At 35.9% G+C, this 144,179-nt stretch overlaps 1 long non-coding RNA gene across 1 annotated transcript in view; it reads right to left on the bottom strand.

Annotated features, from left to right (window-relative positions):
* Window positions 1-143,304: 143,304 nt before the first annotated feature.
* Window positions 143,305-144,179, bottom strand: part of LOC148314760 (uncharacterized) — a 1,059-nt gene continuing 184 nt past the window's right edge. The window contains exons 1-3 of the long non-coding RNA XR_015841536.1: window positions 144,059-144,179; window positions 143,627-143,680; window positions 143,305-143,537 (exon numbers count right to left, since the gene is read on the bottom strand). The exon at window positions 144,059-144,179 is cut by the window's right edge and continues 184 nt beyond it. This is a non-coding gene — a long non-coding RNA (uncharacterized LOC148314760). The remainder of the gene's footprint in view (window positions 143,538-143,626; window positions 143,681-144,058) is intronic.

The following is a 144,179-nucleotide window of genomic DNA, read 5'->3' as shown; positions in this document are numbered from 1 at the left end:
TTGTCCAGTATTTCCTTCATGAGATATTGCAACACTTAGAAAAAGTGTACAGCGCCAGCAGACAATGAATTTTCAGCACTAAAAAAAACGAAACTTCATTAACAGCTAAACTAAACGTTTCCAATGTAAATTTCCACCTTTATATAGAGTAAAAAGACATCCTGAAGCCTGGGCAGCCATTAATTTGATTGTCCAATATTTCCCTTATGAGATAATGCCTCTCATAGCAAATGTGTACAGCGCGAGCTGAAAATGCATTTACAGCACTAAAAAACCAAACTTTTATAACAGCTAAACCAAACGTTTCCAATGTAAATTTCCACCTTTATATAGTGTAGAAAGGCATCCTGAAGCCTGGAAAGTCATTAATTTGATTGTCCAGTATTTCCTTCATGAGATATTGCAACACTTAGAAAAAGTGTACAGCGCCAGCAGACAATGACTTTTCAGCACTAAAAAAACGAAACTTCATTAACAGCTAAACCAAACGTTTCCAATGTAAATTTCCACCTTTATATAGTGTAAAAAGACATCCTGAAGCCTGGGCAGTCATTAATTTGATTGTCCAATATTTCCCTTATGAGATAATGCCTCTCATAGCAAATGTGTACAGCGCGAGCTGAAAATGCATTTACAGCACTAAAAAACCAAACTTTTATAACAGCTAAACCAAACGTTTCCAATGTAAATTTCCACATTTATATAGTGTAGAAAGGCATCCTGAAGCCTGGAAAGTCATTAATTTGATTGTCCAGTATTTCCTTCATGAGATATTGCAACACTTAGAAAAAGTGTACAGCGCCAGCAGACAATGAATTTTCAGCACTAAAAAAACGAAACTTCATTAACAGCTAAACCAAACGTTTCCAATGTAAATTTCCACATTTATAGAGTGTAAAAAGGCATCCTGAAGCCTGGGAAGTCATTAATTTGATTGTCCAGTATTTCCCTTATGAGATAATGCCTCACATAGCAAATGTGTACAGCGCGAGCTGAAAATGCATTTACAGCACTAAAAAAACAAACTTTTATAACAGCTAAACTAAAAGTTTCCAATGTAAATTTCCACCTTTATATAGTGTAAAAAGACATCCTGAAGCCTGGGCAGTCATTAATTTGATTGTCCAATATTTCCCTTATGAGATAATGCCTCTCATAGCAAATGTGTACAGCGCGAGCTGAAAATGCATTTACAGCACTAAAAAAACAAACTTTTATAACAGCTAAACCAAACGTTTCCAATGTAAATTTCCACCTTTATATAGTGTAGAAAGGCATCCTGAAGCCTGGAAAGTCATTAATTTGATTGTCCAGTATTTCCTTCATGAGATATTGCAACACTTAGAAAAAGTGTACAGCGCCAGCAGACAATGAATTTTCAGCACTAAAAAAACGAAACTTCATTAACAGCTAAACCAAACGTTTCCAATGTAAATTTCCACCTTTATATAGTGTAAAAAGACATCCTGAAGCCTGGGCAGTCATTAATTTGATTGTCCAGTATTTCCCTTTTGAGATAATGCCTCACATAGCAAATGTGTACAGTGCGAGCTGAAAATGCATTTTCAGCACTAAAAAAACCAAACTTTTATAACAGCTAAACCAAACGTTTCCAATGTAAATTTCCACCTTTATATAGTGTAAAAAGACATCCTGGAGCCTGGGCAGTCATTAATTTGATTGTCCACTATTTCCCTGATGAGATAATGCCTCTCATAGCAAATGTGTACAGCGCGAGCTGAAAATGCATTTACAGCACTAAAAAAACAAACTTTTATAACAGCTAAACCAAACGTTTCCAATGTACATTTCCACCTTTATATAGTGTAGAAAGGCATCCTGAAGCCTGGAAAGTCATTAATTTGATTGTCCAGTATTTCCTTCATGAGATATTGCAACACTTAGAAAAAGTGTACAGCGCCAGCAGACAATGAATTTTCAGCACTAAAAAAACGAAACTTCATTAACAGCTAAACCAAACGTTTCCAATGTAAATTTCCACATTTATAAAGTGTAAAAAGGCATCCTGAAGCCTGGGAAGTCATTAATTTGATTGTCCAGTATTTCCCTTATGAGATAATGCCTCACATAGCAAATGTGTACAGTGCGAGCTGAAAATGCATTTACAGCACTAAAAAACCAAACTTATATAACAGCTAAACCAAACGTTTCCAATGTAAATTTCCACCTTTATCTAGTGTAGAAAGGCATCCTGAAGCCTGGAAAGTCATTGATTTGATTGTCCAGTATTTCCTTCATGAGATATTGCAACACTTAGAAAAAGTGTACAGCGCCAGCAGACAATGAATTTTCAGCACTAAAAAAAACGAAACTTCATTAACAGCTAAACTAAACGTTTCCAATGTAAATTTCCACCTTTATATAGAGTAAAAAGACATCCTGAAGCCTGGGCAGCCATTAATTTGATTGTCCAATATTTCCCTTATGAGATAATGCCTCTCATAGCAAATGTGTACAGCGCGAGCTGAAAATGCATTTACAGCACTAAAAAACCAAACTTTTATAACAGCTAAACCAAACGTTTCCAATGTAAATTTCCACCTTTATATAGTGTAAAAAGACATCCTGAAGCCTGGGCAGTCATTAATTTGATTGTCCAATATTTCCCTTATGAGATAATGCCTCTCATAGCAAATGTGTACAGCGCGAGCTGAAAATGCATTTACAGCACTAAAAAACCAAACTTTTATAACAGCTAAACCAAACGTTTCCAATGTAACTTTCCACCTTTATATAGTGTAAAAAGACATCCTGAAGCCTGGGCAGTCATTAATTTGATTGTCCAATATTTCCCTTATGAGATAATGCCTCTCATAGCAAATGTGTACAGCGCGAGCTGAAAATGCATTTACAGCACTAAAAAAACAAACTTTTATAACAGCTAAACCAAACGTTTCCAATGTAAATTTCCACCTTTATATAGTGTAGAAAGGCATCCTGAAGCCTGGAAAGTCATTAATTTGATTGTCCAGTATTTCCTTCATGAGATATTGCAACACTTAGAAAAAGTGTACAGCGCCAGCAGACAATGACTTTTCAGCACTAAAAAAACGAAACTTCATTAACAGCTAAACTAAACGTTTCCAATGTAAATTTCCACCTTTATATAGTGTAAAAAGACATCCTGAAGCCTGGGCAGTCATTAATTTGATTGTCCAATATTTCCCTTATGAGATAATGCCTCTCATAGCAAATGTGTACAGCGCGAGCTGAAAATGCATTTACAGCACTAAAAAAACAAACTTTTATAACAGCTAAACCAAACGTTTCCAATGTAAATTTCCACATTTATATAGTGTAGAAAGGCATCCTGAAGCCTGGAAAATCATTAATTTGATTGTCCAGTATTTCCTTCATGAGATATTGCAACACTTAGAAAAAGTGTACAGCGCCAGCAGACAATGAATTTTCAGCACTAAAAAAACGAAACTTCATTAACAGCTAAACCAAACGTTTCCAATGTAAATTTCCACATTTATAGAGTGTAAAAGGGCATCCTGAAGCCTGGGAAGTCATTAATTTGATTGTCCAGTATTTCCCTTATGAGATAATGCCTCACATAGCAAATGTGTACAGTGCGAGCTGAAAATGCATTTTCAGCACTAAAAAACCAAACTTTTATAACAGCTAAACCAAACGTTTCCAATGTAAATTTCCACCTTTATATAGTGTAAAAAGACATCCTGAAGCCTGGGCAGTCATTAATTTGATTGTCCAGTATTTCCCTTATGAGATAATGCCTCACATAGCAAATGTGTACAGCGCGAGCTGAAAATGCATTTACAGCACTAAAAAAACAAACTTTTATAACAGCTAAACTAAACGTTTCCAATGTAAATTTCCACCTTTATATAGTGTAAAAAGACATCCTGAAGCCTGGGCAGTCATTAATTTGATTGTCCAATATTTCCCTTATGAGATAATGCCTCTCATAGCAAATGTGTACAGCGCGAGCTGAAAATGCATTTACAGCACTAAAAAAACAAACTTTTATAACAGCTAAACCAAACGTTTCCAATGTAAATTTCCACCTTTATATAGTGTAGAAAGGCATCCTGAAGCCTGGAAAGTCATTAATTTGATTGTCCAGTATTTCCTTCATGAGATATTGCAACACTTAGAAAAAGTGTACAGCGCCAGCAGACAATGAATTTTCAGCACTAAAAAAACGAAACTTCATTAACAGCTAAACCAAACGTTTCCAATGTAAATTTCCACATTTATATAGTGTAAAAAGACATCCTGAAGCCTGGGCAGCCATTAATTTGATTGTCCAATATTTCCCTTATGAGATAATGCCTCTCATAGCAAATGTGTACAGCGCGAGCTGAAAATGCATTTACAGCACTAAAAAACCAAACTTTTATAACAGCTAAACCAAACGTTTCCAATGTAAATTTCCACCTTTATATAGTGTAAAAAGACATCCTGAAGCCTGGGCAGTCATTAATTTGATTGTCCAATATTTCCCTTATGAGATAATGCCTCTCATAGCAAATGTGTACAGCGCGAGCTGAAAATGCATTTACAGCACTAAAAAACCAAACTTTTATAACAGCTAAACCAAACGTTTCCAATGTAAATTTCTACCTTTATATAGTGTAGAAAGGCATCCTGAAGCCTGGAAAGTCATTAATTTGATTGTCCAGTATTTCCTTCATGAGATATTGCAACACTTAGAAAAAGTGTACAGCGCCAGCAGACAATGAATTTTCAGCACTAAAAAAACGAAACTTCATTAACAGCTAAACTAAACGTTTCCAATGTAAATTTCCACCTTTATATAGTGTAAAAAGACATCCTGAAGCCTGGGCAGTCATTAATTTGATTGTCCAATATTTCCCTTATGATATAATGCCTCTCATAGCAAATGTGTACAGCGCGAGCTGAAAATGCATTTACAGCACTAAAAAACCAAACTTTTATAACAGCTAAACCAAACGTTTCCAATGTAAATTTCCACCTTTATATAGTGTAGAAAGGCATCCTGAAGCCTGGAAAGTCATTAATTTGATTGTCCAGTATTTCCTTCATGAGATATTGCAACACTTAGAAAAAGTGTACAGCGCCAGCAGACAATGAATTTTCAGCACTAAAAAAACGAAACTTCATTAACAGCTAAACCAAACGTTTCCAATGTAAATTTCCACATTTATAAAGTGTAAAAAGGCATCCTGAAGCCTGGGAAGTCATTAATTTGATTGTCCAGTATTTCCCTTATGAGATAATGCCTCACATAGCAAATGTGTACAGTGCGAGCTGAAAATGCATTTACAGCACTAAAAAAACAAACTTATATAACAGCTAAACCAAACGTTTCCAATGTAAATTTCCACCTTTATCTAGTGTAGAAAGGCATCCTGAAGCCTGGAAAGTCATTGATTTGATTGTCCAGTATTTCCTTCATGAGATATTGCAACACTTAGAAAAAGTGTACAGCGCCAGCAGACAATGAATTTTCAGCACTAAAAAAAACGAAACTTCATTAACAGCTAAACTAAACGTTTCCAATGTAAATTTCCACCTTTATATAGAGTAAAAAGACATCCTGAAGCCTGGGCAGCCATTAATTTGATTGTCCAATATTTCCCTTATGAGATAATGCCTCTCATAGCAAATGTGTACAGCGCGAGCTGAAAATGCATTTACAGCACTAAAAAACCAAACTTTTATAACAGCTAAACCAAACGTTTCCAATGTAAATTTCCACCTTTATATCGTGTAAAAAGACATCCTGAAGCCTGGGCAGTCATTAATTTGATTGTCCAATATTTCCCTTATGAGATAATGCCTCTCATAGCAAATGTGTACAGCGCGAGCTGAAAATGCATTTACAGCACTAAAAAACCAAACTTTTATAACAGCTAAACCAAACGTTTCCAATGTAAATTTCCACCTTTATATAGTGTAAAAAGACATCCTGAAGCCTGGGCAGTCATTAATTTGATTGTCCAATATTTCCCTTATGAGATAATGCCTCTCATAGCAAATGTGTACAGCGCGAGCTGAAAATGCATTTACAGCACTAAAAAACCAAACTTTTATAACAGCTAAACCAAACGTTTCCAATGTAAATTTCCACCTTTATATAGTGTAAAAAGACATCCTGAAGCCTGGGCAGTCATTAATTTGATTGTCCAGTATTTCCCTTATGAGATAATGCCTCACATAGCAAATGTGTACAGCGCGAGCTGAAAATGCATTTACAGCACTAAAAAAACAAACTTTTATAACAGCTAAACTAAACGTTTCCAATGTAAATTTCCACCTTTATATAGTGTAAAAAGACATCCTGAAGCCTGGGCAGTCATTAATTTGATTGTCCAATATTTCCCTTATGAGATAATGCCTCTCATAGCAAATGTGTACAGCGCGAGCTGAAAATGCATTTACAGGACTAAAAACCCAAACTTTTATAACAGCTAAACCAAACGTTTCCAATGTAAATTTCCACCTTTATATAGTGTAGAAAGGCATCTTGAAGCCTGGAAAGTCATTAATTTGATTGTCCAGTATTTCTTTCATGAGATATTGCAACACTTAGAAAAGGTGTACAGCGCCAGCAGACAATGAATTTTCAGCACTAAAAAAACGAAACTTCATTAACAGCTAAACCAAACGTTTCCAATGTAAATTTCCACATTTATAGAGTGTAAAAAGGCATCCTGAAGCCTGGGAAGTCATTAATTTGATTGTCCAGTATTTCCCTTATGAGATAATGCCTCACATAGCAAATGTGTACAGTGCGAGCTGAAAATGCATTTTCAGCACTAAAAAAACAAACTTTTATCACAGCTAAACCAAACGTTTCCAATGTAAATTTCCACCTTTATATAGTGTAAAAAGACATCCTGAAGCCTGGGCAGTCATTAATTCGATTGTCCAATATTGCCTTTATGAGATAATGCCTCTCATAGCAAATGTGTACAGCGCGAGCTGAAAATGCATTTACAGCACTAAAAAACCAAACTTTTATAACAGCTAAACCAAACGTTTCCAATGTAAATTTCCACCTTTATATAGTGTAAAAAGACATCCTGAAGCCTGGGCAGTCATTAATTTGATTGTCCAGTATTTCCCTTATGAGATAATGCCTCACATAGCAAATGTGTACAGCGCGAGCTGAAAATGCATTTACAGCACTAAAAAAACAAACTTTTATAACAGCTAAACTAAACGTTTCCAATGTAAATTTCCACCTTTATATAGTGTAAAAAGACATCCTGAAGCCTGGGCAGTCATTAATTTGATTGTCCAATATTTCCCTTATGAGATAATGCCTCTCATAGCAAATGTGTACAGCGCGAGCTGAAAATGCATTTACAGGACTAAAAACCCAAACTTTTATAACAGCTAAACCAAACGTTTCCAATGTAAATTTCCACCTTTATATAGTGTAGAAAGGCATCTTGAAGCCTGGAAAGTCATTAATTTGATTGTCCAGTATTTCTTTCATGAGATATTGCAACACTTAGAAAAGGTGTACAGCGCCAGCAGACAATGAATTTTCAGCACTAAAAAAACGAAACTTCATTAACAGCTAAACCAAACGTTTCCAATGTAAATTTCCACATTTATAGAGTGTAAAAAGGCATCCTGAAGCCTGGGAAGTCATTAATTTGATTGTCCAGTATTTCCCTTATGAGATAATGCCTCACATAGCAAATGTGTACAGTGCGAGCTGAAAATGCATTTTCAGCACTAAAAAAACAAACTTTTATCACAGCTAAACCAAACGTTTCCAATGTAAATTTCCACCTTTATATAGTGTAAAAAGACATCCTGAAGCCTGGGCAGTCATTAATTCGATTGTCCAATATTTCCTTTATGAGATAATGCCTCTCATAGCAAATGTGTACAGCGCGAGCTGAAAATGCATTTACAGCACTAAAAAACCAAACTTTTATAACAGCTAAACCAAACGTTTCCAATGTAAATTTCCACCTTTATATAGTGTAAAAAGGCATCCTGAAGCCTGGAAAGTCATTAATTTGATTGTCCAGTATTTCCTTCATGAGATAATGCCTCACATAGCAAATGTGTACAGTGCGAGCTGAAAATGCATTTTCAGCACTAAAAAACCAAACTTTTATAACAGCTAAAGCAAACGTTTCCAATGTAAATTCCACCTTTATATAGTGTAAAAAGACATCCTGAAGCCTGGGCAGTCATTAATTTGATTGTCCAATATTTCCCTTATGAGATAATGCCTCTCATAGCAAATGTGTACAGCGCGAGCTGAAAATGCATTTACAGCACTAAAAAACCAAACTTTTATAACAGCTAAACCAAACGTTTCCAATGTAAATTTCCACCTTTATATAGTGTAGAAAGGCATCCTGAAGCCTGGAAAGTCATTAATTTGATTGTCCAGTATTTCCTTCATGAGATATTGCAACACTTAGAAAAAGTGTACAGCGCCAGCAGACAATGAATTTTCAGCACTAAAAAAACGAAACTTCATTAACAGCTAAACCAAACGTTTCCAATGTAAATTTCCACATTTATAGAGTGTAAAAGGGCATCCTGAAGCCTGGGAAGTCATTAATTTGATTGTCCAGTATTTCCCTTATGAGATAATGCCTCACATAGCAAATGTGTACAGTGCGAGCTGAAAATGCATTTTCAGCACTAAAAAACCAAACTTTTATAACAGCTAAACCAAACGTTTCCAATGTAAATTTCCACCTTTATATAGTGTAAAAAGACATCCTGAAGCCTGGGCAGTCATTAATTTGATTGTCCAGTATTTCCCTTATGAGATAATGCCTCACATAGCAAATGTGTACAGCGCGAGCTGAAAATGCATTTACAGCACTAAAAAAACAAACTTTTATAACAGCTAAACTAAACGTTTCCAATGTAAATTTCCACCTTTATATAGTGTAAAAAGACATCCTGAAGCCTGGGCAGTCATTAATTTGATTGTCCAATATTTCCCTTATGAGATAATGCCTCTCATAGCAAATGTGTACAGCGCGAGCTGAAAATGCATTTACAGCACTAAAAAAACAAACTTTTATAACAGCTAAACCAAACGTTTCCAATGTAAATTTCCACCTTTATATAGTGTAGAAAGGCATCCTGAAGCCTGGAAAGTCATTAATTTGATTGTCCAGTATTTCCTTCATGAGATATTGCAACACTTAGAAAAAGTGTACAGCGCCAGCAGACAATGAATTTTCAGCACTAAAAAAACGAAACTTCATTAACAGCTAAACCAAACGTTTCCAATGTAAATTTCCACATTTATATAGTGTAAAAAGACATCCTGAAGCCTGGGCAGTCATTAATTCGATTGTCCAATATTTCCCTTATGAGATAATGCCTCTCATAGCAAATGTGTACAGCGCGAGCTGAAAATGCATTTACAGCACTAAAAAACCAAACTTTTATAACAGCTAAACCAAACGTTTCCAATGTAAATTTCTACCTTTATATAGTGTAGAAAGGCATCCTGAAGCCTGGAAAGTCATTAATTTGATTGTCCAGTATTTCCTTCATGAGACATTGCAACACTTAGAAAAAGTGTACAGCGCCAGCAGACAATGAATTTTCAGCACTAAAAAAACGAAACTTCATTAACAGCTAAACTAAACGTTTCCAATGTAAATTTCCACCTTTATATAGTGTAAAAAGACATCCTGAAGCCTGGGCAGTCATTAATTTGATTGTCCAATATTTCCCTTATGATATAATGCCTCTCATAGCAAATGTGTACAGCGCGAGCTGAAAATGCATTTACAGCACTAAAAAAACCAAACTTTTATAACAGCTAAACCAAACGTTTCCAATGTAAATTTCCACCTTTATATAGTGTAGAAAGGCATCCTGAAGCCTGGAAAGTCGTTAATTTGATTGTCCAGTATTTCCTTCATGAGATATTGCAACACTTAGAAAAAGTGTACAGCGCCAGCAGACAATGAATTTTCAGCACTAAAAAAACGAAACTTCATTAACAGCTAAACCAAACGTTTCCAATGTAAATTTCCACATTTATAGAGTGTAAAAAGGCATCCTGAAGCCTGGGAAGTCATTAATTTGATTGTCCAGTATTTCCCTTATGAGATAATGCCTCACATAGCAAATGTGTACAGTGCGAGCTGAAAATGCATTTTCAGCACTAAAAAACCAAACTTTTATAACAGCTAAACCAAACGTTTCCAATGTAAATTTCCACCTTTATATAGTGTAAAAAGACATCCTGAAGCCTGGGCAGTCATTAATTTGATTGTCCAGTATTTCCCTTATGAGATAATGCCTCACATAGCAAATGTGTACAGCGCGAGCTGAAAATGCATTTACAGCACTAAAAAAACAAACTTTTATAACAGCTAAACTAAAAGTTTCCAATGTAAATTTCCACCTTTATATAGTGTAAAAAGACATCCTGAAGCCTGGGCAGTCATTAATTTGATTGTCCAATATTTCCCTTATGAGATAATGCCTCTCATAGCAAATGTGTACAGCGCGAGCTGAAAATGCATTTACAGCACTAAAAAAACAAACTTTTATAACAGCTAAACCAAACGTTTCCAATGTAAATTTCCACCTTTATATAGTGTAGAAAGGCATCCTGAAGCCTGGAAAGTCATTAATTTGATTGTCCAGTATTTCCTTCATGAGATATTGCAACACTTAGAAAAAGTGTACAGCGCCAGCAGACAATGAATTTTCAGCACTAAAAAAACGAAACTTCATTAACAGCTAAACCAAACGTTTCCAATGTAAATTTCCACCTTTATATAGTGTAAAAAGACATCCTGAAGCCTGGGCAGTCATTAATTTGATTGTCCAGTATTTCCCTTATGAGATAATGCCTCACATAGCAAATGTGTACAGTGCGAGCTGAAAATGCATTTTCAGCACTAAAAAAAACAAACTTTTATAACAGCTAAACCAAACGTTTCCAATGTAAATTTCCACCTTTATATAGTGTAAAAAGACATCCTGGAGCCTGGGCAGTCATTAATTTGATTGTCCACTATTTCCCTTATGAGATAATGCCTCTCATAGCAAATGTGTACAGCGCGAGCTGAAAATGCATTTACAGCACTAAAAAAACAAACTTTTATAACAGCTAAACCAAACGTTTCCAATGTACATTTCCACCTTTATATAGTGTAGAAAGGCATCCTGAAGCCTGGAAAGTCATTAATTTGATTGTCCAGTATTTCCTTCATGAGATATTGCAACACTTAGAAAAAGTGTACAGCGCCAGCAGACAATGAATTTTCAGCACTAAAAAAACGAAACTTCATTAACAGCTAAACCAAACGTTTCCAATGTAAATTTCCACATTTATAGAGTGTAAAAAGGCATCCTGAAGCCTGGGAAGTCATTAATTTGATTGTCCAGTATTTCCCTTATGAGATAATGCCTCACATAGCAAATGTGTACAGTGCGAGCTGAAAATGCATTTTCAGCACTAAAAAAACAAACTTTTATAACAGCTAAACCAAACGTTTCCAATGTAAATTTCCACCTTTATATAGTGTAAAAAGACATCCTGAAGCCTGGGCAGTCATTAATTTGATTGTCCAGTATTTCCCTTATGAGATAATGCCTGACATAGCAAATGTGTACAGTGCGAGCTGAAAATGCATTTACAGCACTAAAAAACCAAACTTATATAACAGCTAAACCAAACGTTTCCAATGTAAATTTCCACCTTTATCTAGTGTAGAAAGGCATCCTGAAGCCTGGAAAGTCATTGATTTGATTGTCCAGTATTTCCTTCATGAGATATTGCAACACTTAGAAAAAGTGTACAGCGCCAGCAGACAATGAATTTTCAGCACTAAAAAAAACGAAACTTCATTAACAGCTAAACTAAACGTTTCCAATGTAAATTTCCACCTTTATATAGAGTAAAAAGACATCCTGAAGCCTGGGCAGCCATTAATTTGATTGTCCAATATTTCCCTTATGAGATAATGCCTCTCATAGCAAATGTGTACAGCGCGAGCTGAAAATGCATTTACAGCACTAAAAAACCAAACTTTTATAACAGCTAAACCAAACGTTTCCAATGTAAATTTCCACCTTTATATAGTGTAGAAAGGCATCCTGAAGCCTGGAAAGTCATTAATTTGATTGTCCAGTATTTCCTTCATGAGATATTGCAACACTTAGAAAAAGTGTACAGCGCCAGCAGACAATGACTTTTCAGCACTAAAAAAACGAAACTTCATTAACAGCTAAACCAAACGTTTCCAATGTAAATTTCCACCTTTATATAGTGTAAAAAGACATCCTGAAGCCTGGGCAGTCATTAATTTGATTGTCCAATATTTCCCTTATGAGATAATGCCTCTCATAGCAAATGTGTACAGCGCGAGCTGAAAATGCATTTACAGCACTAAAAAACCAAACTTTTATAACAGCTAAACCAAACGTTTCCAATGTAAATTTCCACATTTATATAGTGTAGAAAGGCATCCTGAAGCCTGGAAAGTCATTAATTTGATTGTCCAGTATTTCCTTCATGAGATATTGCAACACTTAGAAAAAGTGTACAGCGCCAGCAGACAATGAATTTTCAGCACTAAAAAAACGAAACTTCATTAACAGCTAAACCAAACGTTTCCAATGTAAATTTCTACATTTATAGAGTGTAAAAAGGCATCCTGAAGCCTGGGAAGTCATTAATTTGATTGTCCAGTATTTCTCTTATGAGATAATGCCTCACATAGCAAATGTGTACAGCGCGAGCTGAAAATGCATTTACAGCACTAAAAAAACAAACTTTTATAACAGCTAAACTAAAAGTTTCCAATGTAAATTTCCACCTTTATATAGTGTAAAAAGACATCCTGAAGCCTGGGCAGTCATTAATTTGATTGTCCAATATTTCCCTTATGAGATAATGCCTCTCATAGCAAATGTGTACAGCGCGAGCTGAAAATGCATTTACAGCACTAAAAAAACAAACTTTTATAACAGCTAAACCAAACGTTTCCAATGTAAATTTCCACCTTTATATAGTGTAGAAAGGCATCCTGAAGCCTGGAAAGTCATTAATTTGATTGTCCAGTATTTCCTTCATGAGATATTGCAACACTTAGAAAAAGTGTACAGCGCCAGCAGACAATGAATTTTCAGCACTAAAAAAACGAAACTTCATTAACAGCTAAACCAAACGTTTCCAATGTAAATTTCCACCTTTATATAGTGTAAAAAGACATCCTGAAGCCTGGGCAGTCATTAATTTGATTGTCCAGTATTTCCCTTATGAGATAATGCCTCACATAGCAAATGTGTACAGTGCGAGCTGAAAATGCATTTTCAGCACTAAAAAAACCAAACTTTTATAACAGCTAAACCAAACGTTTCCAATGTAAATTTCCACCTTTATATAGTGTAAAAAGACATCCTGGAGCCTGGGCAGTCATTAATTTGATTGTCCACTATTTCCCTGATGAGATAATGCCTCTCATAGCAAATGTGTACAGCGCGAGCTGAAAATGCATTTACAGCACTAAAAAAACAAACTTTTATAACAGCTAAACCAAACGTTTCCAATGTACATTTCCACCTTTATATAGTGTAGAAAGGCATCCTGAAGCCTGGAAAGTCATTAATTTGATTGTCCAGTATTTCCTTCATGAGATATTGCAACACTTAGAAAAAGTGTACAGCGCCAGCAGACAATGAATTTTCAGCACTAAAAAAACGAAACTTCATTAACAGCTAAACCAAACGTTTCCAATGTAAATTTCCACATTTATAAAGTGTAAAAAGGCATCCTGAAGCCTGGGAAGTCATTAATTTGATTGTCCAGTATTTCCCTTATGAGATAATGCCTCACATAGCAAATGTGTACAGTGCGAGCTGAAAATGCATTTACAGCACTAAAAAACCAAACTTATATAACAGCTAAACCAAACGTTTCCAATGTAAATTTCCACCTTTATCTAGTGTAGAAAGGCATCCTGAAGCCTGGAAAGTCATTGATTTGATTGTCCAGTATTTCCTTCATGAGATATTGCAACACTTAGAAAAAGTGTACAGCGCCAGCAGACAATGAATTTTCAGCACTAAAAAAAACGAAACTTCATTAACAGCTAAACTAAACGTTTCCAATGTAAATTTCCACCTTTATATAGAGTAAAAAGACATCCTGAAGCCTGGGCAGCCATTAATTTGATTGTCCAATATTTCCCTTATGAGATAATGCCTCTCATAGCAAATGTGTACAGCGCGAGCTGAAAATGCATTTACAGCACTAAAAAACCAAACTTTTATAACAGCTAAACCAAACGTTTCCAATGTAAATTTCCACCTTTATATAGTGTAAAAAGACATCCTGAAGCCTGGGCAGTCATTAATTTGATTGTCCAATATTTCCCTTATGAGATAATGCCTCTCATAGCAAATGTGTACAGCGCGAGCTGAAAATGCATTTACAGCACTAAAAAACCAAACTTTTATAACAGCTAAACCAAACGTTTCCAATGTAACTTTCCACCTTTATATAGTGTAAAAAGACATCCTGAAGCCTGGGCAGTCATTAATTTGATTGTCCAATATTTCCCTTATGAGATAATGCCTCTCATAGCAAATGTGTACAGCGCGAGCTGAAAATGCATTTACAGCACTAAAAAAACAAACTTTTATAACAGCTAAACCAAACGTTTCCAATGTAAATTTCCACCTTTATATAGTGTAGAAAGGCATCCTGAAGCCTGGAAAGTCATTAATTTGATTGTCCAGTATTTCCTTCATGAGATATTGCAACACTTAGAAAAAGTGTACAGCGCCAGCAGACAATGACTTTTCAGCACTAAAAAAACGAAACTTCATTAACAGCTAAACTAAACGTTTCCAATGTAAATTTCCACCTTTATATAGTGTAAAAAGACATCCTGAAGCCTGGGCAGTCATTAATTTGATTGTCCAATATTTCCCTTATGAGATAATGCCTTTCATAGCAAATGTGTACAGCGCGAGCTGAAAATGCATTTACAGCACTAAAAAAACAAACTTTTATAACAGCTAAACCAAACGTTTCCAATGTAAATTTCCACCTTTATATAGTGTAGAAAGGCATCCTGAAGCCTGGAAAGTCATTAATTTGATTGTCCAGTATTTCCTTCATGAGATATTGCAACACTTAGAAAAAGTGTACAGCGCCAGCAGACAATGACTTTTCAGCACTAAAAAAACGAAACTTCATTAACAGCTAAACTAAACGTTTCCAATGTAAATTTCCACCTTTATATAGTGTAAAAAGACATCCTGAAGCCTGGGCAGTCATTAATTTGATTGTCCAATATTTCCCTTATGAGATAATGCCTCTCATAGCAAATGTGTACAGCGCGAGCTGAAAATGCATTTACAGCACTAAAAAAACGAAACTTCATTAACAGCTAAACCAAACGTTTCCAATGTAAATTTCCACATTTATAGAGTGTAAAAGGGCATCCTGAAGCCTGGGAAGTCATTAATTTGATTGTCCAGTATTTCCCTTATGAGATAATGCCTCACATAGCAAATGTGTACAGTGCGAGCTGAAAATGCATTTTCAGCACTAAAAAACCAAACTTTTATAACAGCTAAACCAAACGTTTCCAATGTAAATTTCCACCTTTATATAGTGTAAAAAGACATCCTGAAGCCTGGGCAGTCATTAATTTGATTGTCCAGTATTTCCCTTATGAGATAATGCCTCACATAGCAAATGTGTACAGCGCGAGCTGAAAATGCATTTACAGCACTAAAAAAACAAACTTTTATAACAGCTAAACTAAACGTTTCCAATGTAAATTTCCACCTTTATATAGTGTAAAAAGACATCCTGAAGCCTGGGCAGTCATTAATTTGATTGTCCAATATTTCCCTTATGAGATAATGCCTCTCATAGCAAATGTGTACAGCGCGAGCTGAAAATGCATTTACAGCACTAAAAAAACAAACTTTTATAACAGCTAAACCAAACGTTTCCAATGTAAATTTCCACCTTTATATAGTGTAGAAAGGCATCCTGAAGCCTGGAAAGTCATTAATTTGATTGTCCAGTATTTCCTTCATGAGATATTGCAACACTTAGAAAAAGTGTACAGCGCCAGCAGACAATGAATTTTCAGCACTAAAAAAACGAAACTTCATTAACAGCTAAACCAAACGTTTCCAATGTAAATTTCCACATTTATATAGTGTAAAAAGACATCCTGAAGCCTGGGCAGCCATTAATTTGATTGTCCAATATTTCCCTTATGAGATAATGCCTCTCATAGCAAATGTGTACAGCGCGAGCTGAAAATGCATTTACAGCACTAAAAAACCAAACTTTTATAACAGCTAAACCAAACGTTTCCAATGTAAATTTCCACCTTTATATAGTGTAAAAAGACATCCTGAAGCCTGGGCAGTCATTAATTTGATTGTCCAATATTTCCCTTATGAGATAATGCCTCTCATAGCAAATGTGTACAGCGCGAGCTGAAAATGCATTTACAGCACTAAAAAACCAAACTTTTATAACAGCTAAACCAAACGTTTCCAATGTAAATTTCTACCTTTATATAGTGTAGAAAGGCATCCTGAAGCCTGGAAAGTCATTAATTTGATTGTCCAGTATTTCCTTCATGAGATATTGCAACACTTAGAAAAAGTGTACAGCGCCAGCAGACAATGAATTTTCAGCACTAAAAAAACGAAACTTCATTAACAGCTAAACTAAACGTTTCCAATGTAAATTTCCACCTTTATATAGTGTAAAAAGACATCCTGAAGCCTGGGCAGTCATTAATTTGATTGTCCAATATTTCCCTTATGATATAATGCCTCTCATAGCAAATGTGTACAGCGCGAGCTGAAAATGCATTTACAGCACTAAAAAACCAAACTTTTATAACAGCTAAACCAAACGTTTCCAATGTAAATTTCCACCTTTATATAGTGTAGAAAGGCATCCTGAAGCCTGGAAAGTCATTAATTTGATTGTCCAGTATTTCCTTCATGAGATATTGCAACACTTAGAAAAAGTGTACAGCGCCAGCAGACAATGAATTTTCAGCACTAAAAAAACGAAACTTCATTAACAGCTAAACCAAACGTTTCCAATGTAAATTTCCACATTTATAAAGTGTAAAAAGGCATCCTGAAGCCTGGGAAGTCATTAATTTGATTGTCCAGTATTTCCCTTATGAGATAATGCCTCACATAGCAAATGTGTACAGTGCGAGCTGAAAATGCATTTACAGCACTAAAAAACCAAACTTATATAACAGCTAAACCAAACGTTTCCAATGTAAATTTCCACCTTTATCTAGTGTAGAAAGGCATCCTGAAGCCTGGAAAGTCATTGATTTGATTGTCCAGTATTTCCTTCATGAGATATTGCAACACTTAGAAAAAGTGTACAGCGCCAGCAGACAATGAATTTTCAGCACTAAAAAAAACGAAACTTCATTAACAGCTAAACTAAACGTTTCCAATGTAAATTTCCACCTTTATATAGAGTAAAAAGACATCCTGAAGCCTGGGCAGCCATTAATTTGATTGTCCAATATTTCCCTTATGAGATAATGCCTCTCATAGCAAATGTGTACAGCGCGAGCTGAAAATGCATTTACAGCACTAAAAAACCAAACTTTTATAACAGCTAAACCAAACGTTTCCAATGTAAATTTCCACCTTTATATCGTGTAAAAAGACATCCTGAAGCCTGGGCAGTCATTAATTTGATTGTCCAATATTTCCCTTATGAGATAATGCCTCTCATAGCAAATGTGTACAGCGCGAGCTGAAAATGCATTTACAGCACTAAAAAACCAAACTTTTATAACAGCTAAACCAAACGTTTCCAATGTAAATTTCCACCTTTATATAGTGTAAAAAGACATCCTGAAGCCTGGGCAGTCATTAATTTGATTGTCCAATATTTCCCTTATGAGATAATGCCTCTCATAGCAAATGTGTACAGCGCGAGCTGAAAATGCATTTACAGCACTAAAAAACCAAACTTTTATAACAGCTAAACCAAACGTTTCCAATGTAAATTTCCACCTTTATATAGTGTAAAAAGACATCCTGAAGCCTGGGCAGTCATTAATTTGATTGTCCAGTATTTCCCTTATGAGATAATGCCTCACATAGCAAATGTGTACAGCGCGAGCTGAAAATGCATTTACAGCACTAAAAAAACAAACTTTTATAACAGCTAAACTAAACGTTTCCAATGTAAATTTCCACCTTTATATAGTGTAAAAAGACATCCTGAAGCCTGGGCAGTCATTAATTTGATTGTCCAATATTTCCCTTATGAGATAATGCCTCTCATAGCAAATGTGTACAGCGCGAGCTGAAAATGCATTTACAGCACTAAAAAACCAAACTTTTATAACAGCTAAACCAAACGTTTCCAATGTAAATTTCCACCTTTATATAGTGTAGAAAGGCATCCTGAAGCCTGGAAAGTCATTAATTTGATTGTCCAGTATTTCCTTCATGAGATATTGCAACACTTAGAAAAAGTGTACAGCGCCAGCAGACAATGACTTTTCAGCACTAAAAAAACGAAACTTCATTAACAGCTAAACCAAACGTTTCCAATGTAAATTTCCACCTTTATATAGTGTAAAAAGACATCCTGAAGCCTGGGCAGTCATTAATTTGATTGTCCAATATTTCCCTTATGAGATAATGCCTCTCATAGCAAATGTGTACAGCGCGAGCTGAAAATGCATTTACAGCACTAAAAAACCAAACTTTTATAACAGCTAAACCAAACGTTTCCAATGTAAATTTCCACATTTATATAGTGTAGAAAGGCATCCTGAAGCCTGGAAAGTCATTAATTTGATTGTCCAGTATTTCCTTCATGAGATATTGCAACACTTAGAAAAAGTGTACAGCGCCAGCAGACAATGAATTTTCAGCACTAAAAAAACGAAACTTCATTAACAGCTAAACCAAACGTTTCCAATGTAAATTTCTACATTTATAGAGTGTAAAAAGGCATCCTGAAGCCTGGGAAGTCATTAATTTGATTGTCCAGTATTTCCCTTATGAGATAATGCCTCACATAGCAAATGTGTACAGCGCGAGCTGAAAATGCATTTACAGCACTAAAAAAACAAACTTTTATAACAGCTAAACTAAAAGTTTCCAATGTAAATTTCCACCTTTATATAGTGTAAAAAGACATCCTGAAGCCTGGGCAGTCATTAATTTGATTGTCCAATATTTCCCTTATGAGATAATGCCTCTCATAGCAAATGTGTACAGCGCGAGCTGAAAATGCATTTACAGCACTAAAAAAACAAACTTTTATAACAGCTAAACCAAACGTTTCCAATGTAAATTTCCACCTTTATATAGTGTAGAAAGGCATCCTGAAGCCTGGAAAGTCATTAATTTGATTGTCCAGTATTTCCTTCATGAGATATTGCAACACTTAGAAAAAGTGTACAGCGCCAGCAGACAATGAATTTTCAGCACTAAAAAAACGAAACTTCATTAACAGCTAAACCAAACGTTTCCAATGTAAATTTCCACCTTTATATAGTGTAAAAAGACATCCTGAAGCCTGGGCAGTCATTAATTTGATTGTCCAGTATTTCCCTTATGAGATAATGCCTCACATAGCAAATGTGTACAGTGCGAGCTGAAAATGCATTTTCAGCACTAAAAAAACCAAACTTTTATAACAGCTAAACCAAACGTTTCCAATGTAAATTTCCACCTTTATATAGTGTAAAAAGACATCCTGGAGCCTGGGCAGTCATTAATTTGATTGTCCACTATTTCCCTGATGAGATAATGCCTCTCATAGCAAATGTGTACAGCGCGAGCTGAAAATGCATTTACAGCACTAAAAAAACAAACTTTTATAACAGCTAAACCAAACGTTTCCAATGTACATTTCCACCTTTATATAGTGTAGAAAGGCATCCTGAAGCCTGGAAAGTCATTAATTTGATTGTCCAGTATTTCCTTCATGAGATATTGCAACACTTAGAAAAAGTGTACAGCGCCAGCAGACAATGAATTTTCAGCACTAAAAAAACGAAACTTCATTAACAGCTAAACCAAACGTTTCCAATGTAAATTTCCACCTTTATATAGTGTAAAAAGACATCCTGAAGCCTGGGCAGTCATTAATTTGATTGTCCAATATTTCCCTTATGAGATAATGCCTCTCATAGCAAATGTGTACAGCGCGAGCTGAAAATGCATTTACAGCACTAAAAAACCAAACTTTTATAACAGCTAAACCAAACGTTTCCAATGTAACTTTCCACCTTTATATAGTGTAAAAAGACATCCTGAAGCCTGGGCAGTCATTAATTTGATTGTCCAATATTTCCCTTATGAGATAATGCCTCTCATAGCAAATGTGTACAGCGCGAGCTGAAAATGCATTTACAGCACTAAAAAAACAAACTTTTATAACAGCTAAACCAAACGTTTCCAATGTAAATTTCCACCTTTATATAGTGTAGAAAGGCATCCTGAAGCCTGGAAAGTCATTAATTTGATTGTCCAGTATTTCCTTCATGAGATATTGCAACACTTAGAAAAAGTGTACAGCGCCAGCAGACAATGACTTTTCAGCACTAAAAAAACGAAACTTCATTAACAGCTAAACTAAACGTTTCCAATGTAAATTTCCACCTTTATATAGTGTAAAAAGACATCCTGAAGCCTGGGCAGTCATTAATTTGATTGTCCAATATTTCCCTTATGAGATAATGCCTTTCATAGCAAATGTGTACAGCGCGAGCTGAAAATGCATTTACAGCACTAAAAAAACAAACTTTTATAACAGCTAAACCAAACGTTTCCAATGTAAATTTCCACCTTTATATAGTGTAGAAAGGCATCCTGAAGCCTGGAAAGTCATTAATTTGATTGTCCAGTATTTCCTTCATGAGATATTGCAACACTTAGAAAAAGTGTACAGCGCCAGCAGACAATGACTTTTCAGCACTAAAAAAACGAAACTTCATTAACAGCTAAACTAAACGTTTCCAATGTAAATTTCCACCTTTATATAGTGTAAAAAGACATCCTGAAGCCTGGGCAGTCATTAATTTGATTGTCCAATATTTCCCTTATGAGATAATGCCTCTCATAGCAAATGTGTACAGCGCGAGCTGAAAATGCATTTACAGCACTAAAAAAACGAAACTTCATTAACAGCTAAACCAAACGTTTCCAATGTAAATTTCCACATTTATAGAGTGTAAAAGGGCATCCTGAAGCCTGGGAAGTCATTAATTTGATTGTCCAGTATTTCCCTTATGAGATAATGCCTCACATAGCAAATGTGTACAGTGCGAGCTGAAAATGCATTTTCAGCACTAAAAAACCAAACTTTTATAACAGCTAAACCAAACGTTTCCAATGTAAATTTCCACCTTTATATAGTGTAAAAAGACATCCTGAAGCCTGGGCAGTCATTAATTTGATTGTCCAGTATTTCCCTTATGAGATAATGCCTCACATAGCAAATGTGTACAGCGCGAGCTGAAAATGCATTTACAGCACTAAAAAAACAAACTTTTATAACAGCTAAACTAAACGTTTCCAATGTAAATTTCCACCTTTATATAGTGTAAAAAGACATCCTGAAGCCTGGGCAGTCATTAATTTGATTGTCCAATATTTCCCTTATGAGATAATGCCTCTCATAGCAAATGTGTACAGCGCGAGCTGAAAATGCATTTACAGCACTAAAAAAACAAACTTTTATAACAGCTAAACCAAACGTTTCCAATGTAAATTTCCACCTTTATATAGTGTAGAAAGGCATCCTGAAGCCTGGAAAGTCATTAATTTGATTGTCCAGTATTTCCTTCATGAGATATTGCAACACTTAGAAAAAGTGTACAGCGCCAGCAGACAATGAATTTTCAGCACTAAAAAAACGAAACTTCATTAACAGCTAAACCAAACGTTTCCAATGTAAATTTCCACATTTATATAGTGTAAAAAGACATCCTGAAGCCTGGGCAGCCATTAATTTGATTGTCCAATATTTCCCTTATGAGATAATGCCTCTCATAGCAAATGTGTACAGCGCGAGCTGAAAATGCATTTACAGCACTAAAAAACCAAACTTTTATAACAGCTAAACCAAACGTTTCCAATGTAAATTTCCACCTTTATATAGTGTAAAAAGACATCCTGAAGCCTGGGCAGTCATTAATTTGATTGTCCAATATTTCCCTTATGAGATAATGCCTCTCATAGCAAATGTGTACAGCGCGAGCTGAAAATGCATTTACAGCACTAAAAAACCAAACTTTTATAACAGCTAAACCAAACGTTTCCAATGTAAATTTCTACCTTTATATAGTGTAGAAAGGCATCCTGAAGCCTGGAAAGTCATTAATTTGATTGTCCAGTATTTCCTTCATGAGATATTGCAACACTTAGAAAAAGTGTACAGCGCCAGCAGACAATGAATTTTCAGCACTAAAAAAACGAAACTTCATTAACAGCTAAACTAAACGTTTCCAATGTAAATTTCCACCTTTATATAGTGTAAAAAGACATCCTGAAGCCTGGGCAGTCATTAATTTGATTGTCCAATATTTCCCTTATGATATAATGCCTCTCATAGCAAATGTGTACAGCGCGAGCTGAAAATGCATTTACAGCACTAAAAAACCAAACTTTTATAACAGCTAAACCAAACGTTTCCAATGTAAATTTCCACCTTTATATAGTGTAGAAAGGCATCCTGAAGCCTGGAAAGTCATTAATTTGATTGTCCAGTATTTCCTTCATGAGATATTGCAACACTTAGAAAAAGTGTACAGCGCCAGCAGACAATGAATTTTCAGCACTAAAAAAACGAAACTTCATTAACAGCTAAACCAAACGTTTCCAATGTAAATTTCCACATTTATAAAGTGTAAAAAGGCATCCTGAAGCCTGGGAAGTCATTAATTTGATTGTCCAGTATTTCCCTTATGAGATAATGCCTCACATAGCAAATGTGTACAGTGCGAGCTGAAAATGCATTTACAGCACTAAAAAACCAAACTTATATAACAGCTAAACCAAACGTTTCCAATGTAAATTTCCACCTTTATCTAGTGTAGAAAGGCATCCTGAAGCCTGGAAAGTCATTGATTTGATTGTCCAGTATTTCCTTCATGAGATATTGCAACACTTAGAAAAAGTGTACAGCGCCAGCAGACAATGAATTTTCAGCACTAAAAAAAACGAAACTTCATTAACAGCTAAACTAAACGTTTCCAATGTAAATTTCCACCTTTATATAGAGTAAAAAGACATCCTGAAGCCTGGGCAGCCATTAATTTGATTGTCCAATATTTCCCTTATGAGATAATGCCTCTCATAGCAAATGTGTACAGCGCGAGCTGAAAATGCATTTACAGCACTAAAAAACCAAACTTTTATAACAGCTAAACCAAACGTTTCCAATGTAAATTTCCACCTTTATATCGTGTAAAAAGACATCCTGAAGCCTGGGCAGTCATTAATTTGATTGTCCAATATTTCCCTTATGAGATAATGCCTCTCATAGCAAATGTGTACAGCGCGAGCTGAAAATGCATTTACAGCACTAAAAAACCAAACTTTTATAACAGCTAAACCAAACGTTTCCAATGTAAATTTCCACCTTTATATAGTGTAAAAAGACATCCTGAAGCCTGGGCAGTCATTAATTTGATTGTCCAATATTTCCCTTATGAGATAATGCCTCTCATAGCAAATGTGTACAGCGCGAGCTGAAAATGCATTTACAGCACTAAAAAACCAAACTTTTATAACAGCTAAACCAAACGTTTCCAATGTAAATTTCCACCTTTATATAGTGTAAAAAGACATCCTGAAGCCTGGGCAGTCATTAATTTGATTGTCCAGTATTTCCCTTATGAGATAATGCCTCACATAGCAAATGTGTACAGCGCGAGCTGAAAATGCATTTACAGCACTAAAAAAACAAACTTTTATAACAGCTAAACTAAACGTTTCCAATGTAAATTTCCACCTTTATATAGTGTAAAAAGACATCCTGAAGCCTGGGCAGTCATTAATTTGATTGTCCAATATTTCCCTTATGAGATAATGCCTCTCATAGCAAATGTGTACAGCGCGAGCTGAAAATGCATTTACAGCACTAAAAAACCAAACTTTTATAACAGCTAAACCAAACGTTTCCAATGTAAATTTCCACCTTTATATAGTGTAGAAAGGCATCCTGAAGCCTGGAAAGTCATTAATTTGATTGTCCAGTATTTCCTTCATGAGATATTGCAACACTTAGAAAAAGTGTACAGCGCCAGCAGACAATGACTTTTCAGCACTAAAAAAACGAAACTTCATTAACAGCTAAACCAAACGTTTCCAATGTAAATTTCCACCTTTATATAGTGTAAAAAGACATCCTGAAGCCTGGGCAGTCATTAATTTGATTGTCCAATATTTCCCTTATGAGATAATGCCTCTCATAGCAAATGTGTACAGCGCGAGCTGAAAATGCATTTACAGCACTAAAAAACCAAACTTTTATAACAGCTAAACCAAACGTTTCCAATGTAAATTTCCACATTTATATAGTGTAGAAAGGCATCCTGAAGCCTGGAAAGTCATTAATTTGATTGTCCAGTATTTCCTTCATGAGATATTGCAACACTTAGAAAAAGTGTACAGCGCCAGCAGACAATGAATTTTCAGCACTAAAAAAACGAAACTTCATTAACAGCTAAACCAAACGTTTCCAATGTAAATTTCTACATTTATAGAGTGTAAAAAGGCATCCTGAAGCCTGGGAAGTCATTAATTTGATTGTCCAGTATTTCCCTTATGAGATAATGCCTCACATAGCAAATGTGTACAGCGCGAGCTGAAAATGCATTTACAGCACTAAAAAAACAAACTTTTATAACAGCTAAACTAAAAGTTTCCAATGTAAATTTCCACCTTTATATAGTGTAAAAAGACATCCTGAAGCCTGGGCAGTCATTAATTTGATTGTCCAATATTTCCCTTATGAGATAATGCCTCTCATAGCAAATGTGTACAGCGCGAGCTGAAAATGCATTTACAGCACTAAAAAAACAAACTTTTATAACAGCTAAACCAAACGTTTCCAATGTAAATTTCCACCTTTATATAGTGTAGAAAGGCATCCTGAAGCCTGGAAAGTCATTAATTTGATTGTCCAGTATTTCCTTCATGAGATATTGCAACACTTAGAAAAAGTGTACAGCGCCAGCAGACAATGAATTTTCAGCACTAAAAAAACGAAACTTCATTAACAGCTAAACCAAACGTTTCCAATGTAAATTTCCACCTTTATATAGTGTAAAAAGACATCCTGAAGCCTGGGCAGTCATTAATTTGATTGTCCAGTATTTCCCTTATGAGATAATGCCTCACATAGCAAATGTGTACAGTGCGAGCTGAAAATGCATTTTCAGCACTAAAAAAACCAAACTTTTATAACAGCTAAACCAAACGTTTCCAATGTAAATTTCCACCTTTATATAGTGTAAAAAGACATCCTGGAGCCTGGGCAGTCATTAATTTGATTGTCCACTATTTCCCTGATGAGATAATGCCTCTCATAGCAAATGTGTACAGCGCGAGCTGAAAATGCATTTACAGCACTAAAAAAACAAACTTTTATAACAGCTAAACCAAACGTTTCCAATGTACATTTCCACCTTTATATAGTGTAGAAAGGCATCCTGAAGCCTGGAAAGTCATTAATTTGATTGTCCAGTATTTCCTTCATGAGATATTGCAACACTTAGAAAAAGTGTACAGCGCCAGCAGACAATGAATTTTCAGCACTAAAAAAACGAAACTTCATTAACAGCTAAACCAAACGTTTCCAATGTAAATTTCCACATTTATAAAGTGTAAAAAGGCATCCTGAAGCCTGGGAAGTCATTAATTTGATTGTCCAGTATTTCCCTTATGAGATAATGCCTCACATAGCAAATGTGTACAGTGCGAGCTGAAAATGCATTTACAGCACTAAAAAACCAAACTTATATAACAGCTAAACCAAACGTTTCCAATGTAAATTTCCACCTTTATCTAGTGTAGAAAGGCATCCTGAAGCCTGGAAAGTCATTGATTTGATTGTCCAGTATTTCCTTCATGAGATATTGCAACACTTAGAAAAAGTGTACAGCGCCAGCAGACAATGAATTTTCAGCACTAAAAAAAACGAAACTTCATTAACAGCTAAACTAAACGTTTCCAATGTAAATTTCCACCTTTATATAGAGTAAAAAGACATCCTGAAGCCTGGGCAGCCATTAATTTGATTGTCCAATATTTCCCTTATGAGATAATGCCTCTCATAGCAAATGTGTACAGCGCGAGCTGAAAATGCATTTACAGCACTAAAAAACCAAACTTTTATAACAGCTAAACCAAACGTTTCCAATGTAAATTTCCACCTTTATATAGTGTAAAAAGACATCCTGAAGCCTGGGCAGTCATTAATTTGATTGTCCAATATTTCCCTTATGAGATAATGCCTCTCATAGCAAATGTGTACAGCGCGAGCTGAAAATGCATTTACAGCACTAAAAAACCAAACTTTTATAACAGCTAAACCAAACGTTTCCAATGTAACTTTCCACCTTTATATAGTGTAAAAAGACATCCTGAAGCCTGGGCAGTCATTAATTTGATTGTCCAATATTTCCCTTATGAGATAATGCCTCTCATAGCAAATGTGTACAGCGCGAGCTGAAAATGCATTTACAGCACTAAAAAAACAAACTTTTATAACAGCTAAACCAAACGTTTCCAATGTAAATTTCCACCTTTATATAGTGTAGAAAGGCATCCTGAAGCCTGGAAAGTCATTAATTTGATTGTCCAGTATTTCCTTCATGAGATATTGCAACACTTAGAAAAAGTGTACAGCGCCAGCAGACAATGACTTTTCAGCACTAAAAAAACGAAACTTCATTAACAGCTAAACTAAACGTTTCCAATGTAAATTTCCACCTTTATATAGTGTAAAAAGACATCCTGAAGCCTGGGCAGTCATTAATTTGATTGTCCAATATTTCCCTTATGAGATAATGCCTCTCATAGCAAATGTGTACAGCGCGAGCTGAAAATGCATTTACAGCACTAAAAAAACAAACTTTTATAACAGCTAAACCAAACGTTTCCAATGTAAATTTCCACCTTTATATAGTGTAGAAAGGCATCCTGAAGCCTGGAAAGTCATTAATTTGATTGTCCAGTATTTCCTTCATGAGATATTGCAACACTTAGAAAAAGTGTACAGCGCCAGCAGACAATGACTTTTCAGCACTAAAAAAACGAAACTTCATTAACAGCTAAACTAAACGTTTCCAATGTAAATTTCCACCTTTATATAGTGTAAAAAGACATCCTGAAGCCTGGGCAGTCATTAATTTGATTGTCCAATATTTCCCTTATGAGATAATGCCTCTCATAGCAAATGTGTACAGCGCGAGCTGAAAATGCATTTACAGCACTAAAAAAACGAAACTTCATTAACAGCTAAACCAAACGTTTCCAATGTAAATTTCCACATTTATAGAGTGTAAAAGGGCATCCTGAAGCCTGGGAAGTCATTAATTTGATTGTCCAGTATTTCCCTTATGAGATAATGCCTCACATAGCAAATGTGTACAGTGCGAGCTGAAAATGCATTTTCAGCACTAAAAAACCAAACTTTTATAACAGCTAAACCAAACGTTTCCAATGTAAATTTCCACCTTTATATAGTGTAAAAAGACATCCTGAAGCCTGGGCAGTCATTAATTTGATTGTCCAGTATTTCCCTTATGAGATAATGCCTCACATAGCAAATGTGTACAGCGCGAGCTGAAAATGCATTTACAGCACTAAAAAAACAAACTTTTATAACAGCTAAACTAAACGTTTCCAATGTAAATTTCCACCTTTATATAGTGTAAAAAGACATCCTGAAGCCTGGGCAGTCATTAATTTGATTGTCCAATATTTCCCTTATGAGATAATGCCTCTCATAGCAAATGTGTACAGCGCGAGCTGAAAATGCATTTACAGCACTAAAAAAACAAACTTTTATAACAGCTAAACCAAACGTTTCCAATGTAAATTTCCACCTTTATATAGTGTAGAAAGGCATCCTGAAGCCTGGAAAGTCATTAATTTGATTGTCCAGTATTTCCTTCATGAGATATTGCAACACTTAGAAAAAGTGTACAGCGCCAGCAGACAATGAATTTTCAGCACTAAAAAAACGAAACTTCATTAACAGCTAAACCAAACGTTTCCAATGTAAATTTCCACATTTATATAGTGTAAAAAGACATCCTGAAGCCTGGGCAGCCATTAATTTGATTGTCCAATATTTCCCTTATGAGATAATGCCTCTCATAGCAAATGTGTACAGCGCGAGCTGAAAATGCATTTACAGCACTAAAAAACCAAACTTTTATAACAGCTAAACCAAACGTTTCCAATGTAAATTTCCACCTTTATATAGTGTAAAAAGACATCCTGAAGCCTGGGCAGTCATTAATTTGATTGTCCAATATTTCCCTTATGAGATAATGCCTCTCATAGCAAATGTGTACAGCGCGAGCTGAAAATGCATTTACAGCACTAAAAAACCAAACTTTTATAACAGCTAAACCAAACGTTTCCAATGTAAATTTCTACCTTTATATAGTGTAGAAAGGCATCCTGAAGCCTGGAAAGTCATTAATTTGATTGTCCAGTATTTCCTTCATGAGATATTGCAACACTTAGAAAAAGTGTACAGCGCCAGCAGACAATGAATTTTCAGCACTAAAAAAACGAAACTTCATTAACAGCTAAACTAAACGTTTCCAATGTAAATTTCCACCTTTATATAGTGTAAAAAGACATCCTGAAGCCTGGGCAGTCATTAATTTGATTGTCCAATATTTCCCTTATGATATAATGCCTCTCATAGCAAATGTGTACAGCGCGAGCTGAAAATGCATTTACAGCACTAAAAAACCAAACTTTTATAACAGCTAAACCAAACGTTTCCAATGTAAATTTCCACCTTTATATAGTGTAGAAAGGCATCCTGAAGCCTGGAAAGTCATTAATTTGATTGTCCAGTATTTCCTTCATGAGATATTGCAACACTTAGAAAAAGTGTACAGCGCCAGCAGACAATGAATTTTCAGCACTAAAAAAACGAAACTTCATTAACAGCTAAACCAAACGTTTCCAATGTAAATTTCCACATTTATAAAGTGTAAAAAGGCATCCTGAAGCCTGGGAAGTCATTAATTTGATTGTCCAGTATTTCCCTTATGAGATAATGCCTCACATAGCAAATGTGTACAGTGCGAGCTGAAAATGCATTTACAGCACTAAAAAACCAAACTTATATAACAGCTAAACCAAACGTTTCCAATGTAAATTTCCACCTTTATCTAGTGTAGAAAGGCATCCTGAAGCCTGGAAAGTCATTGATTTGATTGTCCAGTATTTCCTTCATGAGATATTGCAACACTTAGAAAAAGTGTACAGCGCCAGCAGACAATGAATTTTCAGCACTAAAAAAAACGAAACTTCATTAACAGCTAAACTAAACGTTTCCAATGTAAATTTCCACCTTTATATAGAGTAAAAAGACATCCTGAAGCCTGGGCAGCCATTAATTTGATTGTCCAATATTTCCCTTATGAGATAATGCCTCTCATAGCAAATGTGTACAGCGCGAGCTGAAAATGCATTTACAGCACTAAAAAACCAAACTTTTATAACAGCTAAACCAAACGTTTCCAATGTAAATTTCCACCTTTATATCGTGTAAAAAGACATCCTGAAGCCTGGGCAGTCATTAATTTGATTGTCCAATATTTCCCTTATGAGATAATGCCTCTCATAGCAAATGTGTACAGCGCGAGCTGAAAATGCATTTACAGCACTAAAAAACCAAACTTTTATAACAGCTAAACCAAACGTTTCCAATGTAAATTTCCACCTTTATATAGTGTAAAAAGACATCCTGAAGCCTGGGCAGTCATTAATTTGATTGTCCAATATTTCCCTTATGAGATAATGCCTCTCATAGCAAATGTGTACAGCGCGAGCTGAAAATGCATTTACAGCACTAAAAAACCAAACTTTTATAACAGCTAAACCAAACGTTTCCAATGTAAATTTCCACCTTTATATAGTGTAAAAAGACATCCTGAAGCCTGGGCAGTCATTAATTTGATTGTCCAGTATTTCCCTTATGAGATAATGCCTCACATAGCAAATGTGTACAGCGCGAGCTGAAAATGCATTTACAGCACTAAAAAAACAAACTTTTATAACAGCTAAACTAAACGTTTCCAATGTAAATTTCCACCTTTATATAGTGTAAAAAGACATCCTGAAGCCTGGGCAGTCATTAATTTGATTGTCCAATATTTCCCTTATGAGATAATGCCTCTCATAGCAAATGTGTACAGCGCGAGCTGAAAATGCATTTACAGGACTAAAAACCCAAACTTTTATAACAGCTAAACCAAACGTTTCCAATGTAAATTTCCACCTTTATATAGTGTAGAAAGGCATCTTGAAGCCTGGAAAGTCATTAATTTGATTGTCCAGTATTTCTTTCATGAGATATTGCAACACTTAGAAAAGGTGTACAGCGCCAGCAGACAATGAATTTTCAGCACTAAAAAAACGAAACTTCATTAACAGCTAAACCAAACGTTTCCAATGTAAATTTCCACATTTATAGAGTGTAAAAAGGCATCCTGAAGCCTGGGAAGTCATTAATTTGATTGTCCAGTATTTCCCTTATGAGATAATGCCTCACATAGCAAATGTGTACAGTGCGAGCTGAAAATGCATTTTCAGCACTAAAAAAACAAACTTTTATCACAGCTAAACCAAACGTTTCCAATGTAAATTTCCACCTTTATATAGTGTAAAAAGACATCCTGAAGCCTGGGCAGTCATTAATTCGATTGTCCAATATTGCCTTTATGAGATAATGCCTCTCATAGCAAATGTGTACAGCGCGAGCTGAAAATGCATTTACAGCACTAAAAAACCAAACTTTTATAACAGCTAAACCAAACGTTTCCAATGTAAATTTCCACCTTTATATAGTGTAAAAAGACATCCTGAAGCCTGGGCAGTCATTAATTTGATTGTCCAGTATTTCCCTTATGAGATAATGCCTCACATAGCAAATGTGTACAGCGCGAGCTGAAAATGCATTTACAGCACTAAAAAAACAAACTTTTATAACAGCTAAACTAAACGTTTCCAATGTAAATTTCCACCTTTATATAGTGTAAAAAGACATCCTGAAGCCTGGGCAGTCATTAATTTGATTGTCCAATATTTCCCTTATGAGATAATGCCTCTCATAGCAAATGTGTACAGCGCGAGCTGAAAATGCATTTACAGGACTAAAAACCCAAACTTTTATAACAGCTAAACCAAACGTTTCCAATGTAAATTTCCACCTTTATATAGTGTAGAAAGGCATCTTGAAGCCTGGAAAGTCATTAATTTGATTGTCCAGTATTTCTTTCATGAGATATTGCAACACTTAGAAAAGGTGTACAGCGCCAGCAGACAATGAATTTTCAGCACTAAAAAAACGAAACTTCATTAACAGCTAAACCAAACGTTTCCAATGTAAATTTCCACATTTATAGAGTGTAAAAAGGCATCCTGAAGCCTGGGAAGTCATTAATTTGATTGTCCAGTATTTCCCTTATGAGATAATGCCTCACATAGCAAATGTGTACAGTGCGAGCTGAAAATGCATTTTCAGCACTAAAAAAACAAACTTTTATCACAGCTAAACCAAACGTTTCCAATGTAAATTTCCACCTTTATATAGTGTAAAAAGACATCCTGAAGCCTGGGCAGTCATTAATTCGATTGTCCAATATTTCCTTTATGAGATAATGCCTCTCATAGCAAATGTGTACAGCGCGAGCTGAAAATGCATTTACAGCACTAAAAAACCAAACTTTTATAACAGCTAAACCAAACGTTTCCAATGTAAATTTCCACCTTTATATAGTGTAAAAAGGCATCCTGAAGCCTGGAAAGTCATTAATTTGATTGTCCAGTATTTCCTTCATGAGATAATGCCTCACATAGCAAATGTGTACAGTGCGAGCTGAAAATGCATTTTCAGCACTAAAAAACCAAACTTTTATAACAGCTAAAGCAAACGTTTCCAATGTAAATTCCACCTTTATATAGTGTAAAAAGACATCCTGAAGCCTGGGCAGTCATTAATTTGATTGTCCAATATTTCCCTTATGAGATAATGCCTCTCATAGCAAATGTGTACAGCGCGAGCTGAAAATGCATTTACAGCACTAAAAAACCAAACTTTTATAACAGCTAAACCAAACGTTTCCAATGTAAATTTCCACCTTTATATAGTGTAGAAAGGCATCCTGAAGCCTGGAAAGTCATTAATTTGATTGTCCAGTATTTCCTTCATGAGATATTGCAACACTTAGAAAAAGTGTACAGCGCCAGCAGACAATGAATTTTCAGCACTAAAAAAACGAAACTTCATTAACAGCTAAACCAAACGTTTCCAATGTAAATTTCCACATTTATAGAGTGTAAAAGGGCATCCTGAAGCCTGGGAAGTCATTAATTTGATTGTCCAGTATTTCCCTTATGAGATAATGCCTCACATAGCAAATGTGTACAGTGCGAGCTGAAAATGCATTTTCAGCACTAAAAAACCAAACTTTTATAACAGCTAAACCAAACGTTTCCAATGTAAATTTCCACCTTTATATAGTGTAAAAAGACATCCTGAAGCCTGGGCAGTCATTAATTTGATTGTCCAGTATTTCCCTTATGAGATAATGCCTCACATAGCAAATGTGTACAGCGCGAGCTGAAAATGCATTTACAGCACTAAAAAAACAAACTTTTATAACAGCTAAACTAAACGTTTCCAATGTAAATTTCCACCTTTATATAGTGTAAAAAGACATCCTGAAGCCTGGGCAGTCATTAATTTGATTGTCCAATATTTCCCTTATGAGATAATGCCTCTCATAGCAAATGTGTACAGCGCGAGCTGAAAATGCATTTACAGCACTAAAAAAACAAACTTTTATAACAGCTAAACCAAACGTTTCCAATGTAAATTTCCACCTTTATATAGTGTAGAAAGGCATCCTGAAGCCTGGAAAGTCATTAATTTGATTGTCCAGTATTTCCTTCATGAGATATTGCAACACTTAGAAAAAGTGTACAGCGCCAGCAGACAATGAATTTTCAGCACTAAAAAAACGAAACTTCATTAACAGCTAAACCAAACGTTTCCAATGTAAATTTCCACATTTATATAGTGTAAAAAGACATCCTGAAGCCTGGGCAGTCATTAATTCGATTGTCCAATATTTCCCTTATGAGATAATGCCTCTCATAGCAAATGTGTACAGCGCGAGCTGAAAATGCATTTACAGCACTAAAAAACCAAACTTTTATAACAGCTAAACCAAACGTTTCCAATGTAAATTTCTACCTTTATATAGTGTAGAAAGGCATCCTGAAGCCTGGAAAGTCATTAATTTGATTGTCCAGTATTTCCTTCATGAGATATTGCAACACTTAGAAAAAGTGTACAGCGCCAGCAGACAATGAATTTTCAGCACTAAAAAAACGAAACTTCATTAACAGCTAAACTAAACGTTTCCAATGTAAATTTCCACCTTTATATAGTGTAAAAAGACATCCTGAAGCCTGGGCAGTCATTAATTTGATTGTCCAATATTTCCCTTATGATATAATGCCTCTCATAGCAAATGTGTACAGCGCGAGCTGAAAATGCATTTACAGCACTAAAAAACCAAACTTTTATAACAGCTAAACCAAACGTTTCCAATGTAAATTTCCACCTTTATATAGTGTAGAAAGGCATCCTGAAGCCTGGAAAGTCATTAATTTGATTGTCCAGTATTTCCTTCATGAGATATTGCAACACTTAGAAAAAGTGTACAGCGCCAGCAGACAATGAATTTTCAGCACTAAAAAAACGAAACTTCATTAACAGCTAAACCAAACGTTTCCAATGTAAATTTCCACATTTATAAAGTGTAAAAAGGCATCCTGAAGCCTGGGAAGTCATTAATTTGATTGTCCAGTATTTCCCTTATGAGATAATGCCTCACATAGCAAATGTGTACAGTGCGAGCTGAAAATGCATTTACAGCACTAAAAAACCAAACTTATATAACAGCTAAACCAAACGTTTCCAATGTAAATTTCCACCTTTATCTAGTGTAGAAAGGCATCCTGAAGCCTGGAAAGTCATTGATTTGATTGTCCAGTATTTCCTTCATGAGATATTGCAACACTTAGAAAAAGTGTACAGCGCCAGCAGACAATGAATTTTCAGCACTAAAAAAAACGAAACTTCATTAACAGCTAAACTAAACGTTTCCAATGTAAATTTCCACCTTTATATAGAGTAAAAAGACATCCTGAAGCCTGGGCAGCCATTAATTTGATTGTCCAATATTTCCCTTATGAGATAATGCCTCTCATAGCAAATGTGTACAGCGCGAGCTGAAAATGCATTTACAGCACTAAAAAACCAAACTTTTATAACAGCTAAACCAAACGTTTCCAATGTAAATTTCCACCTTTATATCGTGTAAAAAGACATCCTGAAGCCTGGGCAGTCATTAATTTGATTGTCCAATATTTCCCTTATGAGATAATGCCTCTCATAGCAAATGTGTACAGCGCGAGCTGAAAATGCATTTACAGCACTAAAAAACCAAACTTTTATAACAGCTAAACCAAACGTTTCCAATGTAAATTTCCACCTTTATATAGTGTAAAAAGACATCCTGAAGCCTGGGCAGTCATTAATTTGATTGTCCAATATTTCCCTTATGAGATAATGCCTCTCATAGCAAATGTGTACAGCGCGAGCTGAAAATGCATTTACAGCACTAAAAAACCAAACTTTTATAACAGCTAAACCAAACGTTTCCAATGTAAATTTCCACCTTTATATAGTGTAGAAAGGCATCCTGAAGCCTGGAAAGTCATTAATTTGATTGTCCAGTATTTCCTTCATGAGATATTGCAACACTTAGAAAAAGTGTACAGCGCCAGCAGACAATGACTTTTCAGCACTAAAAAAACGAAACTTCATTAACAGCTAAACTAAACGTTTCCAATGTAAATTTCCACCTTTATATAGTGTAAAAAGACATCCTGAAGCCTGGGCAGTCATTAATTTGATTGTCCAATATTTCCCTTATGAGATAATGCCTCTCATAGCAAATGTGTACAGCGCGAGCTGAAAATGCATTTACAGCACTAAAAAACCAAACTTTTATAACAGCTAAACCAAACGTTTCCAATGTAAATTTCCACCTTTATATAGTGTAAAAAGACATCCTGAAGCCTGGGCAGTCATTAATTTGATTGTCCAGTATTTCCCTTATGAGATAATGCCTCACATAGCAAATGTGTACAGCGCGAGCTGAAAATGCATTTACAGCACTAAAAAAACAAACTTTTATAACAGCTAAACTAAACGTTTCCAATGTAAATTTCCACCTTTATATAGTGTAAAAAGACATCCTGAAGCCTGGGCAGTCATTAATTTGATTGTCCAATATTTCCCTTATGAGATAATGCCTCTCATAGCAAATGTGTACAGCGCGAGCTGAAAATGCATTTACAGGACTAAAAACCCAAACTTTTATAACAGCTAAACCAAACGTTTCCAATGTAAATTTCCACCTTTATATAGTGTAGAAAGGCATCTTGAAGCCTGGAAAGTCATTAATTTGATTGTCCAGTATTTCTTTCATGAGATATTGCAACACTTAGAAAAGGTGTACAGCGCCAGCAGACAATGAATTTTCAGCACTAAAAAAACGAAACTTCATTAACAGCTAAACCAAACGTTTCCAATGTAAATTTCCACATTTATAGAGTGTAAAAAGGCATCCTGAAGCCTGGGAAGTCATTAATTTGATTGTCCAGTATTTCCCTTATGAGATAATGCCTCACATAGCAAATGTGTACAGTGCGAGCTGAAAATGCATTTTCAGCACTAAAAAAACAAACTTTTATCACAGCTAAACCAAACGTTTCCAATGTAAATTTCCACCTTTATATAGTGTAAAAAGACATCCTGAAGCCTGGGCAGTCATTAATTCGATTGTCCAATATTTCCTTTATGAGATAATGCCTCTCATAGCAAATGTGTACAGCGCGAGCTGAAAATGCATTTACAGCACTAAAAAACCAAACTTTTATAACAGCTAAACCAAACGTTTCCAATGTAAATTTCCACCTTTATATAGTGTAAAAAGACATCCTGAAGCCTGGGCAGTCATTAATTTGATTGTCCAGTATTTCCCTTATGAGATAATGCCTCACATAGCAAATGTGTACAGCGCGAGCTGAAAATGCATTTACAGCACTAAAAAAACAAACTTTTATAACAGCTAAACTAAACGTTTCCAATGTAAATTTCCACCTTTATATAGTGTAAAAAGACATCCTGAAGCCTGGGCAGTCATTAATTTGATTGTCCAATATTTCCCTTATGAGATAATGCCTCTCATAGCAAATGTGTACAGCGCGAGCTGAAAATGCATTTACAGGACTAAAAACCCAAACTTTTATAACAGCTAAACCAAACGTTTCCAATGTAAATTTCCACCTTTATATAGTGTAGAAAGGCATCTTGAAGCCTGGAAAGTCATTAATTTGATTGTCCAGTATTTCTTTCATGAGATATTGCAACACTTAGAAAAGGTGTACAGCGCCAGCAGACAATGAATTTTCAGCACTAAAAAAACGAAACTTCATTAACAGCTAAACCAAACGTTTCCAATGTAAATTTCCACATTTATAGAGTGTAAAAAGGCATCCTGAAGCCTGGGAAGTCATTAATTTGATTGTCCAGTATTTCCCTTATGAGATAATGCCTCACATAGCAAATGTGTACAGTGCGAGCTGAAAATGCATTTTCAGCACTAAAAAAACAAACTTTTATCACAGCTAAACCAAACGTTTCCAATGTAAATTTCCACCTTTATATAGTGTAAAAAGACATCCTGAAGCCTGGGCAGTCATTAATTCGATTGTCCAATATTTCCTTTATGAGATAATGCCTCTCATAGCAAATGTGTACAGCGCGAGCTGAAAATGCTTTTACAGCACTAAAAAACCAAACTTTTATAACAGCTAAACCAAACGTTTCCAATGTAAATTTCCACCTTTATATAGTGTAAAAAGGCATCCTGAAGCCTGGAAAGTCATTAATTTGATTGTCCAGTATTTCCTTCATGAGATAATGCCTCACATAGCAAATGTGTACAGTGCGAGCTGAAAATGCATTTTCAGCACTAAAAAACCAAACTTTTATAACAGCTAAAGCAAACGTTTCCAATGTAAATTCCACCTTTATATAGTGTAAAAAGACATCCTGAAGCCTGGGCAGTCATTAATTTGATTGTCCAATATTTCCCTTATGAGATAATGCCTCTCATAGCAAATGTGTACAGCGCGAGCTGAAAATGCATTTACAGCACTAAAAAACCAAACTTTTATAACAGCTAAACCAAACGTTTCCAATGTAAATTTCCACCTTTATATAGTGTAGAAAGGCATCCTGAAGCCTGGAAAGTCATTAATTTGATTGTCCAGTATTTCCTTCATGAGATATTGCAACACTTAGAAAAAGTGTACAGCGCCAGCAGACAATGAATTTTCAGCACTAAAAAAACGAAACTTCATTAACAGCTAAACCAAACGTTTCCAATGTAAATTTCCACATTTATAGAGTGTAAAAGGGCATCCTGAAGCCTGGGAAGTCATTAATTTGATTGTCCAGTATTTCCCTTATGAGATAATGCCTCACATAGCAAATGTGTACAGTGCGAGCTGAAAATGCATTTTCAGCACTAAAAAACCAAACTTTTATAACAGCTAAACCAAACGTTTCCAATGTAAATTTCCACCTTTATATAGTGTAAAAAGACATCCTGAAGCCTGGGCAGTCATTAATTTGATTGTCCAGTATTTCCCTTATGAGATAATGCCTCACATAGCAAATGTGTACAGCGCGAGCTGAAAATGCATTTACAGCACTAAAAAAACAAACTTTTATAACAGCTAAACTAAAAGTTTCCAATGTAAATTTCCACCTTTATATAGTGTAAAAAGACATCCTGAAGCCTGGGCAGTCATTAATTTGATTGTCCAATATTTCCCTTATGAGATAATGCCTCTCATAGCAAATGTGTACAGCGCGAGCTGAAAATGCATTTACAGCACTAAAAAAACAAACTTTTATAACAGCTAAACCAAACTTTTCCAATGTTAATTTCCACCTTTATATAGTGTAGAAAGGCATCCTGAAGCCTGGAAAGTCATTAATTTGATTGTCCAGTATTTCCTTCATGAGATATTGCAACACTTAGAAAAAGTGTACAGCGCCAGCAGACAATGAATTTTCAGCACTAAAAAAACGAAACTTCATTAACAGCTAAACTAAACGTTTCCAATGTAAATTTCCACCTTTATATAGTGTAAAAAGACATCCTGAAGCCTGGGCAGTCATTAATTTGATTGTCCAATATTTCCCTTATGAGATAATGCCTCTCATAGCAAATGTGTACAGCGCGAGCTGAAAATGCATTTACAGCACTAAAAAAACAAACTTTTATAACAGCTAAACCAAACGTTTCCAATGTAAATTTCCACATTTATATAGTGTAGAAAGGCATCCTGAAGCCTGGAAAGTCATTAATTTGATTGTCCAGTATTTCCTTCATGAGATATTGCAACACTTAGAAAAAGTGTACAGCGCCAGCAGACAATGAATTTTCAGCACTAAAAAAACGAAACTTCATTAACAGCTAAACCAAACGTTTCCAATGTAAATTTCCACATTTATAGAGTGTAAAAGGGCATCCTGAAGCCTGGGAAGTCATTAATTTGATTGTCCAGTATTTCCCTTATGAGATAATGCCTCACATAGCAAATGTGTACAGTGCGAGCTGAAAATGCATTTTCAGCACTAAAAAACCAAACTTTTATAACAGCTAAACCAAACGTTTCCAATGTAAATTTCCACCTTTATATAGTGTAAAAAGACATCCTGAAGCCTGGGCAGTCATTAATTTGATTGTCCAGTATTTCCCTTATGAGATAATGCCTCACATAGCAAATGTGTACAGCGCGAGCTGAAAATGCATTTACAGCACTAAAAAAACAAACTTTTATAACAGCTAAACTAAAAGTTTCCAATGTAAATTTCCACCTTTATATAGTGTAAAAAGACATCCTGAAGCCTGGGCAGTCATTAATTTGATTGTCCAATATTTCCCTTATGAGATAATGCCTCTCATAGCAAATGTGTACAGCGCGAGCTGAAAATGCATTTACAGCACTAAAAAACCAAACTTTTATAACAGCTAAACCAAACGTTTCCAATGTAAATTTCCACCTTTATATCGTGTAAAAAGACATCCTGAAGCCTGGGCAGTCATTAATTTGATTGTCCAATATTTCCCTTATGAGATAATGCCTCTCATAGCAAATGTGTACAGCGCGAGCTGAAAATGCATTTACAGCACTAAAAAACCAAACTTTTATAACAGCTAAACCAAACGTTTCCAATGTAAATTTCCACCTTTATATAGTGTAAAAAGACATCCTGAAGCCTGGGCAGTCATTAATTTGATTGTCCAATATTTCCCTTATGAGATAATGCCTCTCATAGCAAATGTGTACAGCGCGAGCTGAAAATGCATTTACAGCACTAAAAAACCAAACTTTTATAACAGCTAAACCAAACGTTTCCAATGTAAATTTCCACCTTTATATAGTGTAGAAAGGCATCCTGAAGCCTGGAAAGTCATTAATTTGATTGTCCAGTATTTCCTTCATGAGATATTGCAACACTTAGAAAAAGTGTACAGCGCCAGCAGACAATGACTTTTCAGCACTAAAAAAACGAAACTTCATTAACAGCTAAACCAAACGTTTCCAATGTAAATTTCCACATTTATAGAGTGTAAAAGGGCATCCTGAAGCCTGGGAAGTCATTAATTTGATTGTCCAGTATTTCCCTTATGAGATAATGCCTCACATAGCAAATGTGTACAGTGCGAGCTGAAAATGCATTTTCAGCACTAAAAAACCAAACTTTTATAACAGCTAAACCAAACGTTTCCAATGTAAATTTCCACCTTTATATAGTGTAAAAAGACATCCTGAAGCCTGGGCAGTCATTAATTTGATTGTCCAGTATTTCCCTTATGAGATAATGCCTCACATAGCAAATGTGTACAGCGCGAGCTGAAAATGCATTTACAGCACTAAAAAAACAAACTTTTATAACAGCTAAACTAAAAGTTTCCAATGTAAATTTCCACCTTTATATAGTGTAAAAAGACATCCTGAAGCCTGGGCAGTCATTAATTTGATTGTCCAATATTTCCCTTATGAGATAATGCCTCTCATAGCAAATGTGTACAGCGCGAGCTGAAAATGCATTTACAGCACTAAAAAAACAAACTTTTATAACAGCTAAACCAAACTTTTCCAATGTTAATTTCCACCTTTATATAGTGTAGAAAGGCATCCTGAAGCCTGGAAAGTCATTAATTTGATTGTCCAGTATTTCCTTCATGAGATATTGCAACACTTAGAAAAAGTGTACAGCGCCAGCAGACAATGAATTTTCAGCACTAAAAAAACGAAACTTCATTAACAGCTAAACTAAACGTTTCCAATGTAAATTTCCACCTTTATATAGTGTAAAAAGACATCCTGAAGCCTGGGCAGTCATTAATTTGATTGTCCAATATTTCCCTTATGAGATAATGCCTCTCATAGCAAATGTGTACAGCGCGAGCTGAAAATGCATTTACAGCACTAAAAAAACAAACTTTTATAACAGCTAAACCAAACGTTTCCAATGTAAATTTCCACATTTATATAGTGTAGAAAGGCATCCTGAAGCCTGGAAAGTCATTAATTTGATTGTCCAGTATTTCCTTCATGAGATATTGCAACACTTAGAAAAAGTGTACAGCGCCAGCAGACAATGAATTTTCAGCACTAAAAAAACGAAACTTCATTAACAGCTAAACCAAACGTTTCCAATGTAAATTTCCACATTTATAGAGTGTAAAAGGGCATCCTGAAGCCTGGGAAGTCATTAATTTGATTGTCCAGTATTTCCCTTATGAGATAATGCCTCACATAGCAAATGTGTACAGTGCGAGCTGAAAATGCATTTTCAGCACTAAAAAACCAAACTTTTATAACAGCTAAACCAAACGTTTCCAATGTAAATTTCCACCTTTATATAGTGTAAAAAGACATCCTGAAGCCTGGGCAGTCATTAATTTGATTGTCCAGTATTTCCCTTATGAGATAATGCCTCACATAGCAAATGTGTACAGCGCGAGCTGAAAATGCATTTACAGCACTAAAAAAACAAACTTTTATAACAGCTAAACTAAAAGTTTCCAATGTAAATTTCCACCTTTATATAGTGTAAAAAGACATCCTGAAGCCTGGGCAGTCATTAATTTGATTGTCCAATATTTCCCTTATGAGATAATGCCTCTCATAGCAAATGTGTACAGCGCGAGCTGAAAATGCATTTACAGCACTAAAAAACCAAACTTTTATAACAGCTAAACCAAACGTTTCCAATGTAAATTTCCACCTTTATATCGTGTAAAAAGACATCCTGAAGCCTGGGCAGTCATTAATTTGATTGTCCAATATTTCCCTTATGAGATAATGCCTCTCATAGCAAATGTGTACAGCGCGAGCTGAAAATGCATTTACAGCACTAAAAAACCAAACTTTTATAACAGCTAAACCAAACGTTTCCAATGTAAATTTCCACCTTTATATAGTGTAAAAAGACATCCTGAAGCCTGGGCAGTCATTAATTTGATTGTCCAATATTTCCCTTATGAGATAATGCCTCTCATAGCAAATGTGTACAGCGCGAGCTGAAAATGCATTTACAGCACTAAAAAACCAAACTTTTATAACAGCTAAACCAAACGTTTCCAATGTAAATTTCCACCTTTATATAGTGTAGAAAGGCATCCTGAAGCCTGGAAAGTCATTAATTTGATTGTCCAGTATTTCCTTCATGAGATATTGCAACACTTAGAAAAAGTGTACAGCGCCAGCAGACAATGACTTTTCAGCACTAAAAAAACGAAACTTCATTAACAGCTAAACTAAACGTTTCCAATGTAAATTTCCACCTTTATATAGTGTAAAAAGACATCCTGAAGCCTGGGCAGTCATTAATTTGATTGTCCAATATTTCCCTTATGAGATAATGCCTCTCATAGCAAATGTGTACAGCGCGAGCTGAAAATGCATTTACAGCACTAAAAAACCAAACTTTTATAACAGCTAAACCAAACGTTTCCAATGTAAATTTCCACCTTTATATAGTGTAAAAAGACATCCTGAAGCCTGGGCAGTCATTAATTTGATTGTCCAGTATTTCCCTTATGAGATAATGCCTCTCATAGCAAATGTGTACAGCGCGAGCTGAAAATGCATTTACAGGACTAAAAACCCAAACTTTTATAACAGCTAAACCAAACGTTTCCAATGTAAATTTCCACCTTTATATAGTGTAGAAAGGCATCTTGAAGCCTGGAAAGTCATTAATTTGATTGTCCAGTATTTCCTTCATGAGATATTGCAACACTTAGAAAAGGTGTACAGCGCCAGCAGACAATGAATTTTCAGCACTAAAAAAACGAAACTTCATTAACAGCTAAACCAAACGTTTCCAATGTAAATTTCCACATTTATAGAGTGTAAAAAGGCATCCTGAAGCCTGGGAAGTCATTAATTTGATTGTCCAGTATTTCCCTTATGAGATAATGCCTCACATAGCAAATGTGTACAGTGCGAGCTGAAAATGCATTTTCAGCACTAAAAAAACAAACTTTTATCACAGCTAAACCAAACGTTTCCAATGTAAATTTCCACCTTTATATAGTGTAAAAAGACATCCTGAAGCCTGGGCAGTCATTAATTCGATTGTCCAATATTTCCTTTATGAAATAATGCCTCTCATAGCAAATGTGTACAGCGCGAGCTGAAAATGCATTTACAGCACTAAAAAACCAAACTTTTATAACAGCTAAACCAAACGTTTCCAATGTAAATTTCCACCTTTATATAGTGTAAAAAGGCATCCTGAAGCCTGGAAAGTCATTAATTTGATTGTCCAGTATTTCCTTCATGAGATAATGCCTCACATAGCAAATGTGTACAGTGCGAGCTGAAAATGCATTTTCAGCACTAAAAAACCAAACTTTTATAACAGCTAAAGCAAACGTTTCCAATGTAAATTCCACCTTTATATAGTGTAAAAAGACATCCTGAAGCCTGGGCAGTCATTAATTTGATTGTCCAATATTTCCCTTATGAGATAATGCCTCTCATAGCAAATGTGTACAGCGCGAGCTGAAAATGCATTTACAGCACTAAAAAACCAAACTTTTATAACAGCTAAACCAAACGTTTCCAATGTAAATTTCCACCTTTATATAGTGTAGAAAGGCATCCTGAAGCCTGGAAAGTCATTAATTTGATTGTCCAGTATTTCCTTCATGAGATATTGCAACACTTAGAAAAAGTGTACAGCGCCAGGAGACAATGAATTTTCAGCACTAAAAAACCGAAACTTCATTAACAGCTAAACTAAACGTTTCCAATGTAAATTCCCACCTTTATATAGTGTAAAAAGACATCCTGAAGCCTGGGCAGCCATTAATTTGATTGTCCAATATTTCCCTTATGAGATAATGCCTCTCATAGCAAATGTGTACAGCGCGAGCTGAAAATGCATTTACAGCACTAAAAAAACAAACTTTTATAACAGCTAAACCAAACGTTTCCAATGTAAATTTCCACCTTTATATAGTGTAAAAAGACATCCTGAAGCCTGGGCAGTCATTAATTTGATTGTCCAATATTTCCCTTATGAGATAATGCCTCTCATAGCAAATGTGTACAGCGCGAGCTGAAAATGCATTTACAGCACTAAAAAAACAAACTTTTATAACAGCTAAACCAAACGTTTCCAATGTAAATTTCTACCTTTATATAGTGTAGAAAGGCATCCTGAAGCCTGGAAAGTCATTAATTTGATTGTCCAGTATTTCCTTCATGAGATATTGCAACACTTAGAAAAAGTGTACAGCGCCAGCAGACAATGAATTTTCAGCACTAAAAAAACGAAACTTCATTAACAGCTAAACTAAACGTTTCCAATGTAAATTTCCACCTTTATATAGTGTAGAAAGGCATCCTGAAGCCTGGAAAGTCATTAATTTGATTGTCCAGTATTTCCTACATGAGATATTGCAAAACTTAGAAAAAGTGTACAGCGCCAGCAGACAATGAATTTTCAGCACTAAAAAAACGAAACTTCATTAACAGCTAAACCAAACGTTTCCAATGTAAATTTCCACATTTATAGAGTGTAAAAAGGCATCCTGAAGCCTGGGAAGTCATTAATTTGATTGTCCAATATTTCCCTTATGAGATAATGCCTCTCATAGCAAATGTGTACAGCGCGAGCTGAAAATGCATTTACAGCACTAAAAAACCAAACTTTTATAACAGCTAAACCAAACGTTTCCAATGTAAATTTCCACATTTATATAGTGTAGAAAGGCATCCTGAAGCCTGGAAAGTCATTAATTTGATTGTCCAGTATTTCCTTCATGAGATATTGCAACACTTAGAAAAGTGTACAGCGCCAGCAGACAATGAATTTTCAGCACTAAAAAAACGAAACTTCATTAACAGCTAAACCAAACGTTTCCAATGTAAATTTCCACATTTATAGAGTGTAAAAGGGCATCCTGAAGCCTGGGAAGTCATTAATTTGATTGTCCAGTATTTCCCTTATGAGATAATGCCTCACATAGCAAATGTGTACAGTGCGAGCTGAAAATGCATTTTCAGCACTAAAAAACCAAACTTTTATAACAGCTAAACCAAACGTTTCCAATGTAAATTTCCACCTTTATATAGTGTAAAAAGACATCCTGAAGCCTGGGCAGTCATTAATTTGATTGTCCAGTATTTCCTTCATGAGATATTGCAACACTTAGAAAAAGTGTACAGCGCCAGCAGACAATGAATTTTCAGCACTAAAAAAACGAAACTTCATTAACAGCTAAACCAAACGTTTCCAATGTAAATTTCCACCTTTATATAGTGTAAAAAGACATCCTGAAGCCTGGGCAGTCATTAATTTGATTGTCCAATATTTCCCTTATGAGATAATGCCTCTCATAGCAAATGTGTACAGCGCGAGCTGAAAATGCATTTACAGGACTAAAAACCCAAATTTTTATAACAGCTAAACCAAACGTTTCCAATGTAAATTTCCACCTTTATATAGTGTAGAAAGGCATCTTGAAGCCTGGAAAGTCATTAATTTGATTGTCCAGTATTTCTTTCATGAGATATTGCAACACTTAGAAAAGGTGTACAGCGCCAGCAGACAATGAATTTTCAGCACTAAAAAAACGAAACTTCATTAACAGCTAAACCAAACGTTTCCAATGTAAATTTCCACATTTATAGAGTGTAAAAAGGCATCCTGAAGCCTGGGAAGTCATTAATTTGATTGTCCAGTATTTCCCTTATGAGATAATGCCTCACATAGCAAATGTGTACAGTGCGAGCTGAAAATGCATTTTCAGCACTAAAAAAACAAACTTTTATCACAGCTAAACCAAACGTTTCCAATGTAAATTTCCACCTTTATATAGTGTAAAAAGACATCCTGAAGCCTGGGCAGTCATTAATTCGATTGTCCAATATTTCCTTTATGAGATAATGCCTCTCATAGCAAATGTGTACAGCGCGAGCTGAAAATGCATTTACAGCACTAAAAAACCAAACTTTTATAACAGCTAAACCAAACGTTTCCAATGTAAATTTCCACCTTTATATAGTGTAAAAAGACATCCTGAAGCCTGGGCAGTCATTAATTTGATTGTCCAGTATTTCCCTTATGAGATAATGCCTCACATAGCAAATGTGTACAGCGCGAGCTGAAAATGCATTTACAGCACTAAAAAAACAAACTTTTATAACAGCTAAACTAAACGTTTCCAATGTAAATTTCCACCTTTATATAGTGTAAAAAGACATCCTGAAGCCTGGGCAGTCATTAATTTGATTGTCCAATATTTCCCTTATGAGATAATGCCTCTCATAGCAAATGTGTACAGCGCGAGCTGAAAATGCATTTACAGGACTAAAAACCCAAACTTTTATAACAGCTAAACCAAACGTTTCCAATGTAAATTTCCACCTTTATATAGTGTAGAAAGGCATCTTGAAGCCTGGAAAGTCATTAATTTGATTGTCCAGTATTTCTTTCATGAGATATTGCAACACTTAGAAAAGGTGTACAGCGCCAGCAGACAATGAATTTTCAGCACTAAAAAAACGAAACTTCATTAACAGCTAAACCAAACGTTTCCAATGTAAATTTCCACATTTATAGAGTGTAAAAAGGCATCCTGAAGCCTGGGAAGTCATTAATTTGATTGTCCAGTATTTCCCTTATGAGATAATGCCTCACATAGCAAATGTGTACAGTGCGAGCTGAAAATGCATTTTCAGCACTAAAAAAACAAACTTTTATCACAGCTAAACCAAACGTTTCCAATGTAAATTTCCACCTTTATATAGTGTAAAAAGACATCCTGAAGCCTGGGCAGTCATTAATTCGATTGTCCAATATTTCCTTTATGAGATAATGCCTCTCATAGCAAATGTGTACAGCGCGAGCTGAAAATGCATTTACAGCACTAAAAAACCAAACTTTTATAACAGCTAAACCAAACGTTTCCAATGTAAATTTCCACCTTTATATAGTGTAAAAAGGCATCCTGAAGCCTGGAAAGTCATTAATTTGATTGTCCAGTATTTCCTTCATGAGATAATGCCTCACATAGCAAATGTGTACAGTGCGAGCTGAAAATGCATTTTCAGCACTAAAAAACCAAACTTTTATAACAGCTAAAGCAAACGTTTCCAATGTAAATTCCACCTTTATATAGTGTAAAAAGACATCCTGAAGCCTGGGCAGTCATTAATTTGATTGTCCAATATTTCCCTTATGAGATAATGCCTCTCATAGCAAATGTGTACAGCGCGAGCTGAAAATGCATTTACAGCACTAAAAAACCAAACTTTTATAACAGCTAAACCAAACGTTTCCAATGTAAATTTCCACCTTTATATAGTGTAGAAAGGCATCCTGAAGCCTGGAAAGTCATTAATTTGATTGTCCAGTATTTCCTTCATGAGATATTGCAACACTTAGAAAAAGTGTACAGCGCCAGCAGACAATGAATTTTCAGCACTAAAAAAACGAAACTTCATTAACAGCTAAACCAAACGTTTCCAATGTAAATTTCCACATTTATAGAGTGTAAAAGGGCATCCTGAAGCCTGGAAAGTCATTAATTTGATTGTCCAGTATTTCCTTCATGAGATAATGCCTCACATAGCAAATGTGTACAGTGCGAGCTGAAAATGCATTTTCAGCACTAAAAAACCAAACTTTTATAACAGCTAAAGCAAACGTTTCCAATGTAAATTCCACCTTTATATAGTGTAAAAAGACATCCTGAAGCCTGGGCAGTCATTAATTTGATTGTCCAATATTTCCCTTATGAGATAATGCCTCTCATAGCAAATGTGTACAGCGCGAGCTGAAAATGCATTTACAGCACTAAAAAAACAAACTTTTATAACAGCTAAACCAAACGTTTCCAATGTACATTTCCACCTTTATATAGTGTAGAAAGGCATCCTGAAGCCTGGAAAGTCATTAATTTGATTGTCCAGTATTTCCTTCATGAGATATGGCAACACTTAGAAAAAGTGTACAGCGCCAGCAGACAATGAATTTTCAGCACTAAAAAAACGAAACTTCATTAACAGCTAAACCAAACGTTTCCAATGTAAATTTCCACATTTATAGAGTGTAAAAAGGCATCCTGAAGCCTGGGAAGTCATTAATTTGATTGTCCAGTATTTCCCTTATGAGATAATGCCTCACATAGCAAATGTGTACAGTGCGAGCTGAAAATGCATTTACAGCACTAAAAAACCAAACTTATATAACAGCTAAACCAAACGTTTCCAATGTAAATTTCCACCTTTATCTAGTGTAGAAAGGCATCCTGAAGCCTGGAAAGTCATTGATTTGATTGTCCAGTATTTCCTTCATGAGATATTGCAACACTTAGAAAAAGTGTACAGCGCCAGCAGACAATGAATTTTCAGCACTAAAAAAAACGAAACTTCATTAACAGCTAAACTAAACGTTTCCAATGTAAATTTCCACCTTTATATAGAGTAAAAAGACATCCTGAAGCCTGGGCAGCCATTAATTTGATTGTCCAATATCTCCCTTATGAGATAATGCCTCTCATAGCAAATGTGTACAGCGCGAGCTGAAAATGCATTTATAGCACTAAAAAACCAAACTTTTATAACAGCTAAACCAAACGTTTCCAATGTAAATTTCCACCTTTATATAGTGTAAAAAGACATCCTGAAGCCTGGGCAGTCATTAATTTGATTGTCCAATATTTCCCTTATGAGATAATGCCTCTCATAGCAAATGTGTACAGCGCGAGCTGAAAATGCATTTACAGCACTAAAAAACCAAACTTTTATAACAGCTAAACCAAACGTTTCCAATGTAAATTTCCACATTTATATAGTGTAGAAAGGCATCCTGAAGCCTGGAAAGTCATTAATTTGATTGTCCAGTATTTCCTTCATGAGATATTGCAACACTTAGAAAAAGTGTACAGCGCCAGCAGACAATGAATTTTCAGCACTAAAAAAACGAAACTTCATTAACAGCTAAACCAAACTTTTCCAATGTAAATTTCCACATTTATAGAGTGTAAAAAGGCATCCTGAAGCCTGGGAAGTAATTAATTTGATTGTCCAGTATTTCCCTTATGAGATAATGCCTCACATAGCAAATGTGTACAGTGCGAGCTGAAAATGCATTTTCAGCACTAAAAAAACAAACTTTTATAACAGCTAAACCAAACGTTTCCAATGTAAATTTCCACCTTTATATAGTGTAAAAAGACATCCTGAAGCCTGGGCAGTCATTAATTTGATTGTCCAATATTTCCCTTATGAGATAATGCCTCTCATAGCAAATGTGTACAGCGCGAGCTGAAAATGCATTTACAGCACTAAAAAACCAAACTTTTATAACAGCTAAACCAAACGTTTCCAATGTAAATTTCCACCTTTATATAGTGTAGAAAGGCATCCTGAAGCCTGGAAAGTCATTAATTTGATTGTCCAGTATTTCCTTCATGAGATATTGCAACACTTAGAAAAAGTGTACAGCGCCAGGAGACAATGAATTTTCAGCACTAAAAAAACGAAACTTCATTAACAGCTAAACTAAACGTTTCCAATGTAAATTTCCACCTTTATATAGTGTAAAAAGACATCCTGAAGCCTGGGCAGCCATTAATTTGATTGTCCAATATTTCCCTTATGAGATAATGCCTCTCATAGCAAATGTGTACAGCGCGAGCTGAAAATGCATTTACAGCACTAAAAAAACAAACTTTTATAACAGCTAAACCAAACGTTTCCAATGTAAATTTCCACCTTTATATAGTGTAAAAAGACATCCTGAAGCCTGGGCAGTCATTAATTTGATTGTCCAATATTTCCCTTATGAGATAATGCCTCTCATAGCAAATGTGTACAGCGCGAGCTGAAAATGCATTTACAGCACTAAAAAACCAAACTTTTATAACAGCTAAACCAAACGTTTCCAATGTAAATTTCTACCTTTATATAGTGTAGAAAGGCATCCTGAAGCCTGGAAAGTCATTAATTTGATTGTCCAGTATTTCCTTCATGAGATATTGCAACACTTAGAAAAAGTGTACAGCGCCAGCAGACAATGACTTTTCAGCACTAAAAAAACGAAACTTCATTAACAGCTAAACTAAACGTTTCCAATGTAAATTTCCACCTTTATATAGTGTAAAAAGACATCCTGATGCCTGGGCAGTCATTAATTTGATTGTCCAATATTTCCCTTATGAGATAATGCCTCTCATAGCAAATGTGTACAGCGCGAGCTGAAAATGCATTTACAGCACTAAAAAACCAAACTTTTATAACAGCTAAACCAAACGTTTCCAATGTAAATTTCCACCTTTATATAGTGTAGAAAGACATCCTGAAGCCTGGGCAGTCATCAATTTGATTGTCCAATATTTCCCTTATGAGATAATGCCTCTCATAGCAAATGTGTACAGCGCGAGCTGAAAATGCATTTACAGCACTAAAAAACCAAACTTTTATAACAGCTAAACCAAACGTTTCCAATGTAAATTTCCACCTTTATATAGTGTAAAAAGACATCCTGAATCTTGGGCAGTCATTAATTTGATTGTCCAATATTTCCCTTATGAGATAATGCCTCTCATAGCAAATGTGTACAGCGCGAGCTGAAAATGCATTTACAGCACTAAAAAACCAAACTTTTATAACAGCTAAACCAAACGTTTCCAATGTAAATTTCTACCTTTATATAGTGTAGAAAGGCATCCTGAAGCCTGGAAAGTCATTAATTTGATTGTCCAGTATTTCCTTCATGAGATATTGCAACACTTAGAAAAAGTGTACAGCGCCAGCAGACAATGAATTTTCAGCACTAAAAAAACGAAACTTCATTAACAGCTAAACCAAACGTTTCCAATGTAAATTTCCACATTTATAGAGTGTAAAAAGGCATCCTGAAGCCTGGGAAGTCATTAATTTGATTGTCCAGTATTTCCCTTATGAGATAATAACATAGCAAATGTGTACAGTGCGAGCTGAAAATGCATTTACAGCACTAAAAAACCAAACTTTTATAACAGCTAAACCAAACGTTTCCAATGTAAATTTCCACCTTTATCTAGTGTAGAAAGGCATCCTGAAGCCTGGAAAGTCATTGATTTGATTGTCCAGTATTTCCTTCATGAGATATTGCAACACTTAGAAAAAGTGTACAGCGCCAGCAGACAATGAATTTTCAGCACTAAAAAAACGAAACTTCATTAACAGCTAAACTAAACGTTTCCAATGTAAATTTCCACCTTTATATAGTGTAAAAAGACATCCTGAAGCCTGGGCAGTCATTAATTTGATTGTCCAATATTTCCCTTATGAGATAATGCCTCTCATAGCAAATGTGTACAGCGCGAGCTGAAAATGCATTTACAGCACTAAAAAACCAAACTTTTATAACAGCTAAACCAAACGTTTCCAATGTAAATTTCCACATTTATATAGTGTAGAAAGGCATCCTGAAGCCTGGAAAGTCATTAATTTGATTGTCCAGTATTTCCTTCATGAGATATTGCAACACTTAGAAAAAGTGTACAGCGCCAGCAGACAATGAATTTTCAGCACTAAAAAAACGAAACTTCATTAACAGCTAAACCAAACTTTTCCAATGTAAATTTCCACATTTATAGAGTGTAAAAAGGCATCCTGAAGCCTGGGAAGTCATTAATTTGATTGTCCAGTATTTCCCTTATGAGATAATGCCTCACATAGCAAATGTGTACAGTGCGAGCTGAAAATGCATTTTCAGCACTAAAAAAACAAACTTTTATAACAGCTAAACCAAACGTTTCCAATGTAAATTTCCACCTTTATATAGTGTAAAAAGACATCCTGAAGCCTGGGCAGTCATTAATTTGATTGTCCAATATTTCCCTTATGAGATAATGCCTCTCATAGCAAATGTGTACAGCGCGAGCTGAAAATGCATTTACAGCACTAAAAAACCAAACTTTTATAACAGCTAAACCAAACGTTTCCAATGTAAATTTCTACCTTTATATAGTGTAGAAAGGCATCCTGAAGCCTGGAAAGTCATTAATTTGATTGTCCAGTATTTCCTTCATGAGATATTGCAACACTTAGAAAAAGTGTACAGCGCCAGGAGACAATGAATTTTCAGCACTAAAAAACCGAAACTTCATTAACAGCTAAACCAAACGTTTCCAATGTAAATTTCCACCTTTATATAGTGTAAAAAGACATCCTGAAGCCTGGGCAGTCATTAATTTGATTGTCCAATATTTCCCTTATGAGATAATGCCTCTCATAGCAAATGTGTACAGCGCGAGCTGAAAATGCATTTACAGCACTAAAAAAACAAACTTTTATAACAGCTAAACCAAACGTTTCCAATGTAAATTTCCACCTTTATATAGTGTAAAAAGACATCCTGAAGCCTGGGCAGTCATTAATTTGATTGTCCAATATTTCCCTTATGAGATAATGCCTCTCATAGCAAATGTGTACAGCGCGAGCTGAAAATGCATTTACAGCACTAAAAAACCAAACTTTTATAACAGCTAAACCAAACGTTTCCAATGTAAATTCCTACCTTTATATAGTGTAGAAAGGCATCCTGAAGCCTGGAAAGTCATTAATTTGATTGTCCAGTATTTCCTTCATGAGATATTGCAACACTTAGAAAAAGTGTACAGCGCCAGCAGACAATGACTTTTCAGCACTAAAAAAACGAAACTTCATTAACAGCTAAACTAAACGTTTCCAATGTAAATTTCCACCTTTATATAGTGTAAAAAGACATCCTGATGCCTGGGCAGTCATTAATTTGATTGTCCAATATTTCCCTTATGAGATAATGCCTCTCATAGCAAATGTGTACAGCGCGAGCTGAAAATGCATTTACAGCACTAAAAAACCAAACTTTTATAACAGCTAAACCAAACGTTTCCAATGTAAATTTCCACCTTTATATAGTGTAGAAAGACATCCTGAAGCCTGGGCAGTCATTAATTTGATTGTCCAATATTTCCCTTATGAGATAATGCCTCTCATAGCAAATGTGTACAGCGCGAGCTGAAAATGCATTTTCAGCACTAAAAAAACAAACTTTTATAACAGCTAAACCAAACGTTTCCAATGTAAATTTCCACCTTTATATAGTGTAAAAAGACATCCTGAAGCCTGGGCAGTCATTAATTTGATTGTCCAATATTTCCCTTATGAGATAATGCCTCTCATAGCAAATGTGTACAGCGCGAGCTGAAAATGCATTTACAGCACTAAAAAACCAAACTTTTATAACAGCTAAACCAAACGTTTCCAATGTAAATTTCTACCTTTATATAGTGTAGAAAGGCATCCTGAAGCCTGGAAAGTCATTAATTTGATTGTCCAGTATTTCCTTCATGAGATATTGCAACACTTAGAAAAAGTGTACAGCGCCAGGAGACAATGAATTTTCAGCACTAAAAAACCGAAACTTCATTAACAGCTAAACCAAACGTTTCCAATGTAAATTTCCACCTTTATATAGTGTAAAAAGACATCCTGAAGCCTGGGCAGTCATTAATTTGATTGTCCAATATTTCCCTTATGAGATAATGCCTCTCATAGCAAATGTGTACAGCGCGAGCTGAAAATGCATTTACAGCACTAAAAAAACAAACTTTTATAACAGCTAAACCAAACGTTTCCAATGTAAATTTCCACCTTTATATAGTGTAAAAAGACATCCTGAAGCCTGGGCAGTCATTAATTTGATTGTCCAATATTTCCCTTATGAGATAATGCCTCTCATAGCAAATGTGTACAGCGCGAGCTGAAAATGCATTTACAGCACTAAAAAACCAAACTTTTATAACAGCTAAACCAAACGTTTCCAATGTAAATTCCTACCTTTATATAGTGTAGAAAGGCATCCTGAAGCCTGGAAAGTCATTAATTTGATTGTCCAGTATTTCCTTCATGAGATATTGCAACACTTAGAAAAAGTGTACAGCGCCAGCAGACAATGACTTTTCAGCACTAAAAAAACGAAACTTCATTAACAGCTAAACTAAACGTTTCCAATGTAAATTTCCACCTTTATATAGTGTAAAAAGACATCCTGATGCCTGGGCAGTCATTAATTTGATTGTCCAATATTTCCCTTATGAGATAATGCCTCTCATAGCAAATGTGTACAGCGCGAGCTGAAAATGCATTTACAGCACTAAAAAACCAAACTTTTATAACAGCTAAACCAAACGTTTCCAATGTAAATTTCCACCTTTATATAGTGTAGAAAGACATCCTGAAGCCTGGGCAGTCATTAATTTGATTGTCCAATATTTCCCTTATGAGATAATGCCTCTCATAGCAAATGTGTACAGCGCGAGCTGAAAATGCATTTACAGCACTAAAAAACCAAACTTTTATAACAGCTAAACCAAACGTTTCCAATGTAAATTTCCACCTTTATATAGTGTAAAAAGACATCCTGAATCTTGGGCAGTCATTAATTTGATTGTCCAATATTTCCCTTATGAGATAATGCCTCTCATAGCAAATGTGTACAGCGCGAGCTGAAAATGCATTTACAGCACTAAAAAACCAAACTTTTATAACAGCTAAACCAAACGTTTCCAATGTAAATTTCTACCTTTATATAGTGTAGAAAGGCATCCTGAAGCCTGGAAAGTCATTAATTTGATTGTCCAGTATTTCCTTCATGAGATATTGCAACACTTAGAAAAAGTGTACAGCGCCAGCAGACAATGAATTTTCAGCACTAAAAAAACGAAACTTCATTAACAGCTAAACCAAACGTTTCCAATGTAAATTTCCACATTTATAGAGTGTAAAAAGGCATCCTGAAGCCTGGGAAGTCATTAATTTGATTGTCCAGTATTTCCCTTATGAGATAATGCCTCACATAGCAAATGTGTACAGTGCGAGCTGAAAATGCATTTACAGCACTAAAAAACCAAACTTTTATAACAGCTAAACCAAACGTTTCCAATGTAAATTTCCACCTTTATCTAGTGTAGAAAGGCATCCTGAAGCCTGGAAAGTCATTGATTTGATTGTCCAGTATTTCCTTCATGAGATATTGCAACACTTAGAAAAAGTGTACAGCGCCAGCAGACAATGAATTTTCAGCACTAAAAAAACGAAACTTCATTAACAGCTAAACTAAACGTTTCCAATGTAAATTTCCACCTTTATATAGTGTAAAAAGACATCCTGAAGCCTGGGCAGTCATTAATTTGATTGTCCAATATTTCCCTTATGAGATAATGCCTCTCATAGCAAATGTGTACAGCGCGAGCTGAAAATGCATTTACAGCACTAAAAAAACAAACTTTTATAACAGCTAAACCAAACGTTTCCAATGTAAATTTCCACATTTATATAGTGTAGAAAGGCATCCTGAAGCCTGGAAAGTCATTAATTTGATTGTCCAGTATTTCCTTCATGAGATATTGCAACACTTAGAAAAAGTGTACAGCGCCAGCAGACAATGAATTTTCAGCACTAAAAAAACGAAACTTCATTAACAGCTAAACCAAACGTTTCCAATGTAAATTTCCACATTTATAGAGTGTAAAAGGGCATCCTGAAGCCTGGGAAGTCATTAATTTGATTGTCCAGTATTTCCCTTATGAGATAATGCCTCACATAGCAAATGTGTACAGTGCGAGCTGAAAATGCATTTTCAGCACTAAAAAACCAAACTTTTATAACAGCTAAACCAAACGTTTCCAATGTAAATTTCCACCTTTATATAGTGTAAAAAGACATCCTGAAGCCTGGGCAGTCATTAATTTGATTGTCCAGTATTTCCCTTATGAGATAATGCCTCACATAGCAAATGTGTACAGCGCGAGCTGAAAATGCATTTACAGCACTAAAAAAACAAACTTTTATAACAGCTAAACTAAAAGTTTCCAATGTAAATTTCCACCTTTATATAGTGTAAAAAGACATCCTGAAGCCTGGGCAGTCATTAATTTGATTGTCCAATATTTCCCTTATGAGATAATGCCTCTCATAGCAAATGTGTACAGCGCGAGCTGAAAATGCATTTACAGCACTAAAAAAACAAACTTTTATAACAGCTAAACCAAACGTTTCCAATGTAAATTTCCACCTTTATATAGTGTAGAAAGGCATCCTGAAGCCTGGAAAGTCATTAATTTGATTGTCCAGTATTTCCTTCATGAGATATTGCAACACTTAGAAAAAGTGTACAGCGCCAGCAGACAATGAATTTTCAGCACTAAAAAAACGAAACTTCATTAACAGCTAAACCAAACGTTTCCAATGTAAATTTCCACCTTTATATAGTGTAAAAAGACATCCTGAAGCCTGGGCAGTCATTAATTTGATTGTCCAGTATTTCCCTTATGAGATAATGCCTCACATAGCAAATGTGTACAGTGCGAGCTGAAAATGCATTTTCAGCACTAAAAAAACCAAACTTTTATAACAGCTAAACCAAACGTTTCCAATGTAAATTTCCACCTTTATATAGTGTAAAAAGACATCCTGGAGCCTGGGCAGTCATTAATTTGATTGTCCACTATTTCCCTTATGAGATAATGCCTCTCATAGCAAATGTGTACAGCGCGAGCTGAAAATGCATTTACAGCACTAAAAAAACAAACTTTTATAACAGCTAAACCAAACGTTTCCAATGTACATTTCCACCTTTATATAGTGTAGAAAGGCATCCTGAAGCCTGGAAAGTCATTAATTTGATTGTCCAGTATTTCCTTCATGAGATATTGCAACACTTAGAAAAAGTGTACAGCGCCAGCAGACAATGAATTTTCAGCACTAAAAAAACGAAACTTCATTAACAGCTAAACCAAACGTTTCCAATGTAAATTTCCACATTTATAGAGTGTAAAAAGGCATCCTGAAGCCTGGGAAGTCATTAATTTGATTGTCCAGTATTTCCCTTATGAGATAATGCCTCACATAGCAAATGTGTACAGTGCGAGCTGAAAATGCATTTACAGCACTAAAAAACCAAACTTATATAACAGCTAAACCAAACGTTTCCAATGTAAATTTCCACCTTTATCTAGTGTAGAAAGGCATCCTGAAGCCTGGAAAGTCATTGATTTGATTGTCCAGTATTTCCTTCATGAGATATTGCAACACTTAGAAAAAGTGTACAGCGCCAGCAGACAATGAATTCTCAGCACTAAAAAAAACGAAACTTCATTAACAGCTAAACTAAACGTTTCCAATGTAAATTTCCACCTTTATATAGAGTAAAAAGACATCCTGAAGCCTGGGCAGCCATTAATTTGATTGTCCAATATTTCCCTTATGAGATAATGCCTCTCATAGCAAATGTGTACAGCGCGAGCTGAAAATGCATTTACAGCACTAAAAAACCAAACTTTTATAACAGCTAAACCAAACGTTTCCAATGTAAATTTCCACCTTTATATAGTGTAAAAAGACATCCTGAAGCCTGGGCCGTCATTAATTTGATTGTCCAATATTTCCCTTATGAGATAATGCCTCTCATAGCAAATGTGTACAGCGCGAGCTGAAAATGCATTTACAGCACTAAAAAACCAAACTTTTATAACAGCTAAACCAAACGTTTCCAATGTAAATTTCCACCTTTATATAGTGTAAAAAGACATCCTGAAGCCTGGGCAGTCATTAATTTGATTGTCCAATATTTCCCTTATGAGATAATGCCTCTCATAGCAAATGTGTACAGCGCGAGCTGAAAATGCATTTACAGCACTAAAAAAACAAACTTTTATAACAGCTAAACCAAACGTTTCCAATGTAAATTTCCACCTTTATATAGTGTAGAAAGGAATCCTGAAGCCTGGAAAGTCATTAATTTGATTGTCCAGTATTTCCTTCATGAGATATTGCAACACTTAGAAAAAGTGTACAGCGCCAGCAGACAATGACTTTTCAGCACTAAAAAAACGAAACTTCATTAACAGCTAAACTAAACGTTTCCAATGTAAATTTCCACCTTTATATAGTGTAAAAAGACATCCTGAAGCCTGGGCAGTCATTAATTTGATTGTCCAATATTTCCCTTATGAGATAATGCCTCTCATAGCAAATGTGTACAGCGCGAGCTGAAAATGCATTTACAGCACTAAAAAACCAAACTTTTATAACAGCTAAACCAAACGTTTCCAATGTAAATTTCCACATTTATATAGTGTAGAAAGGCATCCTGAAGCCTGATAAGTCATTAATTTGATTGTCCAGTATTTCCTTCATGAGATATTGCAACACTTAGAAAAAGTGTACAGCGCCAGCAGACAATGAATTTTCAGCACTAAAAAAACGAAACTTCATTAACAGCTAAACCAAACGTTTCCAATGTAAATTTCCACATTTATAGAGTGTAAAAGGGCATCCTGAAGCCTGGGAAGTCATTAATTTGATTGTCCAGTATTTCCCTTATGAGATAATGCCTCACATAGCAAATGTGTACAGTGCGAGCTGAAAATGCATTTTCAGCACTAAAAAACCAAACTTTTATAACAGCTAAACCAAACGTTTCCAATGTAAATTTCCACCTTTATATAGTGTAAAAAGACATCCTGAAGCCTGGGCAGTCATTAATTTGATTGTCCAGTATTTCCCTTATGAGATAATGCCTCACATAGCAAATGTGTACAGCGCGAGCTGAAAATGCATTTACAGCACTAAAAAAACAAACTTTTATAACAGCTAAACCAAACGTTTCCAATGTACATTTCCACCTTTATATAGTGTAGAAAGGCATCCTGAAGCCTGGAAAGTCATTAATTTGATTGTCCAGTATTTCCTTCATGAGATATTGCAACACTTAGAAAAAGTGTACAGCGCCAGCAGACAATGAATTTTCAGCACTAAAAAAACGAAACTTCATTAACAGCTAAACCAAACGTTTCCAATGTAAATTTCCACATTTATAGAGTGTAAAAAGGCATCCTGAAGCCTGGGAAGTCATTAATTTGATTGTCCAGTATTTCCCTTATGAGATAATGCCTCACATAGCAAATGTGTACAGTGCGAGCTGAAAATGCATTTACAGCACTAAAAAACCAAACTTATATAACAGCTAAACCAAACGTTTCCAATGTAAATTTCCACCTTTATCTAGTGTAGAAAGGCATCCTGAAGCCTGGAAAGTCATTGATTTGATTGTCCAGTATTTCCTTCATGAGATATTGCAACACTTAGAAAAAGTGTACAGCGCCAGCAGACAATGAATTTTCAGCACTAAAAAAAACGAAACTTCATTAACAGCTAAACTAAACGTTTCCAATGTAAATTTCCACCTTTTTATAGAGTAAAAAGACATCCTGAAGCCTGGGCAGCCATTAATTTGATTGTCCAATATTTCCCTTATGAGATAATGCCTCTCATAGCAAATGTGTACAGCGCGAGCTGAAAATGCATTTACAGCACTAAAAAAACAAACTTTTATAACAGCTAAACCAAACGTTTCCAATGTAAATTTCCACCTTTATATAGTGTAAAAAGACATCCTGAAGCCTGGGCAGTCTTTAATTTGATTGTCCAATATTTCCCTTATGAGATAATGCCTCTCATAGCAAATGTGTACAGCGCGAGCTGAAAATGCATTTACAGCACTAAAAAACCAAACTTTTATAACAGCTAAACCAAACGTTTCCAATGTAAATTTCCACCTTTATATAGTGTAGAAAGGCATCCTGAAGCCTGGAAAGTCATTAATTTGATTGTCCAGTATTTCCTTCATGAGATATTGCAACACTTAGAAAAAGTGTACAGCGCCAGCAGACAATGACTTTTCAGCACTAAAAAAACGAAACTTCATTAACAGCTAAACTAAACGTTTCCAATGTAAATTTCCACCTTTATATAGTGTAAAAAGACATCCTGAAGCCTGGGCAGTCATTAATTTGATTGTCCAATATTTCCCTTATGAGATAATGCCTCTCATAGCAAATGTGTACAGCGCGAGCTGAAAATGCATTTACAGCACTAAAAAACCAAACTTTTATAACAGCTAAACCAAACGTTTCCAATGTAAATTTCCACCTTTATATAGTGTAGAAAGGCATCCTGAAGCCTGGAAAGTCATTAATTTGATTGTCCAGTATTTCCTTCATGAGATATTGCAACACTTAGAAAAAGTGTACAGCGCCAGCAGACAATGAATTTTCAGCACTAAAAAAACGAAACTTCATTAACAGCTAAACCAAACGTTTCCAATGTAAATTTCCACCTTTATATAGTGTAAAAAGACATCCTGAAGCCTGGGCAGTCATTAATTTGATTGTCCAGTATTTCCCTTATGAGATAATGCCTCACATAGCAAATGTGTACAGCGCGAGCTGAAAATGCATTTACAGCACTAAAAAAACAAACTTTTATAACAGCTAAACCAAACGTTTCCAATGTAAATTTCCACCTTTATCTAGTGTAGAAAGGCATCCTGAAGCCTGGAAAGTCATTGATTTGATTGTCCAGTATTTCCTTCATGAGATATTGCAACACTTAGAAAAAGTGTACAGCGCCAGCAGACAATGAATTTTCAGCACTAAAAAAAACGAAACTTCATTAACAGCTAAACTAAACGTTTCCAATGTAAATTTCCACCTTTATATAGAGTAAAAAGACATCCTGAAGCCTGGGCAGCCATTAATTTGATTGTCCAATATTTCCCTTATGAGATAATGCCTCTCATAGCAAATGTGTACAGCGCGAGCTGAAAATGCATTTACAGCACTAAAAAAACCAAACTTTTATAACAGCTAAACCAAACGTTTCCAATGTAAATTTCCACCTTTATATAGTGTAAAAAGACATCCTGAAGCCTGGGCAGTCATTAATTTGATTGTCCAATATTTCCCTTATGAGATAATGCCTCTCATAGCAAATGTGTACAACGCGAGCTGAAAATGCATTTACAGCACTAAAAAACCAAACTTTTATAACAGCTAAACCAAACGTTTCCAATGTAAATTTCCACCTTTATATAGTGTAAAAAGACATCCTGAAGCCTGGGCAGTCATTAATTTGATTGTCCAATATTTCCCTTATGAGATAATGCCTCTCATAGCAAATGTGTACAGCGCGAGCTGAAAATGCATTTACAGCACTAAAAAACCAAACTTTTATAACAGCTAAACCAAACGTTTCCAATGTAAATTTCCACCTTTATATAGTGTAGAAAGGCATCCTGAAGCCTGGAAAGTCATTAATTTGATTGTCCAGTATTTCCTTCATGAGATATTGCAACACTTAGAAAAAGTGTACAGCGCCAGCAGACAATGAATTTTCAGCACTAAAAAAACGAAACTTCATTAACAGCTAAACCAAACGTTTCCAATGTAAATTTCCACATTTATAGAGTGTAAAAGGGCATCCTGAAGCCTGGGAAGTCATTAATTTGATTGTCCAGTATTTCCTTTATGAGATAATGCCTCACATAGCAAATGTGTAGAGTGCGAGCTGAAAATGCATTTTCAGCACTAAAAAACCAAACTTTTATAACAGCTAAACCAAACGTTTCCAATGTGAATTTCCACCTTTATATAGTGTAAAAAGACATCCTGAAGCCTGGGCAGTCATTAATTTGATTGTCCAGTATTTCCCTTATGAGATAATGCCTCACATAGCAAATGTGTACAGCGCGAGCTGAAAATGCATTTACAGCACTAAAAAAACAAACTTTTATAACAGCTAAACTAAACGTTTCCAATGTAAATTTCCACCTTTATATAGTGTAAAAAGACATCCTGAAGCCTGGGCAGTCATTAATTTGATTGTCCAATATTTCCCTTATGAGATAATGCCTCTCATAGCAAATGTGTACAGCGCGAGCTGAAAATGCATTTACAGCACTAAAAAAACAAACTTTTATAACAGCTAAACCAAACGTTTCCAATGTAAATTTCCACCTTTATATAGTGTAAAAAGACATCCTGAAGCCTGGGCAGTCATTAATTTGATTGTCCAATATTTCCCTTATGAGATAATGCCTCTCATAGCAAATGTGTACAGCGCGAGCTGAAAATGCATTTACAGCACTAAAAAACCAAACTTTTATAACAGCTAAACCAAACGTTTCCAATGTAAATTTCTACCTTTATATAGTGTAGAAAGGCATCCTGAAGCCTGGAAAGTCATTAATTTGATTGTCCAGTATTTCCTTCATGAGATATTGCAACACTTAGAAAAAGTGTACAGCGCCAGCAGACAATGAATTTTCAGCACTAAAAAAACGAAACTTCATTAACAGCTAAACTAAACGTTTCCAATGTAAATTTCCACCTTTATATAGTGTAAAAAGACATCCTGAAGCCTGGGCAGTCATTAATTTGATTGTCCAATATTTCCCTTATGATATAATGCCTCTCATAGCAAATGTGTACAGCGCGAGCTGAAAATGCATTTACAGCACTAAAAAACCAAACTTTTATAACAGCTAAACCAAACGTTTCCAATGTAAATTTCCACCTTTATATAGTGTAGAAAGGCATCCTGAAGCCTGGAAAGTCATTAATTTGATTGTCCAGTATTTCCTTCATGAGATATTGCAACACTTAGAAAAAGTGTACAGCGCCAGCAGACAATGAATTTTCAGCACTAAAAAAACGAAACTTCATTAACAGCTAAACCAAACGTTTCCAATGTAAATTTCCACATTTATAGAGTGTAAAAGGGCATCCTGAAGCCTGGGAAGTCATTAATTTGATTGTCCAGTATTTCCCTTATGAGATAATGCCTCACATAGCAAATGTGTACAGTGCGAGCTGAAAATGCATTTTCAGCACTAAAAAACCAAACTTTTATAACAGCTAAACCAAACGTTTCCAATGTAAATTTCCACCTTTATATAGTGTAAAAAGACATCCTGAAGCCTGGGCAGTCATTAATTTGATTGTCCAGTATTTCCCTTATGAGATAATGCCTCACATAGCAAATGTGTACAGCGCGAGCTGAAAATGCATTTACAGCACTAAAAAAACAAACTTTTATAACAGCTAAACTAAAAGTTTCCAATGTAAATTTCCACCTTTATATAGTGTAAAAAGACATCCTGAAGCCTGGGCAGTCATTAATTTGATTGTCCAATATTTCCCTTATGAGATAATGCCTCTCATAGCAAATGTGTACAGCGCGAGCTGAAAATGCATTTACAGCACTAAAAAAACAAACTTTTATAACAGCTAAACCAAACGTTTCCAATGTAAATTTCCACCTTTATATAGTGTAGAAAGGCATCCTGAAGCCTGGAAAGTCATTAATTTGATTGTCCAGTATTTCCTTCATGAGATATTGCAACACTTAGAAAAAGTGTACAGCGCCAGCAGACAATGAATTTTCAGCACTAAAAAAACGAAACTTCATTAACAGCTAAACTAAACGTTTCCAATGTAAATTTCCACCTTTATATAGTGTAAAAAGACATCCTGAAGCCTGGGCAGTCATTAATTTGATTGTCCAATATTTCCCTTATGAGATAATGCCTCTCATAGCAAATGTGTACAGCGCGAGCTGAAAATGCATTTACAGCACTAAAAAAACAAACTTTTATAACAGCTAAACCAAACGTTTCCAATGTAAATTTCCACATTTATATAGTGTAGAAAGGCATCCTGAAGCCTGGAAAGTCATTAATTTGATTGTCCAGTATTTCCTTCATGAGATATTGCAACACTTAGAAAAAGTGTACAGCGCCAGCAGACAATGAATTTTCAGCACTAAAAAAACGAAACTTCATTAACAGCTAAACCAAACGTTTCCAATGTAAATTTCCACATTTATAGAGTGTAAAAGGGCATCCTGAAGCCTGGGAAGTCATTAATTTGATTGTCCAGTATTTCCCTTATGAGATAATGCCTCACATAGCAAATGTGTACAGTGCGAGCTGAAAATGCATTTTCAGCACTAAAAAACCAAACTTTTATAACAGCTAAACCAAACGTTTCCAATGTAAATTTCCACCTTTATATAGTGTAAAAAGACATCCTGAAGCCTGGGCAGTCATTAATTTGATTGTCCAGTATTTCCCTTATGAGATAATGCCTCACATAGCAAATGTGTACAGCGCGAGCTGAAAATGCATTTACAGCACTAAAAAAACAAACTTTTATAACAGCTAAACTAAAAGTTTCCAATGTAAATTTCCACCTTTATATAGTGTAAAAAGACATCCTGAAGCCTGGGCAGTCATTAATTTGATTGTCCAATATTTCCCTTATGAGATAATGCCTCTCATAGCAAATGTGTACAGCGCGAGCTGAAAATGCATTTACAGCACTAAAAAAACAAACTTTTATAACAGCTAAACCAAACGTTTCCAATGTAAATTTCCACCTTTATATAGTGTAGAAAGGCATCCTGAAGCCTGGAAAGTCATCAATTTGATTGTCCAGTATTTCCTTCATGAGATATTGCAACACTTAGAAAAAGTGTACAGCGCCAGCAGACAATGAATTTTCAGCACTAAAAAAACGAAACTTCATTAACAGCTAAACCAAACGTTTCCAATGTAAATTTCCACCTTTATATAGTGTAAAAAGACATCCTGAAGCCTGGGCAGTCATTAATTTGATTGTCCAGTATTTCCCTTATGAGATAATGCCTCACATAGCAAATGTGTACAGTGCGAGCTGAAAATGCATTTTCAGCACTAAAAAAACCAAACTTTTATAACAGCTAAACCAAACGTTTCCAATGTAAATTTCCACCTTTATATAGTGTAAAAAGACATCCTGGAGCCTGGGCAGTCATTAATTTGATTGTCCACTATTTCCCTTATGAGATAATGCCTCTCATAGCAAATGTGTACAGCGCGAGCTGAAAATGCATTTACAGCACTAAAAAAACAAACTTTTATAACAGCTAAACCAAACGTTTCCAATGTACATTTCCACCTTTATATAGTGTAGAAAGGCATCCTGAAGCCTGGAAAGTCATTAATTTGATTGTCCAGTATTTCCTTCATGAGATATTGCAACACTTAGAAAAAGTGTACAGCGCCAGCAGACAATGAATTTTCAGCACTAAAAAAACGAAACTTCATTAACAGCTAAACCAAACGTTTCCAATGTAAATTTCCACATTTATAGAGTGTAAAAAGGCATCCTGAAGCCTGGGAAGTCATTAATTTGATTGTCCAGTATTTCCCTTATGAGATAATGCCTCACATAGCAAATGTGTACAGTGCGAGCTGAAAATGCATTTACAGCACTAAAAAACCAAACTTATATAACAGCTAAACCAAACGTTTCCAATGTAAATTTCCACCTTTATCTAGTGTAGAAAGGCATCCTGAAGCCTGGAAAGTCATTGATTTGATTGTCCAGTATTTCCTTCATGAGATATTGCAACACTTAGAAAAAGTGTACAGCGCCAGCAGACAATGAATTTTCAGCACTAAAAAAAACGAAACTTCATTAACAGCTAAACTAAACGTTTCCAATGTAAATTTCCACCTTTATATAGAGTAAAAAGACATCCTGAAGCCTGGGCAGCCATTAATTTGATTGTCCAATATTTCCCTTATGAGATAATGCCTCTCATAGCAAATGTGTACAGCGCGAGCTGAAAATGCATTTACAGCACTAAAAAACCAAACTTTTATAACAGCTAAACCAAACGTTTCCAATGTAAATTTCCACCTTTATATAGTGTAAAAAGACATCCTGAAGCCTGGGCAGTCATTAATTTGATTGTCCAATATTTCCCTTATGAGATAATGCCTCTCATAGCAAATGTGTACAGCGCGAGCTGAAAATGCATTTACAGCACTAAAAAACCAAACTTTTATAACAGCTAAACCAAACGTTTCCAATGTAAATTTCCACCTTTATATAGTGTAAAAAGACATCCTGAAGCCTGGGCAGTCATTAATTTGATTGTCCAATATTTCCCTTATGAGATAATGCCTCTCATAGCAAATGTGTACAGCGCGAGCTGAAAATGCATTTACAGCACTAAAAAACCAAACTTTTATAACAGCTAAACCAAACGTTTCCAATGTAAATTTCCACCTTTATATAGTGTAGAAAGGCATCCTGAAGCCTGGAAAGTCATTAATTTGATTGTCCAGTATTTCCTTCATGAGATATTGCAACACTTAGAAAAAGTGTACAGCGCCAGCAGACAATGACTTTTCAGCACTAAAAAAACGAAACTTCATTAACAGCTAAACTAAACGTTTCCAATGTAAATTTCCACCTTTATATAGTGTAAAAAGACATCCTGAAGCCTGGGCAGTCATTAATTTGATTGTCCAATATTTCCCTTATGAGATAATGCCTCTCATAGCAAATGTGTACAGCGCGAGCTGAAAATGCATTTACAGCACTAAAAAACCAAACTTTTATAACAGCTAAACCAAACGTTTCCAATGTAAATTTCCACATTTATATAGTGTAGAAAGGCATCCTGAAGCCTGGAAAGTCATTAATTTGATTGTCCAGTATTTCCTTCATGAGATATTGCAACACTTAGAAAAAGTGTACAGCGCCAGCAGACAATGAATTTTCAGCACTAAAAAAACGAAACTTCATTAACAGCTAAACCAAACGTTTCCAATGTAAATTTCCACATTTATAGAGTGTAAAAGGGCATCCTGAAGCCTGGGAAGTCATTAATTTGATTGTCCAGTATTTCCCTTATGAGATAATGCCTCACATAGCAAATGTGTACAGTGCGAGCTGAAAATGCATTTTCAGCACTAAAAAACCAAACTTTTATAACAGCTAAACCAAACGTTTCCAATGTAAATTTCCACCTTTATATAGTGTAAAAAGACATCCTGAAGCCTGGGCAGTCATTAATTTGATTGTCCAGTATTTCCCTTATGAGATAATGCCTCACATAGCAAATGTGTACAGCGCGAGCTGAAAATGCATTTACAGCACTAAAAAAACAAACTTTTATAACAGCTAAACTAAAAGTTTCCAATGTAAATTTCCACCTTTATATAGTGTAAAAAGACATCCTGAAGCCTGGGCAGTCATTAATTTGATTGTCCAATATTTCCCTTATGAGATAATGCCTCTCATAGCAAATGTGTACAGCGCGAGCTGAAAATGCATTTACAGCACTAAAAAAACAAACTTTTATAACAGCTAAACCAAACGTTTCCAATGTAAATTTCCATCTTTATATAGTGTAGAAAGGCATCCTGAAGCCTGGAAAGTCATTAATTTGATTGTCCAGTATTTCCTTCATGAGATATTGCAACACTTAGAAAAAGTGTACAGCGCCAGCAGACAATGAATTTTCAGCACTAAAAAAACGAAACTTCATTAACAGCTAAACCAAACGTTTCCAATGTAAATTTCCACATTTATATAGTGTAAAAAGACATCCTGAAGCCTGGGCAGCCATTAATTTGATTGTCCAATATTTCCCTTATGAGATAATGCCTCTCATAGCAAATGTGTACAGCGCGAGCTGAAAATGCATTTACAGCACTAAAAAACCAAACTTTTATAACAGCTAAACCAAACGTTTCCAATGTAAATTTCCACCTTTATATAGTGTAAAAAGACATCCTGAAGCCTGGGCAGTCATTAATTTGATTGTCCAATATTTCCCTTATGAGATAATGCCTCTCATAGCAAATGTGTACAGCGCGAGCTGAAAATGCATTTACAGCACTAAAAAACCAAACTTTTATAACAGCTAAACCAAACGTTTCCAATGTAAATTTCTACCTTTATATAGTGTAGAAAGGCATCCTGAAGCCTGGAAAGTCATTAATTTGATTGTCCAGTATTTCCTTCATGAGATATTGCAACACTTAGAAAAAGTGTACAGCGCCAGCAGACAATGAATTTTCAGCACTAAAAAAACGAAACTTCATTAACAGCTAAACTAAACGTTTCCAATGTAAATTTCCACCTTTATATAGTGTAAAAAGACATCCTGAAGCCTGGGCAGTCATTAATTTGATTGTCCAATATTTCCCTTATGATATAATGCCTCTCATAGCAAATGTGTACAGCGCGAGCTGAAAATGCATTTACAGCACTAAAAAACCAAACTTTTATAACAGCTAAACCAAACGTTTCCAATGTAAATTTCCACCTTTATATAGTGTAGAAAGGCATCCTGAAGCCTGGAAAGTCATTAATTTGATTGTCCAGTATTTCCTTCATGAGATATTGCAACACTTAGAAAAAGTGTACAGCGCCAGCAGACAATGAATTTTCAGCACTAAAAAAAACGAAACTTCATTAACAGCTAAACTAAACGTTTCCAATGTAAATTTCCACCTTTATATAGAGTAAAAAGACATCCTGAAGCCTGGGCAGCCATTAATTTGATTGTCCAATATTTCCCTTATGAGATAATGCCTCTCATAGCAAATGTGTACAGCGCGAGCTGAAAATGCATTTACAGCACTAAAAAACCAAACTTTTATAACAGCTAAACCAAACGTTTCCAATGTAAATTTCCACCTTTATATAGTGTAAAAAGACATCCTGAAGCCTGGGCAGTCATTAATTTGATTGTCCAATATTTCCCTTATGAGATAATGCCTCTCATAGCAAATGTGTACAGCGCGAGCTGAAAATGCATTTACAGCACTAAAAAACCAAACTTTTATAACAGCTAAACCAAACGTTTCCAATGTAAATTTCCACCTTTATATAGTGTAAAAAGACATCCTGAAGCCTGGGCAGTCATTAATTTGATTGTCCAATATTTCCCTTATGAGATAATGCCTCTCATAGCAAATGTGTACAGCGCGAGCTGAAAATGCATTTACAGCACTAAAAAACCAAACTTTTATAACAGCTAAACCAAACGTTTCCAATGTAAATTTCCACCTTTATATAGTGTAGAAAGGCATCCTGAAGCCTGGAAAGTCATTAATTTGATTGTCCAGTATTTCCTTCATGAGATATTGCAACACTTAGAAAAAGTGTACAGCGCCAGCAGACAATGACTTTTCAGCACTAAAAAAACGAAACTTCATTAACAGCTAAACTAAACGTTTCCAATGTAAATTTCCACCTTTATATAGTGTAAAAAGACATCCTGAAGCCTGGGCAGTCATTAATTTGATTGTCCAATATTTCCCTTATGAGATAATGCCTCTCATAGCAAATGTGTACAGCGCGAGCTGAAAATGCATTTACAGCACTAAAAAACCAAACTTTTATAACAGCTAAACCAAACGTTTCCAATGTAAATTTCCACATTTATATAGTGTAGAAAGGCATCCTGAAGCCTGGAAAGTCATTAATTTGATTGTCCAGTATTTCCTTCATGAGATATTGCAACACTTAGAAAAAGTGTACAGCGCCAGCAGACAATGAATTTTCAGCACTAAAAAAACGAAACTTCATTAACAGCTAAACCAAACGTTTCCAATGTAAATTTCCACATTTATAGAGTGTAAAAGGGCATCCTGAAGCCTGGGAAGTCATTAATTTGATTGTCCAGTATTTCCCTTATGAGATAATGCCTCACATAGCAAATGTGTACAGTGCGAGCTGAAAATGCATTTTCAGCACTAAAAAACCAAACTTTTATAACAGCTAAACCAAACGTTTCCAATGTAAATTTCCACCTTTATATAGTGTAAAAAGACATCCTGAAGCCTGGGCAGTCATTAATTTGATTGTCCAATATTTCCCTTATGAGATAATGCCTCTCATAGCAAATGTGTACAGCGCGAGCTGAAAATGCATTTACAGCACTAAAAAAACAAACTTTTATAACAGCTAAACCAAACGTTTCCAATGTAAATTTCCACCTTTATATAGTGTAGAAAGGCATCCTGAAGCCTGGAAAGTCATTAATTTGATTGTCCAGTATTTCCTTCATGAGATATTGCAACACTTAGAAAAAGTGTACAGCGCCAGCAGACAATGAATTTTCAGCACTAAAAAAACGAAACTTCATTAACAGCTAAACCAAACGTTTCCAATGTAAATTTCCACCTTTATATAGTGTAAAAAGACATCCTGAAGCCTGGGCAGTCATTAATTTGATTGTCCAGTATTTCCCTTATGAGATAATGCCTCACATAGCAAATGTGTACAGTGCGAGCTGAAAATGCATTTTCAGCACTAAAAAAACCAAACTTTTATAACAGCTAAACCAAACGTTTCCAATGTAAATTTCCACCTTTATATAGTGTAAAAAGACATCCTGGAGCCTGGGCAGTCATTAATTTGATTGTCCACTATTTCCCTGATGAGATAATGCCTCTCATAGCAAATGTGTACAGCGCGAGCTGAAAATGCATTTACAGCACTAAAAAAACAAACTTTTATAACAGCTAAACTAAAAGTTTCCAATGTAAATTTCCACCTTTATATAGTGTAAAAAGACATCCTGAAGCCTGGGCAGTCATTAATTTGATTGTCCAATATTTCCCTTATGAGATAATGCCTCTCATAGCAAATGTGTACAGCGCGAGCTGAAAATGCATTTACAGCACTAAAAAAACAAACTTTTATAACAGCTAAACCAAACGTTTCCAATGTAAATTTCCACCTTTATATAGTGTAGAAAGGCATCCTGAAGCCTGGAAAGTCATTAATTTGATTGTCCAGTATTTCCTTCATGAGATATTGCAACACTTAGAAAAAGTGTACAGCGCCAGCAGACAATGAATTTTCAGCACTAAAAAAACGAAACTTAATTAACAGCTAAACCAAACGTTTCCAATGTAAATTTCCACATTTATATAGTGTAAAAAGACATCCTGAAGCCTGGGCAGCCATTAATTTGATTGTCCAGTATTTCCCTTATGAGATAATGCCTCACATAGCAAATGTGTACAGCGCGAGCTGAAAATGCATTTACAGCACTAAAAAAACAAACTTTTATAACAGCTAAACTAAAAGTTTCCAATGTAAATTTCCACCTTTATATAGTGTAAAAAGACATCCTGAAGCCTGGGCAGTCATTAATTTGATTGTCCAATATTTCCCTTATGAGATAATGCCTCTCATAGCAAATGTGTACAGCGCGAGCTGAAAATGCATTTACAGCACTAAAAAAACAAACTTTTATAACAGCTAAACCAAACGTTTCCAATGTAAATTTCCACCTTTATATAGTGTAGAAAGGCATCCTGAAGCCTGGAAAGTCATTAATTTGATTGTCCAGTATTTCCTTCATGAGATATTGCAACACTTAGAAAAAGTGTACAGCGCCAGCAGACAATGAATTTTCAGCACTAAAAAAACGAAACTTCATTAACAGCTAAACTAAACGTTTCCAATGTAAATTTCCACCTTTATATAGTGTAAAAAGACATCCTGAAGCCTGGGCAGTCATTAATTTGATTGTCCAATATTTCCCTTATGAGATAATGCCTCTCATAGCAAATGTGTACAGCGCGAGCTGAAAATGCATTTACAGCACTAAAAAAACAAACTTTTATAACAGCTAAACCAAACGTTTCCAATGTAAATTTCCACATTTATATAGTGTAGAAAGGCATCCTGAAGCCTGGAAAGTCATTAATTTGATTGTCCAGTATTTCCTTCATGAGATATTGCAACACTTAGAAAAAGTGTACAGCGCCAGCAGACAATGAATTTTCAGCACTAAAAAAACGAAACTTCATTAACAGCTAAACCAAACGTTTCCAATGTAAATTTCCACATTTATAGAGTGTAAAAGGGCATCCTGAAGCCTGGGAAGTCATTAATTTGATTGTCCAGTATTTCCCTTATGAGATAATGCCTCACATAGCAAATGTGTACAGTGCGAGCTGAAAATGCATTTTCAGCACTAAAAAACCAAACTTTTATAACAGCTAAACCAAACGTTTCCAATGTAAATTTCCACCTTTATATAGTGTAAAAAGACATCCTGAAGCCTGGGCAGTCATTAATTTGATTGTCCAGTATTTCCCTTATGAGATAATGCCTCACATAGCAAATGTGTACAGCGCGAGCTGAAAATGCATTTACAGCACTAAAAAAACAAACTTTTATAACAGCTAAACTAAAAGTTTCCAATGTAAATTTCCACCTTTATATAGTGTAAAAAGACATCCTGAAGCCTGGGCAGTCATTAATTTGATTGTCCAATATTTCCCTTATGAGATAATGCCTCTCATAGCAAATGTGTACAGCGCGAGCTGAAAATGCATTTACAGCACTAAAAAAACAAACTTTTATAACAGCTAAACCAAACGTTTCCAATGTAAATTTCCACCTTTATATAGTGTAGAAAGGCATCCTGAAGCCTGGAAAGTCATCAATTTGATTGTCCAGTATTTCCTTCATGAGATATTGCAACACTTAGAAAAAGTGTACAGCGCCAGCAGACAATGAATTTTCAGCACTAAAAAAACGAAACTTCATTAACAGCTAAACCAAACGTTTCCAATGTAAATTTCCACCTTTATATAGTGTAAAAAGACATCCTGAAGCCTGGGCAGTCATTAATTTGATTGTCCAATATTTCCCTTATGAGATAATGCCTCTCATAGCAAATGTGTACAGCGCGAGCTGAAAATGCATTTACAGCACTAAAAAACCAAACTTTTATAACAGCTAAACCAAACGTTTCCAATGTAAATTTCCACCTTTATATAGTGTAGAAAGGCATCCTGAAGCCTGGAAAGTCATTAATTTGATTGTCCAGTATTTCCTTCATGAGATATTGCAACACTTAGAAAAAGTGTACAGCGCCAGCAGACAATGACTTTTCAGCACTAAAAAAACGAAACTTCATTAACAGCTAAACTAAACGTTTCCAATGTAAATTTCCACCTTTATATAGTGTAAAAAGACATCCTGAAGCCTGGGCAGTCATTAATTTGATTGTCCAATATTTCCCTTATGAGATAATGCCTCTCATAGCAAATGTGTACAGCGCGAGCTGAAAATGCATTTACAGCACTAAAAAACCAAACTTTTATAACAGCTAAACCAAACGTTTCCAATGTAAATTTCCACATTTATATAGTGTAGAAAGGCATCCTGAAGCCTGGAAAGTCATTAATTTGATTGTCCAGTATTTCCTTCATGAGATATTGCAACACTTAGAAAAAGTGTACAGCGCCAGCAGACAATGAATTTTCAGCACTAAAAAAACGAAACTTCATTAACAGCTAAACCAAACGTTTCCAATGTAAATTTCCACATTTATAGAGTGTAAAAGGGCATCCTGAAGCCTGGGAAGTCATTAATTTGATTGTCCAGTATTTCCCTTATGAGATAATGCCTCACATAGCAAATGTGTACAGTGCGAGCTGAAAATGCATTTTCAGCACTAAAAAACCAAACTTTTATAACAGCTAAACCAAACGTTTCCAATGTAAATTTCCACCTTTATATAGTGTAAAAAGACATCCTGAAGCCTGGGCAGTCATTAATTTGATTGTCCAGTATTTCCCTTATGAGATAATGCCTCACATAGCAAATGTGTACAGCGCGAGCTGAAAATGCATTTACAGCACTAAAAAAACAAACTTTTATAACAGCTAAACTAAAAGTTTCCAATGTAAATTTCCACCTTTATATAGTGTAAAAAGACATCCTGAAGCCTGGGCAGTCATTAATTTGATTGTCCAATATTTCCCTTATGAGATAATGCCTCTCATAGCAAATGTGTACAGCGCGAGCTGAAAATGCATTTACAGCACTAAAAAAACAAACTTTTATAACAGCTAAACCAAACGTTTCCAATGTAAATTTCCATCTTTATATAGTGTAGAAAGGCATCCTGAAGCCTGGAAAGTCATTAATTTGATTGTCCAGTATTTCCTTCATGAGATATTGCAACACTTAGAAAAAGTGTACAGCGCCAGCAGACAATGAATTTTCAGCACTAAAAAAACGAAACTTCATTAACAGCTAAACCAAACGTTTCCAATGTAAATTTCCACATTTATATAGTGTAAAAAGACATCCTGAAGCCTGGGCAGCCATTAATTTGATTGTCCAATATTTCCCTTATGAGATAATGCCTCTCATAGCAAATGTGTACAGCGCGAGCTGAAAATGCATTTACAGCACTAAAAAACCAAACTTTTATAACAGCTAAACCAAACGTTTCCAATGTAAATTTCCACCTTTATATAGTGTAAAAAGACATCCTGAAGCCTGGGCAGTCATTAATTTGATTGTCCAATATTTCCCTTATGAGATAATGCCTCTCATAGCAAATGTGTACAGCGCGAGCTGAAAATGCATTTACAGCACTAAAAAACCAAACTTTTATAACAGCTAAACCAAACGTTTCCAATGTAAATTTCTACCTTTATATAGTGTAGAAAGGCATCCTGAAGCCTGGAAAGTCATTAATTTGATTGTCCAGTATTTCCTTCATGAGATATTGCAACACTTAGAAAAAGTGTACAGCGCCAGCAGACAATGAATTTTCAGCACTAAAAAAACGAAACTTCATTAACAGCTAAACTAAACGTTTCCAATGTAAATTTCCACCTTTATATAGTGTAAAAAGACATCCTGAAGCCTGGGCAGTCATTAATTTGATTGTCCAATATTTCCCTTATGATATAATGCCTCTCATAGCAAATGTGTACAGCGCGAGCTGAAAATGCATTTACAGCACTAAAAAACCAAACTTTTATAACAGCTAAACCAAACGTTTCCAATGTAAATTTCCACCTTTATATAGTGTAGAAAGGCATCCTGAAGCCTGGAAAGTCATTAATTTGATTGTCCAGTATTTCCTTCATGAGATATTGCAACACTTAGAAAAAGTGTACAGCGCCAGCAGACAATGAATTTTCAGCACTAAAAAAAACGAAACTTCATTAACAGCTAAACTAAACGTTTCCAATGTAAATTTCCACCTTTATATAGAGTAAAAAGACATCCTGAAGCCTGGGCAGCCATTAATTTGATTGTCCAATATTTCCCTTATGAGATAATGCCTCTCATAGCAAATGTGTACAGCGCGAGCTGAAAATGCATTTACAGCACTAAAAAACCAAACTTTTATAACAGCTAAACCAAACGTTTCCAATGTAAATTTCCACCTTTATATAGTGTAAAAAGACATCCTGAAGCCTGGGCAGTCATTAATTTGATTGTCCAATATTTCCCTTATGAGATAATGCCTCTCATAGCAAATGTGTACAGCGCGAGCTGAAAATGCATTTACAGCACTAAAAAACCAAACTTTTATAACAGCTAAACCAAACGTTTCCAATGTAAATTTCCACCTTTATATAGTGTAAAAAGACATCCTGAAGCCTGGGCAGTCATTAATTTGATTGTCCAATATTTCCCTTATGAGATAATGCCTCTCATAGCAAATGTGTACAGCGCGAGCTGAAAATGCATTTACAGCACTAAAAAACCAAACTTTTATAACAGCTAAACCAAACGTTTCCAATGTAAATTTCCACCTTTATATAGTGTAGAAAGGCATCCTGAAGCCTGGAAAGTCATTAATTTGATTGTCCAGTATTTCCTTCATGAGATATTGCAACACTTAGAAAAAGTGTACAGCGCCAGCAGACAATGACTTTTCAGCACTAAAAAAACGAAACTTCATTAACAGCTAAACTAAACGTTTCCAATGTAAATTTCCACCTTTATATAGTGTAAAAAGACATCCTGAAGCCTGGGCAGTCATTAATTTGATTGTCCAATATTTCCCTTATGAGATAATGCCTCTCATAGCAAATGTGTACAGCGCGAGCTGAAAATGCATTTACAGCACTAAAAAACCAAACTTTTATAACAGCTAAACCAAACGTTTCCAATGTAAATTTCCACATTTATATAGTGTAGAAAGGCATCCTGAAGCCTGGAAAGTCATTAATTTGATTGTCCAGTATTTCCTTCATGAGATATTGCAACACTTAGAAAAAGTGTACAGCGCCAGCAGACAATGAATTTTCAGCACTAAAAAAACGAAACTTCATTAACAGCTAAACCAAACGTTTCCAATGTAAATTTCCACATTTATAGAGTGTAAAAGGGCATCCTGAAGCCTGGGAAGTCATTAATTTGATTGTCCAGTATTTCCCTTATGAGATAATGCCTCACATAGCAAATGTGTACAGTGCGAGCTGAAAATGCATTTTCAGCACTAAAAAACCAAACTTTTATAACAGCTAAACCAAACGTTTCCAATGTAAATTTCCACCTTTATATAGTGTAAAAAGACATCCTGAAGCCTGGGCAGTCATTAATTTGATTGTCCAATATTTCCCTTATGAGATAATGCCTCTCATAGCAAATGTGTACAGCGCGAGCTGAAAATGCATTTACAGCACTAAAAAAACAAACTTTTATAACAGCTAAACCAAACGTTTCCAATGTAAATTTCCACCTTTATATAGTGTAGAAAGGCATCCTGAAGCCTGGAAAGTCATTAATTTGATTGTCCAGTATTTCCTTCATGAGATATTGCAACACTTAGAAAAAGTGTACAGCGCCAGCAGACAATGAATTTTCAGCACTAAAAAAACGAAACTTCATTAACAGCTAAACCAAACGTTTCCAATGTAAATTTCCACCTTTATATAGTGTAAAAAGACATCCTGAAGCCTGGGCAGTCATTAATTTGATTGTCCAGTATTTCCCTTATGAGATAATGCCTCACATAGCAAATGTGTACAGTGCGAGCTGAAAATGCATTTTCAGCACTAAAAAAACCAAACTTTTATAACAGCTAAACCAAACGTTTCCAATGTAAATTTCCACCTTTATATAGTGTAAAAAGACATCCTGGAGCCTGGGCAGTCATTAATTTGATTGTCCACTATTTCCCTGATGAGATAATGCCTCTCATAGCAAATGTGTACAGCGCGAGCTGAAAATGCATTTACAGCACTAAAAAAACAAACTTTTATAACAGCTAAACTAAAAGTTTCCAATGTAAATTTCCACCTTTATATAGTGTAAAAAGACATCCTGAAGCCTGGGCAGTCATTAATTTGATTGTCCAATATTTCCCTTATGAGATAATGCCTCTCATAGCAAATGTGTACAGCGCGAGCTGAAAATGCATTTACAGCACTAAAAAAACAAACTTTTATAACAGCTAAACCAAACGTTTCCAATGTAAATTTCCACCTTTATATAGTGTAGAAAGGCATCCTGAAGCCTGGAAAGTCATTAATTTGATTGTCCAGTATTTCCTTCATGAGATATTGCAACACTTAGAAAAAGTGTACAGCGCCAGCAGACAATGAATTTTCAGCACTAAAAAAACGAAACTTAATTAACAGCTAAACCAAACGTTTCCAATGTAAATTTCCACATTTATATAGTGTAAAAAGACATCCTGAAGCCTGGGCAGCCATTAATTTGATTGTCCAATATTTCCCTTATGAGATAATGCCTCTCATAGCAAATGTGTACAGCGCGAGCTGAAAATGCATTTACAGCACTAAAAAACCAAACGTTTATAACAGCTAAACCAAACGTTTCCAATGTAAATTTCCACCTTTATATAGTGTAAAAAGACATCCTGAAGCCTGGGCAGTCATTAATTTGATTGTCCAATATTTCCCTTATGAGATAATGCCTCTCATAGCAAATGTGTACAGCGCGAGCTGAAAATGCATTTACAGCACTAAAAAACCAAACTTTTATAACAGCTAAACCAAACGTTTCCAATGTAAATTTCTACCTTTATATAGTGTAGAAAGGCATCCTGAAGCCTGGAAAGTCATTAATTTGATTGTCCAGTATTTCCTTCATGAGATATTGCAACACTTAGAAAAAGTGTACAGCGCCAGCAGACAATGAATTTTCAGCACTAAAAAAACGAAACTTCATTAACAGCTAAACTAAACGTTTCCAATGTAAATTTCCACCTTTATATAGTGTAAAAAGACATCCTGAAGCCTGGGCAGTCATTAATTTGATTGTCCAATATTTCCCTTATGATATAATGCCTCTCATAGCAAATGTGTACAGCGCGAGCTGAAAATGCATTTACAGCACTAAAAAACCAAACTTTTATAACAGCTAAACCAAACGTTTCCAATGTAAATTTCCACCTTTATATAGTGTAGAAAGGCATCCTGAAGCCTGGAAAGTCATTAATTTGATTGTCCAGTATTTCCTTCATGAGATATTGCAACACTTAGAAAAAGTGTACAGCGCCAGCAGACAATGAATTTTCAGCACAAAAAAAACGAAACTTCATTAACAGCTAAACCAAACGTTTCCAATGTAAATTTCCACATTTATAGAGTGTAAAAAGGCATCCTGAAGCCTGGGAAGTCATTAATTTGATTGTCCAGTATTTCCCTTATGAGATAATGCCTCACATAGCAAATGTGTACAGTGCGAGCTGAAAATGCATTTTCAGCACTAAAAAACCAAACTTCTATAACAGCTAAACCAAACGTTTCCAATGTAAATTTCCACCTTTATATAGTGTAAAAAGACATCCTGAAGCCTGGGCAGTCATTAATTTGATTGTCCAGTATTTCCCTTATGAGATAATGCCTCACATAGCAAATGTGTACAGTGCGAGCTGAAAATGCATTTTCAGCACTAAAAAAACCAAACTTTTATAACAGCTAAACCAAACGTTTCCAATGTAAATTTCCACCTTTATATAGTGTAAAAAGACATCCTGGAGCCTGGGCAGTCATTAATTTGATTGTCCACTATTTCCCTTATGAGATAATGCCTCTCATAGCAAATGTGTACAGCGCGAGCTGAAAATGCATTTACAGCACTAAAAAAACAAACTTTTATAACAGCTAAACCAAACGTTTCCAATGTACATTTCCACCTTTATATAGTGTAGAAAGGCATCCTGAAGCCTGGAAAGTCATTAATTTGATTGTCCAGTATTTCCTTCATGAGATATTGCAACACTTCGAAAAAGTGTACAGCGCCAGCAGACAATGAATTTTCAGCACTAAAAAAACGAAACTTCATTAACAGCTAAACCAAACGTTTCCAATGTAAATTTCCACATTTATAGAGTGTAAAAAGGCATCCTGAAGCCTGGGAAGTCATTAATTTGATTGTCCAGTATTTCCCTTATGAGATAATGCCTCACATAGCAAATGTGTACAGTGCGAGCTGAAAATGCATTTACAGCACTAAAAAACCAAACTTATATAACAGCTAAACCAAACGTTTCCAATGTAAATTTCCACCTTTATCTAGTGTAGAAAGGCATCCTGAAGCCTGGAAAGTCATTGATTTGATTGTCCAGTATTTCCTTCATGAGATATTGCAACACTTAGAAAAAGTGTACAGCGCCAGCAGACAATGAATTTTCAGCACTAAAAAAAACGAAACTTCATTAACAGCTAAACTAAACGTTTCCAATGTAAATTTCCACCTTTATATAGAGTAAAAAGACATCCTGAAGCCTGGGCAGCCATTAATTTGATTGTCCAATATTTCCCTTATGAGATAATGCCTCTCATAGCAAATGTGTACAGCGCGAGCTGAAAATGCATTTACAGCACTAAAAAACCAAACTTTTATAACAGCTAAACCAAACGTTTCCAATGTAAATTTCCACCTTTATATAGTGTAAAAAGACATCCTGAAGCCTGGGCAGTCATTAATTTGATTGTCCAATATTTCCCTTATGAGATAATGCCTCTCATAGCAAATGTGTACAGCGCGAGCTGAAAATGCATTTACAGCACTAAAAAACCAAACTTTTATAACAGCTAAACCAAACGTTTCCAATGTAAATTTCCACCTTTATATAGTGTAAAAAGACATCCTGAAGCCTGGGCAGTCATTAATTTGATTGTCCAATATTTCCCTTATGAGATAATGCCTCTCATAGCAAATGTGTACAGCGCGAGCTGAAAATGCATTTACAGCACTAAAAAACCAAACTTTTATAACAGCTAAACCAAACGTTTCCAATGTAAATTTCCACCTTTATATAGTGTAGAAAGGCATCCTGAAGCCTGGAAAGTCATTAATTTGATTGTCCAGTATTTCCTTCATGAGATATTGCAACACTTAGAAAAAGTGTACAGCGCCAGCAGACAATGACTTTTCAGCACTAAAAAAACGAAACTTCATTAACAGCTAAACTAAACGTTTCCAATGTAAATTTCCACCTTTATATAGTGTAAAAAGACATCCTGAAGCCTGGGCAGTCATTAATTTGATTGTCCAATATTTCCCTTATGAGATAATGCCTCTCATAGCAAATGTGTACAGCGCGAGCTGAAAATGCATTTACAGCACTAAAAAACCAAACTTTTATAACAGCTAAACCAAACGTTTCCAATGTAAATTTCCACATTTATATAGTGTAGAAAGGCATCCTGAAGCCTGGAAAGTCATTAATTTGATTGTCCAGTATTTCCTTCATGAGATATTGCAACACTTAGAAAAAGTGTACAGCGCCAGCAGACAATGAATTTTCAGCACTAAAAAAACGAAACTTCATTAACAGCTAAACCAAACGTTTCCAATGTAAATTTCCACATTTATAGAGTGTAAAAGGGCATCCTGAAGCCTGGGAAGTCATTAATTTGATTGTCCAGTATTTCCCTTATGAGATAATGCCTCACATAGCAAATGTGTACAGTGCGAGCTGAAAATGCATTTTCAGCACTAAAAAACCAAACTTTTATAACAGCTAAACCAAACGTTTCCAATGTAAATTTCCACCTTTATATAGTGTAAAAAGACATCCTGAAGCCTGGGCAGTCATTAATTTGATTGTCCAGTATTTCCCTTATGAGATAATGCCTCACATAGCAAATGTGTACAGCGCGAGCTGAAAATGCATTTACAGCACTAAAAAAACAAACTTTTATAACAGCTAAACTAAAAGTTTCCAATGTAAATTTCCACCTTTATATAGTGTAAAAAGACATCCTGAAGCCTGGGCAGTCATTAATTTGATTGTCCAATATTTCCCTTATGAGATAATGCCTCTCATAGCAAATGTGTACAGCGCGAGCTGAAAATGCATTTACAGCACTAAAAAAACAAACTTTTATAACAGCTAAACCAAACGTTTCCAATGTAAATTTCCACCTTTATATAGTGTAGAAAGGCATCCTGAAGCCTGGAAAGTCATTAATTTGATTGTCCAGTATTTCCTTCATGAGATATTGCAACACTTAGAAAAAGTGTACAGCGCCAGCAGACAATGAATTTTCAGCACTAAAAAAACGAAACTTCATTAACAGCTAAACCAAACGTTTCCAATGTAAATTTCCACCTTTATATAGTGTAAAAAGACATCCTGAAGCCTGGGCAGTCATTAATTTGATTGTCCAGTATTTCCCTTATGAGATAATGCCTCACATAGCAAATGTGTACAGTGCGAGCTGAAAATGCATTTTCAGCACTAAAAAAACCAAACTTTTATAACAGCTAAACCAAACGTTTCCAATGTAAATTTCCACCTTTATATAGTGTAAAAAGACATCCTGGAGCCTGGGCAGTCATTAATTTGATTGTCCACTATTTCCCTGATGAGATAATGCCTCTCATAGCAAATGTGTACAGCGCGAGCTGAAAATGCATTTACAGCACTAAAAAAACAAACTTTTATAACAGCTAAACTAAAAGTTTCCAATGTAAATTTCCACCTTTATATAGTGTAAAAAGACATCCTGAAGCCTGGGCAGTCATTAATTTGATTGTCCAATATTTCCCTTATGAGATAATGCCTCTCATAGCAAATGTGTACAGCGCGAGCTGAAAATGCATTTACAGCACTAAAAAAACAAACTTTTATAACAGCTAAACCAAACGTTTCCAATGTAAATTTCCACCTTTATATAGTGTAGAAAGGCATCCTGAAGCCTGGAAAGTCATTAATTTGATTGTCCAGTATTTCCTTCATGAGATATTGCAACACTTAGAAAAAGTGTACAGCGCCAGCAGACAATGAATTTTCAGCACTAAAAAAACGAAACTTCATTAACAGCTAAACCAAACGTTTCCAATGTAAATTTCCACATTTATATAGTGTAAAGAGACATCCTGAAGCCTGGGCAGCCATTAATTTGATTGTCCAATATTTCCCTTATGAGATAATGCCTCTCATAGCAAATGTGTACAGCGCGAGCTGAAAATGCATTTACAGCACTAAAAAACCAAACTTTTATAACAGCTAAACCAAACGTTTCCAATGTAAATTTCCACCTTTATATAGTGTAAAAAGACATCCTGAAGCCTGGGCAGTCATTAATTTGATTGTCCAATATTTCCCTTATGAGATAATGCCTCTCATAGCAAATGTGTACAGCGCGAGCTGAAAATGCATTTACAGCACTAAAAAACCAAACTTTTATAACAGCTAAACCAAACGTTTCCAATGTAAATTTCTACCTTTATATAGTGTAGAAAGGCATCCTGAAGCCTGGAAAGTCATTAATTTGATTGTCCAGTATTTCCTTCATGAGATATTGCAACACTTAGAAAAAGTGTACAGCGCCAGCAGACAATGAATTTTCAGCACTAAAAAAACGAAACTTCATTAACAGCTAAACTAAACGTTTCCAATGTAAATTTCCACCTTTATATAGTGTAAAAAGACATCCTGAAGCCTGGGCAGTCATTAATTTGATTGTCCAATATTTCCCTTATGATATAATGCCTCTCATAGCAAATGTGTACAGCGCGAGCTGAAAATGCATTTACAGCACTAAAAAACCAAACTTTTATAACAGCTAAACCAAACGTTTCCAATGTAAATTTCCACCTTTATATAGTGTAGAAAGGCATCCTGAAGCCTGGAAAGTCATTAATTTGATTGTCCAGTATTTCCTTCATGAGATATTGCAACACTTAGAAAAAGTGTACAGCGCCAGCAGACAATGAATTTTCAGCACTAAAAAAAACGAAACTTCATTAACAGCTAAACTAAACGTTTCCAATGTAAATTTCCACCTTGATATAGAGTAAAAAGACATCCTGAAGCCTGGGCAGCCATTAATTTGATTGTCCAATATTTCCCTTATGAGATAATGCCTCTCATAGCAAATGTGTACAGCGCGAGCTGAAAATGCATTTACAGCACTAAAAAACCAAACTTTTATAACAGCTAAACCAAACGTTTCCAATGTAAATTTCCACCTTTATATAGTGTAAAAAGACATCCTGAAGCCTGGGCAGTCATTAATTTGATTGTCCAATATTTCCCTTATGAGATAATGCCTCTCATAGCAAATGTGTACAGCGCGAGCTGAAAATGCATTTACAGCACTAAAAAACCAAACTTTTATAACAGCTAAACCAAACGTTTCCAATGTAAATTTCCACCTTTATATAGTGTAAAAAGACATCCTGAAGCCTGGGCAGTCATTAATTTGATTGTCCAATATTTCCCTTATGAGATAATGCCTCTCATAGCAAATGTGTACAGCGCGAGCTGAAAATGCATTTACAGCACTAAAAAACCAAACTTTTATAACAGCTAAACCAAACGTTTCCAATGTAAATTTCCACCTTTATATAGTGTAGAAAGGCATCCTGAAGCCTGGAAAGTCATTAATTTGATTGTCCAGTATTTCCTTCATGAGATATTGCAACACTTAGAAAAAGTGTACAGCGCCAGCAGACAATGACTTTTCAGCACTAAAAAAACGAAACTTCATTAACAGCTAAACTAAACGTTTCCAATGTAAATTTCCACCTTTATATAGTGTAAAAAGACATCCTGAAGCCTGGGCAGTCATTAATTTGATTGTCCAATATTTCCCTTATGAGATAATGCCTCTCATAGCAAATGTGTACAGCGCGAGCTGAAAATGCATTTACAGCACTAAAAAACCAAACTTTTATAACAGCTAAACCAAACGTTTCCAATGTAAATTTCCACATTTATATAGTGTAGAAAGGCATCCTGAAGCCTGGAAAGTCATTAATTTGATTGTCCAGTATTTCCTTCATGAGATATTGCAACACTTAGAAAAAGTGTACAGCGCCAGCAGACAATGGATTTTCAGCACTAAAAAAACGAAACTTCATTAACAGCTAAACCAAACGTTTCCAATGTAAATTTCCACATTTATAGAGTGTAAAAGGGCATCCTGAAGCCTGGGAAGTCATTAATTTGATTGTCCAGTATTTCCCTTATGAGATAATGCCTCACATAGCAAATGTGTACAGTGCGAGCTGAAAATGCATTTTCAGCACTAAAAAACCAAACTTTTATAACAGCTAAACCAAACGTTTCCAATGTAAATTTCCACCTTTATATAGTGTAAAAAGAGATCCTGAAGCCTGGGCAGTCATTAATTTGATTGTCCAGTATTTCCCTTATGAGATAATGCCTCACATAGCAAATGTGTACAGCGCGAGCTGAAAATGCATTTACAGCACTAAAAAAACAAACTTTTATAACAGCTAAACTAAAAGTTTCCAATGTAAATTTCCACCTTTATATAGTGTAAAAAGACATCCTGAAGCCTGGGCAGTCATTAATTTGATTGTCCAATATTTCCCTTATGAGATAATGCCTCTCATAGCAAATGTGTACAGCGCGAGCTGAAAATGCATTTACAGCACTAAAAAAACAAACTTTTATAACAGCTAAACCAAACGTTTCCAATGTAAATTTCCACCTTTATATAGTGTAGAAAGGCATCCTGAAGCCTGGAAAGTCATTAATTTGATTGTCCAGTATTTCCTTCATGAGATATTGCAACACTTAGAAAAAGTGTACAGCGCCAGCAGACAATGAATTTTCAGCACTAAAAAAACGAAACTTCATTAACAGCTAAACCAAACGTTTCCAATGTAAATTTCCACCTTTATATAGTGTAAAAAGACATCCTGAAGCCTGGGCAGTCATTAATTTGATTGTCCAGTATTTCCCTTATGAGATAATGCCTCACATAGCAAATGTGTACAGTGCGAGCTGAAAATGCATTTTCAGCACTAAAAAAACCAAACTTTTATAACAGCTAAACCAAACGTTTCCAATGTAAATTTCCACCTTTATATAGTGTAAAAAGACATCCTGGAGCCTGGGCAGTCATTAATTTGATTGTCCACTATTTCCCTGATGAGATAATGCCTCTCATAGCAAATGTGTACAGCGCGAGCTGAAAATGCATTTACAGCACTAAAAAAACAAACTTTTATAACAGCTAAACTAAAAGTTTCCAATGTAAATTTCCACCTTTATATAGTGTAAAAAGACATCCTGAAGCCTGGGCAGTCATTAATTTGATTGTCCAATATTTCCCTTATGAGATAATGCCTCTCATAGAAAATGTGTACAGCGCGAGCTGAAAATGCATTTACAGCACTAAAAAAACAAACTTTTATAACAGCTAAACCAAACGTTTCCAATGTAAATTTCCACCTTTATATAGTGTAGAAAGGCATCCTGAAGCCTGGAAAGTCATTAATTTGATTGTCCAGTATTTCCTTCATGAGATATTGCAACACTTAGAAAAAGTGTACAGCGCCAGCAGACAATGAATTTTCAGCACTAAAAAAACGAAACTTCATTAACAGCTAAACCAAACGTTTCCAATGTAAATTTCCACATTTATATAGTGTAAAAAGACATCCTGAAGCCTGGGCAGCCATTAATTTGATTGTCCAATATTTCCCTTATGAGATAATGCCTCTCATAGCAAATGTGTACAGCGCGAGCTGAAAATGCATTTACAGCACTAAAAAACCAAACTTTTATAACAGCTAAACCAAACGTTTCCAATGTAAATTTCCACCTTTATATAGTGTAAAAAGACATCCTGAAGCCTGGGCAGTCATTAATTTGATTGTCCAATATTTCCCTTATGAGATAATGCCTCTCATAGCAAATGTGTACAGCGCGAGCTGAAAATGCATTTACAGCACTAAAAAACCAAACTTTTATAACAGCTAAACCAAACGTTTCCAATGTAAATTTCTACCTTTATATAGTGTAGAAAGGCATCCTGAAGCCTGGAAAGTCATTAATTTGATTGTCCAGTATTTCCTTCATGAGATATTGCAACACTTAGAAAAAGTGTACAGCGCCAGCAGACAATGAATTTTCAGCACTAAAAAAACGAAACTTCATTAACAGCTAAACTAAACGTTTCCAATGTAAATTTCCACCTTTATATAGTGTAAAAAGACATCCTGAAGCCTGGGCAGTCATTAATTTGATTGTCCAATATTTCCCTTATGATATAATGCCTCTCATAGCAAATGTGTACAGCGCGAGCTGAAAATGCATTTACAGCACTAAAAAACCAAACTTTTATAACAGCTAAACCAAACGTTTCCAATGTAAATTTCCACCTTTATATAGTGTAGAAAGGCATCCTGAAGCCTGGAAAGTCATTAATTTGATTGTCCAGTATTTCCTTCATGAGATATTGCAACACTTAGAAAAAGTGTACAGCGCCAGCAGACAATGAATTTTCAGCACTAAAAAAACGAAACTTCATTAACAGCTAAACCAAACGTTTCCAATGTAAATTTCCACATTTATAGAGTGTAAAAAGGCATCCTGAAGCCTGGGAAGTCATTAATTTGATTGTCCAGTATTTCCCTTATGAGATAATGCCTCACATAGCAAATGTGTACAGTGCGAGCTGAAAATGCATTTTCAGCACTAAAAAACCAAACTTTTATAACAGCTAAACCAAACGTTTCCAATGTAAATTTCCACCTTTATATAGTGTAAAAAGACATCCTGAAGCCTGGGCAGTCATTAATTTGATTGTCCAGTATTTCCCTTATGAGATAATGCCTCACATAGCAAATGTGTACAGCGCGAGCTGAAAATGCATTTACAGCACTAAAAAAACAAACTTTTATAACAGCTAAACTAAACGTTTCCAATGTAAATTTCCACCTTTATATAGTGTAAAAAGACATCCTGAAGCCTGGGCAGTCATTAATTTGATTGTCCAATATTTCCCTTATGAGATAATGCCTCTCATAGCAAATGTGTACAGCGCGAGCTGAAAATGCATTTACAGGACTAAAAACCCAAACTTTTATAACAGCTAAACCAAACGTTTCCAATGTAAATTTCCACCTTTATATAGTGTAGAAAGGCATCTTGAAGCCTGGAAAGTCATTAATTTGATTGTCCAGTATTTCCTTCATGAGATATTGCAACACTTAGAAAAGGTGTACAGCGCCAGCAGACAATGAATTTTCAGCACTAAAAAAACGAAACTTCATTAACAGCTAAACCAAACGTTTCCAATGTAAATTTCCACATTTATAGAGTGTAAAAAGGCATCCTGAAGCCTGGGAAGTCATTAATTTGATTGTCCAGTATTTCCCTTATGAGATAATGCCTCACATAGCAAATGTGTACAGTGCGAGCTGAAAATGCATTTTCAGCACTAAAAAAACAAACTTTTATCACAGCTAAACCAAACGTTTCCAATGTAAATTTCCACCTTTATATAGTGTAAAAAGACATCCTGAAGCCTGGGCAGTCATTAATTCGATTGTCCAATATTTCCTTTATGAGATAATGCCTCTCATAGCAAATGTGTACAGCGCGAGCTGAAAATGCATTTACAGCACTAAAAAACCAAACTTTTATAACAGCTAAACCAAACGTTTCCAATGTAAATTTCCACCTTTATATAGTGTAAAAAGGCATCCTGAAGCCTGGAAAGTCATTAATTTGATTGTCCAGTATTTCCTTCATGAGATAATGCCTCACATAGCAAATGTGTACAGTGCGAGCTGAAAATGCATTTTCAGCACTAAAAAAACAAACTTTTATAACAGCTAAAGCAAACGTTTCCAATGTAAATTCCACCTTTATATAGTGTAAAAAGACATCCTGAAGCCTGGGCAGTCATTAATTTGATTGTCCAATATTTCCCTTATGAGATAATGCCTCTCATAGCAAATGTGTACAGCGCGAGCTGAAAATGCATTTACAGCACTAAAAAACCAAACTTTTATAACAGCTAAACCAAACGTTTCCAATGTAAATTTCCACCTTTATATAGTGTAGAAAGGCATCCTGAAGCCTGGAAAGTCATTAATTTGATTGTCCAGTATTTCCTTCATGAGATATTGCAACACTTAGAAAAAGTGTACAGCGCCAGGAGACAATGAATTTTCAGCACTAAAAAACCGAAACTTCATTAACAGCTAAACTAAACGTTTCCAATGTAAATTCCCACCTTTATATAGTGTAAAAAGACATCCTGAAGCCTGGGCAGCCATTAATTTGATTGTCCAATATTTCCCTTATGAGATAATGCCTCTCATAGCAAATGTGTACAGCGCGAGCTGAAAATGCATTTACAGCACTAAAAAACCAAACTTTTATAACAGCTAAACCAAACGTTTCCAATGTAAATTTCCACCTTTATATAGTGTAAAAAGACATCCTGAAGCCTGGGCAGTCATTAATTTGATTGTCCAATATTTCCCTTATGAGATAATGCCTCTCATAGCAAATGTGTACAGCGCGAGCTGAAAATGCATTTACAGCACTAAAAAACCAAACTTTTATAACAGCTAAACCAAACGTTTCCAATGTAAATTTCCACCTTTATCTAGTGTAGAAAGGCATCCTGAAGCCTGGAAAGTCATTGATTTGATTGTCCAGTATTTCCTTCATGAGATATTGCAACACTTAGAAAAAGTGTACAGCGCCAGCAGACAATGAATTCTCAGCACTAAAAAAAACGAAACTTCATTAACAGCTAAACTAAACGTTTCCAATGTAAATTTCCACCTTTATATAGAGTAAAAAGACATCCTGAAGCCTGGGCAGCCATTAATTTGATTGTCCAATATTTCCCTTATGAGATAATGCCTCTCATAGCAAATGTGTACAGCGCGAGCTGAAAATGCATTTACAGCACTAAAAAACCAAACTTTTATAACAGCTAAACCAAACGTTTCCAATGTAAATTTCCACCTTTATATAGTGTAAAAAGACATCCTGAAGCCTGGGCCGTCATTAATTTGATTGTCCAATATTTCCCTTATGAGATAATGCCTCTCATAGCAAATGTGTACAGCGCGAGCTGAAAATGCATTTACAGCACTAAAAAACCAAACTTTTATAACAGCTAAACCAAACGTTTCCAATGTAAATTTCCACCTTTATATAGTGTAAAAAGACATCCTGAAGCCTGGGCAGTCATTAATTTGATTGTCCAATATTTCCCTTATGAGATAATGCCTCTCATAGCAAATGTGTACAGCGCGAGCTGAAAATGCATTTACAGCACTAAAAAAACAAACTTTTATAACAGCTAAACCAAACGTTTCCAATGTAAATTTCCACCTTTATATAGTGTAGAAAGGAATCCTGAAGCCTGGAAAGTCATTAATTTGATTGTCCAGTATTTCCTTCATGAGATATTGCAACACTTAGAAAAAGTGTACAGCGCCAGCAGACAATGACTTTTCAGCACTAAAAAAACGAAACTTCATTAACAGCTAAACTAAACGTTTCCAATGTAAATTTCCACCTTTATATAGTGTAAAAAGACATCCTGAAGCCTGGGCAGTCATTAATTTGATTGTCCAATATTTCCCTTATGAGATAATGCCTCTCATAGCAAATGTGTACAGCGCGAGCTGAAAATGCATTTACAGCACTAAAAAACCAAACTTTTATAACAGCTAAACCAAACGTTTCCAATGTAAATTTCCACATTTATATAGTGTAGAAAGGCATCCTGAAGCCTGATAAGTCATTAATTTGATTGTCCAGTATTTCCTTCATGAGATATTGCAACACTTAGAAAAAGTGTACAGCGCCAGCAGACAATGAATTTTCAGCACTAAAAAAACGAAACTTCATTAACAGCTAAACCAAACGTTTCCAATGTAAATTTCCACATTTATAGAGTGTAAAAGGGCATCCTGAAGCCTGGGAAGTCATTAATTTGATTGTCCAGTATTTCCCTTATGAGATAATGCCTCACATAGCAAATGTGTACAGTGCGAGCTGAAAATGCATTTTCAGCACTAAAAAACCAAACTTTTATAACAGCTAAACCAAACGTTTCCAATGTAAATTTCCACCTTTATATAGTGTAAAAAGACATCCTGAAGCCTGGGCAGTCATTAATTTGATTGTCCAGTATTTCCCTTATGAGATAATGCCTCACATAGCAAATGTGTACAGCGCGAGCTGAAAATGCATTTACAGCACTAAAAAAACAAACTTTTATAACAGCTAAACCAAACGTTTCCAATGTACATTTCCACCTTTATATAGTGTAGAAAGGCATCCTGAAGCCTGGAAAGTCATTAATTTGATTGTCCAGTATTTCCTTCATGAGATATTGCAACACTTAGAAAAAGTGTACAGCGCCAGCAGACAATGAATTTTCAGCACTAAAAAAACGAAACTTCATTAACAGCTAAACCAAACGTTTCCAATGTAAATTTCCACATTTATAGAGTGTAAAAAGGCATCCTGAAGCCTGGGAAGTCATTAATTTGATTGTCCAGTATTTCCCTTATGAGATAATGCCTCACATAGCAAATGTGTACAGTGCGAGCTGAAAATGCATTTACAGCACTAAAAAACCAAACTTATATAACAGCTAAACCAAACGTTTCCAATGTAAATTTCCACCTTTATCTAGTGTAGAAAGGCATCCTGAAGCCTGGAAAGTCATTGATTTGATTGTCCAGTATTTCCTTCATGAGATATTGCAACACTTAGAAAAAGTGTACAGCGCCAGCAGACAATGAATTTTCAGCACTAAAAAAAACGAAACTTCATTAACAGCTAAACTAAACGTTTCCAATGTAAATTTCCACCTTTTTATAGAGTAAAAAGACATCCTGAAGCCTGGGCAGCCATTAATTTGATTGTCCAATATTTCCCTTATGAGATAATGCCTCTCATAGCAAATGTGTACAGCGCGAGCTGAAAATGCATTTACAGCACTAAAAAAACAAACTTTTATAACAGCTAAACCAAACGTTTCCAATGTAAATTTCCACCTTTATATAGTGTAAAAAGACATCCTGAAGCCTGGGCAGTCTTTAATTTGATTGTCCAATATTTCCCTTATGAGATAATGCCTCTCATAGCAAATGTGTACAGCGCGAGCTGAAAATGCATTTACAGCACTAAAAAACCAAACTTTTATAACAGCTAAACCAAACGTTTCCAATGTAAATTTCCACCTTTATATAGTGTAGAAAGGCATCCTGAAGCCTGGAAAGTCATTAATTTGATTGTCCAGTATTTCCTTCATGAGATATTGCAACACTTAGAAAAAGTGTACAGCGCCAGCAGACAATGACTTTTCAGCACTAAAAAAACGAAACTTCATTAACAGCTAAACTAAACGTTTCCAATGTAAATTTCCACCTTTATATAGTGTAAAAAGACATCCTGAAGCCTGGGCAGTCATTAATTTGATTGTCCAATATTTCCCTTATGAGATAATGCCTCTCATAGCAAATGTGTACAGCGCGAGCTGAAAATGCATTTACAGCACTAAAAAACCAAACTTTTATAACAGCTAAACCAAACGTTTCCAATGTAAATTTCCACCTTTATATAGTGTAGAAAGGCATCCTGAAGCCTGGAAAGTCATTAATTTGATTGTCCAGTATTTCCTTCATGAGATATTGCAACACTTAGAAAAAGTGTACAGCGCCAGCAGACAATGAATTTTCAGCACTAAAAAAACGAAACTTCATTAACAGCTAAACCAAACGTTTCCAATGTAAATTTCCACCTTTATATAGTGTAAAAAGACATCCTGAAGCCTGGGCAGTCATTAATTTGATTGTCCAGTATTTCCCTTATGAGATAATGCCTCACATAGCAAATGTGTACAGCGCGAGCTGAAAATGCATTTACAGCACTAAAAAAACAAACTTTTATAACAGCTAAACCAAACGTTTCCAATGTAAATTTCCACCTTTATCTAGTGTAGAAAGGCATCCTGAAGCCTGGAAAGTCATTGATTTGATTGTCCAGTATTTCCTTCATGAGATATTGCAACACTTAGAAAAAGTGTACAGCGCCAGCAGACAATGAATTTTCAGCACTAAAAAAAACGAAACTTCATTAACAGCTAAACTAAACGTTTCCAATGTAAATTTCCACCTTTATATAGAGTAAAAAGACATCCTGAAGCCTGGGCAGCCATTAATTTGATTGTCCAATATTTCCCTTATGAGATAATGCCTCTCATAGCAAATGTGTACAGCGCGAGCTGAAAATGCATTTACAGCACTAAAAAAACCAAACTTTTATAACAGCTAAACCAAACGTTTCCAATGTAAATTTCCACCTTTATATAGTGTAAAAAGACATCCTGAAGCCTGGGCAGTCATTAATTTGATTGTCCAATATTTCCCTTATGAGATAATGCCTCTCATAGCAAATGTGTACAACGCGAGCTGAAAATGCATTTACAGCACTAAAAAACCAAACTTTTATAACAGCTAAACCAAACGTTTCCAATGTAAATTTCCACCTTTATATAGTGTAAAAAGACATCCTGAAGCCTGGGCAGTCATTAATTTGATTGTCCAATATTTCCCTTATGAGATAATGCCTCTCATAGCAAATGTGTACAGCGCGAGCTGAAAATGCATTTACAGCACTAAAAAACCAAACTTTTATAACAGCTAAACCAAACGTTTCCAATGTAAATTTCCACCTTTATATAGTGTAGAAAGGCATCCTGAAGCCTGGAAAGTCATTAATTTGATTGTCCAGTATTTCCTTCATGAGATATTGCAACACTTAGAAAAAGTGTACAGCGCCAGCAGACAATGAATTTTCAGCACTAAAAAAACGAAACTTCATTAACAGCTAAACCAAACGTTTCCAATGTAAATTTCCACATTTATAGAGTGTAAAAGGGCATCCTGAAGCCTGGGAAGTCATTAATTTGATTGTCCAGTATTTCCTTTATGAGATAATGCCTCACATAGCAAATGTGTAGAGTGCGAGCTGAAAATGCATTTTCAGCACTAAAAAACCAAACTTTTATAACAGCTAAACCAAACGTTTCCAATGTGAATTTCCACCTTTATATAGTGTAAAAAGACATCCTGAAGCCTGGGCAGTCATTAATTTGATTGTCCAGTATTTCCCTTATGAGATAATGCCTCACATAGCAAATGTGTACAGCGCGAGCTGAAAATGCATTTACAGCACTAAAAAAACAAACTTTTATAACAGCTAAACTAAACGTTTCCAATGTAAATTTCCACCTTTATATAGTGTAAAAAGACATCCTGAAGCCTGGGCAGTCATTAATTTGATTGTCCAATATTTCCCTTATGAGATAATGCCTCTCATAGCAAATGTGTACAGCGCGAGCTGAAAATGCATTTACAGCACTAAAAAAACAAACTTTTATAACAGCTAAACCAAACGTTTCCAATGTAAATTTCCACCTTTATATAGTGTAAAAAGACATCCTGAAGCCTGGGCAGTCATTAATTTGATTGTCCAATATTTCCCTTATGAGATAATGCCTCTCATAGCAAATGTGTACAGCGCGAGCTGAAAATGCATTTACAGCACTAAAAAACCAAACTTTTATAACAGCTAAACCAAACGTTTCCAATGTAAATTTCTACCTTTATATAGTGTAGAAAGGCATCCTGAAGCCTGGAAAGTCATTAATTTGATTGTCCAGTATTTCCTTCATGAGATATTGCAACACTTAGAAAAAGTGTACAGCGCCAGCAGACAATGAATTTTCAGCACTAAAAAAACGAAACTTCATTAACAGCTAAACTAAACGTTTCCAATGTAAATTTCCACCTTTATATAGTGTAAAAAGACATCCTGAAGCCTGGGCAGTCATTAATTTGATTGTCCAATATTTCCCTTATGATATAATGCCTCTCATAGCAAATGTGTACAGCGCGAGCTGAAAATGCATTTACAGCACTAAAAAACCAAACTTTTATAACAGCTAAACCAAACGTTTCCAATGTAAATTTCCACCTTTATATAGTGTAGAAAGGCATCCTGAAGCCTGGAAAGTCATTAATTTGATTGTCCAGTATTTCCTTCATGAGATATTGCAACACTTAGAAAAAGTGTACAGCGCCAGCAGACAATGAATTTTCAGCACTAAAAAAACGAAACTTCATTAACAGCTAAACCAAACGTTTCCAATGTAAATTTCCACATTTATAGAGTGTAAAAGGGCATCCTGAAGCCTGGGAAGTCATTAATTTGATTGTCCAGTATTTCCCTTATGAGATAATGCCTCACATAGCAAATGTGTACAGTGCGAGCTGAAAATGCATTTTCAGCACTAAAAAACCAAACTTTTATAACAGCTAAACCAAACGTTTCCAATGTAAATTTCCACCTTTATATAGTGTAAAAAGACATCCTGAAGCCTGGGCAGTCATTAATTTGATTGTCCAGTATTTCCCTTATGAGATAATGCCTCACATAGCAAATGTGTACAGCGCGAGCTGAAAATGCATTTACAGCACTAAAAAAACAAACTTTTATAACAGCTAAACTAAAAGTTTCCAATGTAAATTTCCACCTTTATATAGTGTAAAAAGACATCCTGAAGCCTGGGCAGTCATTAATTTGATTGTCCAATATTTCCCTTATGAGATAATGCCTCTCATAGCAAATGTGTACAGCGCGAGCTGAAAATGCATTTACAGCACTAAAAAAACAAACTTTTATAACAGCTAAACCAAACGTTTCCAATGTAAATTTCCACCTTTATATAGTGTAGAAAGGCATCCTGAAGCCTGGAAAGTCATTAATTTGATTGTCCAGTATTTCCTTCATGAGATATTGCAACACTTAGAAAAAGTGTACAGCGCCAGCAGACAATGAATTTTCAGCACTAAAAAAACGAAACTTCATTAACAGCTAAACTAAACGTTTCCAATGTAAATTTCCACCTTTATATAGTGTAAAAAGACATCCTGAAGCCTGGGCAGTCATTAATTTGATTGTCCAATATTTCCCTTATGAGATAATGCCTCTCATAGCAAATGTGTACAGCGCGAGCTGAAAATGCATTTACAGCACTAAAAAAACAAACTTTTATAACAGCTAAACCAAACGTTTCCAATGTAAATTTCCACATTTATATAGTGTAGAAAGGCATCCTGAAGCCTGGAAAGTCATTAATTTGATTGTCCAGTATTTCCTTCATGAGATATTGCAACACTTAGAAAAAGTGTACAGCGCCAGCAGACAATGAATTTTCAGCACTAAAAAAACGAAACTTCATTAACAGCTAAACCAAACGTTTCCAATGTAAATTTCCACATTTATAGAGTGTAAAAGGGCATCCTGAAGCCTGGGAAGTCATTAATTTGATTGTCCAGTATTTCCCTTATGAGATAATGCCTCACATAGCAAATGTGTACAGTGCGAGCTGAAAATGCATTTTCAGCACTAAAAAACCAAACTTTTATAACAGCTAAACCAAACGTTTCCAATGTAAATTTCCACCTTTATATAGTGTAAAAAGACATCCTGAAGCCTGGGCAGTCATTAATTTGATTGTCCAGTATTTCCCTTATGAGATAATGCCTCACATAGCAAATGTGTACAGCGCGAGCTGAAAATGCATTTACAGCACTAAAAAAACAAACTTTTATAACAGCTAAACTAAAAGTTTCCAATGTAAATTTCCACCTTTATATAGTGTAAAAAGACATCCTGAAGCCTGGGCAGTCATTAATTTGATTGTCCAATATTTCCCTTATGAGATAATGCCTCTCATAGCAAATGTGTACAGCGCGAGCTGAAAATGCATTTACAGCACTAAAAAAACAAACTTTTATAACAGCTAAACCAAACGTTTCCAATGTAAATTTCCACCTTTATATAGTGTAGAAAGGCATCCTGAAGCCTGGAAAGTCATCAATTTGATTGTCCAGTATTTCCTTCATGAGATATTGCAACACTTAGAAAAAGTGTACAGCGCCAGCAGACAATGAATTTTCAGCACTAAAAAAACGAAACTTCATTAACAGCTAAACCAAACGTTTCCAATGTAAATTTCCACCTTTATATAGTGTAAAAAGACATCCTGAAGCCTGGGCAGTCATTAATTTGATTGTCCAGTATTTCCCTTATGAGATAATGCCTCACATAGCAAATGTGTACAGTGCGAGCTGAAAATGCATTTTCAGCACTAAAAAAACCAAACTTTTATAACAGCTAAACCAAACGTTTCCAATGTAAATTTCCACCTTTATATAGTGTAAAAAGACATCCTGGAGCCTGGGCAGTCATTAATTTGATTGTCCACTATTTCCCTTATGAGATAATGCCTCTCATAGCAAATGTGTACAGCGCGAGCTGAAAATGCATTTACAGCACTAAAAAAACAAACTTTTATAACAGCTAAACCAAACGTTTCCAATGTACATTTCCACCTTTATATAGTGTAGAAAGGCATCCTGAAGCCTGGAAAGTCATTAATTTGATTGTCCAGTATTTCCTTCATGAGATATTGCAACACTTAGAAAAAGTGTACAGCGCCAGCAGACAATGAATTTTCAGCACTAAAAAAACGAAACTTCATTAACAGCTAAACCAAACGTTTCCAATGTAAATTTCCACATTTATAGAGTGTAAAAAGGCATCCTGAAGCCTGGGAAGTCATTAATTTGATTGTCCAGTATTTCCCTTATGAGATAATGCCTCACATAGCAAATGTGTACAGTGCGAGCTGAAAATGCATTTACAGCACTAAAAAACCAAACTTATATAACAGCTAAACCAAACGTTTCCAATGTAAATTTCCACCTTTATCTAGTGTAGAAAGGCATCCTGAAGCCTGGAAAGTCATTGATTTGATTGTCCAGTATTTCCTTCATGAGATATTGCAACACTTAGAAAAAGTGTACAGCGCCAGCAGACAATGAATTTTCAGCACTAAAAAAAACGAAACTTCATTAACAGCTAAACTAAACGTTTCCAATGTAAATTTCCACCTTTATATAGAGTAAAAAGACATCCTGAAGCCTGGGCAGCCATTAATTTGATTGTCCAATATTTCCCTTATGAGATAATGCCTCTCATAGCAAATGTGTACAGCGCGAGCTGAAAATGCATTTACAGCACTAAAAAACCAAACTTTTATAACAGCTAAACCAAACGTTTCCAATGTAAATTTCCACCTTTATATAGTGTAAAAAGACATCCTGAAGCCTGGGCAGTCATTAATTTGATTGTCCAATATTTCCCTTATGAGATAATGCCTCTCATAGCAAATGTGTACAGCGCGAGCTGAAAATGCATTTACAGCACTAAAAAACCAAACTTTTATAACAGCTAAACCAAACGTTTCCAATGTAAATTTCCACCTTTATATAGTGTAAAAAGACATCCTGAAGCCTGGGCAGTCATTAATTTGATTGTCCAATATTTCCCTTATGAGATAATGCCTCTCATAGCAAATGTGTACAGCGCGAGCTGAAAATGCATTTACAGCACTAAAAAACCAAACTTTTATAACAGCTAAACCAAACGTTTCCAATGTAAATTTCCACCTTTATATAGTGTAGAAAGGCATCCTGAAGCCTGGAAAGTCATTAATTTGATTGTCCAGTATTTCCTTCATGAGATATTGCAACACTTAGAAAAAGTGTACAGCGCCAGCAGACAATGACTTTTCAGCACTAAAAAAACGAAACTTCATTAACAGCTAAACTAAACGTTTCCAATGTAAATTTCCACCTTTATATAGTGTAAAAAGACATCCTGAAGCCTGGGCAGTCATTAATTTGATTGTCCAATATTTCCCTTATGAGATAATGCCTCTCATAGCAAATGTGTACAGCGCGAGCTGAAAATGCATTTACAGCACTAAAAAACCAAACTTTTATAACAGCTAAACCAAACGTTTCCAATGTAAATTTCCACATTTATATAGTGTAGAAAGGCATCCTGAAGCCTGGAAAGTCATTAATTTGATTGTCCAGTATTTCCTTCATGAGATATTGCAACACTTAGAAAAAGTGTACAGCGCCAGCAGACAATGAATTTTCAGCACTAAAAAAACGAAACTTCATTAACAGCTAAACCAAACGTTTCCAATGTAAATTTCCACATTTATAGAGTGTAAAAGGGCATCCTGAAGCCTGGGAAGTCATTAATTTGATTGTCCAGTATTTCCCTTATGAGATAATGCCTCACATAGCAAATGTGTACAGTGCGAGCTGAAAATGCATTTTCAGCACTAAAAAACCAAACTTTTATAACAGCTAAACCAAACGTTTCCAATGTAAATTTCCACCTTTATATAGTGTAAAAAGACATCCTGAAGCCTGGGCAGTCATTAATTTGATTGTCCAGTATTTCCCTTATGAGATAATGCCTCACATAGCAAATGTGTACAGCGCGAGCTGAAAATGCATTTACAGCACTAAAAAAACAAACTTTTATAACAGCTAAACTAAAAGTTTCCAATGTAAATTTCCACCTTTATATAGTGTAAAAAGACATCCTGAAGCCTGGGCAGTCATTAATTTGATTGTCCAATATTTCCCTTATGAGATAATGCCTCTCATAGCAAATGTGTACAGCGCGAGCTGAAAATGCATTTACAGCACTAAAAAAACAAACTTTTATAACAGCTAAACCAAACGTTTCCAATGTAAATTTCCATCTTTATATAGTGTAGAAAGGCATCCTGAAGCCTGGAAAGTCATTAATTTGATTGTCCAGTATTTCCTTCATGAGATATTGCAACACTTAGAAAAAGTGTACAGCGCCAGCAGACAATGAATTTTCAGCACTAAAAAAACGAAACTTCATTAACAGCTAAACCAAACGTTTCCAATGTAAATTTCCACATTTATATAGTGTAAAAAGACATCCTGAAGCCTGGGCAGCCATTAATTTGATTGTCCAATATTTCCCTTATGAGATAATGCCTCTCATAGCAAATGTGTACAGCGCGAGCTGAAAATGCATTTACAGCACTAAAAAACCAAACTTTTATAACAGCTAAACCAAACGTTTCCAATGTAAATTTCCACCTTTATATAGTGTAAAAAGACATCCTGAAGCCTGGGCAGTCATTAATTTGATTGTCCAATATTTCCCTTATGAGATAATGCCTCTCATAGCAAATGTGTACAGCGCGAGCTGAAAATGCATTTACAGCACTAAAAAACCAAACTTTTATAACAGCTAAACCAAACGTTTCCAATGTAAATTTCTACCTTTATATAGTGTAGAAAGGCATCCTGAAGCCTGGAAAGTCATTAATTTGATTGTCCAGTATTTCCTTCATGAGATATTGCAACACTTAGAAAAAGTGTACAGCGCCAGCAGACAATGAATTTTCAGCACTAAAAAAACGAAACTTCATTAACAGCTAAACTAAACGTTTCCAATGTAAATTTCCACCTTTATATAGTGTAAAAAGACATCCTGAAGCCTGGGCAGTCATTAATTTGATTGTCCAATATTTCCCTTATGATATAATGCCTCTCATAGCAAATGTGTACAGCGCGAGCTGAAAATGCATTTACAGCACTAAAAAACCAAACTTTTATAACAGCTAAACCAAACGTTTCCAATGTAAATTTCCACCTTTATATAGTGTAGAAAGGCATCCTGAAGCCTGGAAAGTCATTAATTTGATTGTCCAGTATTTCCTTCATGAGATATTGCAACACTTAGAAAAAGTGTACAGCGCCAGCAGACAATGAATTTTCAGCACTAAAAAAAACGAAACTTCATTAACAGCTAAACTAAACGTTTCCAATGTAAATTTCCACCTTTATATAGAGTAAAAAGACATCCTGAAGCCTGGGCAGCCATTAATTTGATTGTCCAATATTTCCCTTATGAGATAATGCCTCTCATAGCAAATGTGTACAGCGCGAGCTGAAAATGCATTTACAGCACTAAAAAACCAAACTTTTATAACAGCTAAACCAAACGTTTCCAATGTAAATTTCCACCTTTATATAGTGTAAAAAGACATCCTGAAGCCTGGGCAGTCATTAATTTGATTGTCCAATATTTCCCTTATGAGATAATGCCTCTCATAGCAAATGTGTACAGCGCGAGCTGAAAATGCATTTACAGCACTAAAAAACCAAACTTTTATAACAGCTAAACCAAACGTTTCCAATGTAAATTTCCACCTTTATATAGTGTAAAAAGACATCCTGAAGCCTGGGCAGTCATTAATTTGATTGTCCAATATTTCCCTTATGAGATAATGCCTCTCATAGCAAATGTGTACAGCGCGAGCTGAAAATGCATTTACAGCACTAAAAAACCAAACTTTTATAACAGCTAAACCAAACGTTTCCAATGTAAATTTCCACCTTTATATAGTGTAGAAAGGCATCCTGAAGCCTGGAAAGTCATTAATTTGATTGTCCAGTATTTCCTTCATGAGATATTGCAACACTTAGAAAAAGTGTACAGCGCCAGCAGACAATGACTTTTCAGCACTAAAAAAACGAAACTTCATTAACAGCTAAACTAAACGTTTCCAATGTAAATTTCCACCTTTATATAGTGTAAAAAGACATCCTGAAGCCTGGGCAGTCATTAATTTGATTGTCCAATATTTCCCTTATGAGATAATGCCTCTCATAGCAAATGTGTACAGCGCGAGCTGAAAATGCATTTACAGCACTAAAAAACCAAACTTTTATAACAGCTAAACCAAACGTTTCCAATGTAAATTTCCACATTTATATAGTGTAGAAAGGCATCCTGAAGCCTGGAAAGTCATTAATTTGATTGTCCAGTATTTCCTTCATGAGATATTGCAACACTTAGAAAAAGTGTACAGCGCCAGCAGACAATGAATTTTCAGCACTAAAAAAACGAAACTTCATTAACAGCTAAACCAAACGTTTCCAATGTAAATTTCCACATTTATAGAGTGTAAAAGGGCATCCTGAAGCCTGGGAAGTCATTAATTTGATTGTCCAGTATTTCCCTTATGAGATAATGCCTCACATAGCAAATGTGTACAGTGCGAGCTGAAAATGCATTTTCAGCACTAAAAAACCAAACTTTTATAACAGCTAAACCAAACGTTTCCAATGTAAATTTCCACCTTTATATAGTGTAAAAAGACATCCTGAAGCCTGGGCAGTCATTAATTTGATTGTCCAATATTTCCCTTATGAGATAATGCCTCTCATAGCAAATGTGTACAGCGCGAGCTGAAAATGCATTTACAGCACTAAAAAAACAAACTTTTATAACAGCTAAACCAAACGTTTCCAATGTAAATTTCCACCTTTATATAGTGTAGAAAGGCATCCTGAAGCCTGGAAAGTCATTAATTTGATTGTCCAGTATTTCCTTCATGAGATATTGCAACACTTAGAAAAAGTGTACAGCGCCAGCAGACAATGAATTTTCAGCACTAAAAAAACGAAACTTCATTAACAGCTAAACCAAACGTTTCCAATGTAAATTTCCACCTTTATATAGTGTAAAAAGACATCCTGAAGCCTGGGCAGTCATTAATTTGATTGTCCAGTATTTCCCTTATGAGATAATGCCTCACATAGCAAATGTGTACAGTGCGAGCTGAAAATGCATTTTCAGCACTAAAAAAACCAAACTTTTATAACAGCTAAACCAAACGTTTCCAATGTAAATTTCCACCTTTATATAGTGTAAAAAGACATCCTGGAGCCTGGGCAGTCATTAATTTGATTGTCCACTATTTCCCTGATGAGATAATGCCTCTCATAGCAAATGTGTACAGCGCGAGCTGAAAATGCATTTACAGCACTAAAAAAACAAACTTTTATAACAGCTAAACTAAAAGTTTCCAATGTAAATTTCCACCTTTATATAGTGTAAAAAGACATCCTGAAGCCTGGGCAGTCATTAATTTGATTGTCCAATATTTCCCTTATGAGATAATGCCTCTCATAGCAAATGTGTACAGCGCGAGCTGAAAATGCATTTACAGCACTAAAAAAACAAACTTTTATAACAGCTAAACCAAACGTTTCCAATGTAAATTTCCACCTTTATATAGTGTAGAAAGGCATCCTGAAGCCTGGAAAGTCATTAATTTGATTGTCCAGTATTTCCTTCATGAGATATTGCAACACTTAGAAAAAGTGTACAGCGCCAGCAGACAATGAATTTTCAGCACTAAAAAAACGAAACTTAATTAACAGCTAAACCAAACGTTTCCAATGTAAATTTCCACATTTATATAGTGTAAAAAGACATCCTGAAGCCTGGGCAGCCATTAATTTGATTGTCCAATATTTCCCTTATGAGATAATGCCTCTCATAGCAAATGTGTACAGCGCGAGCTGAAAATGCATTTACAGCACTAAAAAACCAAACGTTTATAACAGCTAAACCAAACGTTTCCAATGTAAATTTCCACCTTTATATAGTGTAAAAAGACATCCTGAAGCCTGGGCAGTCATTAATTTGATTGTCCAATATTTCCCTTATGAGATAATGCCTCTCATAGCAAATGTGTACAGCGCGAGCTGAAAATGCATTTACAGCACTAAAAAACCAAACTTTTATAACAGCTAAACCAAACGTTTCCAATGTAAATTTCTACCTTTATATAGTGTAGAAAGGCATCCTGAAGCCTGGAAAGTCATTAATTTGATTGTCCAGTATTTCCTTCATGAGATATTGCAACACTTAGAAAAAGTGTACAGCGCCAGCAGACAATGAATTTTCAGCACTAAAAAAACGAAACTTCATTAACAGCTAAACTAAACGTTTCCAATGTAAATTTCCACCTTTATATAGTGTAAAAAGACATCCTGAAGCCTGGGCAGTCATTAATTTGATTGTCCAATATTTCCCTTATGATATAATGCCTCTCATAGCAAATGTGTACAGCGCGAGCTGAAAATGCATTTACAGCACTAAAAAACCAAACTTTTATAACAGCTAAACCAAACGTTTCCAATGTAAATTTCCACCTTTATATAGTGTAGAAAGGCATCCTGAAGCCTGGAAAGTCATTAATTTGATTGTCCAGTATTTCCTTCATGAGATATTGCAACACTTAGAAAAAGTGTACAGCGCCAGCAGACAATGAATTTTCAGCACAAAAAAAACGAAACTTCATTAACAGCTAAACCAAACGTTTCCAATGTAAATTTCCACATTTATAGAGTGTAAAAAGGCATCCTGAAGCCTGGGAAGTCATTAATTTGATTGTCCAGTATTTCCCTTATGAGATAATGCCTCACATAGCAAATGTGTACAGTGCGAGCTGAAAATGCATTTTCAGCACTAAAAAACCAAACTTCTATAACAGCTAAACCAAACGTTTCCAATGTAAATTTCCACCTTTATATAGTGTAAAAAGACATCCTGAAGCCTGGGCAGTCATTAATTTGATTGTCCAGTATTTCCCTTATGAGATAATGCCTCACATAGCAAATGTGTACAGTGCGAGCTGAAAATGCATTTTCAGCACTAAAAAAACCAAACTTTTATAACAGCTAAACCAAACGTTTCCAATGTAAATTTCCACCTTTATATAGTGTAAAAAGACATCCTGGAGCCTGGGCAGTCATTAATTTGATTGTCCACTATTTCCCTTATGAGATAATGCCTCTCATAGCAAATGTGTACAGCGCGAGCTGAAAATGCATTTACAGCACTAAAAAAACAAACTTTTATAACAGCTAAACCAAACGTTTCCAATGTACATTTCCACCTTTATATAGTGTAGAAAGGCATCCTGAAGCCTGGAAAGTCATTAATTTGATTGTCCAGTATTTCCTTCATGAGATATTGCAACACTTCGAAAAAGTGTACAGCGCCAGCAGACAATGAATTTTCAGCACTAAAAAAACGAAACTTCATTAACAGCTAAACCAAACGTTTCCAATGTAAATTTCCACATTTATAGAGTGTAAAAAGGCATCCTGAAGCCTGGGAAGTCATTAATTTGATTGTCCAGTATTTCCCTTATGAGATAATGCCTCACATAGCAAATGTGTACAGTGCGAGCTGAAAATGCATTTACAGCACTAAAAAACCAAACTTATATAACAGCTAAACCAAACGTTTCCAATGTAAATTTCCACCTTTATCTAGTGTAGAAAGGCATCCTGAAGCCTGGAAAGTCATTGATTTGATTGTCCAGTATTTCCTTCATGAGATATTGCAACACTTAGAAAAAGTGTACAGCGCCAGCAGACAATGAATTTTCAGCACTAAAAAAAACGAAACTTCATTAACAGCTAAACTAAACGTTTCCAATGTAAATTTCCACCTTTATATAGAGTAAAAAGACATCCTGAAGCCTGGGCAGCCATTAATTTGATTGTCCAATATTTCCCTTATGAGATAATGCCTCTCATAGCAAATGTGTACAGCGCGAGCTGAAAATGCATTTACAGCACTAAAAAACCAAACTTTTATAACAGCTAAACCAAACGTTTCCAATGTAAATTTCCACCTTTATATAGTGTAAAAAGACATCCTGAAGCCTGGGCAGTCATTAATTTGATTGTCCAATATTTCCCTTATGAGATAATGCCTCTCATAGCAAATGTGTACAGCGCGAGCTGAAAATGCATTTACAGCACTAAAAAACCAAACTTTTATAACAGCTAAACCAAACGTTTCCAATGTAAATTTCCACCTTTATATAGTGTAAAAAGACATCCTGAAGCCTGGGCAGTCATTAATTTGATTGTCCAATATTTCCCTTATGAGATAATGCCTCTCATAGCAAATGTGTACAGCGCGAGCTGAAAATGCATTTACAGCACTAAAAAACCAAACTTTTATAACAGCTAAACCAAACGTTTCCAATGTAAATTTCCACCTTTATATAGTGTAGAAAGGCATCCTGAAGCCTGGAAAGTCATTAATTTGATTGTCCAGTATTTCCTTCATGAGATATTGCAACACTTAGAAAAAGTGTACAGCGCCAGCAGACAATGACTTTTCAGCACTAAAAAAACGAAACTTCATTAACAGCTAAACTAAACGTTTCCAATGTAAATTTCCACCTTTATATAGTGTAAAAAGACATCCTGAAGCCTGGGCAGTCATTAATTTGATTGTCCAATATTTCCCTTATGAGATAATGCCTCTCATAGCAAATGTGTACAGCGCGAGCTGAAAATGCATTTACAGCACTAAAAAACCAAACTTTTATAACAGCTAAACCAAACGTTTCCAATGTAAATTTCCACATTTATATAGTGTAGAAAGGCATCCTGAAGCCTGGAAAGTCATTAATTTGATTGTCCAGTATTTCCTTCATGAGATATTGCAACACTTAGAAAAAGTGTACAGCGCCAGCAGACAATGAATTTTCAGCACTAAAAAAACGAAACTTCATTAACAGCTAAACCAAACGTTTCCAATGTAAATTTCCACATTTATAGAGTGTAAAAGGGCATCCTGAAGCCTGGGAAGTCATTAATTTGATTGTCCAGTATTTCCCTTATGAGATAATGCCTCACATAGCAAATGTGTACAGTGCGAGCTGAAAATGCATTTTCAGCACTAAAAAACCAAACTTTTATAACAGCTAAACCAAACGTTTCCAATGTAAATTTCCACCTTTATATAGTGTAAAAAGACATCCTGAAGCCTGGGCAGTCATTAATTTGATTGTCCAGTATTTCCCTTATGAGATAATGCCTCACATAGCAAATGTGTACAGCGCGAGCTGAAAATGCATTTACAGCACTAAAAAAACAAACTTTTATAACAGCTAAACTAAAAGTTTCCAATGTAAATTTCCACCTTTATATAGTGTAAAAAGACATCCTGAAGCCTGGGCAGTCATTAATTTGATTGTCCAATATTTCCCTTATGAGATAATGCCTCTCATAGCAAATGTGTACAGCGCGAGCTGAAAATGCATTTACAGCACTAAAAAAACAAACTTTTATAACAGCTAAACCAAACGTTTCCAATGTAAATTTCCACCTTTATATAGTGTAGAAAGGCATCCTGAAGCCTGGAAAGTCATTAATTTGATTGTCCAGTATTTCCTTCATGAGATATTGCAACACTTAGAAAAAGTGTACAGCGCCAGCAGACAATGAATTTTCAGCACTAAAAAAACGAAACTTCATTAACAGCTAAACCAAACGTTTCCAATGTAAATTTCCACCTTTATATAGTGTAAAAAGACATCCTGAAGCCTGGGCAGTCATTAATTTGATTGTCCAGTATTTCCCTTATGAGATAATGCCTCACATAGCAAATGTGTACAGTGCGAGCTGAAAATGCATTTTCAGCACTAAAAAAACCAAACTTTTATAACAGCTAAACCAAACGTTTCCAATGTAAATTTCCACCTTTATATAGTGTAAAAAGACATCCTGGAGCCTGGGCAGTCATTAATTTGATTGTCCACTATTTCCCTGATGAGATAATGCCTCTCATAGCAAATGTGTACAGCGCGAGCTGAAAATGCATTTACAGCACTAAAAAAACAAACTTTTATAACAGCTAAACTAAAAGTTTCCAATGTAAATTTCCACCTTTATATAGTGTAAAAAGACATCCTGAAGCCTGGGCAGTCATTAATTTGATTGTCCAATATTTCCCTTATGAGATAATGCCTCTCATAGCAAATGTGTACAGCGCGAGCTGAAAATGCATTTACAGCACTAAAAAAACAAACTTTTATAACAGCTAAACCAAACGTTTCCAATGTAAATTTCCACCTTTATATAGTGTAGAAAGGCATCCTGAAGCCTGGAAAGTCATTAATTTGATTGTCCAGTATTTCCTTCATGAGATATTGCAACACTTAGAAAAAGTGTACAGCGCCAGCAGACAATGAATTTTCAGCACTAAAAAAACGAAACTTCATTAACAGCTAAACCAAACGTTTCCAATGTAAATTTCCACATTTATATAGTGTAAAGAGACATCCTGAAGCCTGGGCAGCCATTAATTTGATTGTCCAATATTTCCCTTATGAGATAATGCCTCTCATAGCAAATGTGTACAGCGCGAGCTGAAAATGCATTTACAGCACTAAAAAACCAAACTTTTATAACAGCTAAACCAAACGTTTCCAATGTAAATTTCCACCTTTATATAGTGTAAAAAGACATCCTGAAGCCTGGGCAGTCATTAATTTGATTGTCCAATATTTCCCTTATGAGATAATGCCTCTCATAGCAAATGTGTACAGCGCGAGCTGAAAATGCATTTACAGCACTAAAAAACCAAACTTTTATAACAGCTAAACCAAACGTTTCCAATGTAAATTTCTACCTTTATATAGTGTAGAAAGGCATCCTGAAGCCTGGAAAGTCATTAATTTGATTGTCCAGTATTTCCTTCATGAGATATTGCAACACTTAGAAAAAGTGTACAGCGCCAGCAGACAATGAATTTTCAGCACTAAAAAAACGAAACTTCATTAACAGCTAAACTAAACGTTTCCAATGTAAATTTCCACCTTTATATAGTGTAAAAAGACATCCTGAAGCCTGGGCAGTCATTAATTTGATTGTCCAATATTTCCCTTATGATATAATGCCTCTCATAGCAAATGTGTACAGCGCGAGCTGAAAATGCATTTACAGCACTAAAAAACCAAACTTTTATAACAGCTAAACCAAACGTTTCCAATGTAAATTTCCACCTTTATATAGTGTAGAAAGGCATCCTGAAGCCTGGAAAGTCATTAATTTGATTGTCCAGTATTTCCTTCATGAGATATTGCAACACTTAGAAAAAGTGTACAGCGCCAGCAGACAATGAATTTTCAGCACTAAAAAAAACGAAACTTCATTAACAGCTAAACTAAACGTTTCCAATGTAAATTTCCACCTTGATATAGAGTAAAAAGACATCCTGAAGCCTGGGCAGCCATTAATTTGATTGTCCAATATTTCCCTTATGAGATAATGCCTCTCATAGCAAATGTGTACAGCGCGAGCTGAAAATGCATTTACAGCACTAAAAAACCAAACTTTTATAACAGCTAAACCAAACGTTTCCAATGTAAATTTCCACCTTTATATAGTGTAAAAAGACATCCTGAAGCCTGGGCAGTCATTAATTTGATTGTCCAATATTTCCCTTATGAGATAATGCCTCTCATAGCAAATGTGTACAGCGCGAGCTGAAAATGCATTTACAGCACTAAAAAACCAAACTTTTATAACAGCTAAACCAAACGTTTCCAATGTAAATTTCCACCTTTATATAGTGTAAAAAGACATCCTGAAGCCTGGGCAGTCATTAATTTGATTGTCCAATATTTCCCTTATGAGATAATGCCTCTCATAGCAAATGTGTACAGCGCGAGCTGAAAATGCATTTACAGCACTAAAAAACCAAACTTTTATAACAGCTAAACCAAACGTTTCCAATGTAAATTTCCACCTTTATATAGTGTAGAAAGGCATCCTGAAGCCTGGAAAGTCATTAATTTGATTGTCCAGTATTTCCTTCATGAGATATTGCAACACTTAGAAAAAGTGTACAGCGCCAGCAGACAATGACTTTTCAGCACTAAAAAAACGAAACTTCATTAACAGCTAAACTAAACGTTTCCAATGTAAATTTCCACCTTTATATAGTGTAAAAAGACATCCTGAAGCCTGGGCAGTCATTAATTTGATTGTCCAATATTTCCCTTATGAGATAATGCCTCTCATAGCAAATGTGTACAGCGCGAGCTGAAAATGCATTTACAGCACTAAAAAACCAAACTTTTATAACAGCTAAACCAAACGTTTCCAATGTAAATTTCCACATTTATATAGTGTAGAAAGGCATCCTGAAGCCTGGAAAGTCATTAATTTGATTGTCCAGTATTTCCTTCATGAGATATTGCAACACTTAGAAAAAGTGTACAGCGCCAGCAGACAATGGATTTTCAGCACTAAAAAAACGAAACTTCATTAACAGCTAAACCAAACGTTTCCAATGTAAATTTCCACATTTATAGAGTGTAAAAGGGCATCCTGAAGCCTGGGAAGTCATTAATTTGATTGTCCAGTATTTCCCTTATGAGATAATGCCTCACATAGCAAATGTGTACAGTGCGAGCTGAAAATGCATTTTCAGCACTAAAAAACCAAACTTTTATAACAGCTAAACCAAACGTTTCCAATGTAAATTTCCACCTTTATATAGTGTAAAAAGAGATCCTGAAGCCTGGGCAGTCATTAATTTGATTGTCCAGTATTTCCCTTATGAGATAATGCCTCACATAGCAAATGTGTACAGCGCGAGCTGAAAATGCATTTACAGCACTAAAAAAACAAACTTTTATAACAGCTAAACTAAAAGTTTCCAATGTAAATTTCCACCTTTATATAGTGTAAAAAGACATCCTGAAGCCTGGGCAGTCATTAATTTGATTGTCCAATATTTCCCTTATGAGATAATGCCTCTCATAGCAAATGTGTACAGCGCGAGCTGAAAATGCATTTACAGCACTAAAAAAACAAACTTTTATAACAGCTAAACCAAACGTTTCCAATGTAAATTTCCACCTTTATATAGTGTAGAAAGGCATCCTGAAGCCTGGAAAGTCATTAATTTGATTGTCCAGTATTTCCTTCATGAGATATTGCAACACTTAGAAAAAGTGTACAGCGCCAGCAGACAATGAATTTTCAGCACTAAAAAAACGAAACTTCATTAACAGCTAAACCAAACGTTTCCAATGTAAATTTCCACCTTTATATAGTGTAAAAAGACATCCTGAAGCCTGGGCAGTCATTAATTTGATTGTCCAGTATTTCCCTTATGAGATAATGCCTCACATAGCAAATGTGTACAGTGCGAGCTGAAAATGCATTTTCAGCACTAAAAAAACCAAACTTTTATAACAGCTAAACCAAACGTTTCCAATGTAAATTTCCACCTTTATATAGTGTAAAAAGACATCCTGGAGCCTGGGCAGTCATTAATTTGATTGTCCACTATTTCCCTGATGAGATAATGCCTCTCATAGCAAATGTGTACAGCGCGAGCTGAAAATGCATTTACAGCACTAAAAAAACAAACTTTTATAACAGCTAAACTAAAAGTTTCCAATGTAAATTTCCACCTTTATATAGTGTAAAAAGACATCCTGAAGCCTGGGCAGTCATTAATTTGATTGTCCAATATTTCCCTTATGAGATAATGCCTCTCATAGAAAATGTGTACAGCGCGAGCTGAAAATGCATTTACAGCACTAAAAAAACAAACTTTTATAACAGCTAAACCAAACGTTTCCAATGTAAATTTCCACCTTTATATAGTGTAGAAAGGCATCCTGAAGCCTGGAAAGTCATTAATTTGATTGTCCAGTATTTCCTTCATGAGATATTGCAACACTTAGAAAAAGTGTACAGCGCCAGCAGACAATGAATTTTCAGCACTAAAAAAACGAAACTTCATTAACAGCTAAACCAAACGTTTCCAATGTAAATTTCCACATTTATATAGTGTAAAAAGACATCCTGAAGCCTGGGCAGCCATTAATTTGATTGTCCAATATTTCCCTTATGAGATAATGCCTCTCATAGCAAATGTGTACAGCGCGAGCTGAAAATGCATTTACAGCACTAAAAAACCAAACTTTTATAACAGCTAAACCAAACGTTTCCAATGTAAATTTCCACCTTTATATAGTGTAAAAAGACATCCTGAAGCCTGGGCAGTCATTAATTTGATTGTCCAATATTTCCCTTATGAGATAATGCCTCTCATAGCAAATGTGTACAGCGCGAGCTGAAAATGCATTTACAGCACTAAAAAACCAAACTTTTATAACAGCTAAACCAAACGTTTCCAATGTAAATTTCTACCTTTATATAGTGTAGAAAGGCATCCTGAAGCCTGGAAAGTCATTAATTTGATTGTCCAGTATTTCCTTCATGAGATATTGCAACACTTAGAAAAAGTGTACAGCGCCAGCAGACAATGAATTTTCAGCACTAAAAAAACGAAACTTCATTAACAGCTAAACTAAACGTTTCCAATGTAAATTTCCACCTTTATATAGTGTAAAAAGACATCCTGAAGCCTGGGCAGTCATTAATTTGATTGTCCAATATTTCCCTTATGATATAATGCCTCTCATAGCAAATGTGTACAGCGCGAGCTGAAAATGCATTTACAGCACTAAAAAACCAAACTTTTATAACAGCTAAACCAAACGTTTCCAATGTAAATTTCCACCTTTATATAGTGTAGAAAGGCATCCTGAAGCCTGGAAAGTCATTAATTTGATTGTCCAGTATTTCCTTCATGAGATATTGCAACACTTAGAAAAAGTGTACAGCGCCAGCAGACAATGAATTTTCAGCACTAAAAAAACGAAACTTCATTAACAGCTAAACCAAACGTTTCCAATGTAAATTTCCACATTTATAGAGTGTAAAAAGGCATCCTGAAGCCTGGGAAGTCATTAATTTGATTGTCCAGTATTTCCCTTATGAGATAATGCCTCACATAGCAAATGTGTACAGTGCGAGCTGAAAATGCATTTTCAGCACTAAAAAACCAAACTTTTATAACAGCTAAACCAAACGTTTCCAATGTAAATTTCCACCTTTATATAGTGTAAAAAGACATCCTGAAGCCTGGGCAGTCATTAATTTGATTGTCCAGTATTTCCCTTATGAGATAATGCCTCACATAGCAAATGTGTACAGCGCGAGCTGAAAATGCATTTACAGCACTAAAAAAACAAACTTTTATAACAGCTAAACTAAACGTTTCCAATGTAAATTTCCACCTTTATATAGTGTAAAAAGACATCCTGAAGCCTGGGCAGTCATTAATTTGATTGTCCAATATTTCCCTTATGAGATAATGCCTCTCATAGCAAATGTGTACAGCGCGAGCTGAAAATGCATTTACAGGACTAAAAACCCAAACTTTTATAACAGCTAAACCAAACGTTTCCAATGTAAATTTCCACCTTTATATAGTGTAGAAAGGCATCTTGAAGCCTGGAAAGTCATTAATTTGATTGTCCAGTATTTCCTTCATGAGATATTGCAACACTTAGAAAAGGTGTACAGCGCCAGCAGACAATGAATTTTCAGCACTAAAAAAACGAAACTTCATTAACAGCTAAACCAAACGTTTCCAATGTAAATTTCCACATTTATAGAGTGTAAAAAGGCATCCTGAAGCCTGGGAAGTCATTAATTTGATTGTCCAGTATTTCCCTTATGAGATAATGCCTCACATAGCAAATGTGTACAGTGCGAGCTGAAAATGCATTTTCAGCACTAAAAAAACAAACTTTTATCACAGCTAAACCAAACGTTTCCAATGTAAATTTCCACCTTTATATAGTGTAAAAAGACATCCTGAAGCCTGGGCAGTCATTAATTCGATTGTCCAATATTTCCTTTATGAGATAATGCCTCTCATAGCAAATGTGTACAGCGCGAGCTGAAAATGCATTTACAGCACTAAAAAACCAAACTTTTATAACAGCTAAACCAAACGTTTCCAATGTAAATTTCCACCTTTATATAGTGTAAAAAGGCATCCTGAAGCCTGGAAAGTCATTAATTTGATTGTCCAGTATTTCCTTCATGAGATAATGCCTCACATAGCAAATGTGTACAGTGCGAGCTGAAAATGCATTTTCAGCACTAAAAAAACAAACTTTTATAACAGCTAAAGCAAACGTTTCCAATGTAAATTCCACCTTTATATAGTGTAAAAAGACATCCTGAAGCCTGGGCAGTCATTAATTTGATTGTCCAATATTTCCCTTATGAGATAATGCCTCTCATAGCAAATGTGTACAGCGCGAGCTGAAAATGCATTTACAGCACTAAAAAACCAAACTTTTATAACAGCTAAACCAAACGTTTCCAATGTAAATTTCCACCTTTATATAGTGTAGAAAGGCATCCTGAAGCCTGGAAAGTCATTAATTTGATTGTCCAGTATTTCCTTCATGAGATATTGCAACACTTAGAAAAAGTGTACAGCGCCAGGAGACAATGAATTTTCAGCACTAAAAAACCGAAACTTCATTAACAGCTAAACTAAACGTTTCCAATGTAAATTCCCACCTTTATATAGTGTAAAAAGACATCCTGAAGCCTGGGCAGCCATTAATTTGATTGTCCAATATTTCCCTTATGAGATAATGCCTCTCATAGCAAATGTGTACAGCGCGAGCTGAAAATGCATTTACAGCACTAAAAAACCAAACTTTTATAACAGCTAAACCAAACGTTTCCAATGTAAATTTCCACCTTTATATAGTGTAAAAAGACATCCTGAAGCCTGGGCAGTCATTAATTTGATTGTCCAATATTTCCCTTATGAGATAATGCCTCTCATAGCAAATGTGTACAGCGCGAGCTGAAAATGCATTTACAGCACTAAAAAACCAAACTTTTATAACAGCTAAACCAAACGTTTCCAATGTAAATTTCTACCTTTATATAGTGTAGAAAGGCATCCTGAAGCCTGGAAAGTCATTAATTTGATTGTCCAGTATTTCCTTCATGAGATATTGCAACACTTAGAAAAAGTGTACAGCGCCAGCAGACAATGAATTTTCAGCACTAAAAAAACGAAACTTCATTAACAGCTAAACTAAACGTTTCCAATGTAAATTTCCACCTTTATATAGTGTAAAAAGACATCCTGAAGCCTGGGCAGTCATTAATTTGATTGTCCAATATTTCCCTTATGAGATAATGCCTCTCATAGCAAATGTGTACAGCGCGAGCTGAAAATGCATTTACAGCACTAAAAAACCAAACTTTTATAACAGCTAAACCAAACGTTTCCAATGTAAATTTCCACCTTTATATAGTGTAGAAAGGCATCTTGAAGCCTGGAAAGTCATTGATTTGATTGTCCAGTATTTCCTTCATGAGATATTGCAACACTTAGAAAAAGTGTACAGCGCCAGCAGACAATGAATTTTCAGCACTAAAAAAACGAAACTTCATTAACAGCTAAACCAAACGTTTCCAATGTAAATTTCCACATTTATAGAGTGTAAAAGGGCATCCTGAAGCCTGGGAAGTCATTAATTTGATTGTCCAGTATTTCCCTTATGAGATAATGCCTCACATAGCAAATGTGTACAGTGCGAGCTGAAAATGCATTTTCAGCACTAAAAAACCAAACTTTTATAACAGCTAAACCAAACGTTTCCAATGTAAATTTCCACCTTTATATAGTGTAAAAAGACATCCTGAAGCCTGGGCAGTCATTAATTTGATTGTCCAGTATTTCCCTTATGAGATAATGCCTCACATAGCAAATGTGTACAGCGCGAGCTGAAAATGCATTTACAGCACTAAAAAAACAAACTTTTATAACAGCTAAACTAAAAGTTTCCAATGTAAATTTCCACCTTTATATAGTGTAAAAAGACATCCTGAAGCCTGGGCAGTCATTAATTTGATTGTCCAATATTTCCCTTATGAGATAATGCCTCTCATAGCAAATGTGTACAGCGCGAGCTGAAAATGCATTTACAGCACTAAAAAAACAAACTTTTATAACAGCTAAACCAAACGTTTCCAATGTAAATTTCCACCTTTATATAGTGTAGAAAGGCATCCTGAAGCCTGGAAAGTCATCAATTTGATTGTCCAGTATTTCCTTCATGAGATATTGCAACACTTAGAAAAAGTGTACAGCGCCAGCAGACAATGAATTTTCAGCACTAAAAAAACGAAACTTCATTAACAGCTAAACCAAACGTTTCCAATGTAAATTTCCACCTTTATATAGTGTAAAAAGACATCCTGAAGCCTGGGCAGTCATTAATTTGATTGTCCAGTATTTCCCTTATGAGATAATGCCTCACATAGCAAATGTGTACAGTGCGAGCTGAAAATGCATTTTCAGCACTAAAAAAACCAAACTTTTATAACAGCTAAACCAAACGTTTCCAATGTAAATTTCCACCTTTATATAGTGTAAAAAGACATCCTGGAGCCTGGGCAGTCATTAATTTGATTGTCCACTATTTCCCTTATGAGATAATGCCTCTCATAGCAAATGTGTACAGCGCGAGCTGAAAATGCATTTACAGCACTAAAAAAACAAACTTTTATAACAGCTAAACCAAACGTTTCCAATGTACATTTCCACCTTTATATAGTGTAGAAAGGCATCCTGAAGCCTGGAAAGTCATTAATTTGATTGTCCAGTATTTCCTTCATGAGATATTGCAACACTTAGAAAAAGTGTACAGCGCCAGCAGACAATGAATTTTCAGCACTAAAAAAACGAAACTTCATTAACAGCTAAACCAAACGTTTCCAATGTAAATTTCCACATTTATAGAGTGTAAAAAGGCATCCTGAAGCCTGGGAAGTCATTAATTTGATTGTCCAGTATTTCCCTTATGAGATAATGCCTCACATAGCAAATGTGTACAGTGCGAGCTGAAAATGCATTTACAGCACTAAAAAACCAAACTTATATAACAGCTAAACCAAACGTTTCCAATGTAAATTTCCACCTTTATCTAGTGTAGAAAGGCATCCTGAAGCCTGGAAAGTCATTGATTTGATTGTCCAGTATTTCCTTCATGAGATATTGCAACACTTAGAAAAAGTGTACAGCGCCAGCAGACAATGAATTTTCAGCACTAAAAAAAACGAAACTTCATTAACAGCTAAACTAAACGTTTCCAATGTAAATTTCCACCTTTATATAGAGTAAAAAGACATCCTGAAGCCTGGGCAGCCATTAATTTGATTGTCCAATATTTCCCTTATGAGATAATGCCTCTCATAGCAAATGTGTACAGCGCGAGCTGAAAATGCATTTACAGCACTAAAAAACCAAACTTTTATAACAGCTAAACCAAACGTTTCCAATGTAAATTTCCACCTTTATATAGTGTAAAAAGACATCCTGAAGCCTGGGCAGTCATTAATTTGATTGTCCAATATTTCCCTTATGAGATAATGCCTCTCATAGCAAATGTGTACAGCGCGAGCTGAAAATGCATTTACAGCACTAAAAAACCAAACTTTTATAACAGCTAAACCAAACGTTTCCAATGTAAATTTCCACCTTTATATAGTGTAAAAAGACATCCTGAAGCCTGGGCAGTCATTAATTTGATTGTCCAATATTTCCCTTATGAGATAATGCCTCTCATAGCAAATGTGTACAGCGCGAGCTGAAAATGCATTTACAGCACTAAAAAACCAAACTTTTATAACAGCTAAACCAAACGTTTCCAATGTAAATTTCCACCTTTATATAGTGTAGAAAGGCATCCTGAAGCCTGGAAAGTCATTAATTTGATTGTCCAGTATTTCCTTCATGAGATATTGCAACACTTAGAAAAAGTGTACAGCGCCAGCAGACAATGACTTTTCAGCACTAAAAAAACGAAACTTCATTAACAGCTAAACTAAACGTTTCCAATGTAAATTTCCACCTTTATATAGTGTAAAAAGACATCCTGAAGCCTGGGCAGTCATTAATTTGATTGTCCAATATTTCCCTTATGAGATAATGCCTCTCATAGCAAATGTGTACAGCGCGAGCTGAAAATGCATTTACAGCACTAAAAAACCAAACTTTTATAACAGCTAAACCAAACGTTTCCAATGTAAATTTCCACATTTATATAGTGTAGAAAGGCATCCTGAAGCCTGGAAAGTCATTAATTTGATTGTCCAGTATTTCCTTCATGAGATATTGCAACACTTAGAAAAAGTGTACAGCGCCAGCAGACAATGAATTTTCAGCACTAAAAAAACGAAACTTCATTAACAGCTAAACCAAACGTTTCCAATGTAAATTTCCACATTTATAGAGTGTAAAAGGGCATCCTGAAGCCTGGGAAGTCATTAATTTGATTGTCCAGTATTTCCCTTATGAGATAATGCCTCACATAGCAAATGTGTACAGTGCGAGCTGAAAATGCATTTTCAGCACTAAAAAACCAAACTTTTATAACAGCTAAACCAAACGTTTCCAATGTAAATTTCCACCTTTATATAGTGTAAAAAGACATCCTGAAGCCTGGGCAGTCATTAATTTGATTGTCCAGTATTTCCCTTATGAGATAATGCCTCACATAGCAAATGTGTACAGCGCGAGCTGAAAATGCATTTACAGCACTAAAAAAACAAACTTTTATAACAGCTAAACTAAAAGTTTCCAATGTAAATTTCCACCTTTATATAGTGTAAAAAGACATCCTGAAGCCTGGGCAGTCATTAATTTGATTGTCCAATATTTCCCTTATGAGATAATGCCTCTCATAGCAAATGTGTACAGCGCGAGCTGAAAATGCATTTACAGCACTAAAAAAACAAACTTTTATAACAGCTAAACCAAACGTTTCCAATGTAAATTTCCACCTTTATATAGTGTAGAAAGGCATCCTGAAGCCTGGAAAGTCATTAATTTGATTGTCCAGTATTTCCTTCATGAGATATTGCAACACTTAGAAAAAGTGTACAGCGCCAGCAGACAATGAATTTTCAGCACTAAAAAAACGAAACTTCATTAACAGCTAAACCAAACGTTTCCAATGTAAATTTCCACCTTTATATAGTGTAAAAAGACATCCTGAAGCCTGGGCAGTCATTAATTTGATTGTCCAGTATTTCCCTTATGAGATAATGCCTCACATAGCAAATGTGTACAGTGCGAGCTGAAAATGCATTTTCAGCACTAAAAAAACCAAACTTTTATAACAGCTAAACCAAACGTTTCCAATGTAAATTTCCACCTTTATATAGTGTAAAAAGACATCCTGGAGCCTGGGCAGTCATTAATTTGATTGTCCACTATTTCCCTGATGAGATAATGCCTCTCATAGCAAATGTGTACAGCGCGAGCTGAAAATGCATTTACAGCACTAAAAAAACAAACTTTTATAACAGCTAAACTAAAAGTTTCCAATGTAAATTTCCACCTTTATATAGTGTAAAAAGACATCCTGAAGCCTGGGCAGTCATTAATTTGATTGTCCAATATTTCCCTTATGAGATAATGCCTCTCATAGCAAATGTGTACAGCGCGAGCTGAAAATGCATTTACAGCACTAAAAAAACAAACTTTTATAACAGCTAAACCAAACGTTTCCAATGTAAATTTCCACCTTTATATAGTGTAGAAAGGCATCCTGAAGCCTGGAAAGTCATTAATTTGATTGTCCAGTATTTCCTTCATGAGATATTGCAACACTTAGAAAAAGTGTACAGCGCCAGCAGACAATGAATTTTCAGCACTAAAAAAACGAAACTTCATTAACAGCTAAACCAAACGTTTCCAATGTAAATTTCCACATTTATATAGTGTAAAGAGACATCCTGAAGCCTGGGCAGCCATTAATTTGATTGTCCAATATTTCCCTTATGAGATAATGCCTCTCATAGCAAATGTGTACAGCGCGAGCTGAAAATGCATTTACAGCACTAAAAAACCAAACTTTTATAACAGCTAAACCAAACGTTTCCAATGTAAATTTCCACCTTTATATAGTGTAAAAAGACATCCTGAAGCCTGGGCAGTCATTAATTTGATTGTCCAATATTTCCCTTATGAGATAATGCCTCTCATAGCAAATGTGTACAGCGCGAGCTGAAAATGCATTTACAGCACTAAAAAAACAAACTTTTATAACAGCTAAACCAAACGTTTCCAATGTAAATTTCTACCTTTATATAGTGTAGAAAGGCATCCTGAAGCCTGGAAAGTCATTAATTTGATTGTCCAGTATTTCCTTCATGAGATATTGCAACACTTAGAAAAAGTGTACAGCGCCAGCAGACAATGAATTTTCAGCACTAAAAAAACGAAACTTCATTAACAGCTAAACTAAACGTTTCCAATGTAAATTTCCACCTTTATATAGTGTAAAAAGACATCCTGAAGCCTGGGCAGTCATTAATTTGATTGTCCAATATTTCCCTTATGATATAATGCCTCTCATAGCAAATGTGTACAGCGCGAGCTGAAAATGCATTTACAGCACTAAAAAACCAAACTTTTATAACAGCTAAACCAAACGTTTCCAATGTAAATTTCCACCTTTATATAGTGTAGAAAGGCATCCTGAAGCCTGGAAAGTCATTAATTTGATTGTCCAGTATTTCCTTCATGAGATATTGCAACACTTAGAAAAAGTGTACAGCGCCAGCAGACAATGAATTTTCAGCACTAAAAAAAACGAAACTTCATTAACAGCTAAACTAAACGTTTCCAATGTAAATTTCCACCTTTATATAGAGTAAAAAGACATCCTGAAGCCTGGGCAGCCATTAATTTGATTGTCCAATATTTCCCTTATGAGATAATGCCTCTCATAGCAAATGTGTACAGCGCGAGCTGAAAATGCATTTACAGCACTAAAAAACCAAACTTTTATAACAGCTAAACCAAACGTTTCCAATGTAAATTTCCACCTTTATATAGTGTAAAAAGACATCCTGAAGCCTGGGCAGTCATTAATTTGATTGTCCAATATTTCCCTTATGAGATAATGCCTCTCATAGCAAATGTGTACAGCGCGAGCTGAAAATGCATTTACAGCACTAAAAAACCAAACTTTTATAACAGCTAAACCAAACGTTTCCAATGTAAATTTCCACCTTTATATAGTGTAAAAAGACATCCTGAAGCCTGGGCAGTCATTAATTTGATTGTCCAATATTTCCCTTATGAGATAATGCCTCTCATAGCAAATGTGTACAGCGCGAGCTGAAAATGCATTTACAGCACTAAAAAACCAAACTTTTATAACAGCTAAACCAAACGTTTCCAATGTAAATTTCCACCTTTATATAGTGTAGAAAGGCATCCTGAAGCCTGGAAAGTCATTAATTTGATTGTCCAGTATTTCCTTCATGAGATATTGCAACACTTAGAAAAAGTGTACAGCGCCAGCAGACAATGACTTTTCAGCACTAAAAAAACGAAACTTCATTAACAGCTAAACTAAACGTTTCCAATGTAAATTTCCACCTTTATATAGTGTAAAAAGACATCCTGAAGCCTGGGCAGTCATTAATTTGATTGTCCAATATTTCCCTTATGAGATAATGCCTCTCATAGCAAATGTGTACAGCGCGAGCTGAAAATGCATTTACAGCACTAAAAAACCAAACTTTTATAACAGCTAAACCAAACGTTTCCAATGTAAATTTCCACATTTATATAGTGTAGAAAGGCATCCTGAAGCCTGGAAAGTCATTAATTTGATTGTCCAGTATTTCCTTCATGAGATATTGCAACACTTAGAAAAAGTGTACAGCGCCAGCAGACAATGGATTTTCAGCACTAAAAAAACGAAACTTCATTAACAGCTAAACCAAACGTTTCCAATGTAAATTTCCACATTTATAGAGTGTAAAAGGGCATCCTGAAGCCTGGGAAGTCATTAATTTGATTGTCCAGTATTTCCCTTATGAGATAATGCCTCACATAGCAAATGTGTACAGTGCGAGCTGAAAATGCATTTTCAGCACTAAAAAACCAAACTTTTATAACAGCTAAACCAAACGTTTCCAATGTAAATTTCCACCTTTATATAGTGTAAAAAGAGATCCTGAAGCCTGGGCAGTCATTAATTTGATTGTCCAGTATTTCCCTTATGAGATAATGCCTCACATAGCAAATGTGTACAGCGCGAGCTGAAAATGCATTTACAGCACTAAAAAAACAAACTTTTATAACAGCTAAACTAAAAGTTTCCAATGTAAATTTCCACCTTTATATAGTGTAAAAAGACATCCTGAAGCCTGGGCAGTCATTAATTTGATTGTCCAATATTTCCCTTATGAGATAATGCCTCTCATAGCAAATGTGTACAGCGCGAGCTGAAAATGCATTTACAGCACTAAAAAAACAAACTTTTATAACAGCTAAACCAAACGTTTCCAATGTAAATTTCCACCTTTATATAGTGTAGAAAGGCATCCTGAAGCCTGGAAAGTCATTAATTTGATTGTCCAGTATTTCCTTCATGAGATATTGCAACACTTAGAAAAAGTGTACAGCGCCAGCAGACAATGAATTTTCAGCACTAAAAAAACGAAACTTCATTAACAGCTAAACCAAACGTTTCCAATGTAAATTTCCACCTTTATATAGTGTAAAAAGACATCCTGAAGCCTGGGCAGTCATTAATTTGATTGTCCAGTATTTCCCTTATGAGATAATGCCTCACATAGCAAATGTGTACAGTGCGAGCTGAAAATGCATTTTCAGCACTAAAAAAACCAAACTTTTATAACAGCTAAACCAAACGTTTCCAATGTAAATTTCCACCTTTATATAGTGTAAAAAGACATCCTGGAGCCTGGGCAGTCATTAATTTGATTGTCCACTATTTCCCTGATGAGATAATGCCTCTCATAGCAAATGTGTACAGCGCGAGCTGAAAATGCATTTACAGCACTAAAAAAACAAACTTTTATAACAGCTAAACTAAAAGTTTCCAATGTAAATTTCCACCTTTATATAGTGTAAAAAGACATCCTGAAGCCTGGGCAGTCATTAATTTGATTGTCCAATATTTCCCTTATGAGATAATGCCTCTCATAGAAAATGTGTACAGCGCGAGCTGAAAATGCATTTACAGCACTAAAAAAACAAACTTTTATAACAGCTAAACCAAACGTTTCCAATGTAAATTTCCACCTTTATATAGTGTAGAAAGGCATCCTGAAGCCTGGAAAGTCATTAATTTGATTGTCCAGTATTTCCTTCATGAGATATTGCAACACTTAGAAAAAGTGTACAGCGCCAGCAGACAATGAATTTTCAGCACTAAAAAAACGAAACTTCATTAACAGCTAAACCAAACGTTTCCAATGTAAATTTCCACATTTATATAGTGTAAAAAGACATCCTGAAGCCTGGGCAGCCATTAATTTGATTGTCCAATATTTCCCTTATGAGATAATGCCTCTCATAGCAAATGTGTACAGCGCGAGCTGAAAATGCATTTACAGCACTAAAAAACCAAACTTTTATAACAGCTAAACCAAACGTTTCCAATGTAAATTTCCACCTTTATATAGTGTAAAAAGACATCCTGAAGCCTGGGCAGTCATTAATTTGATTGTCCAATATTTCCCTTATGAGATAATGCCTCTCATAGCAAATGTGTACAGCGCGAGCTGAAAATGCATTTACAGCACTAAAAAACCAAACTTTTATAACAGCTAAACCAAACGTTTCCAATGTAAATTTCTACCTTTATATAGTGTAGAAAGGCATCCTGAAGCCTGGAAAGTCATTAATTTGATTGTCCAGTATTTCCTTCATGAGATATTGCAACACTTAGAAAAAGTGTACAGCGCCAGCAGACAATGAATTTTCAGCACTAAAAAAACGAAACTTCATTAACAGCTAAACTAAACGTTTCCAATGTAAATTTCCACCTTTATATAGTGTAAAAAGACATCCTGAAGCCTGGGCAGTCATTAATTTGATTGTCCAATATTTCCCTTATGATATAATGCCTCTCATAGCAAATGTGTACAGCGCGAGCTGAAAATGCATTTACAGCACTAAAAAACCAAACTTTTATAACAGCTAAACCAAACGTTTCCAATGTAAATTTCCACCTTTATATAGTGTAGAAAGGCATCCTGAAGCCTGGAAAGTCATTAATTTGATTGTCCAGTATTTCCTTCATGAGATATTGCAACACTTAGAAAAAGTGTACAGCGCCAGCAGACAATGAATTTTCAGCACTAAAAAAACGAAACTTCATTAACAGCTAAACCAAACGTTTCCAATGTAAATTTCCACATTTATAGAGTGTAAAAAGGCATCCTGAAGCCTGGGAAGTCATTAATTTGATTGTCCAGTATTTCCCTTATGAGATAATGCCTCACATAGCAAATGTGTACAGTGCGAGCTGAAAATGCATTTTCAGCACTAAAAAACCAAACTTTTATAACAGCTAAACCAAACGTTTCCAATGTAAATTTCCACCTTTATATAGTGTAAAAAGACATCCTGAAGCCTGGGCAGTCATTAATTTGATTGTCCAGTATTTCCCTTATGAGATAATGCCTCACATAGCAAATGTGTACAGCGCGAGCTGAAAATGCATTTACAGCACTAAAAAAACAAACTTTTATAACAGCTAAACTAAACGTTTCCAATGTAAATTTCCACCTTTATATAGTGTAAAAAGACATCCTGAAGCCTGGGCAGTCATTAATTTGATTGTCCAATATTTCCCTTATGAGATAATGCCTCTCATAGCAAATGTGTACAGCGCGAGCTGAAAATGCATTTACAGGACTAAAAACCCAAACTTTTATAACAGCTAAACCAAACGTTTCCAATGTAAATTTCCACCTTTATATAGTGTAGAAAGGCATCTTGAAGCCTGGAAAGTCATTAATTTGATTGTCCAGTATTTCCTTCATGAGATATTGCAACACTTAGAAAAGGTGTACAGCGCCAGCAGACAATGAATTTTCAGCACTAAAAAAACGAAACTTCATTAACAGCTAAACCAAACGTTTCCAATGTAAATTTCCACATTTATAGAGTGTAAAAAGGCATCCTGAAGCCTGGGAAGTCATTAATTTGATTGTCCAGTATTTCCCTTATGAGATAATGCCTCACATAGCAAATGTGTACAGTGCGAGCTGAAAATGCATTTTCAGCACTAAAAAAACAAACTTTTATCACAGCTAAACCAAACGTTTCCAATGTAAATTTCCACCTTTATATAGTGTAAAAAGACATCCTGAAGCCTGGGCAGTCATTAATTCGATTGTCCAATATTTCCTTTATGAGATAATGCCTCTCATAGCAAATGTGTACAGCGCGAGCTGAAAATGCATTTACAGCACTAAAAAACCAAACTTTTATAACAGCTAAACCAAACGTTTCCAATGTAAATTTCCACCTTTATATAGTGTAAAAAGGCATCCTGAAGCCTGGAAAGTCATTAATTTGATTGTCCAGTATTTCCTTCATGAGATAATGCCTCACATAGCAAATGTGTACAGTGCGAGCTGAAAATGCATTTTCAGCACTAAAAAAACAAACTTTTATAACAGCTAAAGCAAACGTTTCCAATGTAAATTCCACCTTTATATAGTGTAAAAAGACATCCTGAAGCCTGGGCAGTCATTAATTTGATTGTCCAATATTTCCCTTATGAGATAATGCCTCTCATAGCAAATGTGTACAGCGCGAGCTGAAAATGCATTTACAGCACTAAAAAACCAAACTTTTATAACAGCTAAACCAAACGTTTCCAATGTAAATTTCCACCTTTATATAGTGTAGAAAGGCATCCTGAAGCCTGGAAAGTCATTAATTTGATTGTCCAGTATTTCCTTCATGAGATATTGCAACACTTAGAAAAAGTGTACAGCGCCAGGAGACAATGAATTTTCAGCACTAAAAAACCGAAACTTCATTAACAGCTAAACTAAACGTTTCCAATGTAAATTCCCACCTTTATATAGTGTAAAAAGACATCCTGAAGCCTGGGCAGCCATTAATTTGATTGTCCAATATTTCCCTTATGAGATAATGCCTCTCATAGCAAATGTGTACAGCGCGAGCTGAAAATGCATTTACAGCACTAAAAAACCAAACTTTTATAACAGCTAAACCAAACGTTTCCAATGTAAATTTCCACCTTTATATAGTGTAAAAAGACATCCTGAAGCCTGGGCAGTCATTAATTTGATTGTCCAATATTTCCCTTATGAGATAATGCCTCTCATAGCAAATGTGTACAGCGCGAGCTGAAAATGCATTTACAGCACTAAAAAACCAAACTTTTATAACAGCTAAACCAAACGTTTCCAATGTAAATTTCTACCTTTATATAGTGTAGAAAGGCATCCTGAAGCCTGGAAAGTCATTAATTTGATTGTCCAGTATTTCCTTCATGAGATATTGCAACACTTAGAAAAAGTGTACAGCGCCAGCAGACAATGAATTTTCAGCACTAAAAAAACGAAACTTCATTAACAGCTAAACTAAACGTTTCCAATGTAAATTTCCACCTTTATATAGTGTAAAAAGACATCCTGAAGCCTGGGCAGTCATTAATTTGATTGTCCAATATTTCCCTTATGAGATAATGCCTCTCGTAGCAAATGTGTACAGCGCGAGCTGAAAATGCATTTACAGCACTAAAAAACCAAACTTTTATAACAGCTAAACCAAACGTTTCCAATGTAAATTTCCACATTTATATAGTGTAGAAAGGCATCCTGAAGCCTGGAAAGTCATTAATTTGATTGTCCAGTATTTCCTTCATGAGATATTGCAACACTTAGAAAAAGTGTACAGCGCCAGCAGACAATGAATTTTCAGCACTAAAAAAACGAAACTTCATTAACAGCTAAACCAAACGTTTCCAATGTAAATTTCCACATTTATAGAGTGTAAAAGGGCATCCTGAAGCCTGGGAAGTCATTAATTTGATTGTCCAGTATTTCCCTTATGAGATAATGCCTCACATAGCAAATGTGTACAGTGCGAGCTGAAAATGCATTTTCAGCACTAAAAAACCAAACTTTTATAACAGCTAAACCAAACGTTTCCAATGTAAATTTCCACCTTTATATAGTGTAAAAAGACATCCTGAAGCCTGGGCAGTCATTAATTTGATTGTCCAGTATTTCCCTTATGAGATAATGCCTCACATAGCAAATGTGTACAGCGCGAGCTGAAAATGCATTTACAGCACTAAAAAAACAAACTTTTATAACAGCTAAACCAAACGTTTCCAATGTAAATTTCCACCTTTATATAGTGTAGAAAGGCATCCTGAAGCCTGGAAAGTCATTAATTTGATTGTCCAGTATTTCCTTCATGAGATATTGCAACACTTAGAAAAAGTGTACAGCGCCAGCAGACAATGAATTTTCAGCACTAAAAAAACGAAACTTCATTAACAGCTAAACCAAACGTTTCCAATGTAAATTTCCACCTTTATATAGTGTAAAAAGACATCCTGAAGCCTGGGCAGTCATTAATTTGATTGTCCAGTATTTCCCTTATGAGATAATGCCTCACATAGCAAATGTGTACAGTGCGAGCTGAAAATGCATTTTCAGCACTAAAAAAACCAAACTTTTATAACAGCTAAACCAAACGTTTCCAATGTAAATTTCCACCTTTATATAGTGTAAAAAGACATCCTGGAGCCTGGGCAGTCATTAATTTGATTGTCCACTATTTCCCTTATGAGATAATGCCTCTCATAGCAAATGTGTACAGCGCGAGCTGAAAATGCATTTACAGCACTAAAAAAACAAACTTTTATAACAGCTAAACCAAACGTTTCCAATGTACATTTCCACCTTTATATAGTGTAGAAAGGCATCCTGAAGCCTGGAAAGTCATTAATTTGATTGTCCAGTATTTCCTTCATGAGATATTGCAACACTTAGAAAAAGTGTACAGCGCCAGCAGACAATGAATTTTCAGCACTAAAAAAAACGAAACTTCATTAACAGCTAAACCAAACGTTTCCAATGTAAATTTCCACATTTATAGAGTGTAAAAAGGCATCCTGAAGCCTGGGAAGTCATTAATTTGATTGTCCAGTATTTCCCTTATGAGATAATGCCTCACATAGCAAATGTGTACAGTGCGAGCTGAAAATGCATTTACAGCACTAAAAAAACAAACTTATATAACAGCTAAACCAAACGTTTCCAATGTAAATTTCCACCTTTATCTAGTGTAGAAAGGCATCCTGAAGCCTGGAAAGTCATTGATTTGATTGTCCAGTATTTCCTCCATGAGATATTGCAACACTTAGAAAAAGTGTACAGCGCCAGCAGACAATGAATTTTCAGCACTAAAAAAAACGAAACTTCATTAACAGCTAAACTAAACGTTTCCAATGTAAATTTCCACCTTTATATAGAGTAAAAAGACATCCTGAAGCCTGGGCAGCCATTAATTTGATTGTCCAATATTTCCCTTATGAGATAATGCCTCTCATAGCAAATGTGTACAGCGCGAGCTGAAAATGCATTTACAGCACTAAAAAACCAAACTTTTATAACAGCTAAACCAAACGTTTCCAATGTAAATTTCCACCTTTATATAGTGTAAAAAGACATCCTGAAGCCTGGGCAGTCATTAATTTGATTGTCCAATATTTCCCTTATGAGATAATGCCTCTCATAGCAAATGTGTACAGCGCGAGCTGAAAATGCATTTACAGCACTAAAAAACCAAACTTTTATAACAGCTAAACCAAACGTTTCCAATGTAAATTTCCACCTTTATATAGTGTAGAAAGGCATCCTGAAGCCTGGAAAGTCATTAATTTGATTGTTCAGTATTTCCTTCATGAGATATTGCAACACTTAGAAAAAGTGTACAGCGCCAGCAGACAATGAATTTTCAGCACTAAAAAAACGAAACTTCATTAACAGCTAAACCAAACGTTTCCAATGTAAATTTCCACATTTATAGAGTGTAAAAAGGCATCCTGAAGCCTGGGAAGTCATTAATTTGATTGTCCAGTATTTCCCTTATGAGATAATGCCTCACATAGCAAATGTGTACAATGCGAGCTGAAAATGCATTTTCAGCACTAAAAAAACAAACTTTTATAACAGCTAAACCAAACGTTTCCAATGTAAATTTCCACCTTCATATAGTGTAAAAAGACATCCTGAAGCCTGGGCAGTCATTAATTTGATTGTCCAGTATTTCCCTTATGAGATAATGCCTCACATAGCAAATGTGTACAGCGCGAGCTGAAAATGCATTTACAGCACTAAAAAAACAAACTTTTATAACAGCTAAACCAAACGTTTCCAATGTAAATTTCCACCTTTATATAGTGTAAAAAGACATCCTGAAGCCTGGGCAGTCATTAATTTGATTGTCCAATATTTCCCTTATGAGATAATGCCTCTCATAGCAAATGTGTACAGCGCGAGCTGAAAATGCATTTACAGCACTAAAAAACCAAACTTTTATAACAGCTAAACCAAACGTTTCCAATGTAAATTTCCACCTTTATATAGTGTAGAAAGGCATCCTGAAGCCTGAAAAGTCATTAATTTGATTGTCCAGTATTTCCTTCATGAGATATTGCAACACTTAGAAAAAGTGTACAGCGCCAGCAGACAATGAATTTTCAGCACTAAAAAAAAACGAAACTTCATTAACAGCTAAACTAAACGTTTCCAATGTAAATTTCCACCTTTATATAGTGTAAAAAGACATCCTGAAGCCTGGGCAGTCATTAATTTGATTGTCCAATATTTCCCTTATGAGATAATGCCTCTCATTGCAAATGTGTACAGCGCGAGCTGAAAATGCATTTACAGCACGAAAAAAACAAACTTTTATAACAGCTAGACCAAACGTTTCCAATGTAAATTTCCACCTTTATAGAGTGTAAAAAGGCATCCTGAAGCCTGGAAAGTCATTAATTTGATTGTCCAGTATTTCCTTCATGAGATATTGCAACACTTAGAAAAAGTGTACAGCGCCAGCAGACAATGAATTTTCAGCACTAAAAAAACGAAACTTCATTAACAGCTAAACTAAACGTTTCCAATGTAAATTTCCACCTTTATATAGTGTAAAAAGACATCCTGAAGCCTGGGAAGTCATTAATTTGATTGTCCAGTATTTCCCTTATGAGATAATGCCTCACATAGCAAATGTGTACAGTGCGAGCTGAAAATGCATTTTAAGCACTAAAAAACCAAACTTTTATAACAGCTAAACCAAACGTTTCCAATGTAAATTTCCACCTTTATATAGTGGAAAAAGACATCCTGAAGCCTGGGCAGTCATTAATTTGATTGTCCAATATTTCCCTTATGAGATAATGCCTCTCATAGCAAATGTGTACAGCGCGAGCTGAAAATGTATTTACAGCACTAAAAAAACAAACTTTTATAACAGCTAAACCAAACGTTTCCAATGTAAATTTCCACCTTTATATAGTGTAGAAAGGCATCCTGAAGCCTGGAAAGTCATAAATTTGATTGTCCAGTATTTCCTTCATGAGATATTGCAACACTTAGAAAAAGTGTACAGCGCCAGCAGACAATGAATTTTCAGCACTAAAAAAACGAAACTTCATTAACAGCTAAACTAAACGTTTCCAATGTATATTTCCACCTTTATATAGTGTAAAAAGACATCCTGAAGCCTGGGCAGTCATTAATTTGATTGTCCAATATTTCCCTTATGAGATAATGCCTCTCATAGCAAATATGTACAGCGCGAGCTGAAAATGCATTTACAGCACTAAAAAACCAAACTTTTATAACAGCTAAACCAAACGTTTCCAATGTACATTTCCACCTTTATATAGTGTAGAAAGGCATCCTGAAGCCTGGGAAGTCATTAATTTGATTGTCCAGTATTTCCTTCATGAGATATTGCAACACTTAGAAAAAGTGTACCGCGCCAGCAGACAATGAATTTTCAGCACTAAAAAAACGAAACTTCATTAACAGCTAAACTAAACGTTTCCAATGTAAATTTCCACCTTTATATAGTGTAAAAAGACATCCTGAAGCCTAGGCAGCCATTAATTTGATTGTCCAATATTTCCCTTATGAGATAATGCCTCACATAGCAAATGTGTACAGCGCGAGCTGAAAATGCATTTACAGCACTAAAAAAACAAACTTTTATAACAGCTAAACCAAACGTTTCCAATGTAAATTTCCACCTTTATATAGTGTAAAAAGACATCCTGAAGCCTGGGCAGTCATTAATTTGATTGTCCAATATTTCCTTCATGAGATATTGCAACACTTAGAAAAAGTGTACAGCGCCAGCAGACAATGAATTTTCAGCACTAAAAAAACGAAACTTCATTAACAGCTAAACTAAACGTTTCCAATGTAAATTTCCACCTTTATATAGTGTAAAAAGACATCCTGAAGCCTGGGCAGTCATTAATTTGATTGTCCAATATTTCCCTTATGATATAATGCCTCTCATAGCAAATGTGTACAGCGCGAGCTGAAAATGCATTTACAGCACTAAAAAACCAAACTTTTATAACAGCTAAACCAAACGTTTCCAATGTAAATTTCCACCTTTATATAGTGTAGAAAGGCATCCTGAAGCCTGGAAAGTCATTAATTTGATTGTCCAGTATTTCCTTCATGAGATATTGCAACACTTAGAAAAAGTGTACAGCGCCAGCAGACAATGAATTTTCAGCACTAAAAAAACGAAACTTCATTAACAGCTAAACCAAACGTTTCCAATGTAAATTTCCACATTTATAGAGTGTAAAAAGGCATCCTGAAGCCTGGGAAGTCATTAATTTGATTGTCCAGTATTTCCCTTATGAGATAATGCCTCACATAGCAAATGTGTACAGCGCGAGCTGAAAATGCATTTACAGCACTAAAAAAACAAACTTTTATAACAGCTAAACTAAACGTTTCCAATGTAAATTTCCACCTTTATATAGTGTAAAAAGACATCCTGAAGCCTGGGCAGTCATTAATTTGATTGTCCAATATTTCCCTTATGATATAATGCCTCTCATAGCAAATGTGTACAGCGCGAGCTGAAAATGCATTTACAGCACTAAAAAACCAAACTTTTATAACAGCTAAACCAAACGTTTCCAATGTAAATTTCCACCTTTATATAGTGTAGAAAGGCATCTTGAAGCCTGGAAAGTCATTAATTTGATTGTCCAGTATTTCCTTCATGAGATATTGCAACACTTAGAAAAGGTGTACAGCGCCAGCAGACAATGAATTTTCAGCACTAAAAAAACGAAACTTCATTAACAGCTAAACCAAACGTTTCCAATGTAAATTTCCACATTTATAGAGTGTAAAAAGGCATCCTGAAGCCTGGGAAGTCATTAATTTGATTGTCCAGTATTTCCCTTATGAGATAATGCCTCACATAGCAAATGTGTACAGTGCGAGCTGAAAATGCATTTTCAGCACTAAAAAACCAAACTTTTATAACAGCTAAAGCAAACGTTTCCAATGTAAATTCCACCTTTATATAGTGTAAAAAGACATCCTGAAGCCTGGGCAGTCATTAATTTGATTGTCCAATATTTCCCTTATGAGATAATGCCTCTCATAGCAAATGTGTACAGCGCGAGCTGAAAATGCATTTACAGCACTAAAAAACCAAACTTTTATAACAGCTAAACCAAACGTTTCCAATGTAAATTTCCACCTTTATATAGTGTAGAAAGGCATCCTGAAGCCTGGAAAGTCATTAATTTGATTGTCCAGTATTTCCTTCATGAGATATTGCAACACTTAGAAAAAGTGTACAGCGCCAGCAGACAATGAATTTTCAGCACTAAAAAAAACGAAACTTCATTAACAGCTAAACTAAACGTTTCCAATGTAAATTTCCACCTTTATATAGTGTAAAAAGACATCCTGATGCCTGGGCAGTCATTAATTTGATTGTCCAATATTTCCCTTATGAGATAATGCCTCTCATAGCAAATGTGTACAGCGCGAGCTGAAAATGCATTTACAGCACTAAAAAAACAAACTTTTATAACAGCTAAACCAAAACTGGGTTTAGCTAGTCAGTAAAACACTCTTTATAGTGTAGCAACGTTAGTAACGCTAAATTCTTACCTAGTTTATGAGACGAGTGCTGTACTTGACTATTTTTTGTAATTTATTATTATTATTTTTTTTTAATGCTTTATAGAGCAAATTGCACCTATGACAGTTGTTATTACCACAGAAGCCATCTCAAATGGTTGCAAACTCTGAGGGTGACTTTGAACCGGAAGTCCCGCCTCAATCGTCATCTGATTGACAGCGGAATCCTGGAGCCAGAGAAGAGAAAAGAATCAGACACGAAGTTGAAGAAGCGAAAAAAAATAAACATCGAATCTTAAAGTTCTCGCAACGAGGGTGACTGTTGGGGTCTGGAGAAGTGACCGGGAGATGGGGAGCCCCGTATTTTGGTCTTGGTAAGAGGGTAACTCACTTGATGTTGACGAGGGAACCTATGCCGCTATGCTATATACCGACGTGAGAAAACTACGGCCTGGGGGCCACATGCGGCCCGTTAAACGTTTTAATCCGGCCCGCCGAATTTGAAAAAAAAAAAAAAAAACCTTGTTAATGTTTTATTTTCAAAATAGTGTGGTTTTTCAAAGACAAGCTTTTGTTCACTTTCATTTAAAATTAAATGTATTTTTTTTCTCAGATGAGATGAGGTTACCAAAACACTCCATCCATCTGCTCCTGGTCCAGCCCCTCTGTCAAATTTTAGAACCCATTGTGGCCCGCCAATAAAAAAGTTTTCCCACCCCTGCTATATACTATAAACTATGTTAATGTCGTCAGGCCATTATAGAGTATTTCTTCTGACATTTTGAAGGAGAAATAATACTCAACGTTTTATTTTTTTATGATGTTTGAGGCATTCTGACTGAAATACAGTTAAATTGAGGTTACCAGTAGTCATTTCCATTACCTGTAAATGTAAATTAGAATGTAACTTACTACAGTGAACCCTCGGTTATCGCGGTTAATGGGGACCGAGACCACCCGCGAAAACTGAAAATCCGCGAAGTAGCGGCGCACCTTCAAAAATGCTTAAAAAAAAAAAAGTGCGAAGTAGCGGCGCACCTTCAAAAATGCTTTAAAAAAAAAAGTGCGAAGTAGCGGCGCACCTTCAAAAATGCTTAAAAAAATAAATAAATAAAATAATATATATATATATATCTATATATATATATATATACGGGTAGAGAGAGAGAGGGTGAAATTCATGTTATAACAAAAAAAAAAAATTATTAAAACATTTTTTTATTCCCCAGCCATTATTTTTGTATTTATTCAATTACTTCTTTTTGTATTTATTTAATTACTTCGACTTTTACCTGCTGGTACGCCGTCCGGTGTGCCCTGGCATTCTTCATTTATTTATTCATTTATTCATTCATAACTGACAGCCTCGCGCTCCGCTCATGCCCGGGCGGAAGGTGTTCCTCTTCGGCTTAACAACCACGCACGCCGGCCGGTCTCCTCCGGAGCTCTCGCACGGTCCCGAACGGAGCGAAATGTCGCCCCGCTAGTGCCCGGGAGGAAGTTGTTCCTCTTCAGCTTAACTGCCACGCACGCTGGCCGGAGCTCTGGTACGGTCCGAACCGCGCGAAACGTCGCCCCAAATCGTGCCCGGGGGAACGTGCTCTTCTTTGTCCACTCTCCTCTTCGCCCACGTTCTTCTTCGGCGCACGCCGGCCGTCTAACCACTCCAGCGCCCCGTCGTGCCGCTCGGCGAAACTACAATGCCCCCGAATATTTTTTAGACCCGCGAAGCACTGAACCCGCGAAAGGTGAACCGCGAAGTAGCGAGGGTTCACTGTATTGCAGCCAGATACCTATAAAATGTCATTTAATTTGCACTGTTTTGATCGCCACTGTTTTGCTCATTGAACAACAAATGAAAAGATGAATCATACACAGTGTTTGTAAAGATAATTGTCAATGTTTTATTAAATGAAATTCCAATGTAAAATTGTGTAATATTGTGTTATATAATGGGTCTACAACATACATTTCTCACAGACAAGTAGAGCTTTTTCTCATGAAATGTGTTGAAAAAAAACTAACATTTGAACATTGTTTTGCGTTACAACATCCGTGTTTACTGGTCATAAATTATTAACTTAAGTTTAATATACACTACACGAGCTGGGTAGCCACCACGCCTCAACCACCATAACAAGTTCGCTAACCCTTTAAGTCGAACGAGGTAGCTAACATATCGGGTTCAATTTGTACCAAAAATATGCTGTTGTGCCTTGTGTCTCTGTATATGTCGTCATGACGTGTCATTTGACAAAGCCTTGTGTCGATGTTAGTTGTCGATGTAACAGTCTATGTTAGATGTCAATGTATGTCTATGTTAGATCTCAATGTGTCGATGTTAGATGTCAATCTATGTGTCTATATTAGATGTGTTTATGTTAGATGTCTATGTAAATGTTTGTTAGATGTCGATGTGTGTAAGATGTCTATGTAGAGGTTGGTTAGATGTCGATGTCTATGTAAATGTTTATGATGGATGTCGATGTGTCTGTTAGATGTCCGTGTTTGTTAGATGTGATTGTAATGGTTTATGTTATAGACGTCAATGTAAGTGTCAATGTTAGATGCCCATGCATGTTTGTTAGATGTCGATATATGTGTCATTGTTACATTTCAACGTAAATGTTGTTCGTGCAAGTTTCCAGTCCTCCAGCCACGTGACATCATGCGCGTCAAAGTGATAACTCGTACATTTCACGGAGGGAAAAAAAACAGACACCATTGGTAGTTTTGACCGGGAAAAAAAAAATCATTTATTTTTTTCGAACACCTCATGTCTCTTTCAGCGTAAGAATAAACATGACACGACCAAAATAAAATATACCAACACAGGCAAATATTTAAGGAGCACTCAAGAGATACACTTCAGCTCATTTAATCCCACCTATTTTTACTAACGCAAACCCTTCAATTCTAGCGCCCACAGAATAGTGTGCTATAATGCTATAAAAATATGGAGCCTTTACCTGACAGCGTTTGAATATAACTGAATTCCCATTGCTCACGAAAAACTGAGAAACTAAGAACAAACATTTCAAGCACAAGCTTGACTTGACTTCAACAGTTCTATTTTTTCTTTTGTGACAGCTCAGACATCAAAATAATGCTTTCCTTCTATAAAATAAAAACAGCATGACAAAAGGTGCTGAAATAAACTATATACGGAAGTGCGTGAGTGACAGTGTGTGCATGTGTTTTTGCAACGCATGTGTACACCCCGCCATACAAATTACACAATTCGTTGGGTATGTGGTATACACTTAAAAACAATTGCCTTGGAGCAAGTGAACACAACACGTCTCACACTGTATACATGCTGTAGAAGGGCTGGGCGATATGACCTCAAATCAATATCGCGAGAAATCGAGCAATTTTACCTCGATAACGATAAATGCACAATAAATTCCCACGTGGACTAAAATCAAAATAAATGCAGGAATTGCATATTGACTGTTTTTTTTATTGACCAACTGGTACACTTTACTTTCAATGAAAAATAAAAGTACAAAAATCATTTGTATGAACATTCCAAATAGCTTGCAGGGTTCGCGGTTAACTTTAAAAACTGCTTGCCCATAGGGCAAGTGCCACTAAAATTTGCCTTGCCCGAGTGGCCAAATTACTTGCCCGACTTGGGCAAGTGACAATTTTTTTTCTCTAAGAATAAAATGTTTATGGTTGTAAAATGTGCGCCACAAATGTAAATAAACATATAATCTGATAAGCATAAATTAATCTTGTTTTCATCATCAACCATGAAACCCTACTCACAAGAGCAAATGTATCATCCTGTGCAGTTATTGAAAATGTTAATTGTAGTTTTAATAATTAACAAATCTGCATGTTAAATTGGGAAAATGATATTACAGCAATCCAGATGATCAATTTTAAGTCCAGGAGAGCGTATTAATTGAGGAATCACATGAGTAAATTATGAGTGTGGCAAATTTGTGTATTCCTTTAAGACCAGCGCCTGTGGTGCTGCCTCCATAAGTTTCATAGCATAAACAGAACACAGTCACTGACACTATGTCAGGTCACATCATGGAGCTAATGAATTAACAGCCAATAATCAAATATTACTCCCTTCCTTACTCACAACTGAATTGTCTACTTAAAAATATTCGAGCTATTTTAGTCATGTCAGAGGAATCCGAAATGTTCGGATTTGAACGAACTCGTCGCCAATTTTCGGCCAAAATATCGTAGGTTTTTGTTGTGTTTTTCAAACTTCAAATGAGGATGCTACGACAGCGAGTTCCAATACTGCGGGATTTATTGACGTCCACTTTAACTCGACATTCACTGAACTAACTGATCCCCGTAGCGCCCGCCCATTGCCCCCGATAAGGCCAATGGACCATACCAAAACATAAGGGGTTGTCTGGGTTAAACCATCACCATACAGTGCACACAAACAGATCACACCACCGTTTTCGTCAAAATTAAAGATATTTGGCTGCTTTAAAAAATGCTTGCCCGGTCGGGCAAGTTGCCCATAATTTTACCTTGCCCGTGGCCAAATTTCACTTGCCCCGGGCAATCGGGAAGCGGTTAACCGCGAACCCTGAGCTTGCTCTGCATGACTTGAACAATGTCACAAAGAAAAAGGGTACCTCTTGCGAAATCTTTTTCTGCAAATAGATTGCGCCAAGATGCTCTCATGATGTAAATAATGGCAAATAAAAAAACGCTAAATAAAATGAAAGAAAATGTCAATGCAAGCCAAATAAACAAGTGGGTATTATCGGGGAAAATGTGCCGTCTCGAGTACTCTGCTGCGCAGTCGCCACTTGTCATCTATGTAATGCACAGTTAGGCTCAATCGGGGATCCATGTTGCGACCCGACCACAAGTCGGATGTAGATGCAAAATGCTTGACATGTCTAAGCTCCCGGCCCGATGTAGTCCATATCGGGAAATACGGCTTTCATGAAGCGTTTAAATCCTGTGCGCGCCACGTAACTAGAGGAGCTTTATCTTTAGCTATGTGCTAAGCTATCGCGTCCACCTCTGAGACGTTCTCTCGTATGGTGTCGCCTCCGTTCATGGGCTGTTGTCACTTGTCGAACCTTGCTTCTCACTTTGAACTTTCAGCACAGCATGGTTGTGTTGTGGGTGGTGAGAAAGCTTCTGGATTTGAATCGCCAGCAACGAGAGCGACAGACGGGTGGAGTCACATGACTAGAGGCGCTGTAGCGGTCTTAAAGGGGCATGAACATTGCCGCAGACAAAAGGCTTTTCTTTTTTTATTCATCGAATTTACCGACATGGGCAAAATGATTTCGGTCATTGTAATAAATTTCGGTAACGGTAAATTTTCGGTTTATCGCCCAGCCCTATGCTGTAGCATGGCTTTCTTTGCCGTGGGTGTCAAATATTTTACTTTGTTTTCAGAGTGCTTACAGACCTCTTGGTTTTGCCTCAAAATAATTGTCTGCAAAGCAGTCTGTGCCATCCGCATCATTGATGTGCAGGAGTAGCTTGTTGGTAATAAATAGCTGCATGAAGTCCGCTGTTTGCCGCAGCATCCAGTGGTCCAGCGCTCGCAGTGAAAGTCTTGTCTGGCAGCCCGAACCATCCCCAAACATTTCGAGATGCACGCCCACTAAATTCCAGAAATATAAACATGGACAAACTTGACATTCTTCCAGATTCTGTCTCTTTGCATTGTTTTGAAGTTACTCCTGCAACTTTTCCACTTCTTCGATCCTCCCCATTGTCTGAAAAAGAAGTGTATATTTTGATTTGAAATAATGACCTCAACATACCAATACATTTGTTTATCATCTGAACTGGATTATTTTGAAACAACATTTGGGTTGGACATCTGGGATTTGTTGTTGTGTATATTCAGAGTAATCCTTTTCTTGTATATAGCTAAAGCAATAGTCGCTGGCCTTGAAAATGGGTACAAGACTTGACCAAATTAAGATGCCATAAGGTCTAATTTGCCCCTTCTCTACCACAACTGATTTAGAGGCCATTAGTAACAGATTTGAGAAGACCACTTTTAAAGATATGAAGCCAGAGCTCGGCACCGGACCCATTTTAATTATTTATTATAATTTTAATGTATTATTGAGCAAATGACACAATATGTCAGTAGTGATTACCACAGAAGTCATGTCAAAATAGTGCAAATTCTGAGGTCGACTTCAAATCAGACAGGCGGAGACGAGCGCCAGAGAAGAGATGAGAATCAGAAGAGATGTTGAAGAAGCTAATAACAAAAAAAACAAAAAAACACATCAAATCTCCATGTAGTAGCAACGGGGATGGCTCATGGGGTCAGGAGAAGTGAGCGGGAGATGGGGAGTATGAGGTGCCGTTGGGGACAAAAGTCAGGAATCGCTTCACACTTCTGAAATGCACTCTTACACACCAGTGAAATTGTTGTTGCTCATGCATACTTATGAAACGCTATCATACATACGAGTGAAACGCTCTCATACACACTAGTGAAATAGTTGTTGCTCATACACTCGTCAAATGCGCTCATACACATAGGTGAAACATTCTCATACACACCAGTGAAAGGCGCTCAGGCACAATTGTGAAATTATTGTTATTCATAAATACAACTGAAACATGCTCATGCCCATACACGAGTGAAATGCTTTCATACAAACACCCACACTGTTGAAAATGCTGTCATGAACACAAGATCGCTTACAAATACTAAAATGTAAAAATTAATCATTTATTTAGCAGGGATGCATGGTGGGCGACTTGTTAGCACGATGGTCTCACAATGCAGAGGTCGCGGGATTGATTCCGGCTTTCCTGTTTGGAGTTTGCATGTTTCCCACACGCCTGCGTGGGTTCTCCGGTTTCCTCCCACATTCCAAACACATGCATGGCAGGTTGTTTGGACACCCTAAATTGGTGTGAGTGTGAGCGCGGATGGTTGTTTGTCTTTGTGTGACCTGCGATTGGCTGGCAACCAGTTTAGGGTGTACCCCACCTACTGCCCCAAGATAGCTGGGATAGGCTCCAGCACCCCCCGCAACCCTTGTGAGGAGAAGCCGTACAGATAATGGATGGTGGGATGGCATTCATAATGGACGGCCGCCACGGTGGGCGACTTGTGAGCACGATGGTCTCACAATGCAGAGGTTGTGGGATCGATTCCGGCTCCGGCCTTCCTGTGTAGAGTTTGCATGTTCTCCCAAGCCTGCGTAGTTTTCTCTGAGTTCGCCAGTTTCCTCGCACATTGCAAAAACATGCATCCATTTACTCTGATGCCAATGTTTTCTGTACCTTATGGCAGATTTTTCTCTTTGCCGAAGACTATTAGCACTTGTAGAGCGAGGACCTGTGCCACAGTCGTCAACTGCACCCTAAAATCTGATCATTTTGTATTTTAGACATTACACACTACACAGTTAAAGATGGTCCAAAAAAGAAAAATGGATTAATGTATTTCAACTTACATAATACTCTTTAAAGAGCTGACCAGCTCATTCCCAGAGGTACGTATTGGGGCGTATTGGTCGTCTTTACAGAAGACTCCAGGAGGTAACTCAGGTTTGACCTTCAGCCACAACAGAGTGTTGGGTGTGAGTGCTTCCAAGTCGTTGAGGTCGGAAGATGTCCTTGTGATAGGCCTGCTGTTTATAACTGCTTCAGCCTCACCAAGCAAGGTATATTGACTTTCTTCACCCGAAATTTGTTCTTTTACAGTGACATTCAGGATTTTTCTCACAGACCAAATAAGTCGCTCACAGCTTCCTCCGTGGTGGGAACCTGCTGGGGGATTGCTATGCCACTGAATACCTTTTTGCAGCAAGTGTTTCTCGATTTACTTAGTGTTCCATTCTTTGATTGATTTCTTCATTTCACTGTCAGCTGATCTAAAGTTGGTTCCGTTATCAGAATACATCTCTCTCACTTGTCCTCTTCTGACAAGAAATCTTCGGATTGCGTTGAGACAAGCATCTGTGTCACGTGAAGATGCAATTTCCAGATGTACGGCTCGTACAGCGAGACATGTAAAAATCACGCCGTATCTCTTTACTTGTCCTCTAACCCTACTTACTTAGAATGGACCAAAATAATCAACGCCAATTCTCTTGAAAGGCGGATCGTCAGGTAGCACTCTTCTGATGACTCTAGCAGCTCGAGGTATCCAAAACTGTTGATGCAGATTAGCCATCATGTGGTTCCTTCCAGCGTGAGCTGTAATCTCATGAATGTATCTCAGGACTAGCTTTGTGTTATGTGAATCCTTGGCAAGATGGCTTGCTGTTTTGCTGTTTCAGGCATGGCTGCGTGGCTCAACTGTCCACCAACCCTCATGACACCATCTTGAAGTACTATATTGAACTTGTAAAGTGGGCTACTTTTCTTCACCCTTTTTTGTTTTTCAAATATGGCTAAATCTTTTTTGAAACTTCGCCTTTGACAGTATTTCACAAGTTCTCTTTCTGCTTTATCCAAGTCGTCGCAGGTCAAATACTTTCCTTTGACAGTTCTCTTGAATAAATTCATCTTGCCTTCTTCACCTAATGTGATTAACTCCTTTCTATTTTCCTTTACTCTGTCAGTAAGTCTTTCAGCTTTAGAAACCAGGCTACGGCCTGCTTCAATGCTGTCCAAGACGAATAATGGTTCATCCACTGGCCCAGAGAATCTTTGGGCTACAGTGACTGAATTACATGCACTTGAGTCACTCATTTGACCTCCAGGTCATTAATTGGTAATTTGAAGTGGTTTTTGTGTTTAACTAAATTCCTGGACACTGCCTGATTTTTTTCAGAGCTGTACAACCACTAGAAAGGGTGGTTCCCACAATGTGAGTTTTGCTCAGGTGGCCCAACAATGTCACAAAAACAAGTAGGGGGGTGTGTGTGTGTTTGTATAAGCTACATGTTGGGGACCAACATCGGACAGCACACCCACTGTAGGGGACCAAAATTTTTGTGGGGACCAAAAATCTGGGCCCCACAAAAAAGAGCATTGAATTCAGTGATAAGAAGCTCAGGGGGAGGTCCTGTCAAAGTTTCAGGGCTTCCCAGGAAGGTCACAAAAACAAGACGAGTGTGCTAGAAATGTGTGTGCGGAAAAATTACTCAGGATCGCTGTCTAGTGGTCGGTCCCGGTACTGCACTTACGCACACTTCACACACTCGGCTGGTCTGCGCATGTGCAGGACAGTCTGCTTTATGTCAGGCAGCCACCCTCCCCTCCCCCACAGCCCAACCCGAAAAATTGAGATGTTAGTTAAGTATTTATTCCTATTATTGAGTGAGATTACATATTTTTACTTGGCAGCTGGCACAACAGCTAAGCTTGGAGCACAGTTATTGCAAAATAAAATAAATAAACAGTAACAACAATAACGATTGTTAATATTGTTATACTTTATAGCGTAACCTATTTATACTAATTTTCTGTATGCAATTTCAAGTGCAACTAATATAGTTGTGCATATAGATAGCCACCAAACTCCATACATTAGATAAAAATAAGAGCCACGATGTTAACCAATTAACAGTTCAAGAAAAAAGCAGACATCCAAGAACTTGCTTTGTTACTTTTGCGTGGCCAGAACTACAAACCCCAAAGCAGAGCAAACCCAAAACATCAGAGAAAGTACAATACTTTTGTCAAGGAGTGGTGCTGCTGCTTTGCGATCGCTGCCACCATAGTGAACGCGCTCCCACATTCGTGCACACGCACACATGCCACACACCTGTTTTCCACGTCCTGTCAGTCCACTCCGTCGGTCCGCATTTATTTCGTTGGTCAGCCATCACGGTTGGGTGCGCACTAGATCGCTGTTAAACCATCTTCTACGCCACAGTCCTCGTGTTCAACAAACATTTCTCCCGAATTCGCCTACCATGCACAACTCTCCACTTTCAAACCGAGCGCCGCTGTTACTTCCGGGTTTTTAGCGCCAAGCACTTGACGCTAGCGTGTGACGTCATGGCGAAATACTAGGTTTTAAAATAAACATTTTCTTTTTTTTGTACAGTCTAAGTGCATGGGGTTATGATAGATCGAATGAGTATACCTTTATGTACTCACTAACATTTATGTTGATCATAAAATGTTGTTTTGATGAAGAAAACTGTTATTTTTTAGAATCAATTGGCTTAGGGCACTTGGGCAAACTACGGCCCGGGGGCCACTTGTGGCCCGTTAAACGTTTCAATCCAGCCCCCCAAACTTGAAAAAAATTAAATGAATAAGCCTTGTTAATGGTTTATTTTCTAAATACTGTGGTTTTTCAAAGACATATATATTGTTGTAATGCTTTTGTTCACTTTCGTTTAAAATTAAATGTATTTTAGGACTCATTGTGCCCCCCCCCTCCCAATCAAAAAGTTTGCCCATCCCTGGCATAGTGGATGGGCCGAGGAGTTTAAAAGGCACACATCATGCATTTTTCAGTCAGTTTTAGCCAGGGCTTGGTATGGGGAAGACCAGCTGGTTTACATGTAATCATTAAATTTTCCCAAGTTTTATTTAAGTTAATTGGACAAAACAAAAAAAACGCAATATTCTTCTGCCAGAGAGTATGTAATATTCTTCTGCCATTTTATTGTAGAGGGCCATTTTGAGCCCCTAACAATATTATTCAACCAAGAGATCATGAGTCGTCGCCCACTTACTTTCTGAAGTCAGCTGGGATGTCACGGCTGTGACCCTCGTGAGGATAAAGTGGTTCAGATGGAAAAGTAGGACTAAGGGCTTTTTCTCAGGTTTTCATGCGCAAATCCATGTATATTAGGTTAATTGGAGACTCTAAATTCTCTACTCATCAAATGACATTCGTGACCCTGATGGATAGATAAAATAGATTATTAATCTGCCATGGGAAGTCCAAGGTGTCTGGTAGAAAGAAATGCATTCATACACTCATTACACAGTCAACCAAGCAAAGACACAAAGCCTAGGGCAGGGGCGGGCAAACTTTTTGATTGGAGGACCACAATGGGTTCTAAAATATGACAGAGGGGCCGGACCAGGAGCAGATGGATGGAGTGTTTTGGAAACCTCACCTCATCTGAGAAAAAAAATACATTTAATTTTAAATGAAAGTGAATAAAAGCATTCCAACAATAATATTTGTCTTTGAAAACCACAGTGTTTAGAAAATAAAACATTAACAAGGTTTATTCATTAAATTTTTTTCAAGTTCGGCGGCCCGGATTAAAACTTAACGGGCCGCATGTGGCCCCCGGGCCGTAGTTTGCCCTCGCCTGGCCTAGGGCATAAACACATACATGTAATATCCAATCCGCTTATTCTCACAAGGATAGCGTGCTGGAGCCTACCCAGCTGTCAACGGACAGTAGGCGGGGCACACCCTGAAGTGGTTGCCAGCCAATCGCAGGGCACGCAAAGACGAACAACCATCTGCGCTCAAACTCACTCACAAATGCAACCTCCACACAGGAAAGCTGGGTCCCGGGATCGAACCCTGCACCTTGGGACTGCGAGCCGGATGTCCTAACCAGTCTTAACTCATTAAATACCAGCCATTTTCACTGGAGCAACCCGCTCAATCCCAGCGTTTTCCTGGGTTTTGACTAATATTGCAAGGCCCACAGAATATAGTATTCTAATGCTATATAGACATGGAGCACACCCGAAGAAAGATGAGACTCTCTTCTTTCAACAGAAAAAAAATGTTTGTTCCTATCTTTTTCCATTCTTGAGCAATCGGCATTTGAAAATAGCTAAATTTCATGAAAACTCCAATCCCTGGGGAAAAAACGGAGAAAATGAGCTTTGTAAACTGATGCATTTTGACCATAATTTGAATTTTGACACTATTATTTATGGCTTTTATGACACCTCTAACATCTAAATAATGCATGCCTTCTATAAAATAACAAAAAAAAGCACAAAAAATGTTTTTGATAAAATAAATTTATTTGCACATAATACTAAACGACTGAACTGTTGAACTATGTACAAAAATGAAATACATCAGTGTCATACATACTTTTTTTTTGTGTGATATAAAATAAAACAGTTGCCTTGATGCAAGGGCACACAACATAGTTCACACCACATTCTTGTTTCACTCCGTTTGCCTTTGCGCAAACAGACCCGACACTTTCGTTGTGGTCTGGCTTTGCTGGTCCGTGGAAAATAGGCGAGCTTGTGTTTGTCCACTGGGGTTTGTGTGAAAATAATTGTCTGGGAAGTGATTGCTGGCATCCGCGATGTGCTGCAGAAGCTCATCCGTGAGAAACAGCTGCAGGAAATCAGCTGGCTCCTCAGACTCCAAATGGGCAGCGGCATTCAGTGGTCCAGGGGTTGCTGTAAAGTCGATTTTCCTCGGTTGCCATCCAGTGTGACGCCATCCGGAACCACTGCTTCCTGATGCACAACCTGTAAATTACAGAAATATAAACAATTGGAAATATATATTTATTGCTGCATTTTATTGCTGGCGTGTGAAGTTTCATATTATAATTTACCTTTCTTTACACCAACAAGACGAGGAGGAACTTTCTTGCCGCGGGATGCACAATCTGTGAATTTTAGAAAGTATGCATGATTACCACACCATTCAGTATTGTTGTTTCCTCGTCGGGGAGGAGATGCGCTCGCGCGTAACTGCACATTTACGCGACATTTTCTGCCCGCAAGATGCATGATATGTACAATAAAAGCATGAGGGCTAAAACCACATGTTCAATGGTAACTTGCGAGCGTTTACTTCCTCGTCGGCGAGGACTTACGCTCGCGTGTAATTGTGCAATAGAGGCGGCCGGACGAGGAAGTCAGCGAGCAAGCTCGCGTCTAACTGCACATTTACGCGACATTTTCTGCCCGCAAGATGCATGCTATGTACAATAAAAGCATGAGGGGTAAAACCACATGTTCAATGGTAACTTGCGAGCGCTTACCTCCTCGTTCGGGGGGATCTGGTGAGGACTCTCAGCTGCTTTGGCTATTGTCCGAAGGCAGGCGATGCAGGCCGCAAGGCACGCGCACCCTCTTTAGACGCCGTTTTGTTGTGACGACGAC

The sequence above is a fragment of the Idiotropiscis lumnitzeri genome, unplaced genomic scaffold (genome assembly GCF_059441095.1).
Source record: "Idiotropiscis lumnitzeri isolate Australia: NSW breed Sydney's pygmy pipehorse unplaced genomic scaffold, RoL_Ilum_1.0 HiC_scaffold_239, whole genome shotgun sequence".
Classification (NCBI taxonomy): domain Eukaryota; kingdom Metazoa; phylum Chordata; class Actinopteri; order Syngnathiformes; family Syngnathidae; genus Idiotropiscis; species Idiotropiscis lumnitzeri.
This window is presented reverse-complemented; position numbering and strand designations above follow the sequence as displayed.